General features: G+C 41.3%; 15 protein-coding genes across 26 annotated transcripts; 8 read left to right on the forward strand and 7 right to left on the reverse strand.

Annotated features, from left to right (window-relative positions):
- Positions 1-2,488: 2,488 nt before the first annotated feature.
- RB195_014440 (uncharacterized protein) lies at positions 2,489-2,728 on the forward strand (the record flags this gene model as incomplete). Its single annotated transcript, XM_064204711.1, has 1 exon — positions 2,489-2,728. One exon carries the CDS (start codon positions 2,489-2,491, stop codon positions 2,726-2,728), a length of 240 nt encoding a protein of 79 aa, XP_064060592.1.
- A 1,585-nt stretch (positions 2,729-4,313) lies between these two features.
- Positions 4,314-4,706, forward strand: RB195_014441 (uncharacterized protein; the record flags this gene model as incomplete). Its single annotated transcript, XM_064204712.1, has 1 exon — positions 4,314-4,706. The coding sequence occupies one exon, from the start codon at positions 4,314-4,316 to the stop codon at positions 4,704-4,706; it is 393 nt and encodes a 130-aa protein (XP_064060593.1).
- Positions 4,707-7,046: 2,340 nt separating this feature from the next.
- On the forward strand, positions 7,047-17,513 carry RB195_014442 (uncharacterized protein; the record flags this gene model as incomplete). 2 transcript variants are annotated; one of them, XM_064204713.1, is made up of 5 exons in its annotated part: positions 7,047-7,093; positions 8,053-8,113; positions 8,257-8,372; positions 13,274-13,373; positions 17,469-17,513. In XM_064204713.1, the coding sequence occupies 5 exons, from the start codon at positions 7,047-7,049 to the stop codon at positions 17,511-17,513; spliced, it is 369 nt and encodes a 122-aa protein (XP_064060594.1). The 2 variants fall into 2 exon arrangements, with proteins under 2 accessions (XP_064060594.1, XP_064060595.1); XM_064204714.1 differs by having other exon boundaries at positions 7,050-7,093.
- A 163-nt stretch (positions 17,514-17,676) lies between these two features.
- Positions 17,677-17,988, forward strand: RB195_014443 (uncharacterized protein; the record flags this gene model as incomplete). The annotated part of the gene is made up of 3 exons (XM_064204715.1): positions 17,677-17,698; positions 17,753-17,859; positions 17,914-17,988. 3 exons carry the CDS (start codon positions 17,677-17,679, stop codon positions 17,986-17,988), a joined length of 204 nt encoding a protein of 67 aa, XP_064060596.1.
- An 8,738-nt stretch (positions 17,989-26,726) lies between these two features.
- On the reverse strand, positions 26,727-28,042 carry RB195_014444 (uncharacterized protein; the record flags this gene model as incomplete). 3 transcript variants are annotated; one of them, XM_064204716.1, is made up of 2 exons in its annotated part: positions 26,727-26,952; positions 27,888-28,042. In XM_064204716.1, the coding sequence occupies 2 exons, from the start codon at positions 28,040-28,042 to the stop codon at positions 26,727-26,729; spliced, it is 381 nt and encodes a 126-aa protein (XP_064060597.1). The 3 variants fall into 3 exon arrangements, with proteins under 3 accessions (XP_064060597.1, XP_064060598.1, XP_064060599.1); XM_064204717.1 differs by lacking the exon at positions 27,888-28,042 and adding an exon at positions 27,218-27,552; XM_064204718.1 differs by lacking the exon at positions 26,727-26,952 and adding an exon at positions 27,688-27,847 and having other exon boundaries at positions 27,963-28,042.
- Positions 28,043-30,029: 1,987 nt separating this feature from the next.
- On the forward strand, positions 30,030-36,139 carry RB195_014445 (uncharacterized protein; the record flags this gene model as incomplete). 3 transcript variants are annotated; one of them, XM_064204720.1, is made up of 11 exons in its annotated part: positions 30,030-30,176; positions 30,232-30,369; positions 30,424-30,566; positions 31,137-31,288; positions 31,358-31,503; positions 31,632-31,711; positions 31,814-31,931; positions 32,066-32,368; positions 35,063-35,149; positions 35,248-35,362; positions 35,997-36,139. In XM_064204720.1, 11 exons carry the CDS (start codon positions 30,030-30,032, stop codon positions 36,137-36,139), a joined length of 1,572 nt encoding a protein of 523 aa, XP_064060601.1. The 3 variants fall into 3 exon arrangements, with proteins under 3 accessions (XP_064060601.1, XP_064060600.1, XP_064060602.1); XM_064204719.1 differs by having other exon boundaries at positions 30,232-30,566; XM_064204721.1 differs by lacking the exons at positions 30,030-30,176; positions 30,232-30,369; positions 30,424-30,566; ... (3 more) ...; positions 31,814-31,931; positions 32,066-32,368 and adding an exon at positions 34,733-34,780.
- A 3,058-nt stretch (positions 36,140-39,197) lies between these two features.
- RB195_014446 (uncharacterized protein) lies at positions 39,198-47,195 on the reverse strand (the record flags this gene model as incomplete). Of its 2 annotated transcripts, none has more annotated exons than XM_064204722.1 (4): positions 39,198-39,449; positions 44,692-44,769; positions 44,880-45,042; positions 46,972-47,195. In XM_064204722.1, 4 exons carry the CDS (start codon positions 47,193-47,195, stop codon positions 39,198-39,200), a joined length of 717 nt encoding a protein of 238 aa, XP_064060603.1. The 2 variants fall into 2 exon arrangements, with proteins under 2 accessions (XP_064060603.1, XP_064060604.1); XM_064204723.1 differs by lacking the exon at positions 39,198-39,449 and adding an exon at positions 43,527-43,649.
- A 5,164-nt stretch (positions 47,196-52,359) lies between these two features.
- RB195_014447 (uncharacterized protein) lies at positions 52,360-55,672 on the reverse strand (the record flags this gene model as incomplete). Of its 2 annotated transcripts, XM_064204724.1 has the most annotated exons (4): positions 52,360-52,365; positions 52,466-52,572; positions 53,977-54,169; positions 55,613-55,672. In XM_064204724.1, the coding sequence occupies 4 exons, from the start codon at positions 55,670-55,672 to the stop codon at positions 52,360-52,362; spliced, it is 366 nt and encodes a 121-aa protein (XP_064060605.1). The 2 variants fall into 2 exon arrangements, with proteins under 2 accessions (XP_064060605.1, XP_064060606.1); XM_064204725.1 differs by lacking the exons at positions 52,360-52,365; positions 52,466-52,572 and adding an exon at positions 53,700-53,719.
- A 952-nt stretch (positions 55,673-56,624) lies between these two features.
- Positions 56,625-65,194, forward strand: RB195_014448 (uncharacterized protein; the record flags this gene model as incomplete). Of its 3 annotated transcripts, XM_013444724.2 has the most annotated exons (15): positions 56,625-56,667; positions 56,754-56,861; positions 59,924-60,055; positions 60,128-60,252; positions 60,559-60,669; positions 60,778-60,863; positions 61,604-61,755; positions 61,857-61,918; positions 61,989-62,077; positions 62,174-62,276; positions 62,883-63,024; positions 63,523-63,608; positions 63,697-63,832; positions 64,864-64,935; positions 65,094-65,194. In XM_013444724.2, 15 exons carry the CDS (start codon positions 56,625-56,627, stop codon positions 65,192-65,194), a joined length of 1,548 nt encoding a protein of 515 aa, XP_013300178.2. The 3 variants fall into 3 exon arrangements, with proteins under 3 accessions (XP_013300178.2, XP_064060607.1, XP_064060608.1); XM_064204727.1 differs by lacking the exons at positions 56,625-56,667; positions 56,754-56,861; positions 59,924-60,055; ... (1 more) ...; positions 60,559-60,669; positions 60,778-60,863 and having other exon boundaries at positions 61,617-61,755; XM_064204726.1 differs by lacking the exons at positions 61,604-61,755; positions 61,857-61,918; positions 61,989-62,077; ... (4 more) ...; positions 64,864-64,935; positions 65,094-65,194 and having other exon boundaries at positions 60,778-60,867.
- Positions 65,195-65,386: 192 nt separating this feature from the next.
- RB195_014449 (uncharacterized protein) lies at positions 65,387-78,714 on the reverse strand (the record flags this gene model as incomplete). Its single annotated transcript, XM_064204728.1, has 3 exons — positions 65,387-65,436; positions 66,091-66,240; positions 78,585-78,714. 3 exons carry the CDS (start codon positions 78,712-78,714, stop codon positions 65,387-65,389), a joined length of 330 nt encoding a protein of 109 aa, XP_064060609.1.
- Positions 78,715-84,642: 5,928 nt separating this feature from the next.
- RB195_014450 (uncharacterized protein) lies at positions 84,643-87,213 on the forward strand (the record flags this gene model as incomplete). The annotated part of the gene is made up of 1 exon (XM_064204729.1): positions 84,643-87,213. The coding sequence occupies one exon, from the start codon at positions 84,643-84,645 to the stop codon at positions 87,211-87,213; it is 2,571 nt and encodes an 856-aa protein (XP_064060610.1).
- Positions 87,214-87,230: 17 nt separating this feature from the next.
- On the forward strand, positions 87,231-87,482 carry RB195_014451 (uncharacterized protein; the record flags this gene model as incomplete). Its single annotated transcript, XM_064204730.1, has 1 exon — positions 87,231-87,482. The coding sequence occupies one exon, from the start codon at positions 87,231-87,233 to the stop codon at positions 87,480-87,482; it is 252 nt and encodes an 83-aa protein (XP_064060611.1).
- A 3,440-nt stretch (positions 87,483-90,922) lies between these two features.
- Positions 90,923-95,345, reverse strand: RB195_014452 (uncharacterized protein; the record flags this gene model as incomplete). Of its 2 annotated transcripts, none has more annotated exons than XM_013444726.2 (4): positions 90,923-91,053; positions 93,966-94,047; positions 94,113-94,249; positions 95,207-95,345. In XM_013444726.2, the coding sequence occupies 4 exons, from the start codon at positions 95,343-95,345 to the stop codon at positions 90,923-90,925; spliced, it is 489 nt and encodes a 162-aa protein (XP_013300180.2). The 2 variants fall into 2 exon arrangements, with proteins under 2 accessions (XP_013300180.2, XP_064060612.1); XM_064204731.1 differs by lacking the exon at positions 95,207-95,345 and adding an exon at positions 94,297-94,312.
- RB195_014453 (uncharacterized protein) lies at positions 95,172-95,585 on the reverse strand (the record flags this gene model as incomplete). Its single annotated transcript, XM_064204732.1, has 2 exons — positions 95,172-95,371; positions 95,435-95,585. 2 exons carry the CDS (start codon positions 95,583-95,585, stop codon positions 95,172-95,174), a joined length of 351 nt encoding a protein of 116 aa, XP_064060613.1.
- Positions 95,586-98,243: 2,658 nt separating this feature from the next.
- RB195_014454 (uncharacterized protein) lies at positions 98,244-109,008 on the reverse strand (the record flags this gene model as incomplete). 2 transcript variants are annotated; one of them, XM_064204734.1, is made up of 12 exons in its annotated part: positions 98,244-98,387; positions 98,598-98,749; positions 99,202-99,383; positions 99,441-99,595; positions 100,682-100,793; positions 102,895-103,064; positions 103,159-103,305; positions 103,798-103,931; positions 106,235-106,323; positions 106,383-106,478; positions 107,725-107,814; positions 108,962-109,008. In XM_064204734.1, 12 exons carry the CDS (start codon positions 109,006-109,008, stop codon positions 98,244-98,246), a joined length of 1,518 nt encoding a protein of 505 aa, XP_064060614.1. The 2 variants fall into 2 exon arrangements, with proteins under 2 accessions (XP_064060614.1, XP_064060615.1); XM_064204733.1 differs by lacking the exon at positions 108,962-109,008 and having other exon boundaries at positions 107,725-107,810.
- Between the last annotated feature and the right edge of the window lie 34,143 nt (positions 109,009-143,151).

Here is a 143,151-nt window from a genome sequence, read left to right on the forward strand (position 1 = left end):
TGCACTACGTCAATTTCGTAGTACTCTGCCTTTAATTGAATTGATTTGCCTTGATTTATCTAGTTAAATAAATAAATATATATATATCATGCTATATAGTAACGCGCTTAGTCCGTTTAAGTGTGTGTGTTTGTCTGTATGTCACGAAAATACTCCATAATGATGCAAAACTTTGCACCGGTGAGGTGCCGAACCATCGCCATGCACCTGATACTTGAGCACTTTACCTCTTCATCTTTTTCCAAGGGCTTTTTCCAAGGGCTTTTTCCAAGGGTTGGAATGTCTGTTGTCTTTGATAAGGGAAGTTAGTTTCTCCCATATGTTAATAAGGGTAAATATGTTAATAAGGAGTAAATAAACTTTTATGTGAATGTGTGCTTCCAAATTTGCAAACTATCATCCTATATAATAACGGGCTTATTCAGTCACGTGTGTGCGTCTGGGTATGTGTGTGTCTCAGTCAAGAACTCCCAAAAGGAGGGACACGGATACCATAGTGCGCTGGAGCTTCAACGTGGTACAATTAGGTGAGACGGGTCCTACGGCGTCGATTTCGCGCCCCGGAGCCACACAGCTGTAAAATGAGGTGCGACGGGTCCCACGGGGTCGGAATGGTGCCAGAAAGCTATAGAGTGGAGAGAAATGGGTTCTACTGCGTCGGATTGGTACGCGGGAGTCCCAACACGGTAGAATGCGTTTCTACGGTTCCTTCAGATATCTACTTCCCAGCATGTCTCTTGATGCTGCTAACATCCTTTCTTCAAGAAAGAAAGGAAACGCACGTAAGAACCGTTGCTTAAATGCAATACATAGTAGCTAACAGTCTACGCGATCTGACGTAGAACGTTATTTTGATCACTACAATAATGACATTCACGTCTTCACGTTAGCACATCATTCTTTGCTAATAGTTGAGAACAGAGAAAACTCGAACTACTTCAAATGATGTTTCCAAATTGTGAAGGTTTGAGAGAAACATATTGTCCAAATATAGAACTGAGCATTCAGGGAAAAGCCTTCATCTATGCTCAAATTTTCGGATTAAAAAAAATTGAAGGAAGAGTTGAAGGGAAAAGGGAGTGGAAAAAGCAATTCTAGTTTTACAAAAATGTCGCTACTGTTATTTCTCATTGATCGATGAAGGCGAGCGAAGCGAACGGCAAAAAAAAGCCTTAAGTCCGGCTTTAGCCGGATGTTCAGGCTAGTATATATATATATATATATATATTTATCTATACAAGTTCCTGATGAATAGAAGGGAAATTGTGTCTGACTATATTACCATTAATCTTCAACAGTCGACACATAAACATGCTTTATTTCCAGAATCGTAATTTCATCAACGATTGAAACTCGTTCTTGAAAAGTGCTAATTTCATCCAGTGTTGTGGACAATCAAGAACCTCATTTCATGGAGCTGTATTCAGGAAAATAGTTGACAAAATTAATAATTGAGCCTACCTTCGGCCACTTCGTTAATGTCTATTATTTTTGTCGATTTTAAAATCCTGATATTCAGGATATCCAGACGAGTTAAATTACCAAACATGCTCGAAGTGGAGTCAATACTCAACCCCACCGCTTCATTTAAAATGATGATGATGTTCACCTTCAAAAAAGTAGATGTTTCTTCTAGTAGTTGTTCTCACCAAAACACAGACCTCACCGAAATGTTTTCAAAATTTCACAGTTATAAAAAATCCCCATAGCGTCCAAAGCATAAAGAAGGGTGGACACACACAGCTGTACATGAAGGATATGCGTAATTGAAATGAACCACAGCTGAAGAGCACGAATGTACTCTTTCAAATGTATGAAAATAAAAGATACACTAACCACCTAGCGTAGCTTCTTTTTGCAGGGTCAACACAAAGCAGTTTTCTGCATCATTATGTGCATGATTGAATGAAGTGTTGTCAAGTAGCTCGTACATAAGTCTACAGCAATTGTGTTTATGAACGAGTTGTGACTCCATTTTCTATACAAAACTATTAGACTTGGTTGAAGACTCTTCGAAAATTCTCTTCGCTCGTGTGAATTTCCCAGTAAATGTATGTATGCATGCATGTATATGTATTATGTATATGTGCTCTCTCCCTAGAGGAATCGGTTAGTCGGTTAGTCGCGAGGCCAAGTGGCGTATCTCCAGGTGGCGGATAGGGGCTAATCGCGGTTCAAAACCGACCTTGTGCCTACCCTGTCGGGTGGATTTAGAAGACGGACTCACGCGTACGCACGTACGCGGACGCAACGTACTCCCACAAACCCGTGGGGCAAGAGGCTTGCAGCTTGCTCATAGGTTTTAGAATAAACGCATGTTACAATGATAAGAAAGCGTCTCCTGATTCGGAGAATACCTTGGTACGGTAGCGCCAGGAGGAACGGAGTTGTAGGAGTCATCTAGGCTATCAGAATGGAAAATGACTAGGATGGCGAACTGTACCTATAACGCACATACGCTTGCAAGGGAGCGGCCATCGAAGATCTGATGATGCAAGCCAGGAAGTTTAAGTACAACGTCATCGGATCGGAGACGATACGACGTTACCTTCTCAACGCCGTATATGAGACTGAAGAACTTTTCTTAAAAACATGTGACAGTAGAGGAGTTGGTGGAATTCGCGACGAGAGTATAGAGAGTATAGCAGAGAACATCGACTCTTTTGAGCAATTTACGACGCAAATCGGGAGTCTGCATGTGAAAAGATGTGATCCTGCGCTAGCTTAGACTATCATCGTCACTTACGCTCCAATATCAGGCCACTAAAAAGATGTAGAACCTTTCTACATGGTCTACAGGTAAAACCGCTTCTACAAGGTAATAGTTGGCGATTTCAACACCAAGGTTGGCCCGATAAGAATGCCTGCAGAAGTTCACATTGGGACCCACTGTCTACAATGGAATGAACGGGATAGAGGGTTTCCGAGATCATCATGACGATTAGGACCACCCATGGCATCTCACAATTTCGGAATCCTTCTTCCTTACGCTGGAAGTAGGAGACATAAAATTTTCTGCCTGACAGATGTAGCTGTTGTGTTAAAGTTCTATACACGATTGGACCACCGCCTCTTCCAAGGAGGATTTTCCTCCACATTGAAAGAAGAGAAAGGTGCGAATTTTAGAGAGCGAAGACCCCGAACTATCATTAACTGGGATCCCTTCGCTAAGTTAGCCGGGTTTCGGGAAAGTATCGTCATGGACAAGATGGCCGCCTCCGGTAGCTCTGGAGCTCAGCGACAGCGCGATTCACTCAGCGTTGTGGCAACCATGAGCCACAGGCAACCAAAAACATACTTCCGTGCATTCGTTATACTCGTCGAGACTTCGCTAATCAAAAGACGAAGATGACTGCTCTCCGGGACCTAAATGGAGCAATCACTGCTTCGAGAGAGAAATGGAGAAAATAATCTACGACTTGTTCTGTGATTTCCTCGACGGCCATGTCCACCTGCCTTCTTACCCCGTCTGAGGAAAGATGAGCATGTCCTGTACGTCGTGTAGCAAGTACGTCATGCCATCATATCGGTATCCGGTCCCGACAGAATAAGATCAGAACATCTGAAGAGCCTTCCCCAAGTACTTGTCAACACTCTGGTGAAGTTCTTTACGCGTTGCCTGACGTAATGCAAGTTTTCTAAACAGTGGAAGACCAGCAAGACTGTGACAGAAGGGAGATCCACATGAAATCGGCAACTATCCCCCATTACTGCCCGTCATCTACGAGCTCCTTACAAAAGTGATCCTTAATATGATTGAAAAGGTATTAGATGGAGGAGAGCCATAAGAGTAAGCAGGGTTTCGAAAAGGATTCAGCACGGTAGACCACATTCACACTGTTTCAAAACTCGCGGCACTTGAGGTATCGCGATGCCGCTATGTCTCACCTTTGTCGGCTTAAAGAAAACCGTCGACTCAGTTGAAACAAAAGCTGTCGTGGAAGTCTTTTAAAGTCAAGGCGTCCCTTCTCAGTACATAAAGGTACTTCGAGAGTTGTATAGTAATTTATTAACCAGAATTTCGCCATCGTACAAGAATATCATCATCGCCGTGACGAGAGGACTCCGGCAGGGTCAACGATTTCACTTAAAATATTTATGAACACTCTCGAGAACCCACTGCAAAAGTTGGAATGGGACGACATAGGAGAAGGTTGATGGTCGGCAGCTACACCGTCTACGCATTGTTGATGACATCACTCCGACAACATCTAGCATCAGCTAAGTGGAACGGGTGCTAACCTAATTTGACGACACTTGCGATACATTGATCTTCAACCTAATCTGAAAAAGACGATGTTTGTGCAAAAGGTATGGCTCTCGGATGCCCTTTTACCCTCAACGATACAACCATATTCAAACCATATCCGTTCACCAGCTACGGTTGTCTAGTTCGGGAAATAAACATGAATAGCAAACTGACCCCCGAGCTGGGCAGGAGGAAACGACCGGCTTGGGGAGCTCATAATAACATCGACGGTGTAGTGAAAAAGACCAGGAAAACCCGGCTTCGTACTCACCTCTTAAACATTACAGTACTTCCTGATTTGAGCTATGCTTCAGAAACTTCGGATCTTCGCAAGCAGGAAGAAAATGCTGTGAGCGTTATTGAACGTCATCGAAATAAACTGGGGCGGATACGCGACGTGCTTCAGCGATTACCGTTGGACAAGAGCCTTGAGCCTCTGAGTTCCACTGGCTGTTAGGAGCACCACAGGCCCGATGGTCAGACTTCTTCATGAGGTCCTTCGAAGAAAATTTTATGCTCTTCGTGTCCCACGCGAAAGAAGGAATCATTGGGAGACTCTGGCACGCGATCGGGACAAATGGAAAAATTCGACCACTTCGAAGAACAACAGTAGTCACGGTAATCAAGATAATCAAGGTAGGTGCTGCTTTTTTGTATACCTGCAAGTGTTTATGCATGCACGTATGTGTACCGACCGATATTTGTCTATGCCTCTCTCTGTAAATGTCGCGACGGAGGGAACAATTTGGACCAAAATTTTAGATGCAGAAGTACTTCTTCCGGGCAAATAATACTAGATATCTCTCGCCCGGAAGTATTAACAAATAAATCTGGTTTATCGATTTACTGATTTTGATCCATCCTGTTTGGAGTGCTAGAAAAACGATGACAAAACCATTTTTTCTAGCATACCAGCTGAAGTGATGGCAATGAACCCGTGCGGAAGAATCCATTTATCTGGTTGTGGTTTACAAAATAAGTATTACAGGAATATATTTCTCTGCAAAAACTCTCTAGTTGGTTAAAATCGAGTAAGGTACGCCTTGCGAACTTCATTTTCAAAACTATAAGAATTTATACTAGTGAATCTTAGTCTTCCCACAGTTTTAAGACTTAATATTAATTTTATTGGTGTGCAGTACATTATTAGAGTTTTTATCAATTTTAGATCATCCAATAAAGTCTCCTCATACGTTTGCGAATTCGAGTTTGCTTGTCCCCTGTTTTTTGACATGTTGATACATATATGTATGATGCATGATTGGTTTCCCCTGTTTGCATAGATACAGCTTGTAGGCTGTTTTCTTGTGTTTCGAAAACATAAAAAATTCATGAACGTCCAGATTAGAGATTCTCCTCCTCAGCAATTTGATATAAGAGCATATCAAGTTGCTTAGGAGAGGAGAACTCGCTGTGCTCAATCGCACATACTTTTGTTCTTCTTTAAGGGCTCAAATCCTCTTGAGAACTCGACGCAACCATCACACAAAACTTTGAAGAAACGTTCTTTTTTCAAGTGCCAGCGAAGTGACGTCAACTCGCTGTATAAACAGCAGTTTCGACAATTTCGCTCATCGATAACAATCGGAGATCAACTGCGAAAACCTTGTTTTTGATGACTTATTCCTCATCTTTGATCCTTTTGTGGGTTTCACTCATCTAATAAGCCTTTCTGGATTATCCATGGCTGCCTTGCTATTCAAGGTGTTTCCACCAATTCAGTGTATGTGTAAGATTTGGGCACCATGTTTTGAAAGGTCTTTCTCGAGTTGTTGTAGGAGAAGATCAACGATCAAGGAAGGTTGTTCTCCGAGATTTCCCGCTCAATCGATGATTCGGAGTTCAACCGGAACGCCTTTTTGTATCATCTTCACATCACTATTAATTCCTTGCAATTCCCATTGTAATTATCTCACACCTGTCGAAGATCTCCCTGGACACCTTGTCATATCCGTCTATCTCATTTCGAAGGTAGCGTTGTTAAATGCTACCATTTCGTCTGTCTTGCGGCTCTTGTTTGGCTCGAATTCAATTATTTGTGTGGCTACACGCTCCCGTTGCGACTGGCTTTAGCCGCGGTTGAAGCCATCGAAATTCCAGCTCATAGCATAGGAAATCATCGATATTTCCTATCCGTTTTGTCGACTGCTGTTGCGGAATGCATATGCGCTAGACGTGACTATGGTTTGGAGCTATTCTGCGACTTTCTGTTCTTAAAATTCCATGCAACCGTCTCGTCTTCATGTATGATTAGAATGTTTAGAATTCCGCGTGTCTGGAATCATCATTAATTCCTCTTATCCGGGATTTTTCTTCATGCTTTCCATTCTTAATGTGTCTTAGATGCTAGGCTTTGTTTTGAAATTCTTTTACATGGTCTGAAGCCGAATCTTATTTGTTGTTATTTCCATGGAAAAAGTGTGCGTGGGAATCGACTCGACTGTTATGAAAATTTGCCGATGTGCTTTCTGCTTGTGTGTTATGTTATCTGAGTGCTACTGGCTTAGTTCGTTGTTTCATTTTTGAACGCACGCTTTCGTAATTTTACAAAACACCTGAGTTGGGAGGATTACGATTTCATATCGGAGTATGAGAGGAAATTGACAGTGTGACCGGGACTTCGCATAACAGAATGTCTCGAAAGAAGGCAGATTCTCTCTTATCTTCAGAGATTACATATTTTAAGGGAACAGTAAAGGTTTTAAGCAGGGGAAGGCTCATAGTGCGGTCCTGGAGTGATTCCAGCCAGAACTTTGTCTCCTGTGCTGATCAATACCTGCTTTCCAAAAAAAAGAGGATGATGTATCTCACTCTTGTCACTGGAATCATAACTTCAAACAACAGGTACTCAACAAACACTCTACTGCAGTAAAAAGAGCGTCAACTTTTGCGAGAAAGTGAGGTCCTCAGCTTGATGACGCATTTCTTACTATTTATTTCTGCTTCCAAAGAAAAAGTCCGTTGAATAACCTACGAAAAAATGCGCACATTCCACGCTTCTCAGACCGTTGTTTTGATCTCATTTAAAATCTGAATAAGTTGAGAAGTTGAGTGAAACATTTCTTTATATATATATATATATATATATATATATATATATATATATATATATATATATACTTGCGATCTATTTATACCTGATTTACAGTGACTTTTTGTCTTCGATGTTCCAAAATCGAAAACGTTTTCTTCTGCATTTTCTATTAAGGAAAAGCCTCTTTTTCCCTAATTCAATTTTTTTCATGAGACGGGTGAGGAAATGTGTACATTGTTGCACTTTGTTTCTCAAAATTAATTTTCCTGAGCCTCATAACAATAACAACAGCTATTTTTCATATTGATCTGTTTGAGTTACGCGTTCTTTGCCTTTCTCAAAATATGTTGGTTCTTATCGCGGATGCTGAAATTGGATGAGATCCTCGAGAAATTTCCATGCTAAAGTGCATGCACGTTGAGCAACATCCTGGTGGGCATTACGAAAAGGTCACACGCACCAATGCATCCCGGCACCTCATTTTGGAGACCTCTTCCCAGCAATATCCTCATTCCACTCCAATTCACGAAACTTTTTTTTCGTTCGATATAGTTTCGTTGCAAAATTCGTTGCTAGGATGTGCTACAAACTTTGGCTCCAGTAGGCTCTCAGTAACCGTTCACAAAGCCACAAATCATTTTAAGCTTTACTAAATACTCTTACGATCTTAAGTACGCTATTTCAGAAAAGCTTATCTCAGATGGATGCTGTTATGCAACGTGTTGTTAGTGTTAATATGTTTTGAGAGTTCTAACAGCGCTTTTTTCAGTGCGAAGCTTTTCTCCTTGGCGCTGAACATGCGAACCGATCAAGTGGATCGAGAACCACATGTACTTCTTCTCTTCCGAGACACGTCTTCCCATCCCTCGTTATTTTTATGACCTCTTTCAATGATGTGTCCATTGATAAGTCTTGAGACAAACGCTCTAACTTTATCTACTGTAATGGATTTGTCTGATAATCTTGCTTCCAGAAGTTCTTCATGCGCACTCATCCAGACACCAGCGACCGGTCCAGATGGCTTGAGACTTCGAAGGACACACCACATCGAAAAATTTCCTCTAATTCTATGGCTAACACATTATCGCGGTTAGTTCACGTGGCACATTGCTTCTTTTTTGTTTTTGGAATTTCGGGTAGGATCCTGGTACTCATACAAACAACAATAACTTAAACATTCATTGGTACATCTATAATTTTATTCCTGCTTTTAACAACATTCTATAACATTAAGAGCACCCACCATCGACTCTTGACGAGTTTTTGCGCTTCTCCTTCTTGCATCTATCAACACGTGCACTTTCACGGACGTCTAGTATTCCGCTAACTTGCAATATGTAAACCTTCAATTTCCAACCACCTATTACGGTCTATTTCAATACGAGTTCCTTACTTGTCTTTGAAAACTTCTTTGAGAAAAGAACAAACTTCAATGCGGTGAAAAGTAAATAGTTATTTGTTGAACTCCACTCTATTTAAAGATCACATGTATTGGAAGTGAATGCCGTATTAAAACAGTAGTACGCCACTTTGTAATGATTTAATCACAGTTTTGCTCGGTGTGGTTGCATAAAATACTGGTGTTGGATAAGTGTTCAGAAGCTGTCATCCTTATCCTCTTGCAATAAGAAATGCCGAGTCAATTTGAGTGATAAAACGATATGTGAAGGTTTAGAATAGATATGTACATGTATATATATATATATATATATATATATATATATACATATACATATATATTATATATACAGATATTGTGTGTACCACGATTCAACTGAATTCTCCTGCGAATAGTTTCGAGCTGCCAGCAAGGTTTGCACTCGTGGGAATGGTATCTTCTTCTGGTTCTGCGGTTTGGTGACTACTTGGTTACGCTCTCTGGCGCGGTCGATAGTCACCAAATCGGAAGGGCCTCCAGAACGCCGCCCTCGCGGCTGCAAACTCTACTGACACTCGGTGCGATTGTGCTAAAGAAATCAGCTAGAGATGACGATGTAAAACATCGAAAGATTTGCCCAACCTTTTCGTAGCTGCTTGGCAGTCGAACGAAAAGGAAAAGAGCTGGGAATAGTATGAAGAAAGGCTATCACGAAGCTGATAGGAACTTGAAGCATTCCTAATCATCGTACCATTTGTCGCATCCTGAAGAAACAGACTCTATATGCCGAAGCTTTCGTGGATTTCCACACAACTGGAGGGCTTCTGCAAGGGTGCTGACTCTTCCAAATATTTATTTAAAATCCAGCTGTACTGTTCATTTGTTTCTGTTCATTTCAAAATTATGATCCTTCTATGCAACGGACGAATAAGGTGATAAAGGATAAGGTGGTTAGTGTTGATGAATTTCTCAGAACACGATGACTGGCGGAGACTGCACAATGTCAAGTCTTGTCTCTTAGGCAATATTGGTAGCACTTTGCCGACACGTAGCATGAATGGCATGGCTGGCCAGAAGCCTCTATGAAATATTTCTAAAAATTGAGTTCAGCATATATTGGAAACTTCGTATTACTTTCGGCACGCCTTTGTATAGTTGGCTAATGTTTCTAACCTATTTAAAACTGGGGAGTTCAATGATCAAAAATTTTCAGAAGTTCTTTTGTATTTGGTTGGTGCGTAATTAATTTCGGAAACAGACCGCATACTTCAGATTGCTATAACTCAGCTCAAACACAACTTTATTAATTGGAATAAAAACCATCAGAATCTACCCTTTCTAATAATCTTTTCCAACGAAATGGTGATAAATTTAGGCCTTCAGTATAAAAACTGAGATTACAGGAATCAACAAAATTATGGAAAGCATTTCCAACATGTTATGAATTAGTGAATTGTCTTTGACGCAAATGTGAATAAAAGGCCAAAAAAAGGGAAAAATTTTGGGGGAAAGGGGGGGGGGAAGGGGGTAGGGGGAGAAAACACCCCAAAAAGTAATTTTTTTGGGGGGGTTTTTTGGGGGTTTTTTCCTTTCTTTTTTTTTTTAAAAAAAACCCCCCCCCCCCCCCCCCCCCCCCCCCCCCCAAAAATTTTAAAAATTTTTAATTTAATTTTAAAAAAAAAAAATTAGACCTTTTTTTTTTTTTTTTTGCATTAAATATTTCCAAACAATGTTTTATAATGAATTAGTGAATTGTCTTTGACGCAAATGTGAATCAAGAGAGTCTCCACGGCTCTCTCTAGATCTTCATTATCAAGCGACGACCTGCGACCGCGACCCGGTTTTCCTTCAAGATCCAAATCGTTAGAAGCGAATTTTTCAAACCAGAGCTCCACTGTCCGTTCGCAAGGACAGTCTGATCCAAAAGCCCTGCTAAGGTTACGAGATGATTCTGCTGCGAAATGTCCTAATTTTAAGATCGTAAAGCATGATGAGTCGATAGTTGTGTCGTTCATGATTTTTCAGATCCCTAGAAAAGGCCGGCTGAAAAAATTAGAGCGACAATTATACATGTCTTCGAAAGAGCAAAAAAAACATACAAAAGGGTATGTGTTGTTTGCCTTGAGAGGAGAAAATTTAGGGTAAAAATTGTTTTATTTACACATACCTCGAAACCGAAATTAATTTTGCACCAACCTAGTAGTATCGTATTTTGTTGTGTCAATATGATATCGTTTTGTATCCTTTGAAACTATGATTGATAGATTCTTTATATCACCAGAACATAATTTACAAAAATTGCGCCAGTAGAACCAAATGCAAAGTCCTCTTAGTAAACATTACCGTAGACATTTCATCCGACTCTTGTTATTTTTTGGTCTTAGTCTTCAATGTTGATTTAGCATAGTTCCGAATTTATGTTGCCCGAACTGTCTCTGGATTCAAGTTATGTCTTCACAGCTTTTCCGCGAATAAGTGCTCTTTATCTTCAAAGAATGGAAACGACTGAAGAGGAAAAGCGTCTGTTCGGCGCTTCTTTTCTGTTTTTGCTCAAAAATGTTATTCATGCTTTTTGATTTGTAAAAAAAAATCTTCTGCAAAAGTAAAATCGCTGAGTTCCTAGACTGACAATTGGGAATGGGCTTTTTGTCTGAACGTCGGTTTCCCAGTCACAAACAATGCCATCTTTTCCTGTCATCAAACAGCATCTGATAAAGACGGAAGAATAAGAAGACTACTCCACATAAAAACTGCTCCTGTATATTCATTTGGGTCAAGAAGTTCGAAAATTCTGTAGAAGCACTCCAACTGCTGGCGGAATGCTGATTACAATTTTCTTCTGCGGCATTTCAATTAGCGAGTCAATATCGGAACGATGAATGAAAAATGTTAATTGCCAGTAGGAATGAAAAAGTACAGCGTTTTAGGTGCCTTTTTGTTGGATGCGGTGTTCATTGTCTGCTGCTCTAAGAGGAAATTGGCATTGTACAAATTAATACTTTCGTCCCCCTGCGTCCCTAAAAATTGCAACATCGCTTATTCGTCAGGATTTGCCCAAGTGCTAGAAGCTCACCAGCGTCATGTGTGGTCGGTGGTTCAAGAAGTCGCTCAAGACCACGGGGCACTAGATTTCTCTGGTGTCGATAAATTGGCATCAGGCTTATCCAAGACGATAGGATGAAGATAGGTAAAGATGAAGAAACACTAACTTGATAGATCTGGTTGGCCCAAGGCAGCGTACATATAAGCTGAAACCATTAACCATTCATTGACCTCCACGGTTCTCAATTGACGTTGAACGCGCAAGCGCAACCGAAAGAAATTGATCCACGCCAACCACAATACTTATTACTATTACTTTATCCTTTAATCTAGTTCGTTGTGATTATCAACTTCAATTGAGTCCACAATCTGATTGTGGACTCAACTGAGCTTGGGAACTAGTACAGTGAGCTAATGAGTGTTGTATTTCTTGGAGAAATTTGGCCGGATTATAAGTGTCGTGGGGCTGTTTGTACCCACCGTCTAAGCATAACAATCGATTGGTCACTCAGAATACCAGAAAAGCGCCCAAATTCGGAGGAGGCAGGATCTTTTTCAGTGTTTTGGTGTTATCGAACAAGAAAATATTCTTTTCAAATCTTATACCAAACGGGATAATATCCTTGTTCCTTGTTGAGGCGTCGTGAATTGCAAGTTTACGGAGATTATGAACACTTTTAGCCAAAAAAATAGGTAACACTTCAATTTTGGCCGACTCCGCTCTGACCGAGCCTCCTGTTTCCACCCATCATTGAAGACCAGAAAAGCTGAAGTTCTAAGGTTGTCCGTTAGGAGCCCCTAAGGCAGCAAACTCGTAAGCTACGAATTCCGACGGCTGATTTGGAGAGATATGTGCGTGTGCTTATCTAATCTATGATTTATGTGTTCTTAAAATAAATGATTTCACAATCATTAACTTCTTCGGTAATGTCTGTTAACGTTTCTAAGAAAAAGGTAGACATTTAGTTTTATGTGCTATATGAAAACTTGGAAAGTCCTAATGTTTAAACTGCTGCTTTTCATATCCATGTATTTTCGATACTTTTTGTAAGCATTGTCATGCTTGCCTCACTGGAACATTCTTCATGAATTCCTCAGATTTCCCCTGAGAATTTGCCAATGGTGTTTCCACTTTCCAAAGAAGGCACTTTACCAACCTGAGGCAAACAATGGACATGCGGAGGAGTCACAGAGGTGGAAAGTAACGCGCGCAGTGGCCACGACTATGAAACGGTTGCAACGTCTCATTCACCTGTTGCGACATGCACCCGAAATTATTGCGCACCAATTCGACGCCGTGGGACCCGTCGCACCCCGTTTTTGGAATTTGGTGGCTGTCACATACACACGCGACAGAATAACCTTATTATATGGTATGATTGTCAAGTGCTTTTGCAACCAAAAGTTCCCTTCAGTTTTTTTTTTAGTAGTAGACCGTGGTAAAATGCTACAATGTTTTTCCTGCAATTTAAGCCTTCACTATAATACAGTTTACATGATGCAGTTTCTAGCATCTCATTCAATTTCCACCCTGTACTGTCCTATTATTCTTTGGTGTTCTGATTTTCAGGCTCACTAGTCGGTTAACGATTAATCCGTCCATTCGCTGGACTCCTGCCAGCAAGATTAACCACGACACAGTAGAGGGACGAATTGAGTTTTACAATCAGGTAGTTTTGCTTTTGTCTCTTAGTTTTTTGGGTTAGAAAAAGAAATAGAAGTGTCGCCAGGATTCATGATGAGATTGTAAGTGACCCCATAAGGAACTTTTCATAATATTTCGATTCTGTCGCATTATCTCTGTTGAAAGAACGTTCCAAAAGCACCTTACCTTTTTTCTGGTTCGAAAACGAAAACCGGCGAGATGTTTATAAATGAAGATCAAAATCAAGGACACTTTTAGATGTTTTCCTTGTATGAACCGTCCCTACACCAAATTAAAACGGCACTTCTTGAGCTGATGTTCGCATGTGCTATGGTTTAAAGGCTTCACCCCATGAATCTCGGGTGGTACGGGTTTCAGGTGGGTTATGCCTATATGGGGTCGTAGAATGTGGGGAAGAGGAAGATTCCGTTCATCTTCCCCTGTATCAGTGTAAACAGACAACCCCGGAACGCTGTTTCTTACGACGTCCTCTGTTGCAGCGCCCCACCCTTGCCCCCTTCTCCTTGCGATTCGTCCGAATAGGTCTTCGACGAATCGCAGGCGGGGAGGTGCGCAAACTTTGCGCATTGCAACAGAAGCCGCCATGAGGAAGCATTCCGGCTCGGCCGTTTCCACTGATCACAGGAAGAAATGGACGGAATCACCCTCTTTCCCACAATCCACGACCCTGTATAGGCATAACCAATCTGAAACCCGCACCACTCTGATTCGGTGGGTGAGTCTTTAAAATAGACGCATAAAGAAACTTTTCGTTCTATTGAAAATTAAACAGCTGAAACACCTTGAAATGGGAAACTGACGGAACTGTATCCGCAAACTCAAAAAAGCTGAAGGAAGGTAATCTTTGTTGATTTGAAGAGAGCATGACCAAGCAAGTGTAAGCAGCTGTTTTACGTACTACTGTTCGAGAATAATGACGAATGTGTACTTATATGGAGAATGGCACTAATACAATTAAAGTAGAAACTACAGGGCGGTCGAGGCAAATCCGAAAATGTGCCATATAAGTGAGAAATGCTTTTTGAAACATAAGGAAACGATCAGTTCAGAGTATATTCCTTACTGTTTCAGAGCTTTATGCAATCAGTTAAAATTTGCACTTTCCTATTACCTAACTATGGGATTCTATTCGCAGCGATTTTACCGGTCCGAATGCCGCTGCTGTTAAAGCGTGCTCAGAGGTCTTAGCTAAATGTCGTCTCTTTGAGAATTTGTGGTTTGGTTTTCGATGGATGAACCCGAAAGATCGTGCAAAAAATCCAAGATTGCTGTTTGCCTTCTGCAGACAAATAAACAAATAAAAACTTTGCATTTACCTTGACAACACAATTCCCAGATGCAGATTCCTACTGTACTTTTTATGCAGCTAAACCGGATCTTGATGTGTTCCCTATTAAGCTGACTCGACGTCTTCGCATCCTGCAGAGCCTGAAGCGTCGAAATTGACTAAATCTTATAAAAAAAAGTCATAAAGTCACTGGCGTATCTGTGCACTTGGGATGGGCCAACGCGTCTTACTGCAACTCGTAATCATTGATGTTTTTGAACGCGTGTTGGCCTACACAATGATTTCCAGGGGCCTTTCGATGACCAAGTCAGTGCTTTTATCCTCTTACACAGCGTGGTACAAATTTGTCGACATCGGAGGGATGAAAGGTTTGGTTTGTGCTTGAGCGGTTTCGAAGCATCGATCGTGTGGTTTCAATGGACCTCTAACCGACTGCGTCACACCCGCCCCATCTAAATCTAATACTTGATCTAGTTTTTTGAAATTCTCTGAATTCAAATTGACTAAGATTTATCCGGGTAAACCCCAACAAACGCAAAATACTCTGTGCTTCTATTCTCAAATACTGTGTATGTCAAAATTCAACGAGGGCAATGCGCTTAGCTGATGATCTGCGGTTGGTGCAAGGTGTGGTCAGGAATCACCATCACTGACCATACTGTGATTCTAACTACTATGTGGTGATCAAATGGCGAGACCGAAATTAGAGAACGCAGTTCTCGCACCACACCGAACCGCATTCTTCTTTTCATTTCTGAGCTTACACGGATAAAGAAGCTTCTAGTGCTTCACAAGCAGTAGGGTCTCGTGCTAATATTTTGCTCGCTACGTCAAAATTTGCTCCCTGTGGCTTCCCCGCGATGACCAAACTTGTGGTGTAAAAGCGCGATCTGTTTTTGCAGTATAAGTGTTCTTTGATGCGTGTGCACAAGATTCCCATAGTTTCGTCAACGTAACGTGGCTGCATTCTTTTCATTGTACAAGAAGAAGTATTTTTGAAATCACTCAACCCTTCGGACAAATTTGGCAGGATAATCTGACGCTACGATAAGATCTACTATACACTAAAAGCTTCTTGAAAGATGGAAGCAAAATAATATGCCCGATAATTACGGTTTGTTTCCGTTTTCTTCAAAGGAGTCAAGAGAACAGGCATCGGTTGGAATCACTGTCTTTGCTGCTGTCTTATACGCAAAAGTCTTTCCAATCTTCTTGATTCCTTACTACACTAATTTTCGACACGGTCCTTAGCTCTAAAGCTCGTTCTCTGGTCCAAATTTCCCTTCACTTTGTTGTTTGTATTTTGTTTTAATCTGTAGCAACCACGTATAACTGTTTATGTGGACATTTCACGACCTCTTTTCAGAAAAGCTGTCGAGGAAACCGGTTGTGTTGACCGCATTTGAGTGCTCGATGCTTTTTTCTGCATAAGTAATAAACCGCAGAAGTATGATAGGACGTACTTGAGGATCAATCTCCAGCTTGCGATGGTTGTGGGAGAATGAGCCTAGTTGTACACGAAAAATAGTGTGTGAGTGCCTGGACTTAGACTGTGATGAAATTCTCCTGGGTCAGAATAGCAGTAATAGAGCGCACTTTGTAATACCTTACTTTTCGTTACCATTCCTCAGTTGCGAAAGAACTTAATTAACTCGTTGCTCATACCATCATGCTGACGCTCTTTTTTCTGTGTAGAGATGTCGTAAAGTAGATGTAGAGCAAAGGTAAAATTGATCAACACTTGCGCGGTTAATAGTTCGATAACGAGCACTGGTAATAGCAGTAGGTAAGAACACCACTAAATTCTTATGCCGCCCCTACAACAGGTGTACTAATAGATTCCTTCTCCCTTTTCGTTTTCTCGTGCACCCCTAACTTTTTTTTCGAAATCTTCTTCGTCAACATGAAAACTATGCAAGTATTGAATGTCACTAGTGTCTTTTTAGATTGTGAACATGAGTGTGAACACAACGCCACCATTTTATCCCTCAGGAGTCGGTGGATTTGAAAGAAACTTTCTGCGGGGAGAAAAGTACTGAAATTGTTATCGGTTGCTCCTTGCACTTTCATTAACTTGAGAAGTCTGAAGTCAAAGGCAGCATACCACGCATATGACGTGGTGAGGGCATCCGAGAGAAAAGCTAGAGAAGAGGTTGTAATTTGCAGGATCTGGGGTAGTTCCGCTCATGCCTTCTTAATTGTCGTAGAAAACGGCGTGAAAGACACCTTTTCTACGAGGATTTCAGAAGCACCGAGCCACCACTGTGCACGCGCCGCATCCAACTGCGAGCGGTCGAAGATCAGTGATGTCTACTCGGCAGCCTATTCAAGTGAAACCAATAAACAGGCGGCCGAGGGAACAGGAGCGTGTGCAAAGTGGCATGTTCTAACGTTCCTCATGTTAGCAAACGTAGTTTTCACGCCGTTTTTTTTCCACGAGGATTGGAGGAATACCAGCATACCAGGAATCTGATGCGATGAGGGTCTCTTCGGGAAAAGCTTCTTCTCTTATATAGCTTTTCTCGCACATTCCCTCATCCCATCAGATCCGTGCTATGCTGCTTCTAGGTTGAACGCTTCGGTGCATCTCAATTGGAATGATTCGACAAGCGTCTTTTCTTTTTCTTTTGTACTTGTTGAAGAGCACATTCTATTCTAGTTAATTACAACATGGCTGCCACAAAAGTTCCAAAACCCAAAATGAGTCCGGTTTAGAACTTCCTTCAAGGATTGCAGTGGATTTGTATGATATATTCGTTGCAACGTGTATATTCAAATGTTGATATATTCGTTGCAACGTGTTCGTTTCAGGTATGCCACAAATTGCTCAAAAAATCTAAGCCAGCGTGGCGATGAGGGTTTTCGACACTGGTCTACCTCGACGAAGCACCTCCACCAACTCACCTTCTTGTGATATGCCTTTGTGGATTCTACGAAGTTGCTGTGCCATGCTGCATGTAAATAGTCTGTACAGACTACGATTTTGCTGTAAATATAGTCTCGGAAGTCTATGTTTTATATGGCCACTTTTATTCATTGGAGTATGTGTCGCCTGTAATTTATCTTATCGAGGAATGGAACTGTTTCATTGATAGGTACAAAACATGAAGGTCTGCTTTTTATGGTGGTCAAATTCACACAGGTTTTACGTCGACAAAGAAGGCTTCCAGAAGAAGCTAGAGGTACACATGCAAACCGAAAGGTGGGTGGTTATCTATGCTATACCTACTACAAGGATGGGGTAAAAATTCTTTAGTGTTCTTACCCATTGCTACTACTTCAGCTCATTAGCGTTCGTGCCCACAACTTTCCAAGACACACAAGGGTCTAATGAAGAATAAAATTTATTTGTTTTTTTCCAATTAAAATTTTTCCAATTTGTGAGCCTTCAGGATGAAAAACAAAGTGTAAGTAAAGAGAATCAGCTGCAAACTTAAGTTATATTTCCGGTTTCTCAGGAAACACAAAAAGGTAGTTGGTGTTCTTCACGGCAAACAACTCGGTGCAGCATGATGATCGTGATCTCATTCGAAGGATGTTTAGGTTGATTTTGTTAACTCACGATAACAACACTGCTTATTGCATTCTTCACAAATGCAATTGGAATATGCAGAGACTGTTGTTCTAGGGAGTTGTTCCTAAGTGATGGGAAGAGATGACGCTGAAAGTAGAAAAGGCAAACAACGTCCTAGAATAAGGTTTCTCCGGTTTTTGTGCGGCTATTCAGAAATTTAGAGTGAACAACTGGGGAAATTTGTGGAAACAAACTAAAAAGTCGAAAATGCTCGAGGAGTTCTTTCTCCTATTCATCTTCATAACTCTTCTTAAAAATAAAAGGTAAAGTTTCTGGCATTAATCAATCCCCCCACGTTCACTTCAATTCAGAATCGTTTGAGGTTCACGAACGTGTAACTGGCCTATAAAATGATTTGCAGTGGCTAGCCGATGTGTCAAGTCAGTGTTTTATCCTCCCAGACAAGTCTGGTACCACTTTATCGACTCCGGAGTAATCAAAGGCTTGGTAAGCACTAGTGCGGATTCGAACCTCCGATCGATCGTGCAGGGAGCGGAACCTCTAACCGCTGCACTACACCCGCCTATAACTTTTCTTATGTAGCACAAAAACCTTCGCCGCTCATTCACTGAGATCTACGGATGTCTGCAATTTTTTGCAGCGCGGTTAGCAACAAGCCGACTATTCCGGCAAGTCTAGAATTTTAACGGCCCTTCTGCGTAGGATATAAGACCTTCTATTCGCCATCATTGTAAAACTGGTCAGTTCGAAATGTGCTTGAAGGGGCATATGCAAATATCCACGGGGGTTCGGAACTGGTTCCTGCTTTTTACTATAACACTGCTACTATAGCAGGATTAGATGCAGAGATTAGCTTACATAATCCATCGACAAGCAAGCGAGCTTGACGTTTAATCTTGTCGCAGTATTACACCGTAACGCTTTGTCGTGAATGATGTTGACATTTACTCTTGTTCCTGGTTGCAAGAACTTCTTCAAACTCAAACTTAGAGCTCAAAAAATGAAGAATCTTCAAGAAAAATTGTCGGATTCTAGATAAAAAGTACTTTCAATTGCAGTTTCCTAATTGTTAAAGCTTAAAATAAAATCAGCTTCGAATGGATTCGAAAATGATCACAGTGCGCCCTGGGCTGGTTCAGTACAGAGGAAGGAAGGAATAGGTGTATAGGTGTCATGCAGGCAAAGAATTTGGGTTGCATTCGAACCTCTCGAACATATCCGACTCCGACTATTAGACTCCGACTTCGAGTCTAGTGCACTTTTTGAATATTCGTCGCGTTATAAATGATATTTCCAATCGAATAAGAAAATCGTACTACTCTTCCAAAAAAAAACTATTTATAATTTTTCTGACATTATCCACGACGATGAAGACAACATATCATACATAGTTGTGTGGCATCAGAGGAGAAAAATACATTAATACAAATACAAAAATATTTTTATAAAACGTTTACTGCAGTGCCTATCACTTCAATGCATTTCAAAACAACGAAAGATCTTAAGGGAATATAAGAAGAAGAAGAAAACAGTAGCGATCGTGCGTGCATGCTGGAAGATCCAGGTGGAACAGTATGCTCGTGACACATTTACACACAAAAGTGTTTCGTTTGTTCCGAGATATAGTGCAATATACAACACCAATGAACGACCTTAAAGGAGCAGCTCGTCCAGAAAAGCGGATGAAAATCACACAAACAACGTGATCACATAAAAACATCGAATACGTAATTTGCACTCACAACTCCGTCTTAACCGCAACCCACACTCTCATTTCTCGTCCTACTCCGCTTCTACTAAGTACATTCCTTCTGTTCAGATGCTGTCAACAGCATTTCTGCCCACTATTTCAGAAATTACATCGAAGCTATGATTCAAAAAAGGCCTGAATCCCAGAAAGCTCCAAATTCTTGGAAAAATCTTGGAAACGGTCGAAGAAAATTACTTCTACAGTCTCGCAAGAGTAATTATGTGTTTTCCCTAACTCAAAACACTGCGCTTCGCATACAAAACGTCGGCCCTAAATTTTAAATCCATGATTACCTATTTCTGAAAATCTACGAATATAATAGTGCCACTTGATGAAGTTTTCTTGATGGATCGAAATCACCGAAAAAAAAACGATGCCTCTCATCCTTCCGAGGTCCATAAATTTACGTCAAGCTTGTTTATAAGAATAAAGAACGTGAACATTGTTGACTGGGTTACAAAAGCCACTGCATAGAGCCGTTCATAAACCTCAACGGTTCGACCGTGACGTGCCACTGAGCGCGTTGACGCTTCCTGAAAGAACTGATCAACTTCAACAATTATATCTTTTATTTCGAGTAATAGGAAAAGCAGTGCAACTTTGTCACTGTTATCATTGTCAATTTGTCATTGTTACGATCACGAGCATGAGCATGACCATACTCAATTTTCTCAAGTCGTGTGGAAAAACGGCCTCAGTTCCCACGAGGTTAAAACGCGCCATCCTTGTGCACACAGCGGTTCCCTCAGCAGTCAATTCATTGGTGTTACATAAACTGACTGCTGAGAGACTTCACTGGCTTTCGACCGCTCGCTCGTGGACGCGGCGCGTGCATAGGGGTGCCGGCGTTTTAACACACTTCGTAGGAACTAAGATCGTTTTCGCGCCTTTTTCTAGGAGGATTATGGGAAACTGAGCGTGTCCACGCTCATACACTTCATCTATACTCCGAGCTCTATATTGTCCACTAGAGATTCAAACATCGGGAATTCCATGACACGCTGCCTTTAACTATTGGCAAAAGTTGGTTCACATTTTAAAGATGACCGTAACAAACGATGGGATATTCGGATTAATTCGGAACAATTTTATTCCACTCTCCACACCTTATTATGGAGACAAAAAAATTTGATTCTGGGACCTTGTGGGATTTCGTGTGAGGATCTTTTTCCCTTTTCGTTATTTTTGTCTAAAGTCATATGAACTTCAAAAACAATGAAGATTTCCTGCATACTTCTCAAAACCCTATCATCGGACAACGAATTCGTTCCTTCTCTTATAAGTCTTTTCTCCAGCAAAAAAAATTGTAGGGAAAGTTCACTACTGGATTGGGGACTTGTAAAAAACTGTCATCAACTGAACGATCGTTCCCCATGTCAAGACGATGATGGTTTCGGTCATGTTTTTAATCACTAAAAGTCAAGAATGCTTATTTCTTCATAAAATTCAGTTACTAGTCGATGGTGTAGATGTGATTTCCAACCATAAACGGCTTTTCCATTTCCTGGGACTCCAGAAGGAGCATAGCCAATCGTCAGTTGCTTCAATTCCGAAATAGTGAAGATAGCGAATTTGTTTCGGGCTCTGCTAACCTGACACTGTTTAACGGACAGGTTATCGCTCGGAAATATCTCACTGTTTTTGCGCGAGAGCTAACCATCTGAAGACAAGTCTGATGTCCGACTATTTGAACACGCCTCACTGGTACTTGATCCACTTGCAGCCCGTGTAGACGCGCACGCGTTCATCGCATTCATCGCACGACTACCGTATCCTGTTTCTGCGCTCTAGTCCTGTCTCTAAGGGAAATCCGTCTATCTCATAACTCATATTACCGCTTCACAAGTAGTTAGGATACTTTTAGGATTCTTTAAGCCCTGGCTACGTTATGGGACAAGCCTGATTACTTCTTGAGGTAATCCTGGCTTCGTTGGGGCTTTCGCGCCAGTCCTCATGAAAACTTCGTTTTATTTCTCCTAGCCACGCTTCCGCTTCCACTTGACTGGACTTCCACTTGACCGCTTGGAAACATGTAAATCAAATCCATCTGCGTTCAGTTAGTGATTTGCGATCATTTTCCGCATTTTCAAATAATATACAATTGTTCCCGTGATCCAGGTCGACATTCGATTGATCTCGCACTTGTATAAGTGGATAATCTCCAAAGTCAAAGAGGGTACTACAGATCTAGTCGCGTGAGTGATCATGAAATCGCACTATTGTGCAAAAATATCACTTTAAAGGCACAAATACTTTGACGAAGCTTTGACCGATTTTTGTCAATGATACTGATATTTTATTCAAAATCAATCAACACTTCTTTTAAACTCATGAGTCAATCTTTGCATGGATCTTCTTCTCTGTCGAAGTTTAATGAAAGTTGTTGTCATTTAGTTGCAATACTTTTTCTTTTTTAATTTTGAGACTATTTGCACCTTCTCCAGATCACGTCCCGGAATTTACTAAGCCGGTGAAATGTATGTGGGAGGCTTCCTTCATTATTCATTCTTGAGGATAAAGGGAACGTCTATCGTGCGTAAGAAATACCGTTACAGTGCAGAAAAAAAGAAGTTGATGAAATCCGCACAGCGCAAGCAATTTCTTTGATCAGAATAACCAGTTTGTCACGTTTTTGGAGACCCAGGTAACAGAAGTAAAAGAAAAAGATTTTTACTGCATGAAAGTTTACTTATGAGTGAGAACCTGATTGAGGTTAGCTCACATAACAAAATTCACACGACATCATCCGTCTTTGAAGAAATAGAAGTGGATTGAAATTATGAAATACTTCAGTTAACGCGATTATATGTATACCAGACTGAACGTCCGACTAAAGCCGGACTTTAGACTTTCTGTGGTGTTCGCTTAGCTCTCCTTCACTAATCAATGAAAATTAATAGTAGTTCGAGAAAGAGAATAAATAATTCTCTTTCTCTCTGTAATTCTCTGAAATTAGATTTTTATTGTTCTAACAACGCTTTCTTCTTCTTTTCCTCTTTTTTATTATAAACAAAGGCGGAAGATTTCATCGTTTTCTTTCGAAACGTCTCAGTTCTACACTTGGAGAGTATTCAAACTTCAGCTTCAAACACGCCTTCGTTCCCAACACAGCGTAGACACGATTAGAAAGTACAACTCGAAGTATAGGTTTTCCTCTTGTTTCTCCCTAACAGTTATCGCAGAATAATGTTTTAACATGAAATGACGTGGACAACATCATCGTACTGATAAAGATAGAGTTCCACGTCAGATCATATAAACAGCTTGCTACTATTTAAGCAACCGTTTGCAAGCGTGTATCCACTTTCTGAGGAACGGATTAGTCGTAGAGGTGAAAAGCAACGCGGAAAGTGGATACAACTCTGAAACGTTTGCAACGTCCCATTTACCTTTTTCGACATATACACGGAGTTACTGCGCGATACTTCTACACCATGGCACAGGAATTCGAACCCGTGGAACCCGTCCCACCCTATTTTGTAGCTTTCTGGCGTCAAGGCAACAACTCGACGCCGGTAGACCCGTCGCACCTCCTTTTTCGAATTTCGTGACTGACACACATACATACATACATACATACATACATACACACACACACGTGACAGAATATGCCCGTTATTATATATCATGATGATACTCTTGTATTTGATACATTCAATAGGTTTTGCTCGATATCTCGAGATAGATTTGGAACTACAAAGTATTATACATGTTGTGTGCTTGTACAGTGCTGTACAGTGGTACTTATATGTATTTTTCATTTTATGCAAACCACTAACTCTGTAAATTTAGACGATTTTAGGTCAGAATCTGAGCTTCATGAAGTCCTTCTAAAATGTGCTATCTCGCAAGTTGCATATCTCATCTATGCACCGAATTAGAGCTTTGACATGATGGTGGTGTTGTACTGCACCAAAATAATGGAGTTATTACTTCGAACCTCATATTCATTCGCGCTGTTTCCACTTTTTTGGAATCCTCTTAACTAGCACTGTTAGCATTGCATTGATATCATTTTGTTTGTTGATTGGTTTCGTTCTCACCGAGAATTATTAACGGCCTCAAACTCAAAAGGTGGAATCCCATCTAGATTTCCAACACAGAGGTTTTAAAGGTACGATAGGATATGATGGACTTCGTTTAAACGAGCGCGATGCGATTTCTTTTTCTCGCAAAGTGGAGCCCCTGAGGGGACTTGTTCAAACTCGATCCTTAACTCAGCTCACGTACGTTTTCCAATAACTGAGGTACCCAGTAGTCCTAAATGACCAATACCAAGTTTCTTGGGTTTGCAGACTCTTTCCTTCTTTTTGCCCTCATGTAAGTTAGAGAGTTTTCCGCAACTTCGTAACTTTAGAGTCCGCATTAAATTGGTTTCATTATTGGTTCTTTACAAAGCAGGTTCACACCCGTACCTAATGATAAAAAGCAAGACGGAAGGAGCAATGAAGATAAAAAAGAAGATATACTACCTTTCTTTCTAATTACCTTATTATTGTTAATTATGAATTAATCCTGTGGATGTTGTAGCTGGGACAGTGGGAGAGGGAAGATCATGGAAAAGAAGATCACGAGTGTAAGTCAGGTTTGCTGTTTTCACCGCTCCAAACTCAATACTACGACGATTGTATCTTCTATGATCTCGGAAAATTCTGCCGAACGAAATTTCTTGAGATGTTCAAGACGAATGTGACATCATTTTTCGATCGGAACACCATTTCACGCACTTACCCTAAACTTATTTCGCGCGCACCATAAAATCCCTTTTGGTGTTACTCAATTTCACACTAAAATATGTTTTCCACTAGAATATAAAAATAGAATATGAGTTCAACCTCGTGATTGGACCTGCTCTCTGCGCCTGCGACGAAAATCCCAACCTAGGCCGAAAATTTTATGTGGGCGAGATTGCATATCACCACAGTACGGCAATAGGATGTGGAAGGGATTGAATCATATTGTCGTATATATATATATATATATATATATATATATATATATATATTCGTTATCAGCATTCCAACTGAACAGAGCAGACAGAATACGTCGGAAAGATTTGGTAAGCTGGCACAACTCATTTTCCATGCAATGGAAAAAAGTGTTTAAAAAAAAGGAAAAGGAAAGTGTTTTCCAAAGGATCTTCGAAATAGTTGATTATTGAGCTTTGACAGTCTCCAAAATGGGATGCTGCTGCGCTTTCGACCTCACTCTTTCCTCTTCACATTTCACAATTGAAGATGTTAACTTCGTCAACCGTTGACAGCGGCGTTTCAGCCATTCTTAGTCTGCTGGGCTGCTGCTCAACAGACACCGGACCTCAACAGACAGAGACCTCAACACGCTGTGTTTCGTTCTCGGGTGTCTGTTGAGCAAATCTTTCGCAAAAATCTTCTTTTGCTAGTGTTGCAGTACGCGTACACATTATTTGACAAAAGGTTGGATCATTTTTCTCAGACTGCAGTTATGAATTTTATCCGAGAGAATCCCATTGCAATCTCCTAACACCTTGAGTCCCTGAGTCTCATGGGAATGCGCCTACGTATTCGACTTCATCTCAGACTTCATTTATGGTTATTTAATATATAAGATTTGAGGCTTATGAACGCGCATGCGGTCTTGCAATGACTTGCGGGGACTAGCCGATGTGCCAAATCACTCCTTTTTGCCCACCAGACAAGTGTGGTACAAAATAATTAATAATAACAGTAATAATAATATTACAACAATATATGTTCAATTATTTCAAGTTGAGGCAAATTTTCTGGAAATTCTCGGAGAACGGAAACCTTACTGCTGTATATGATTGTATGAAAGCAAAGAGGAGTAACTAGGAGGTTGTTTCCTGTATCTTATGTCAGCTTTCTGGTTTTTTGAAATGGTTTTTGATCAAAAAGGCATTTTATCTGAATAACAAGAAGTTGTGAACAATAAATGTTTGAATCGTCGGAGCAAAGCAACTCATATTTCTCTGGAGACTGGTTTTTCACTTACGTAGTCGAGTCTGTAAAAACTACCAGTGTTCTATGAATCCTAGGTACCTAATTACCGTTGCGCAACCACTTTTACAAAGATCAGGTTCTTCGGATAATTCTGTGAACTTCTCATTCTCGCGACAAATTACTACATTTCCTGGTTTGAAGTATTCCTGTAAGCCCAAAATATAAAAACCTCATGCTTATTTTTCTTATTCTTCTGCGTTGGTCACACCTTCGAAGAATTTACCTTTGAAAATCTATAATAGAACGCTAACCTCTTAAGACTTGAAAACATCTATTTTCGCTGCCGTTTCTCTTTCTGTTTCAAATATGAAGAATATGCTAGGGCTTCGAACTTTGCCAGAAATGCTATTCATTAAACAACACAATGCAAAAATCTTTCGAACGATAATAATTTTCGTAACTCTTAATACGTTTCCAAATTCGAGAGATGTTCTGTAATTCTAATGTGGAAGAAAGTTTTTATCCGTGCAAAAATCCTGAGCATCGCTTTTGGGGAGTTTTGGAACTAGCCACTTCTCCCTGTTGCCATTCCAGCTATTCATGTTTAACTGTTTATGTGTGTTTACACACATATAACGTATAATGTTCATTATAATTAGTATCACCCGTATCATTTATGCTCCCGTTGTTCATCGATTTGCTCGAGCGGGCACCATTAATACTTCCGTTTGTACCGATCGCACGCAAATGTTGCCCAGTGGCATCTCTTCTCGAAGAGATCTTCTCGAAGAGATGCCACTGGGCAACACAACGTTGAAACATTCGGATAGAGCGTGAAAGGGGCATCAGAAACCCATCCGTTCCTCATAAACATCGTCTTGCCTAGGTTCAATTGAAGACCGATCTTCACACGTTTCATCAAATTCGGCCAGCATCTGTTCCGCCTGATTGATGCTTGATGTTATAAGAACGATATCATCAGCGAAACGAAGATGTTGTAAATGCCGGCCGTCAACTTTCACTCCCACGTCATCCCATTCCAACTCTCGCATCGCGTTCTCGAGAGTGGCACTGAATATTTTGGGTGAAATTGTGTCACCCTGACGAACCCCCTCTCTTCACGTCGATTATGACATCATTGTAGAATGGAGAAATTTTGGTCATGAAGTTGCTATACAACTCGCAAATTACCTTTGTGTATGGAGTAAGGACGTCTTGGTTGTTCAAGGCCTCCATGACCGCTTCGGTTTCGACTGTATCAAAGGCTTTCTTCGTTTCGATGAAAGTGAGACAGCGGCATGTTGTACTCTCGCGATGCTTCTATGAGTTTTGAAACCATGTGTATGTGCTCAGTCGTACTGAACCCTTTTCGAAACCCTGCTTGCTCGCATGTCTGCCCTCATCTAATGTTCTTTCTATTCTGTTCAAGATTACTCTTGTGAAGAGCTTGTAGATGACAGACAGTAAGCAGGTAAGACGATACTTTCCGATGTCTTGTGGGTCTCCCTTCTTATACAACAACACGGTCTTGCAGGTTTTCCGTTGCTTGGGAACCTTGCGTTGACGAGTGAAAAGAATCGCCAATGTGTTAGTGAAGACTGGCGGTAGGTGCTTCAGATGTCCCGGCTTGATTCTGTCGAGACCGGGTGAAGTACAATTCTTCGCCAACATGATAGCATGTCGGACTTCGGAGGGGAGGACCTTTGGAATGGCATGTCTGTCTTCCCTCAGATGGTGAGGAGAGAAGTGGACGCGGCTGTCAAAGAGATCTGAGTAGAAGTCGTGAATGACTTTTTCCGTCCCCCTTCACGATGCAGTGGTTGTCTTCTTCGGGTTAGGGAGAGCAGTCATCCTCGACTTGCTACTGGCGAAGTCTCGACATGCATCGCGGGTGCTCTTTCCAGCCTTTGCAGCTTCAGCCAAAACTTCTGCTCTTCTCTCTTTGAGGCATTCCTTTATCGTCTCTCTGGAAAGATTTGCGAGCACGGACGTGAGTTATTGCTTACCTGCAGCTCGTGCTGCTCCACGCTGACGTATAGAGTTTTCGGAGACAGGTTTCCCTCGGTGGTTTTGAAACGCACTTTCCTTCCCTTTTCGCTATCCTCGTACAGTCGTAGAGATGTTCTATAAGCCGTTCATATTCGTCGTCGATGTTGTTCATGACGGTATCTTTCCAGAAACCGAGAAGCGAAGCGAAGAGCTCCCAGTCGATGGTATTCTGAGAGTCTGCTTAGTGAACTTCGCTGCTTTTTCCCCTCACCGTATGAAAGGAAATCTTTCTGAAAGAAGACTATGTTCCGATCCCGTATAGAACTTTCGTACAGCAGCGAAACCCGTCAGGCAGAAACTTTTACTGACAATGATGTGGTCAATTTCATTATGATAGCCTCCATCGGGTGACTTCTACGTCCAGGACTCCAGGAGGACTTCTGGAATTGCGAGTTCTAATGGATGGTCTTAGTCGTCATGATGATCTAGGAAACCTTTCTCCGTTCATTCCCCTGTAGACAGTGGGTCCGAATGTAAACTTCTCAGGCAGGCAGGCATTCTTATCGGGCTAGCACTGGTGTTGAAGTCGCCAACTATTACCTTGTAGAAACGGTTTTACCTGTAGACCATGTAGATAGGTTCTACATCTTCTTTCTAGTAGCCTGATATTGGAGCGTAAGCGACGATGATAGTCAAAGCTGGCGGTGGATCACATCTTCTCACATGCAGACTCCCAATTTGCGTCGTAAATTGCTCAAAAGAGTCGATGTTCTCTGCTATACTCTCTATACTCTCGTCGCCAATTCCACCAACTTCTCTACTGTCATATGTTTTTAAGAAAAGTTCTCCAGTCTCATATACGGCGTTGAGTAGGTATCGTCTCCGATCCGATGACGTTGTACTTAAATCTTCCTGGCTTGCATCATCAGAACTTCGATGGTCGCTCCCATGCAAACGTACGTGCGTTGTAGGTACAGTTCGCCATCCTAGTCCTTTTCCATTCTGATAGCCTAGATGACTCCTACAACTCCGTTCCTCCTGGCGCTACCGTACCAAGGTATTCTCCGAATCAGGAGACGCTTTCTTATCATTGTAACATGCATATATTCTAAAACCTATGAGCAAGCTGAAAGTCTCTTGTCCCGCGGACTTGTGGAAGTACGTTGCATCCTAGTCCGTCTCCTAAATCCACCCAACAGGGCAGGCACAAAGGTCGTTTTTGAAACGCGATTAGCCCCTATCCGCCACCCCGGGACGTAGTCTTGCGACTTACCGGCTAATGATGTAAGGAAGATCCCTAGTTAGGCAGTATATGGATACATAATAGGATAATACATAATCAGAGTGTAACAAAAGGCACTTGTTTGTCATCCGCCCTTCTGGGTTAGATATGTTATGATATGGTGACAGACTTGTCTAGGAGGATAAAAGCATTGATTTGATAGATTGACTGGCTCTACACATCATTCTGTAGGCCAATACGCTTCCATAAACCACAACGATTCCGAATTTCATTCATCTGACTCAATGTTAATCATCAATCCTATGCTAACTGATATGCCAGAGACTATCTAGAATTAATATAGCAGGAGGTATACGCAGTCAAATGGGAGCAAATAAAATGGTGATGACTGAAGAGATCCACTGCATTACCTAGGCGGTGGTTCCACACCTTGGATGATCGGCGTTAATACCCACAACTCAAATAGCTAGAAGAAGCGTTTTGATTTGATTTTGAAGAACGGAGGTCCGAAAATAAGATATGATTCTAAAAGTCGGCTTCTTCAGTATCTTTGGAATAGTGTATAAGAGTTTGCTAAAATTCTATCAGTTCTAAAAAGTACCCAGTTAAAATAGCAGACGCGAACATCAAGACGAAACATCACATGACGCTCGAATGGTAATAAGCGCATTTGCTATAAAATACTTCAACATTCTTAACTAGGGATTTCCAGTGTAGAAATCAGAGTCATTTAGGGAAATTAGGATAGTGCAGCATGTGCACGTAAAAGATTGTGCACTTTCATTCGAATCACACTCATCTTGGAACAATCAGTTTGAAGTTGCAAACCGCATTTCTTTTTTGTCGTCATTCAATAACTGCCAATTATACAAATAATCTCTGGAGACTTTTTGTTTTCAGCATACGATTATTTTTTATGTCGTTTCTGTTATTACTTATATACCACCATATACATATACCGTTGGCTAGCAGCGAGAGACCAAACCTAAAATTTCCGACGAACTCCAAGAGACTGCATGATGATCCGCTTCCAGATGCACTGCCTTCACCATTCGGTAACAAGGTAACTATCCTAAAGTATTTTTTTAGTTTCTTAGCCTTGCATCCAATAAATTCAGGTGTACTTGAAGAGCAAACTACTCGACAATTTAAACAATTTTTTCCCAAACACTGCCGAATCACTTGAAATCTTGGGGACTCATGACCACCGGCATCCGCCACTATCCGAAACGAACTCAATCATTGACTCAATATCGGTTCCTAGTCTGCCGAAAGAAGGGTTTCTCTCACCAATTCAAAATCTCCTCCAGAACTCACTCGATCACAATTCGTTCCCCACCCTTATTCCTACGGAAATCCCCATTGTACCATCGGATCCTCCTCTTGATCTACCTCCACCACCTCCTCCACCTCCATCACCGCCACCACCTCCTCAGCCAACTTCAAAAAAAAGGTACGAATAGGTACGAATTTCTTGCAATAACTTTAAAGGCAGCATACCACGAATCTGGCGTTGTACGGATTTCAGATGGGTAGTTTTTATACGGGGTCGTAGATTGTGCGGAATAAGGTGATTCCATTCATTTCTTCCTAATTGCCGTAGAAAACGACCCGGAAGATACGAGTTCGAGCGTTCCGGCGCACCATTTTGTACAAGAGGTTCGGTTGGAGCGCGCCAGCTTGTGCATGCGTCGCATCTTCCGGGCCGTTTTTTACGGCAATTAGGAAGATATGGACGGAATCACCCTCCTCTCCATAATCTACGACAACGTATAGGAACTCTCCACCTGAAATCCGCACCACTCCTGATTCGTGGGATGATGCCTTTAAGGCATTCTCATTCATGTTTCCTTCTCTCTCTTGAGCGAAATTTTAGAAGACTATGTACAAACCTCAGGAATCTATAGGAAAATTTCCTATAGATTTATTGTGCATCTCTCAACTTTCCTAAAGATGAAGTCTAATTTCTAATTTCTAATACTCTCGTAGGATGCAATATTGAGGTTCGCGGACTCATTTGCAGATCGGAGGGCCCCGTCGTGTCAGGTAAAATATTGGACAGCATCAGAGATTGGCGAAAACGTCTCTACAGAGCGTTCAAGATGAAAAAACCGAAAGCAGCGTTGTCCCGTTTGGCCGAAAGTTCGGTCTCGACCGACATGAAGGTCTTTCCAGGTGAGTTCTTCTTTTCCTTACCACACGTAGTTTTTCATGTGCTGCTTACTTGCGGGCATTTTATTGCAGCCAGTGAAGTACTAGACTTCAAAGACGTCACCCCGTTGGTTATTGATAAGAATCGACAAGTGCTGCTCAGTAGAAAGGAACCAGATCGGCAGAACGGCGTGGTTGGCGCAACAGTTCAAACTTTTGGCAGAGATCCTGGTGGCAAAGTCAATTTCATTTTCGTTGTTTGTAATTACTTGGCTGGACCCGCGCTTATACAGCCAGAAGAAAAACCGACTCCAATCTCAGTTACTTGGAACAAATTGCTATAATCCTTCTGGCTAAGTCATTTCAGATCGTGCGCATTTTTGGCACGCAAGCCAGCGGTTACACTTCTGTAACACAGATGGATAGTCCTCCTGAGCAAGCCTCAAAGTGATTTTTATACAATTTTTTTTTACAAATAAGTTCTTGCAGTTCTCAGTTCTTCTCAGCTCTTGCAGTTGCATTGCTTTTCCCTGCTTCACTTCTTTATAGTGACTATTCGGCTTCATTCCCGATCACCCCGAAAAGGAAGGCCTATCGAACTCCTGGGGGTCGAAGTGTTGTGTACATTCCTGCACCACCCACAGTTGCAACAATTCTTCCACCGCCGGTAGATCCGCGTCAATCCAACATTTCAATTTATGAAGTAACTGTGAGCATTGTAGACTCACAGAAAGTGCTTTCAAATCCTATCAAATCTGATTGTCGTATTTGTCGTTTTTCATAAAGTTCTCCTTTGTTCAGGTTACTATGCCACCACCAACGTTGCCGCCACTTATCACCTTCCCAATACCACCTACCATCGCCCCTTCATTTTCGGACCAATCGTACACTGGTGCTACGCCGTACAATCCTCCACTCAATAGATACCCGAACAGTCTAGGATCAAACTACGCTACCCCAAATATTAATGTCCCCGCTCAGCAACCAATACAATTTCCCACGATTTCTCCGCCAACCTATATGCCGGCATCAGAAAACAATGATCTGGAGGATGGATATGGTGAAGACGATCTCCCTCAACAGCAAGTCGGTGTTATGAACACGGTAGGTTTCATGCTTTCTTCTCCATTAGCTAGATTTTGTGGAAACCCATTTTTGTATAGTCTCCTCAACTCTAAACGTATATAATAAGGATAAAATTGGATTACTGTCCTTTGCCTTTTTCGATTGTTATGCACTCTTTTCTATGTCTCAGGGATGAAAAAGAGATCTGGAAATAAACTGCCCTAGGATTAAATACGGTTGTGAATCCCAAGAAAAATTTGAAGAAGACTCGCTATCAGGTATAAATATAGTACCGCGATCGAGTGATAAGCACCATAATTTACTGTTAGTACTGTAATTGCATTTCACAAGGACCTCAGTAACGAAGAACCGCGGAAAAGACGAAAAAAGAGACATTCGGATGCACTTACAATGATAAAGTAGTGACTTCTCTATTAATATTTTAAATTCCTTCCATTTATTAGCACTGATGAAATCAACAGTGAACAATGAGGAGAAAATGCAACAGATGCGTGCTGCTTGGGAACCTAAAACTTTTTTCGCGTGTCGTGTCGGAATGTCTTGTAGTCTACAAGAATTGGCTTCGATGAAACTATTTAGTCATGTATGCTGAATGGGGAGACAGCTTCAAAGAAGTGTCTTTTTGTTCGATGTAAAGCACTCCCAATCTGCAGAAATGGTGCCTTCTGTCCCTCGTGATTGCAAGATCAGATCAAGTAGACATAGCGTGAATGCTTTGCTTTGTTTTCCTTCTTTTTTGATGAAGACAAAAGTGGTGAGAAAGATCATCAGGTCATCAAACATACGTTTTGTTAAACTATTGAATGAAAACAAAAGAAAGGTTCTGATTGTTTCCTCAATGAATCCATTCAAGCATCTTGAATATTTTGCTACCACTCATGCAGTCTTCCGTATGACACATACTTTCCCTCTTCTGTCCTGTTCCAATAATCTGTTCGCTTGTGTCAGCTTACGAATGTTGCGGACAAAAGCGTAAGGCGTTACCTTGCAGTCTTTTAGTATCTACCCACGTTGTGCTACGATCTTAGTAGTCCATGTTTAATAAGTTTTACTTCGGACTCTTTGAACGCTTGTTCAGTCTTCATCGATTTTTACAATTGTGCGTGTAGCGGTCACTTATCCAGCACTTTTTAGATGATGTGATGGTTGACGTTTTCGATCGCTAATACAGCTTTATGATTTTATAATACTTTATGGAAGTTCTGAGGACTTATCCTTCAACATCGACATAATCGTCATTGGTTTGCAAATAATTTTCAACCTAACTTGGGAATCAGTACCATGCGCACCTCCATAAAAAGATTTTAAAAAATTCATCTGAAAATAGTTCGACTATATTTTAAGTGCGTACGTTCGACAAAATCTTCTTCTCTTTTAGTAGATTTTTCTGATATATATATATATATAATGCTGAGAATAGCCCAGCAGAGGTACACCCAAGAAATTAGAATGAAACCAGAGAAACGAAGGAAAAACTCGAAAGTTTTGATCGGAAAATTCCATTTTATTATGTTACTACTATTCCTCTACTTTTGCTAGCACTTCTCAAACATTCATTTACAGTCGTCGCATCGATTCTCCAGTTCTTCCCTCAAAAAAGTACTATTTGGTATGATATTGCTACAATTCTTAGAACGAGCGCACAGTCTGTCTACCTCCTAATAAATACTGTTATTTGCTAGATTATCATATTTCATTACCAATTGTAGAACTGTGTAATCCTATGTATGATTACATAGTAACTAATCTAACTAACTGATTACATAATAGTAATCTTTAGCAATCTGAAGTTCCCTACTATATAATCGGATCAACAACGTATCTATTTCTCATGAAGTTGCCCTGCCTGATCGTATTCGAAGGCGACAACAAAGGTTAAGGTCATCTATGCGATTTTGTGCACAAATATTTCCAATCGTGACGACCAACACATTTCTTGAGAACATTTTGGACACATGTGTAAACACCTAAGACCAATCTCGGGGGAAGCGCGCTCCATACATAATCGGATCTACAACGCATTTATTTCTCATGAAGTTGCGCTGCCTAACCGTATTCGAAGGCGAGAACAAAGGTTAAGGTCATATATACCTTGCTATCATCTCATGAGTTCAAGTCCTACTTCTATCAGCTGTTTAAGAAATAAAAATTGGTAGTGAACGAAAAATTACGCAATTGCAACGGAATGTGCTTCATGTCGTTTTGACCCTACTATATAAGAGACATGAGGAAGGAAAATGATTGAGAAAACACCTCATGTTGTCATTACACATAATGTGATCGGCACTGATAATACAAAAACAGGTGAGTGCGACTCATTCTTTGCAGGGCATGTTCTTTCTCTTTTTTGCTTCTTAACCCTGTCATGACATCGTGGCTCAAATGTTAGCCACGGTTTTCTTCTGGTTTTTGGGGCAATGCGGCCCATCGGTGAGCCTCACACTTCTCAACTTTTACTGCTCATGATATTCTAATTTTTATGACGTTTTCTGTACACTAGGGCATTATTATTGCCTATTACTATTTTCTTGTTCATTGGCGGCAGGTACGCAAAAATGCGCGCTGTCGTCGATGGGTTGAGCTTCTTTTCCTAACTCTTCTTAAGCATAGTCTCTTTTTTCGGCATTCCCCCGGTAGGAGGCGCGTTTTGTTCACTTGAATGAAAACCTCAGCGCCGACTCAATAAATTATGCTGATCTTCATTTCTTTCAGTGTGCAGGTGAAGTTATGTGTACGAACAATCAAGCAATAACTGAGGACAAATGCAACAGTTTACGTCTAAGAACAGTTATTCAAGATGTAAGGAGTCATTCCTCAAACGGATTCGTTTCAAATTCGTTCAAATCCCTTTTAACTTAATTAGTTTGCACGCATTTTATTCAAATCGATATGAATAGAATATCGTCCCGAATGATGCGGAAGCCTCAAAACGAGCGGTGCAATCAGCGGCAGAATCAGAAACTGGACAGTATTTTGACGCTATTTGTGGCACCGGTTTCTTCAGTTATATCGGTGGGTTTTGGCAATCCTCACTGAGTTATTTTTTACTAGTCTGGGAACAATCTTTTGAAGAAGTTACGGAGTACTAGAAAATCTTCATCCAACTCTTTCTATTTCTCGCTATCTTAGAAAACATCTGAGGAAACTGATTCTAGGAATAGATTTTCTTTGGAACACCGAAATTCTTTTACTTGCCTACGTTTTTTCACCTGCTTGTAACTGAGAGATGGGCACGAACGTAAACACTCTGCAACCATGCTTGGGAGCGCAGCTTCCCCGACATCGTATTTTAGGACCATTCATTTTCATAATATTCATAGTAAATGTATGTTAATCGTTTAAAATTAGAGTCCAACTGCGTAAAACACACAAAAATTTCAAGGGGTGTCTTTTCATTTAGGTTTTCTGTGTTTTAAGTTTTCCTTTTTCTAGATTGCTTTTTTTCTAATTTGGTTTCTACACGAAATTAGCAGAGTAACGCCAAATTTCTTCTTCTCATCAGGTTCTCACTATGAGCACATAGAGCAAAATTAAAACAGAATAAGATAGAAAATAGAACAAAATAAATAAAAATCAGCACTACTTCCTCTTTACTTTATTTTTATTTACAACGTCCAGATAAGGAAAATCCTCACCTGTCTTTCAGCGCATACGGACGAGTTCTGTTTGTCATCGATGGGAGGTGTGAACTGCTACGTATTCTCGCCAGTTTGCAGTGACACCTCATCGACAATGGCTTTTGCTAAACACCGAAAATCCAAAAGAAGAGCCTTTTTGAATAAGAACTAAATCTTTCTGTGGAGGCGTTCTTTTCATTTGAAGTTGGAGAACTCAACACATTCCGATCATCCAACTAGTCTTTTTGTAAAGTTTGATAGATCTTAGAGCCCTTCATTTGTATTTTTAGCGAACATAGTCGGGTATACTGGAATGCCACCACAAATCAGCATATGTATTCATGTGAAAGCTAATGCATACCATTGTAGTAAACTTATTTATTATCTCTATCGTTAATTACTTAGCAAATAAACAGTAGATAGTTTAACAGCTTTCTGAAACGAATGGAGAAAATCAAACAAAACTTCTTGCATTCGTATAAAGTCACTTCTCTATTTAGGAACCTTCAGACACAAGAAGGGGGAGGATCTCAAGTAGGATTAAAGACCATTGAATTATCAGTACAAATTGTACATGGAAAACTGAATATCATGCTTACTTGTGGATGGAAAATTGAATAGAGTTTTGTGCCACATAAAATGATTATCAAAGGCTTAAAGATCTTGCCGCGTCACTAACACCAGTTCGGTAAGTTACACTTCACAAGTAGTGTGTCCATATTCTTATCTTCCCAATGTGGAACCTTCAACTTCCTCCATTTTCATTCCCTCACTGCTCAAAATAACGAAAGATGTAAAAGTGCGCTCATAAAACTAATTACATTTACTAGCAAACCAGAGATTCCGTGATCTGCGATAAAGACTTGTTCATCTGATTGAAGCTGAAAGAACGCAGCAAACAAGAGTGGCTTTGAACCACCGATCGGTGGTTCAAAGCCGCTCTTGGGATCGTGTCACAGCACTATTTATTCGACATTGTTTAAATATTTATTTGATTTCACACACAAAGAACGAGGAAATCCGATATTCTTGACCACATTTTAAAAGAATCACGGATCTCTTAACTGAAAGAATCACAGCCGGCTAGTCCCGAGGCACATCCTATACCGCGAATTGCCTAGCAGCGACCAAAAATGACATTATATCTGCCTTAAGATGAAGGTAGATTCAGAGGACGGACTTCTTGTTTTTTCCTGCCAGGACTAACACCCTTTTGTGTCTCGCGCGTGCGTAGGCCAAAAACAAGTGTCTGGTAGATGTAAGGGAGAGGGTTTGGGGTCGCCTAAAACAAATAAACTTCATTTGTCTACTCGGAAGGATGCACCTTCCACAAAACCCGTGGGATTATATGCCTGCGACTTACCCGTGGGTAACATTTAGTACACGATACAGTAAAAGGAAAGCAAAAGGAAAGTCTCTTGACTTCGGAGGAAAAACTAGGACGGACAAGTCAGGAAGGAAGGGGTTGCAGGACTCATCTAGGCTCCTAAAACAAAGAAGGACAAGAGTGACGCTTTACAACGCACAAAACACTAGCATAAAAAGCGGCTATTGGAGATGTGATGGTGCAGGCCAGGAAGATTGAGTACGGGAGTCATCAGACTGAACGAGACGACACCCCTTTCCCCACTGGACGCCGGGTATGAGACATATCGACATGCAACAATAGAAGAGTTGTTGGAACCGAATTTCTCGTCAGCACGAATATGGTGATGCACATCAACCGTTTCGGACAACTGACTAGGACAACTGACTGAAAATGTGCATCAAAATCTGCTTAGACTATCAATTTCGCTGTTGGCGATTTCAACGCTGAAGAAGGTCATTCATGACTCTTGCTCACATTTCTTCGACAACCACGTTCACTTGCCTCCTCGTCATTTGAGGGAAGGTAGATTGTCATCTCAGAAGTTTTCCCTTCCGCAGTCCGACATCACGTCAGTGAACAATCGTACTTCATCCGGCCCCTACAGAATCAAATTAGAACACCAAGATCGTGTTCTTGTGTGAGCAGGAAGACCCATATGACATCGGCAGCAATCACCCCATTTGCATACTATTTGTTATTGACAAGAGTATTCCTAAAAAGGAATGAAAAAAAAGTTAGCCAAGCCACATTCGATTTGAAGAAAGCCTTGGTCAGATTGAGTTGAGACAGAAGCAGTCATGGTAGCTTTGGACAACTAAGTCGCCCTAACCTATACACAACAAACACACTTCCTGAGTTACATAGCAACTTCATGATCAAAATTTCCTCATTCCACAATAATGTGATAATCGAAGTGAAGGCATGGATTCGATAGAGTGACTCAATCTCGCCCCAATATTTAGTGCCACCCTCGAGAACGTAATGCTAGGGTTGGAATGAAATAACACAAAAGTGAAAATTAGTGACCGGCATTCGCTTCGCTGATAACACCGTTCTGATAACATCAATCGGGCGCAAGGAAGGCTGATCAAATTTGATGAAACGTGCTAGAAGATCGGTTTCCGAAGCGTTAAAGTTCGACTTTTCTTCAATCTTGGTATAATGACTGAAAGTATTTGATTGATATTGTCAAGCAATAGCCGAGATTGTAAACAGTCTTTTATTACGTCTAACGTTTCGGCGTTGTCCCCTTCGTCAGAGCCTGGAAAGTAAGAACATTTGCAATATATCCTCTCAAATGCCTCATCCAGATCAAGTCATCACCTTCCAAGATATTACACCCAGGAACAAAAACCAAAAGAGTCCAAATCGTGATGTTAACGGACACGCTTGTTGGATTCGCTCCGCTAATACTAATTATAATGTGACCCGCATGTGACCCCAAAGATCAAAACCCGCAAAGGTCTTGATACAGAGCCAACTTGTTGGTCGCGGCTATGCTCTCTTCCTTTCTATTCATTTTTGGACATTTTGCATTTATCCAAAACGTCTCTAGAGTTCTGCAAGCTATAATTTCGGGTTCGTACGATAAGATCGTGGTAGTAATACGGAAAGGAGCATTTTCTTGAGCTCCGGGGAGGGTTGCTGCATTCGATTGTTTTATCCCATCTAGATCTTCTTCAATGGTCAAGGAGTCTCCCTGTTTCACCGATGTATTGGTCACCACATGTTTTGCACGAAATTAGATAAACAACACTAGAGAAAGTTAGATAAACTACACCCATGCAGTCGCCTTCCTTCCCGAATGGGCATACTACACAGTTGTAAGGCGGAAGCGATCGTACCTTCTATTTCGAACAAATTACTTCTCGAGATTTGTTGGAGGTATTTTCACAATTCTCACTTGGTTATCGAGAACGTATTTCACCACACTAGCCCGTGTAGCTTTACTCAAGTCGTCGGTTATGAAAGGCAAGCAGAAATTCATCTTTCTCGAGTTATTCACTGTGGCATATTCTCTCTGCGCACCAAGATCTGGCCTCCGAGGTACATCAGCAATGTAACCATTAGAATTCGCGATACCTTGCGATAGGTTTATCGTATCGATCCGGTCCTGGACATTTGATTTGACATCTGATGCCCCATTTAAGCTCAACAGAAGAAATATATCGGAGTTAGGGCTCCAGCTCGGGAAATTAAAAACTTAAGGCTTCAGAAAAACGACTTGGTGAGGGAGAAGCTAGAGATAGGGTTGTAGATTGTCGGATTCGGGGTGGCTCTGCTCATCTCCCTTTAATCGTCGTAAAAAACGCCGTGAGGACCGCTTTATTTCCCTCAGAGTACCTTAGAACGTTCCTCCATTTACATGTTTCAGTACCCTCAGTAGCCTGTTATTTAGTTTAACTTCAACAAGTTGGTGAGTCAGATCATTGACCTTTGACCGCTCACACGTGTGTGAGGCACATGAACAAGTTTCGCGCGCTGCAACTGAAATCGTCGTAAAAATGGCCTCTTATAGCCAAGCCGGATTCCGCTGTCTGCAATCCCTCCTCTAGGTGTTCCTGCGGGCTCCCTCACCACGTGGTATGCTGCCTTTAACACGATGAACGGCTTGCCCTCCGAGGTGGGAGTAGCAAGCGAGCGACTTAGTGAGCACGCAGTACCACCGAGAATTCAGTTAAAATGACTAAGAATACCCAACTCCGTGTTCGATTATTCAACATTGCCGTTCCTTCTGCTTTGACTTACCCTTCGGAAGCGCGGGGGGTTCGCAAGTGGGAAGGAGATGGGATCAGCCTCAAAGGACATAAAGGAGAGAACTCCATCTAGTCCTAATGTGCCTGCTATGTTATTCCGTAGAAACTAACTACAACTGAAGAAAAGAGAAAGATCTATAGTTTTAATAAACTATTGTATCAAGAACTGTTGCTTCTTTTTGCGGCCTCTTGTTCATGTAGTGCGAATCTATCACATCAACGAGTTACAGACGAACAAAATCTTTTTCGCTTAGATTCATACTAGAAGATTTTGCCTGGCTCATGTATAGGTTATCCGTCAGAGTAACTAAAAAGAACAAAAAATTACTCATATTCTACTGTCGTGGATTGCAGCCAAGTGTATAACAAAAGTGAAGTTCCTGGCGCTGATCAATGCCTCTAAGATGTGCCAGCACCCTCAGTTTATTCCAAAATCGTTAAGGGTTGAGAGCGTATAAGGCCAGTACAGTGATGCGTAGCAACCGATGTATCAAGCTAGTGTCCTTGCAAACAACTCTTGCAGCAATTTGTAGACCCTTAAAGAAGAAAGTATCGCTTTGCGTCAAGAAATTTCGAACCTTCGAGCGCAACGGAATTAATGGAACCCATCTTACCCCTCTCCTAAAGAGTCCTAAGGAATCGGTCTTTGGCCTAGTTATGATCCCTTTCTCTCATTCTATAACATCTTATCTTTGTTCATCTAGCTATGCCTTCATTGTGAGCCATAGCTGAACATAGGCGGTAACAAAAAATATATAAGCTACCCTCTCAGCGCTCGTGAATATGAAACAGAAATAGAGAATCTCACAAAATTATGTTTTTTTTTGTTATGTCTTTTCATTATTAGTCTGACGCTTCGACAATTTCGTCTTTATCAAAGGCCTGGAAATTGTTCGAGGTATTTGATACCTCGCATATCCCACCAACTCCTCCTCTCTCCTTGCCGAGCCTAGATATTGTCTACGTACACCACGTGAGCCCATCGAGAGGAAAACGGACTGACCAGTCTCACCGACCAGCTTGGCTACTGAACCGCCGCCTACTTATAGGCTTTCACCAAGGCGAATGAGATCCACGCACAGTGCAGTATCCTCAAGTACTGGTGTTTGGATAACGTTAAGGGACTGCATGTGGGACAATCTTATAGCTCACAGAGTGTTACGAACGGCATGAAGTCACATGAGTTGATAAGCACTGATTTTTGTTATTCATGGCTGGATTCCTGACGGAAATCCAGAACGCCTCCAATGCCTTCCTAGTAGATATTTCTTTCTCGTGATAATATCGTACATTTTATTTCAAACTCATTTCTATTATGCTTCTCATTTTTTGGCACCCTAACGGTGTTATCGAACTTCCATGCCTTTTACTAGCCAAATGTTCCTTGATACGCTGGTTCAGCATCCTTCCAGTTTCTCCAACATAAATGGTGTTGCACTCTAGGCATTCTATGCAGTAGATAAGTCCTATTTTCGTGCAATCTTCAGCTTTACCGAATGGACAAACAACGCAATACTCCTACACACATTGCCTACCGTAGAATCTATTGCAAAGTAACTGTCCTTTGATGCTGTCTTTTGGGATCTTCACCAATACACAATCTTGCAACTGCGCTCGCAAAAGAGTCCGGTGTATAGCAGCAGTTAAGGAGCAAGAGACGATGGGGATGCACAGAGGAATTCTACTATCACGTGGAATCCTCACTGTCCTGTTTGTACGAGATTGGGTGTTAGATTTCGATCTCGTGTAACCGATTGAACTAGCTATGCGTATGGCTAGTTCTAGTGATTCCTCCCGTTCTCATTCTCTGTGCACACTGTTGTTGCTGTTTTGACCATATTCCGGATAATTGCGTTTTTCGTACCAATAGGATGAGCTGAAGTTGCTTATCAGTATGTTTTTAAAGCTTTCCTTGCGATACCATTTCACACTTGCAATGCCATTCTGCAGTTTTTTTTGAGTATTTTATTAAGGCAGCCAACCATCTTTTGGTTGTTCTCGAGTGATTTGTATATGCTGTGATTGTTAGAAATTTTTATCTCTAATCTCTCATATCTTATACCTGTAAACGTACAAGATGCTAAATAGTGCAACAATATTTTGCGAACATTTATGCTTAATAGATGAGAATCCACTAGCTCCGTAGGGATAACAAAGAAGATTATTAGATTACATCAACACAAACACAAGATGCGCAATACAGCGTACAATGAGCCGAAAAGATGACTCCTGCGATAAGGTGCTTCAGTAGCGTCATGGTTCTTCCTTCTTATTGGTTACTCGTTCCTACAACAGAAATGTAAGAATGTTGTTCGAAGAGGAAGACAAGGTACAAATTCCAGAAAATATAGGACTTGCTGGTGAGAAGTGGAAACAGGAATAAATTGTTATGACCGTCGGTCTCGCATAGCAAGGGGGTAGACGTCTTCGGTGAAAATGAGCACTGGCCCGTCTCTACAGTGCATAAAAGGCTTCTCGCAATTTACTCTCTCAATCTTGATCGTCTTTCGTTTTTGTCGTACAAAAGTGTCTTTTTGAATAACGTGGTCATCGAAAGACGTTTTTTCAAACAAATTGTTTGCCGTTTATTTTACTGCTGGGGCGTTTCAGGATTTGTTTGTAGGCATTGGATTTTTGCACCATTTTTCGCGTGATTGTGCATTACCAGTGTCGGTCAATTGGGTCGGTTGAAGAAATCCGACTTGGAAGAATGTTAATCAGGCACAATAACACGAGAAGTGGGATAGGAATCCAATTTTTTGGAATGAATTCAAGAAAATTGGCAGAAGGGACATTACGACAGTAGAAGAAGATTTTAAATTCCCGAAAAAAATGGCTCCTCAGTTACTGGAACTAGAAAGATACTAACGGAGTATAATTAATAGAGAATGGAGTGGAAATCCAATCGCTGAATACTGAAATTTTACAGGTGCGCTAGTAACTAGAAATGAAATGGTAACACCGTAAACGATAAGACTGGTCAAAGCAGACTGCAAGCCAAAATGAATCAAAACCATTTCAAAAAAGAAGAAAAAAGAGCTGCAAGAAGCTTGTCGTGGAGACGGGTCAGCAACTGTCTTCATTGAGAACATAACGGTTCGCCTCGCTGACTTGAACAGTTGGAATGGTGTGAAAAATAAGCTTCAAATAGAAATGTAGGTTGTTAGGTTGGTGAGAACCAGAACTATGCACAGTCGAGTCAAAACGACCAGAAGCGCGGCTGTGTAAGCTGCCCGTAGAGTTCAGAGCCGTGCGGGCACGCAGTTTGGCGGCTCTGCGGTTTTGGTGGTTGTTGAGCGCACTGTTGTGAATAGTGAATAACCACCAATACCGCAGAGCCGCCAAACCGCGTGCCCGAGCGGCTCTGAACTCTGTGGGCAACCCAAGCGGCTGCGCATGAAGGAGCGTAGCTGTAAGGGTAAAGAGGACTCTCGCTAGCACCACACTTCGTTGTATCCGAATGAAGGTAGCGATGGTCCCGATCCCAACCGCTCGGTCCACCGTGTCTGTTCGTCCGCATACTCAGATGCGCCGAGCTTCAGATTGTCTCGAATCGACTGCAACGACCGAAACTATCAAAGGTGAGGAGTTCAGATGTTATCGAGTGCAATCACAAGCAATTTTGTGCATCATTGCAAATGTGCAGTTCGGTCAAAACATTTTGATTCATATTTTGTTAGCAGTTTCCAACCGCCCATGGTGTCGAGCAGTTGATATGCAGTTTCTAGTTGAAAAAGGTATGAAGCTATGGTCCCGCAGCGCGGACCTACTATAGATTACATCTACTATAGATTCGTGCAAAGCACAATATAACACAGTGCAGGGACGGCGAGATTTTGACCGAACTCTGGGCAATTTGTGCTCTCAAACTCACTGAGTACTCTTCAGAACTGTATGACCGGGAAATCAACCATCATTCTGGGCAGAAAGAAATGATTTCCAAAAGGATCCACACGAAACTGCAAACGAAATAACTTCCGGTTGCTAGCACGAAAGCACTTCCGGTTGCTAGCATTTTTTCCGGACTTCTAACATTTAGCTGTGATATTGTTAGCCACCTTCAGTGTACTAACTCCTCCACCTTTCATCCTATTTATAACAGGAACCCATTTCTTGACCAGACATCATTGTGACATCACAGGATGTGTTCACGTGCAGTAAACGTGAGCCTTTAATCACATCGTGTATCACATCATGTACATCCCTAAAAGCTAGAAAATAGCCAGAAAAGCGATAGCTAGAAAATAATTGATGGTTTTTCGAGGAGAAATCAAGAAGCACAATCGGAACAAAATGGGCACTCGTGCACCTGCGTACACGGTAACAGTCGCGGTGGGGCTCTTTTCCACCTTCAGTGGGGCGGAAATCCATTTTGACCCTACTCTGTCCCTGCTCTCATTCGGAGAACAAATGTAACGCGAGCAGCAAGCATTTACAGGGCACATCACCCAGCGAGGACACATTACTCGGTCAATTCTGAATAATTTTTCAAATATAAATGGATGTAACTTAAGCTACAACTCGCAGGTGTTCCGAAAATATGTTTTCGAGAAGCGAGAAATAAGTTTCTGCCTGCTACATATGAACAAGAGAACTAACCGCCGTAATTCTTGAGAAATGTGGAGAAGACGCCGCACTGCCGTCAGAATGACTGTTCGACTCAGAGGACCATGAGTTCTGGAATTACAAAAGCGGATAAAGATTAGCAGCGTGGATGTGGTCGACCTTCAAATGCTAGGATATATGTGAAGCACAGCATAATGCTGTAAGAAAAAAACAGAACTCACCGAAAACAGTCTCGAAAATCCACTCGAATCGGAAGCAGAGGTAGAGAAACTGTTGCTCTTCGGACTACCCCAGGACTGAGAAGTTGAGTAACTGTTGCTATATTCATGATGTCCAGGACCATGATATTCGTAGACATGCCCTCGTCCTACTCCACCTGGAAGCCTAAAATATATAGAACTTTTTCTGAGAGGTGTCAAAATCTCAAAGTCAGCAGTACTTTCATGAGACACTTGGAAATATATATGAACAACTTATGGAATTACTATTGTCTTTCACGCAAACAAGTGAAATACAGGGTAAGAGAACACAAACCACAGAAACAAAGAGTATTTCCGTTGAGGTTAGGTACTTTACCTTTTTCTGCTCAACGTAAATGAGAGAGCGACTATAGCAAAGAATCAGCGGAAACACCACGGGAATTTAGGATTAGAATAGAACAAATAGAACATAGTACTTTATCGGTTCGAACGCCTCTCCTATGAAACGATTTGGACCGTTTCGCTTCGAAAACTACGTAAAGGCAGCGCTGTGACGATGTTGGGATTTTGAGCGAATGAACAGAAGCTGGAATATATTTCAAGACTGTGAGTGTGATGCTCAGTTCCCTCTATTAATCCAGAAAAACGCTTGTGAAACACCTTGATTGCAGCGGTTTTCCCAATAATGCTTTTCCCAATACTGCAGCTTTTTACACGGAAAGTAGCGATGGCAATCCGCAAATGCGTCGGCGACTGCGTAGATTGGAGAACTACTGTTCCTTGTTTGGGTAGCATCGCTTGGATTGCGGGCGTTGGAAGACAAAGGAAGTGCCCGAAGGAACTCTGTTGGGTTACACGTTGCATCGTATGGATGACAAGTACAGCAAAGGTTGTTTCTGATGTCTTTCCTCTGGATTACTAGCCGCGTGATCACATCAATATTTCTGAACTACATGAATACCCCCATCTGCCCGTGGATAAATCCCAGTACCGTCAATTTCGTGTTGTGTCCGAAATTTTTAAATTTCACTTGAAAATGCTATGGAAAGCTCTTCATTCCTCTTCTGCTCGCTCAGTTTTTAACGTTTTCGCCAAATGGAGTACCGTCTTCTTGTCTATACAAAATCTCTCCACTCCCTCTCGTTTGGTACTCTCACTAACCCTCTCTCATACCCTTTCCGTTGTCCTCTCTTAATCTCCTCAACCTGCAGTTAGGTCCTAAGCCTGATCGTAGAGAACGAATTCTTGCAGCTACTCGTTAAAAGCAGCGAATCACGAGATTGACGTGGCACGGAAAACCATTGAAAACGTGGAATTCATGTTGTAGATTACGGAAACGAGTGTGTTGTAGATTACGGAAACGAGCGTTCTAGTTCCTCCAATTGTCGTAAGAAACGACGTTCTTTCCTGAAGAACTGTTGCGGCGAGCCTCCCTTATGCATGCTCCACGTCCACGAGCAAGCTGTTGAAGCTGAGCTCTCCTCACCAGCCTATTCAAGTGAAACCAATAAAGAGGTGGCTGATAGAGCGTGTATACAAGGGTAACACGTTCTGAAGTATCTTGTAGGAGCAAACGCCGTTCCCACACCGTTTTTCGTACGCTATGGAGAAGCTGACCGGAGCCACGCTCGTTTCCGTAATCTAACACTTGAGCTCCTTGTTTTCGGATTTGTAAGTTTCCTCACCACGTCAATTTCGTGATACGCTCCCTGTGAGTAGATAATTTGTTGTCAGTGTCCCAGGTTTAAATTGACATTGATTAACTAGCGAGGATAGGAATTTTGCTGCCAACTCCGGTAGTGAAGAAAGACAGATGGACGTTCACTTAAAACTGCCGGACATTAATGATGTTACATAACCCTTTGAAGCATATCGGAGCTTTAAGTAAGAATCATATAATATCCAAAATACAATGAAATTGGAAATGTTTGTCTGCCAGAGAAAGTAGAAAATACACCTCTTAAGCTCTGATGTCACTATGTGAGTGGTATTTATATTATGATGAAGTGATAAGCAGTAATTCGTCTCTATTTGGTAGGTATCCACCATCGAAAGCAAGTCAGCTCAAGTCTGACACATATTCTTCGAGCGCTAAAGTATTGCAAAGACTTACTTGTCATTGAGAGATTTGAAATAAGCCTTCCCGTTCCCGTCGCCAGTTGTCTCGAAGGAGGTTGGACTGATTGCAGAAGTACGAGGAGTGATCACTGGCATTTGTACGTATACAGGCACCATCTGCGGAACCGGTACTGGCATATACATCGGAACATCGTAGAAGAACTGACTGGAGGCTAGTCCAAAGAAACATGTGAAAAGGACCAAAATCAGTAGGGTCATGTTTCAAATTCAGCAATTTCAAGTCCACCCTTTTATAGGCGGAGGGAGGAGAAGTGCGCGGCGTTTAACAAACGCCTTCCTGTGTAGATTGTTATGGTTGGGCGTGACTCAAATACAGGTTTTTTGATTACGAAAAACACTACTTGGATGAAAAAAGAAACTTCTCTCTGTAACACGTTTTTGAGGAGATCAACGATGAGTTTTATGGAGATTCGACAATTTTTCGTGAAAATAAAGATAAAGAACGAAAATATAAGCGATCCGGCCTCACATCATCACCATCCAACAATTAAATTAGTGGAATTGAAAAGTTGTAGTAAACCTCAATCCCTACTTTGTGTCTCCTATACGACTAGGTAATATGGTGAAGCGACGTAACTTACAAGGTCGAGGTTTTCAAAAGAGATGGAAATGTGAAAACTTTCGTGGACATCTTGACTTCGATGTGCTTAGTCTTTGCAGACACCTGTTCACGCTAATGCCTTTTCGTCACCATCGCTGTTTTCTTCGACAACAAACCTTTCAAATGGAACCTCAGGTGACAGTTCAAACACTCATCCAGCTCAATTAACCTAGAATGTTAGTGATAGGTACATGAAAAGAAAATCTACAGTAATCCTACGTCTGTTAGGGCTGCATTCATGACACCTCATATAACATTTGCATATGGAGGGAGACTGCATCACTAATATGCATATTTCTCCTGAACGATGTACCATATGAAGATTAGACGTGTCATCTCTGTTTTTGCATACTTAGTCGGCAATGGTTAGAGCGGAAACAGGAGAGAACTCAAGCTTTTGTGTTAAATGATTCTCAATCTTCAATGCTTTTTACACACCCCAGATACCAAAGATATTCATTGAAAACTGCGCGTAGCTCACTCCCTCGCAAGATTTAAAAATCGTTTAAAAAGAAATAAATGAACATGGATTATTGTCACTTCCTATTCAACAATAAACTCACTCGGTCATTATGCTTCACAGAGCTAAAAATAGTGACATATGTAACAGAATCGGCAGATAAGCAGCAAGATGGGACAGTCAATAGTTGGAAACCGCTTCAGGGCAAACTAACAGCTTCATGCCTCCGGACTGACAAATTGGTATCAGACTTCTCCGGAAGACAAGAAGCATCGCCTTGATACATCGGGTAGCTCCACAAGTCATTGTAAATGCTGCACACTAGTTCATAATGTTCAAACGATCGTGAGTGGAACTCGAACATCATTCGAACAATCTTTAGAAGGATTTATCAAAGACGTGCTCGGTTCCATTACCTTATAACTGAAATGCTTGGTCAAGCACAATCTAGAAGACCATTTCTCTACCCTATTAAAAGAAGGTCATAATATCGCAAAAACCCAATTTGAATTTGTGGAGTCCAAATTCTGAGGCGGAGAAGTGACAGCATCTTTCAAATACTCTATGGGAGAAGATTTCTGTATCATCGAACTTCGTTCACCGCGAAAACTTGAAAAATCACTTTTACCTTTCTAACGATGTTGCCTTGACTCTAATTAATCTCTTCAGACTATAAAATTCAACGCTCAAAACAAGTTGCGCAACTGTTTCCTGTGACTGAAGTCCGCTATCCTAGTTGATGACGTTATCACTCGAACTTTGGAATGTGTTTTCTCTCTGTAAGACCACTTGTACTCATGTGTAAAGGATTCGTTGCCTACGGCTGGTCTAGAACAGGTTCGTAAAAAAAACTCGTAAGTCACAGAAAACCATCGACCAACACATTCCATCTTAAAGATCAAGACCCCTTGAATCGTACATGACGAGTACAAAAAGCTGGGTGGCACTATTAATTCTCATTAAAAAAACCCTTGTATCTACTGCAGTCAACAGCTCAACATATGTCACTTTTGACTTCGTTCGAATTACTAGTGTGTAGTTCTGCATATATTAGGTTATCCCTATAATTATGCAGTTTTTCCGGTTGCATAAATCAGAGTCTGCATATATCACCATGACTGTATCAGCCTGCCGTAAGCACAGCTAGTAAATTAATCTTATTGTTAGTGTTATTGCAGCTTTCAAAAAACTAAGTTGATATTAAGAGGCATTTTGGCATAGGTCCTGTAGGAGATGACAATGAAAGGTAAATGAAAAAAGATGAAGCGCAGATAAAGTGCGCGGAATTGATGAGTTCCTACACGTCCGACTTCAAAAGCATCACCCCACGAATCTGGGTTGGGTGCGGGTTTTAGGTGGGTTATGCCTATGCAGAATCGTAGATTATGAAGAGAAGGGTGATTTCACCAATTTCTTGCTAATTGCCGTAAAAAACGGTTCGGAAGGTACGACTTCGAGCGTTCCGGCGCGCTTTTTTTTACAACAAGTTCGACTGGAGCGCGCCAGCCTTGTGCATGCGCCGCATCTTTCCGGCCGTTTCTTACGGCAATTAGGAAGAAATGTACGGGATCACCCTCCTCTCCATAATCTACGACCACATGTAGGAACTCTCCATCTCCAGCTCGTAAAAATCGATTGGTTTGTGACAGCTAGGTGACCGACCTGAAATCTGCACCACCCCAGATTCGTGGGGTAATGCCTTCAAAGATTAAGAATTCGACTTGGTGGTGAAGCCAGATGGAGGACATAAACTCGGGTTGTAGATTGCGAAGAAGAGCGCAGCCCGGTCCAACCTCGTCTAGTCATCCTAAGAACAGCACGAGAAAAGATGTTCGTTCCTACGATGCAAGTTAGAACGCACCACCCTCGTACACGTAACGAGCTCACGAGCGAGCGACCAAAGATGGTAAGATCTTCTCGCCATCCTGTTTAAGTAAATTAATGAATATGTTCCTTATAAAACTGGAGCGCGTGCAATGCGGTGCGTTCTAACCTGCCTCGTAGGAAAAAAACGCCGTTGCCACGTTTTTCAAGACGATTAGAAGTTGGGCGGGGTCGCTTTCATATTCGTAATCTACACCAAAACTCTATGTTTCCCAATAGGTTTCCCAACCACATCAGTTTCGTGATACGCTTTTCCTTTAATTTTTTATTTCTTTTAACTCAAGAATGTTTGAAGATTACCAACTCTCACGCAGCCTTACAATAACTTGCGAGGGCTAGCTATGTACTAAGTTTTTGTCGGTGTTTTTGTCCTACCAGACAAGTCTGGCTACCATTTTCATACATACGTGACGGAGTAAGCCCGTTATTGCATAGCATGATTAGAGGCAAAAAGCCAGCAGAAAATAAGAGCAATATTATTGGGGATCGAACAATGACTGTAAGCCAATGTAAACGGTGGTTAAAAAAGTTAAGAACAGGAAGCCCCTTAGGAACCGTTAAGAGGTAGCCGTATGATGGGCCTCCGCTTATCCAGGAGGGTAGTGAGCATCGCTAATTGCACTACGCGTCTCCTGACAGCGTCCTGATAGCTACAGTAGCCTGATTGCTCCTCTTGTGCTACTTCTCTCTTACCCTCCACCCACACCACTCTCCCCACCCATTTCGCCGCGTCTGTTGCTCTTACGACGAGTTTTTTTTTTCTCCCATGGCTGCAGCTGTTGCGATGTGCTTTTAGAATCGAACGAAAAGAAAAGTGTCTGGTGTTAGATGTTGTTTGAAACCCTAGAAAAATTATACTTGTAAGTTAATATGCATGAGAGAGATTTGTATACGTGATACAGAATTTAGAAATGCGAGTGAAAATCTTTCTTATCATATTTCGACTTGTTAGATGGAAACCACTCATCCATTCCTGGGAATGCAAGAGATGTTTCAAAGAATGTCCCACTGGTCGGTGCAATGCTTTTTTTAATTTTTTTTCTTTTTTTAATTTTAATTAATTTTTAAATCCAGGAATTTCCTTTTGCTTATCTAGTTGAATAAAAGTGCTATCCAACCCCTAACGAGGCGCGAAGAATGCCTCGCAGACATACATTGCACCTGGATTTATATCTCGAAGATAGAAAGGTCTCTGTTAGCCACTAACACACCTAAACTGTAATATTGATTTCATTTAGAGAATAGATAGAAATGAACGAATGAAACGATAGTTGTCGTGTGTTGTTGTGTCGAAAGAAGTTTAAAAAACCATACAAAGTTTTATCAAATAAAGCATACAAGCAAGTGTTAAAATATTTGACATGCGCTCTGTATAAGCATTGTATTTATATAAATTTTGGCAAAACATTCATCTTGTTACATAGCGAGACATTCGGCGACAAAATTTATTTTTAAAATGAGTTCTCATTTAAGCCTCTAACTGTAAGTTAAAGACTGCTGATAAAGTTGCTGTGCGTACAGCTGCTGGTGTTGGAAGATGAACATGAATTCATTGAATGACATCGTGACAAACACGCATTTATGCACTGCGAGTTTATATAGAACAGTCAGGGTGTGAAATGTGTGGAATTATGAGGTATTTGAAAAGATATGCATGTTAGCCTTTTCCCTGCAGCATCTTTTTGAGATAACTTTTATTTGTGCGAAGTTGCTCAAATGAGGTCAGTATAGGTCACGCATATCACTCTCATCAATCATCAAATATTTGACTCTTTGATACTCTATGACATGCCTATGATGATATATCTTTTAATTGGATAGAAGTATCTAGTTTTTTCCTTAATTTCCGATAACATTCATTCAGTTTAGTATATTCGTATTCGTCAGAACTTGCTGCATCTAGGGTCAAAACGACATGCAGCACGTTCCAACTCGTTTCCAATTGCTGCTTCCACCGCGCCGTTTCAAGCGCGTATGCAAATGCACCGCAACTACACTCGTGATTCATGTCATTTTGACCCGATTATATTCGTTTTTTACTACTCTCCCTTCCAAATTCGCAGTATGCATCGGTCCGCGGCGGCGCGAGCGTCGTGCATGGTGTTGATTAGAGAACAACAAGGGAGCGGGGTCCAGGTGGTCTCAGGCGGTTGTGGAAGATGTCTAGCTGCTGGAGCGCAGTTGTAATTACGCGGATTCGCTGAAGTCAGGTCAGCAGCGTCGGCCGATCTTCACGAGTACCTCTTGTCCAGCATCGGAGGCTCCACCTTAGAAGCTACCATGGTACTGAAAGGCTATTCTTCTTTACAAAGAATTGAATTTCGGAAGAGGAGCATCGAAAATCTGCAAGAAATGGGAAAGGAGTGTAGAATATGAAGGCGAGCATATCTTAAGCACAAGAAAAAAAATGGTTCATTTCAATCCTGAAAAAAGTAAAGTAAGTATAAACTATTATCTTAGTGGGATGTAACCCAATAGTTTATAGTGCCGGAAATGAGCTGGAGACAAGAGGAAAATGACAACCTGAAGATGATTTCTCGATATGACATGCACTTGTTCCGTCACAATCGCGAATGCGTCCTTCGCAGCAGATAGGCGGATTGCCTCTCCTTCGTGGAAATGTTGATCTGCTAGAAGGAACAACTCAGAAAGGTTTCGGAACTTCAGCTCTTCCCGAGATCAAGAGGCAAGTCGTATATCTGTTGTGATGGACGCATTTCCATTCCGTTTGAAGTAACGCAGCTGTCCAGAGAACTGAAAAGCTTCAAAGGCAGGATCTTGGTGAGTGGAACTCTCATTGACTTTATTTACAACATTAATATCTCACAAAGATGAATGATAAATGATGGGATAGCCAAGGAGGATCCGGTGCAGCTGCACACTCGCTGGTACAACACTGTGCTCATGCCAAAAAAAAAAAAACACTTCATCCCTACGCCCACAAACCCCAAACGATACGGAAATGAAGTTGAACGGTATTGCATCCTAAGTAGATTGATCAAATCAAAGCTTTATCCCTATGAGTCCCAAGTGGTCGTTTTCTAGGCAACCAGCAGACTTCTACATTTTCGTCTTCTAACACCACAGCGACTTGTGTGCTAGAGAGACGTATCGAAATAAGGATGCTCCAAATCCTAGTAATAAATCCCAGATTTATATGCTTGCTGGTCACAATTAATCTCTTGACTTCGTCATGAAGATCTTGTCCCGAATTCTACACCAAATAAGAGTATCATGAGCATTTCTACCATCTTCAAATGGTTTCAATATTTCTATCACACAATAAAAGCAGAAGCGGAAACAGAACGTAGCATTCGCAGCATTTTTATTCAAATATTTACATATATCATCGTGTAACAACATCATCATTCCCACAACCAATAAAATGATACTGTGCCCTGAGAAGAAAAAAGAAATACTGTTTTAGAGAAACACATTAATGTGTGAGTCGATCGGAGACCTACAAATCGGGCATTTTGGTGGTGACTCATTTATAACAGCGTGAAAGCAGGTTTCACAAAGACAGATGTGATTACATGGTCTTAACAACACTGTTTTCTCCCTATAGATACAAATACAGCACTGAATTCTTTCATTATTGGCTTTTTCGGAAATTGACATAGTGGAAGATGTTGAGGTTCTCCGATGAAGAGATCCTTCACCGCGACGACGTTCACTTCCCGGCGAAAATACTTCGACCACCTCTCTGATTGGCCTGGCTCTGCGATCCACCTGCTCTGCTATCCCTAGTAGCCATCTAATTGGATGCAAAAGTGCCTGTAGAATTCGAGAAACTGTATGCACTTGAGGAAAGATCATCCCAAAAACTGTGTAGACAATTGAGACACAATACGGTATGAAAGTATACAGAAAATAACTGACAACAGACTGTCTAGTGATCCGTCTTATGATTAAAAAGCACAATATGAAAAAACTGAGCACTATCAAAGTGAAAATGGGGTAGTTCCTACCAATAGCATGAACCACTCTCATAGGAAATGTCACTACACTAAACAACATGAACAGAACATTACCGAGGGCAGTTAACAATGCGATAGGGACCGCAAGCGCGTTCGAAGCACTTTCGGTAAGATCCTCCAGAAACGTGGAGAGGTTCCTCAACGAACGTGTCATGACGAAGATGAAGCCGGATACGAACCAGTTACATAAAGAGGCGTAATGATCGACTGCCTCGTATGTGAACGTACCAAGTAGGCGTATGAATGGCTGTAAATAATTGAGTTGTACACGAACAACGTTATAGTTGAGTCAAAACGACATGAAGCACGGACAGTTGTGCAAGCGGCTGCGCTCGAAGCGGAGCGGTGGAGCATAGCGGTTGGGATCGTGCAAGGATCCGCCACCCATCTCTGCATTTTACCATGGTCCCACCTCAATTCCATCCGCTGTCTCCACCGGACTGCTTTGGAGTGCAGCCGCTTACGCAACTGTCCGTGCTTCGTGTCGTTTTGTCCCTAGTATATATAATTTCATGTGTAGACTTGCAGAAATTCAAACATTACCGTACTTCACTTTGGCTGAAACCTTTCTTTCTTATGGTACATGTACTACTCTTATTTTTGCAATGTGGCCGTTGCCTTTGCATCCTCACGATTTACGAAACATTGACACGTTCAGTGTTCTATGAAGACCAAACTTTTTCATTTGCTGAAGATAACAACTTCGTAGAAGAAGAGAGGTATATAGTTCAGATAACGAAAAAAAAAACAACTTGCGAACGATCAAACACTCAAAAACAACCACAAGAACCGATGACCTTCATGTCTCCGCTAGAAGTGAGATGCTGAACCCTAACGTAAATAATAGAACCCACAGGTTAGGGACATCATTGTGTTCAATTTGATAGTTTCCTTGCAGTTACTACAGATCAAGAGATCCCGTGATTAACTTAACTAACATTAACATTAACCTGCGCGATTCCATTTGTTCTTTTTTTTTGTGGTTTTTCACGATTAGCATCCTCGTAATTATACGGAAGTCTTTTTTTTCCAGTTCAATGCTTTAGGAGGGAGTCTCCTACTTTTCCTGCTACTGTAGATAGTTAGCCTTCTTCTAGGACGGATTTTGGGTTGTTATTGGGTTGGTTACCTTTTCACATACGCATACCATTTAAAATTTCCTAATTTCTTAATCATAGATTGATGATCTCCCATCGATGCATTCACAATGAGTACAATCACACAAAAATGACACAGAAATGAAATCAATGCAAACTATGATTTGAGAAGCATCCTAGGAGTTAAAGTAATGATAAAGCTAATGGAAAAAAAAACTACGCCGAAACTAGGTAGGTAATCAGGCACCATTATGCGAAAGATAGAGAAAAACTAGAAAAAACGAAGCGAAAAGAAGTCCGGAGAACCACTTCTTGTCTTCAAACAGCGGATCGCAATCTACACACATTGTAGAAAAGCGCGAACGCGTTTTGTGCTGTTCTCTAATGATGACTCTCTTCGTAATGTACCACTGACATCGTAAAGCTCACTCTTTCAATTCAGAATTAATAATAAACTGCATTCAGTACACCAAATTTGTTTGTAGGGGTAAGGCTTTCATCTTTGACGAAAAGCGTACAAGTGTAACGTACGTAAAATGCAAGTAAGAACGGATCAAATGCGAATTATTGGGAAATAAGAAGCATTTCCTTACTTCATCGATCCTACTGACAATGCTTTCCCTCACCACAGTCCGAGTATCGTCATCTTCCATTCGCGCATAGCTCAGCAGTAGAGTAGGCTTAGCATTTTCTAGAAAATATATTGAAACTTCAAAATTTGCAATAAGGTCAAAATAACAACTTCATACTGTACAATTCTCACTACTTCTGCAATTCGCAAACTTCTCAGATTTTAAACGTGCGCGGATGCTAGCTACTTATATCGTTTCGTTGGAAAGTTCAGACATCAAGTAAGTCAGGAGATAAATACATTATGTCTTTTCGAAGACTGCTAGATACAAATAGTTCTGGTCACACAGAAAAAGTAAACGGCAAAAACCTCATCATACTTACTATTAACATTATTGCATATTAACATAACTTTTCTTGAAAGCTCGTTCTAAACTTCGAGTCACATTAGCACCGTGATGGATGTTATCATGCCACCTACATATTTTGCAGGAAGTTTCACATGAAGAGATTTTCTTCTAAATGTGTGAGATAATAGAGAAAAACAAAGGACGAATAACGGCAGAACATAGGACATCTTTCCTATGTTCATTTGTAGAGCTTCAGCGGCATCGATGTTGTGTGTGTAATTACGTAAACCGCGATACCTTCACGCTCAGCACCGTTAGATTTTGGAAAATTATTAAGCAGATTCTCCCAGATCAAAACCTATGTTTCTTTCTGGTCTTATTACTTTACAGGAAAAAGGGAAACCAGCAGCTGCTATCCAACCAGACGGCACCTCTAATTCCTAACACAGACATGGACGTCAAATTAGGTGTATTGGATGTGAACTATGGGTGTCAATATTATGACGGCTACGTGTACGAATAGGTGTGGGATATGTCCATACTCTCTGTGCATGTGTCAGACAAAGTACGGCGTTAATGACATGCTAACTTTTTAGTCCGGGGGCTTATTCTTTTTTGGCTGTTTGTTGTCGTGGATTTTGTTAGAGACCCGGTATACTTGTTATCTTTTTCATTTGTAGGCATCATGGTAACGCTGGTTAAGGAAATTCCAACGCTTTTCGAGAAGTGTCAGTTAATTTCGACGTTGATTTTATAGCTTTGTTTGCAGTTTTTTTTATCGTTAGGCAGTCGATTTTATCTAGTACTGTTATAGTTGGCGTTGCCCGCAGTGTTTTGGATAAGATTTCCATGTGGCGCGGTGATATCACACGACTCGAAATTGATGCAATCGTCAATGCGGCAAACAACAGACTTGCCGGAGGTTGTTCTGTCTACTGATGATCCAGTTCTGTTTTTTTTTCTATTCTCGCATTAGAATTTTGAGCGAAAATTGAAAAGAATAGAGATAGACACTCTTTGTTGTTTGATGTGTTGCTGTTAGTACGAATATAAGATTTAGGAGCTTTATGACGATACGAGACTGTCGTTAGGAACTAAATTAGATGCACTTCCATTTATATATCTGCAATCAAAGTCCTGCTCTTCGTATACGGGATCTTTCCATTCTTCAGTACCATTATCTCCAACATAACAAATTTTTGTTTTTGTTTCATTTACTTCGTTCTCTGTTCTGAACACTAAATCTACATTTGCGCGGTAGTCGACGTTTTGAATGTTCACGTTGCAAGCTTTTACTACCGCGCAAAAATGCTCATGTTAAAAATGGCCTTTGTTCCGATATTGATGAGAAGTATAACTGGTTTGTAAAGTCTATGTATATTTGTCGAAATATTTGTTGATCTCATTCAAGATTAATATAGTTGGGTCAAAACGACAAGAAACACGAAGCAGTTGCGTTGGAAACGGCGTGGTTGAGATAGCGGTTGGAATCAAAGTGGGATCATCGCGAACTGCAGCAATGAACGGTGTTAGCAGGGTCCTCAGTCGATCCTAACGGCTACGCTCCACCGCTTCCAGCGCAACCGCTTAGGCTGCCCACAGAGTTCAGAGCCGCGCGGTTTGGCGGGTCCGCCATTTTGGTGGTTATTGAGTGCACTGCTGTGAATAATCAATAACCATCAAAACCGCAGAGCCGTCAAACCGCGTGCCCGCTCGGCTTTGAATTCAATTGGGGTGGGATTGTAGGTAACGAGCATGAGCAAGACCAGGGTCAATCCCCTCTGTTTATCTTGAAAAACGGCGATAGTGACGGCTTTACCGCGATGGATCCCCTATGAAGCACCTAGTGAAGGGCCACCTCTGTGCGAGCGAGCAATACGCGGTGCTTCTGTCAGGGATGGAGCTAAATAGACCGCTCACTGGCAGACGCAGCGCGTATTGCCCGCTCTCACAGGCAGGTCCGTCATTAAACTCCTTGTGGGGATCCGATACAGGATCGTTTCCAACTCTGTTTTCTGCATAATTAGGGGTAGCTGAGCGTGGCCGTTCATACCCGTGCACTGCTCCCTTAACATCTTTTCGTGAAGAGGTCCCAACACTCAATTTTCTGGATGTTGCTTTTAACAAAACTCCTTGGCGGGCTCTCTTGATGCCAACCTTAGAAGATAGTTTGCGAATTATAACATGAGTATATAGTGCGATGCAAAATCTTAGGTCCACCCCTGATTTTCCTAATAGCAGCCTAGAAACAGGTTACCAGTATATTTTTCACCTGCGAAAACCTATGTAAAAATACCCTTGGCAGGATACCTGATCAGCACAGGATGCCACGAACTTTCATTGAAAAATAGGCCGGTGCAAAATCTTAGGTCCACTTTATAAGAACCATGATTTATTACAAAAGTAGTGTCTAAAAAACAAGTTCAGTACTTTGTTACATTGCCCCTGTTGTAAACAACATCATACATTCCATTCGGCGTACTACTGATAAGGATATCAGTAAAGGCTTGCTCTACATTAGCCCATGCATCAGCTATGGCGGCCTTCAGAAACCGAGAAGAAGGGGGTTCTCTCCCTACACACGTTATGTACAGGAACCCCCCACCCACAAGGTTCTCTATCGGGTTAAGATTTGGGGAACAACTTGGCCACTCCAGAAATTTGATTCCTTTCACATTAACCCAAGCTGTGGTTGACTTTGACACGTGTGCGAACGCATTATCTTGTTGAAAAACTAGGTTGCACCTACGAAATCTTGTGAAATATGGCAGTAAATGATCTCCAAGCACTTTGTGATATTCTTCGCTGTTCATCTTACACGAGACGAACTCTAACGGAACAGGTCCGTTTGCGGAAAACGAGGCCGAGACCGTGAGACCTCCGCCGCTGAGGTTATGACTTGAGAACACTCGTTTCTCTTTCCTCAGATCGTCGGGTCCATCGAGGTTCCATTTCTTTTCGTCGGAGAACACTACCTGAAAGTCAGACAAGTACTTGCCAAATTAGCTGCAAGAGCACCCCACCTTTTTCCAATTCGTGCTTTTATGCGTGCGCAGACGAACTTAAGCCTGGCAGCTTCATGGCGGTCATTCAAACGAGGCTCACATTTTATAAGTTGATTATCGATGTGAGGACGCGGTGTAAGCTACGTAGTATTGTCCGTTTTGGTAAAAGCAAATCACGAAGACGCCGGAGGCTGTCCGCGGACTCGCTGCTGTTGGAAACCACCCGAACTAAGCGACTTTCAGCCCTTCTAGATAACTTTCTTGAACGTCCGTTAGTGATTTTTCCTTGTAGGTTTCTGTGTTCCTCAGATAATGGTTGATGCAGTTGTGACATCTTCCCAGTTGAGCCGCGATCCTGTTTGAAAGACCGTCCGCGTGAACGGCATCGAGCTGAGCTTGATCGTCAGCAGAAAGCTTGCTGTACTTTGCCATTGAAACAGACGATTTTGCATCGGCCTATTTATACCCAACTTTACGCGGGAAAACTGTGGTCATGTGAAAAGCTGCGTGGGAAAGCCATGGTCATAGGAAATTCTCAGGTGGACCTAAGATTTTCCGGGAAAAATGTATTTAGGGGGGAGGAGGGCACGTGGCGCCCTTATTTTCCGAGGCTCCGCTTTTTTCTTTTAGTAGCTGTAGTTTACTTGTCATAGATCCTCTAAGACCAATGCTTAGGCCTTAGGCCCGTGATTGATTTGATTATTTACTTCGAGAAATAAGGGTGTCCCTGAGTGCGACTACCTCAACTACACTTATCCCGATTTTCCACCGTCCTATTTTCAAAAAAAAAAAAAGCTCGTGGCATCCTGCCTTGATGAGGTACCTGCCAAGAGTATATTTATAGAGGTTTTCGCAGGTGATAAATACGGACCTGGTATTGCCTGGCGCCCAGGTAATCCGTTTCTAGGCTGCAATCAAGAAAATCAAGGGTGGACCTAATATTTTGCACCGCAGCATATTATAAATATGGAGTTTGTAGGAGGTGGTGTAGATGGAGCAATACATCGAGCTGCTGGCACAGCCGATCTCCAGAGAGAATGTCGAGCCATTGGTTTTTGTGATACTGGCAAAGCTGTGATCACAAGTGCCTGTAAAATGAGTCATGTCAAAAGTGAGTTGGTTTAACTCTCCCTTCTTTGAAGCTCTATCACAAATCAACTTTTGCACATCCGTTTTTACTCAGATATTATTCACACGGTCGGTCCGCAGTGTTCCGGTAATGTTGCTTCTGTGAATGACCGTGAGAAACTCGTCTCGTGCTATCATTCGTGCCTGGATCTGGCGGTTAAGAACAACCTCAAGACCATAGTACGTGTTTAACTACAGTACTTCTGTTTTCGGTGTTATATTACGCGAATAAGGTGATTGTTCTAGGTCTTGCAAAACACACTAACTCCTCAGCTTTCACATACATTATGCAGCGATACCAAAATTACCAGCGTCATTTTTTTAAAGCCGTTCTAGGGGAAGGTTCTTGTTTATGTATAGATATTTTTGCATCAGTGATATTCCACATTGCAGCGTTATTGTTGCTGTGGAGTTTCAAGATTATTGATTTGAAAAAGTTAGAGTGGAAAGGAATCCTATTTGCTTTATGATGACTGTTTTCCCCAGGCATTTTGTTGCATCTCGACGGGGGTTTACGGCTATCCTCAAGAAGATGCTGCAAAAACAGTGGTCAATCTTCTAACTAGTTGGTTATCGAAACCTGAAAATGCGGCCCATGTAGGTCATTATTCAGTACTTATTTTTTGTGGTTTATGCTTACGTCACTTTGTAGAAGTTCTTACAAAAAAACGCTTTTACGTACATTTTTATACCAAAATTACGCAGATTGTTCGCATCGTTCTGGTGCTCTTCAATCCCGTCGATGTCGCTGCATATGAGAAGTTTTTTGAAGAGTACGCTAAGTCTCAAAAGTAGATGACTGTGGATAGATCAGTTGGCTCATAAATATCTAAGCTGATTCTTGTACGCTGTATCTTCTCATATTTATTTATTTTTCATTTTGCTACTTATTCTGCATACTTTTGTAGTGCACACTCTTTTCAGTAGTGAATAAAGTTTGTCTACAGTTTAGCCTTCAATGCGCGCACACTGTACGGAATGGTAGTTGTCTAGTCGCCAAACCATATACTAGGGTCAAAACGACATGAAGCACGTACGCAATTGCGTACACGGGTTCTCTCGAGGCCATCCGGTTTAGCGCAGCGGCTAGGACTACAGCATTTACGCACGACTATGGCCCTCTGCTCTCAAAATTATCTATCAAAAGCAATTCTGATTTTTCATTGAATGAATAGCGCAGTGAAGTATCTTAGGAAGGTGACAGTAAATGTAGTGTAGAAATGGTGTTGTAATAATTCATACTATTTCAATAGATAAAACGAACAGTGCTTGGTTTCCGTGTGAAAACATTCTCAAGTGTCCTCTTTGAGCCCGTACCACAGTTTGCGTGTTTTGGCTTTGTTCATAAGACCTACTTTTTTCTCTTGTCCTTTGATGTGTACTCTTGTTGCTATTCATGGTATTTCGACTTGAAAAGTAAAAACTATCGTTCTTTTTATTTTTGGAATTCTACCTCGTGGTTATGGTCACTATATTTATTCCGTTTTTGGTCGTTGAAAAGCTTGATTATAAAGTTTAGAGGACTTTGCAGATATATAACAGCTATGCCAGCTAAAATAGCATTCAATCCATATGACGTACTTGAATTAGACCGACAATGTTCTGAAAAGGACATTCAGAAAGCGTACAAGCAACAGTGCTTGCGGTGGCATCCGGACAAGAATCTCGATAACAAAGAAGAAGGTATACATCCTATCAAATGAAGTTTCGTTTTACATTTATACAAATAAGATGTAATTATCGTTCTTAGAAATTATCTTAGTCTTTACAACTTTTTCATTAAGCTGAGAGAAGGTTCATCGCCGCCAAGGAAGCATTCCAGTTCTTATTTGACAAAAGTAAAAGAGTAAGTATTTGTCATGAATCGAAATTTTTTGATTTTTATTCTCTGTTCGGTTTGTGTTAACATAATTTAGGAAGAATACGATCGAGACTATGAGCGAATTAAACATCGAGAAGCAACATACAAGGCTAGAATGGATAGAGCGGATAGTGTTAGGAAAAAGTATGTGGTGTTATTTTTAAGATTTAGAAATGTCGAAGAATTTTTGAGTTGTCGAAGACTGTTGTTGTGGAATTTATTGAACTAAGTACATTCCAGGCTCATAGATGATCTTCACAAAAGAGAACAAAATTTTGTCGAACGGTCCAAAACTAGCGAACATCTTACGCCTGCACAAGCCTATCAAAAACGAAAAGAAGAGGTCAGGTTGTACTGTGTATATTGCTCTCATATTGTTAGACAATTTCAGTTTTGTTAGCACTGCTCTAGCCATTAAACATATTAGTGACCTCGACACTTTTGTTTGTTGCTGGCAGTGCCTCACTGACTCGTCGTCGGTTTCCACGAAAAAAAAAAAACATGAAAACGGAAGTATGAAGAAAGAAGATGTTTGTCATTTTTATATATGTGTAAGCATGGGGGCGGGTGTAGTGTAGCGGCTAGAAGCTCCGCTTCTTGCACGATCGATCGGAGGTTCGAATCCGCCTTGGCGCTCACCAAGCCCTTCATCCCTCCGGGGTCGATAAATTGGTACCAAATTTGTCTGGGAGGATAGGGACACTGACTGACACATCGACTAGCCCCCGCAAGTCATTGCATAGTCCAGTTACACGTTCGTAAACAAACGACTCTGAATTGAAGTGAACGTGGGGGCGCATCTCAAGCGGATGGATTAACGCCACATACTTTATCTTTTACCGTCATTATAGTGGCGACTAATATATTTTACCATTTGCTGTTGATGATTTCTATATTTGTAACCAAATTCTTCAAGAATAAACTTCTAGTTATTTGTGTTTGTTTTTAGGAAAGACGCATTCGATCAGAGTTTGAAGCTTTACGAAAAAAACTTGAGCAGGAGGCAGCTGACGAAGTTCATGCTCAACAGGAACGCCTTGTTCGACTTGCCCGAGAGCAGGCCGAAGAGAATAAGAAGGAGGAAGCTGAAGGTGAGTGCTTCTATGTTGGTGAACAGTATCCATTCAGCTGCGTTTCTAAAAAGTAAGAGAGTGTGGTAGTGTAGAATTGTAGCTAGAAGAAGTCCATAAAAAGGATAAAGCCACTGGCGTATCAATCCACTTGGTATGTGCCAGCGCGTTTTGCTGGAATTCGTAATCGCTGAGGTTTTAGAACGCGTGTTGGCTTACAATGACTTGCGGGGGCCAGCCGATGATCAAGTCAGTGTTTTTATCCTCCCAGACAAGTCTGGTACCAATTTATCGACCCCGGAGGTATGAAAGGCTTGGTTTGCACTAAGGTGGTTTCGAACCCTCGACCGTGTGTCTACAACGGACCTCTAACGCCACGCCCGCCAAAAGAATTCCATAAAACTCTATAAATGTATTGAAGGCTGTATAAATAACTTGAGCTCGTTTGTTTTGTAATTCTACTTCTGTGTTACCACTGCAAAATGGTTTGTGTTTCTTACAAATATTGTAATTTTCCAGAGAGGCATCCTACTTTGCAAGTTAAATGGAAACCTTTTGAAGGCCAGGACTATGATGAAGAAAGCCTGAGATTTCTGTATGGAGAGGTTAGTTATTCTCCTTTTGCTTTTGTCATTGGATCTCTTTCATCGACAATAAAATACTTTGCTCGTTTAAAAAGTAAGAACGTTTTAGTATGGCAATATTTTGACAATGACACCCATACGAACTACTAAGAAAGGTGAGCGATTGTGTATGGTGGAATTTGGTCCTGAACTCGTTGAGCTGGGTGCAGAACTGGAACATGGAAAAGGAGGTCCCGAGATTTCAGGTATGTTTTTTATGTAGGCTTGTTTCTTTACCACAACTGAACTGAAGCTTTACCACAACTCGAAAACAACACATTTGCAATCGTAGATATATTGCCAATGATATTCCCGAGTGGTTGCTTAAGCGATGACAAATGATATGCATTTGCATTTATACAACTTTGATGTGCTATCGAGTCAACGCGATGTTGTAAACAAGTGGATGATGTCATAAGATAACTGCTGCAATTGTTTGATTCTGGGTGCCTGTGTAGTTTGGAATAAGAGTGAATTGTGTCATTTGTTGACGTGCATGTCTTATTAATATGTTGCAAATACGGCATGTCACCCACTTCTTTATATGTATGATCTCTGGCTTCCTTTTTTTTAAAACTAAATACTGATTTGACACCAGTTTGCTAGCTTTGAGCTATTGCGAAGCCTTAGCACCGATTTTGACCTTTTCTTCTTTTCAAGAAATTTCTTAATGCTTTTCTTTAAGGTGAGTAAACTTCTTCGGAAACTGGTGGAAGAGTTTCCCACATTTATTCATAAACCATTCAAACATTTGTGTAGTTTGTTTCTTTTTTCCACGTCTATTATTATTTTCGTCTTCACATTTTGAGAGTTCTGCGCCTTCTCCTATTCTTTGAAAGTCGTTCCTGGTTTTCCTCGAGCCACTCTTTCTTTCCTATTTTCTTTTCCGCTAGGAAATGGTATATTAAATATTGTAAGCAGAGAAATTTTGCAACATGCGGACTGTTGCTAATTAGGAGATTTTTTCGTATTACGATGATTATGACGTGATTGACTGTACTTTTTAAGCTGCAAGTTACAATGAGAAATTGCGAGAACAGTAATTTCTAAGAATGTTTGTTATACATTCCAAGATCGGTATCATGCACTTATCTTAATAGATGTCGATCACTGGTTTCTATCACTTCTATGCGTTCATTTCGGTGATGTGATCCTTTGATTAGTAATAGTAATAGTCGTAAGCAAAATGAGAATGGTTCAAATAATCGAGCTGTTCTAGATATTATATGTTTTACAGGTAGCTGGATTATTTCTCCTCAAGCTCCCATCGCTGAAGAGAAAAACCCTCCTGCCAGCGAAAAACATTCAGGTTTGTATATTTTGCAGAAGCAGAGGAAATGAGAATAGTTCCATATGTTTACTATATGAAACTATTCTCATTTCCTCTGCTTCTGGACTCCTCGAAGAAAATTCATCCTCACTCTAATTTTATTACGAATGCGGCTGCTTGCACTGTTTCTTCTTCAGATTACTCTTCAATGACTTATGAACAGTTGCAAGAACAACTTTTCGCCGATATGGGACCACCCTCTGAAAAACGAAAAAAATGGCAAGAAGAAGAGCAATGAGAAGCGTCCTCACAACTGAAATCATATCAGGAGCTCCATCTTTTTATATGTTTTGTAATAATGGAAACTGAATGAACAATTTTCATAATTTTTACTTAAAAACACGTTCAACATCGAAGATTTATTGACATACACACATCAGTTCTTTTTTATTTGGAATTACGTGATGCACAAATCGATAAATATATTTGACTAAGGTTTGGCGGCGAGCTTAGTAGAATCTGAACAACGGGCGGTTGGACCTGCAGAGAAAGCAGTTCTTTTTAATGAAGGAAGAAAACAAACTGGTAAAGTTAATATTGTGTTTTTCAAAGCTCAAGTGCCTTTGTTGCCTTGTGCGCAGTTTGTCATCTTTATCGCTCCGTATAAAGATAGCTTTTTTGTGTTCGCTATGTGTCTCGTTGTGCCCCCGAAGGGAGGAAAGTTTTTCAGTGTGAGCGGGATAATCTAGGATCATATGCTGAGTTTGCGATGCGCATTCATTCATAGTAAATTAGCGGTTTCAATACGACTAATGTTTTCTGTTGCGGCGGCGAGGACAAGGTAGTGGCGGATGTGTTCTCAGTTCCCAAAGCTTTGCTGGACAATACAAACGATAACGGGATGTCACCACAACGTTTCCACGCCAATTTGTTCGAAATGACATTTTTATATTTAAAGATGATCGGAACTATACTTTAAAAAAAGCTGCATTAGAAATTCTAGAACTGAAGTCTACGAAGTTATAGCTTAAGCAACAGTTATGATGTCCAGTGAGGGAAGATTCCCTTCAATCGACAGCGAGAAATTCTAACAGTAGTAATGTAGGTTAGGCAAATTGTGCAAGTGCACCACAGATGATAAATTCTCGACTCGACTGCGGTTTCAGAGTTTCAGAGAGAGTTCAGAGAACTCACCTAGAGCATTCTTTTGCCTCGAAGTCCTTTGAGATTCATGTAAGGCATCCGCTTGCCGCGAAGCCCTCGCAGGCCTCTGAACGTTGGACCTGCGTCGACGAAATCCGATCTTTTTACATACTCCGGAACCAGGTCCAAGTACGGATACTGCTGCAAATAATTGCTGTAACTTGTCTTCTTCCAATTTGAAAGAGGCGGGAGTATGCAACAGTTTCGCACCAAGTAAAATGCTGCATTTATATGCACAAGTATGAATATATATATATATATATATATATACATATATATATATATATACATACATATCATGCTCTATAATAACGCGCTTAGTCCGTGTGTGTGTGTGTGTGTGTGTGTGTGTGTGTGTGTGTGTGTGTGTGTGTGTGTGTGTGTGTGTGTGTGTGTGTGTGTGTGTGTGTGTGTGTGTGTGTGTGTGTGTGTGTGTGTGTGTGTGTGTGTGTGTGTGTGTGTGTGTGTGTGTGTGTGTGTGTGAGTGTGTGTGTGTGAGAGTGTGTGTGTGTGTGAGAGTGTGTGTGTGTGTGAGTGTGTGTGTGTGTGAGAGTGTGTGTGTGAGAGTGTGTGTGTGTGAGTGTGTGTGTGTGTGAGTGTGTGAGTGTGTGTGTGTGTGTGTGTGAGTGTGTGAGTGTGTGAGTGTGTGTGTGTGAGTGTGTGTGTGTGTGTGTGTGAGAGTGTGTGTGTGTGTGAGTGTGTGTGTGTGTGAGTGTGTGAGTGTGTGTGTGTGTGTGTGTGAGTGTGTGAGTGTGTGAGTGTGTGTGTGTGAGTGTGTGTGTGTGTGTGTGTGAGAGGTGTGTGTGTGTGAGTGTGTGTGTGTGTAGATGTGTGTGTGTGTGTGTGTGTGTGTGTGTGTGTGTGTGTGTGTGTGTGTGTGTGTGTGTGTGTGTGTGTGTGTGTGTGTGTGTCACGAAAATACTCCATAATGATGTAAAACTCTGCACCGGTGAGGTGCCGACCCATAGCCATGCACCTGATAGGTGAGCACTCTACCTCTTCACCATTGTCCAAATCTGTATGGAAATATCTGTTAGTTGTGATAACGCAAATCAGTTCCTCTCATATGTTAGCGAGGATAAATAAACTTTTATGTGAATGTATACTTCCAAATTTGGAAACTATCATGCTGTATAATAACGGGCGTATTCTGTTCACGCGTGTGTGTCTGTGTATGTTGTGTCTCAATCAAGAAATCCCAAAAAGAGAAGGAGACGGATACCATAGCGCCGGTTTGGTGCGCTGGAGCCTAAACGCGTTGGGTGAGACGGGTCCTACGGCGTCGAAATCGTGCCCCGCAGCCAGATAGCTGCAAAATGGGGTGGGACGGGTCCCGGGGTCGCAATGGTGCGCCGGTGCCAGAAAGCTATACAGAGGGGAGAGACGGGTTCCACTGCATCGGATTGGTGCGCGAGATCCACAACGAGGTAGAATGGGTCTCAGTGGTCCTTCGCATATCTACTTCCCAGCATGTCTCTTGATGCTGCTAACATCCTTTCTTCAAGAAAGAAAGGAAACGCACGTAAGAACCGTTGCTTGAATGCAATACATAGTAGCCAACAGTCTACGCGATCTGACGTAGAACGTTATTTTGATCACTACAATAGTGACATTCACGTCTTCACGTTAGCACATCATTCTTTGCTAATAGTTGAGAACAGAGAAAACTCGAACTACTTCAAATGATGTTTCCAAATTGTGAAGGTTTGAGAAAAATATATTCTCCAAATATAGAACTGAGCGTTTAGGGAAAATCTTTCATCTTTGCTTAAATTTTCGGATAAAAAAATTTAAGGAAGAGCTGATAGAAAAATGAAATTCTAATTTTACAAAAATGTCCCTTTTGTCATTTCTCATTGATCGATGAAGGCGAGAGAAGCGAACAGCAAAAAAAAAACTCTGAAGTCCGGCTTTAGCCGGACGCTCGCTCAGGCTGGTGTATCGTATATGACGAAGAGGACGCGTTGCATATGTGCATCGTATATCGTATATGCGTATTGGAGTCCTATGAAAACTGAGTTCGGCCTTACAAGCGTACTCAGACATTTTTTAGAAGTCAAAATATTCCTAATAGGGATCAATATTTAAACTACGTTTCATTTCCCTTCTATTTGGTTGGTGGGATTAACAATGTACCCTTTGTTATTTACCATTGTTGCGACTTGTAGTGGTAAAATGTTTATGAGGTTACCATTCATCTTTACTCCTATTTGGGCCGTGTAGTCCGGTCAAATCTTTCTGATTCATGGCGCATAAGGGCGTAGGCGAGTGTCTGACGCAGCGTGGAGGTCACCAGTTTTCTGAACGGGTTGGATGGACCTTGAAAATCTCGAATTCAGCTAAGAACCACCATGTGCGGTAGCGTTTGTGGAACAATTAAAGGCATCACCCCACGAATCTGAGGTGGTGCAGATTTCAGGTGGAGTATTCATATACCTGATGGGAGACTATGGATAGGGTGGTGATTCCGTCCATTTCTTCCTAATTGCCGTAAAAACGGCACGGAAGATGCGGCACCGCACAAGGCTGGCGCGCTCCAGTAGCACTCCCTGTAGAAAATAGTGCGCCAAAACGCCTGAAGCCGTGTCTTCCGGGCCGTTTTTTACGGCAATTAGGAAGAAATGGACGGAATCACCCCCCTCTCCATAGTCTCCCATCCCGTATACGAATACTCCATCTGAAATCTGCACCACCTCAGATTCGTGGGGTGATGCCTTTAAAGTGTGAGATCAGTTTCTTGAGAGGGTCGTTCACGAACCTGAGATCGTCCACAAAATGCTGTTTGTTCCCGTGCAACTTTTTTTTTGAGGTTTTTGAGATCTGCCAGAAAAGCTGCATGTATTCCTGAGCTGAGGAAAGCCTAGATGTTAGCTACAAAATTGATCTATAAGTGCGCGTAAATATCGTCGAAAATTTTGTGGAAAATGCTGGAATTATAAGAAATCGTGACTGCAATTTGCAGCAATTAATCGGAATACATTGTACTTATTGTAGTGAAATTTAAGGAGGACTCTTCTCTGATTAATGCTTTTTATTAGAGGATGACATCTGACGATCTCATTGGAATACTCTTTACATGAAAAGTTATTCCCAAGATCGCAGTTCATGTTATGTCCATTAAGTGTCCGCTCGCTCTCTTTTCGAGAAAGTAATCTGGTGAGTTTGTGTAGATCAGTGTTCCCATACACGAAGTGTATTTTCTGAGGGTTTACGAGTGAAGGAAACGAAACAATAGCTCAATCAGCGCATGACGTCACCGTGAATTCGACGATGTCGCCCCTGCGGCTCCGTGTTTGATCCGCAACGAGATAACGCAGAGAAAGGAATAACGAGTTGAAAAGAAAAGTAAGTCCTGTTAGGAGGAAGAATTCAAGCTCCAGAATTAATTCCCTCCTTGTGTGCATTACGCTCTTCAAAACTCTTTAATATTTTATGTTGCGAAGGCTTGAACGCATGGAAATAGCGCTCCTATGTCGCTCACTTGCAGTAGAGAAAAAGGGAATAGAGAAGTGGCTCAAGCGGTACATATCTGTAGAATAGATTGCCTTGTAACCGTAGTCTTCATGATAATAATGAACGATTGCCACATGACCGTGTTGTTTGATACAATATGTAGTAAATTCGTGCTAACCTGGGCTTTCAAAAAGCGCTTCATGGCAGTCAGGCTACTTACAATTTTCTGAGAATCTTCTTGTTCAACAGTAATAGTTTGGGGAGAATGTCGTTTTTTGTCGAACGCCGTCAGTTCTTGGAAAAGTTACCTACGTTGATTTTTACCCCGTGACTAATGATTGCTGAAAAGCTTCCACTCCTTCTTCCATGTTAGCTGAGATGAAGAGTACAGCTTTTTGTCCCACACTTAACACAACAACCCGCACTAGAAACCACTGGCTTAACTGTAGCGGTAGGTACGTGACGTGGTGTTTCGCTCCATTAAAGTGGTACTTGATGCGAAAAATTTTCTCTTTGAAAGCTTCCAACTTATTTTATTTCGGTTCTAGTTTTTCAAATTTAGAGGAATTTTTGTGCACGACTCATTTCCTTGATGGAAGGGTGGTGCTCGAATGTTAGTGAACTACTGGATCGATCTTACAATGTTACCCTTAAGTTGTCTCGTTTTGCTGTCCAGGTTCCTATGCCAAAATCCGCACAAAAGATTGAAATCATTTCGCTGGCTTACATGTGTCCTTTTGAATCTGTATCTTTTGTATCCTCTACCGTTCAATGAGATGTACCTGCTTGAAAGGTTGCTTTGTATGATATTCCAGGAGCTCTTTATGGCAATTTTCTGCAGAGTGTCTCGAATCATTGATGAAATAGTGACCAAAACATCAGGCCGCAGAGATAGAAGTAACGGTTGCAGAGATAGAACTGATAAATTTCAACGAGAAACGACTACTGAATAATGTTCATCTATTCATTTGAAGAAGTACCTATCAATTCATTTAAAAAAGCGGAGGAGCACTTAGCTGCTCCATCAAACTCTCACAGCTGACAATAACCTGGCACTTAACTTTCGAAATAAGCGAAATTTGATCAAAGTTACCCGTCATTTTTCCATATTTTATTACTTATTTTATATTTTATTGTCATGGTAAGCATACCATGACACCCCACCTCCCAGACCAACTCTGGCTCGGCGCTCTACCATTCTTTATATATAGCAGATAATTCTGTACTTGCTCTTAGCTTGTGCGAACGATATAAACTCGGAGTATGGAAAAATTATTTCATTGGTGAAAATGAGAAGTTGCACAAAAGATTTATTCTTGAAATTAGTTATTCACTTCAGAAATTCCATTTAATCGCTTAATTTCGTTTGTATGGGGAATATTCATTGTTATTGTTAAGTTCAACACTAGCACTAGTACACGTTTTAAAAACACTACAGTGATCACGTTTACCTCCACTTTTTACCAGTGAAAGATTTTCATTTTCCAGCCTTAACTGACGGAACTTCGTGTGCACATGTGAATGTCGGTATCTCAAAGCCAATCTCTATGCCTAGACATCCAAGGAGCTCAGAAGTCGCTTAAGGTTCCCTATTTTTCTAGCGTATTCCTTCAGTGGGGCGGGTGTAGTGCAGTCGGTTAGAGGTTTCGCTGCCTGCACGATCGATCGGAGGTTCGAATCCGCCCTAGTACTCACCAAGCCTTTCATCCCCCGGGGTTCGATAAATTGGTACCAAACTCGTCCGGGAGGATACAAACACTGACTTGACACATGGGCTAGCCCTATGTGGTATAGGCCAGTTACACGTTCGTGAACCTCAAACGATTCTGAAGCGAGCGTGGTGGTTCATCCCAAGCGGATTGATTACCGCCAGAAAATTCAACTTTAGCTTGTTTTCTTTCAGTCCCGTGTCATTTTCAATAAACCGAAATGGTCGTCACGGCCCAAATATTTGATCACTCATTATTCATATTATGAATAATAAATCGTACATAGGTTATTTGCAAACGGAAAGTCATCTATAAATTTTTTTTCGTTGCACTTTTAATAAAAGCACTTTTGAGGCAGTCATAGGATCATTTTTTCCCGTTCACATTTGACAGATGGAGGGTTTCACACCCAGAATAAAACAGAACGGCGAAAGCATTCGCTTCATGGGTCTCATAACTAGTATTTCCACAAAAGTACGAGTTATCTCATTTCTCCTTATAAATAAAAAAGAAATTAAGAAGGCATTGGAGTGCAAAAACTGCCCTGGTGGTGTGAATACCCCTTTTTGACACGATGAAATCACGATTTAATCCACTTAGTAATGTACGGTATTGTGTACTTAATTACTTATTGCTTCGTACTTCTAAATGCACACAACCCAAGCAGGAGTAGCATTGCAATGGCTGAAGCACCTAGATGAGTGAAGTGGTTGTCACGTCTCTTGTTATTATCTGTAGCTGAAGAAAAAAGTGCAGGTTTAATGGCATCTATTGATAGTAAAACATCCAACAAGTCTGCGGCCCACTAGGACGCTAAAAAAGACTGAACTTAGAATAGAATAATCCTTAAGAAGAAAATATTTAGCAAAAACATTAAGTTAATGCTAATCATTCACGTGAATTTGAGTTACTACAGGAAGATGGCTTGACATTGCTTCACTGTTCACTTTCCGCATCTCTTCAGAATATGGAAACTGTACCGAGGAGATGTTTTGTTAAGATTTTGTTCGAAATCACATGTAAAAATTTTCTATTCCTACAAAAAACTGTTCAATCGTTAAAATTGGAATGGTCAGAATTTTGCAGATTTCCTGATTGTCCAAAGTAGCAAATGAAGAGGTTAACGGATTGAAGAAGACAAATTTATGTTAGTGCTACTTCATCTGAAACGTAAACTCCAACTTTTTCGCTGCACGCCTGAGCGGACGTCATCCACCACTTCTTTATTTATTACGCACTGATCCTTCACAGTAGCTACTATCGAACGTTCGTTAGCATCAGAAAACTCTTGTACATCATCGCGTTGTCGTTAGCCAAGCACCATCGAGACTTAGACTGGAGTTAACAACTCTGAGTTCTGCACTACCCAAGTTAACTAGTTTCGAGCACGAATACTTTTTTTGGAGTTTTGTACTCATATCACATTCTCAGCGAATTTCTTTGTTCTAACGACTTCAGCTGTTTTGCTGAAGCTTCCCAGATGCTGTTTATCGTTGCACATTCTACGAAAGCACATTAACTAACACTGCAATAGCAAAAGCTACAGGGAGCCAAAGAAATTTTGATAGCTTATGTAGGATTCTTTAGCTGGATAGAATGCTCTCGTTTTCAGTTGAAAGAAAATTCAAATATGAAAAACCGTCCGCGTAAACCTCACTAGGTCCAAAAGAAGTTCGCGGAATCGATATCACTGCTGGACATTTGGAGGAACTGGTCATATTTTCCACACATTACGGAACAGCTAATAGTCGGTGACACATGTTTTTTCGTCGTCAGATGTTGGGATGCTAGTTACCAAGCTGCATCATGCTAAAAAACCCTTTTTTCGCCCTGTAAGCTGAACCACCTTCTAAGATGTTTCGGATATTGAGTGATGCATATGGAAACGAAACACTAGAAATTTCGAGTATCCCGGTCGCTGAAGCGTCTTCATAGAAGTTGCAAGCGATAAGACAATTGAAGGGACTGGCATCTTTAAACGAAGAGTCGCCAGTATGCTAAATAATTGTTGGCAGAAATGGGACATTGCTTTAATTAAAGGCATCACCCCACAAATCTGAGGTGGTGCAGATTTCAGGTGGAGTATTCATATACCTGATGGGAGACTATGGATAGGGTGGTGATTCCGTCCATTTTTTCCTAATTGCCGTAAGAAACGGCCCGGAAGATACGACGCCACACAAGGCCGGCGCGCTCCAGTCGAATTCCCTGTAGAAAATAGTGCGCCAAAACGCCTGAAGCCGTGTCTTCCGGGCCGTTTTTTACGGCAATTAGGAAGAAATGGACGGAATCACCCCCTCTCCATAATCTCCCATCCCGTATACGAATACTCCACCTGAAATCCGTACCACCTCAGATTCGTGGAGTGATGCCTTTAAGTATGCTAAAGACAACTTAAATGGAGATAACTATGAGTTCATTACGTGTGCGCGCTCGATAGCTCACTAGCACCAGTTAGATCTTCAGCGCTCTGGGTTAGATAAATTGAGATCAAGTTCACCTAAGGATGAGGCCACTGGCTTGATGCTGCCGATCGAGTCTTGCCGACAATTATAAAGACTGCATAAATGTACGATTGAGGTCAAACTCACTGAAACATCCAATAATTTCTATTTATTAATCCTGAAAATTCCAAACTCGCATTCAGCTTGTGCGTATTGTCACGAGCGCTAAGTAAAATTTGTGAGGGACCTTTAGAAAATCCTGTAGCTCGAAGCTATGTCGCTGTAGGGAAACCAACTAGATTATATAATCAGTGGATGTGGGGTTACTTCGTACACCATGGCACCATGCACGCTTTCGTTTCGGAGTTCGTGTAGATGTAAAGCGTCGTCTCGGTGGGTAACCCGAGGTCTCAGACGCTCGTAATATCTGGATCGACACGGGATGTTTCGCGTTTCGGTGGGATTCTTGAAAATTACTTCCTGATTGGCGGAAAGATCCGAACATCTGAAAAATACGAACTAGCAGGCAAGCTGTTCTAAAAGAACATCTTGCTTCGCTTGGCAGCCTTGCATGTGATTTTTCCTTTGAGTCAGAGTGTAAACCTCCTTCATGTGACTCTTCTCATACGTACGTCTGCTCTAGTTCGTCAAGCTTCGAAGATTTTGACATTTTCACATCGTTTCATAGAAAACTTAAGGAATTTATAGGCTAATAAAGTGCGCAAAAAAATCGATTTATTCTTGTTACATCTCTTATTATTGTATAAAAGCCCTTTCAAAGCTTTTCTACCTTCTTCGTCCTTATATTAATTTATGTACAACGGAAGTTAAGGAGTTTTTGTAAAGTGTCATTTAGTGAGTCGGATTAGCTTACGTTGTTTTGTTTGTTATAGTCGGTCATGAGAATGTCAGGGAAATCCGCGTAAATGATGCCTTAGAACAGGTAGGGCTGCAGATATGTTGGTGGCTCATATAAACAAAGTGTTTTTGTTACATGAGGCTTCACACAGCAATCCCAGTAGCCACTTAGCGATTAATGGAAGATTCGGTTTCGAGAAGAAGAAGAAGTGATTCGCAATGACGTGCCAGAGGATTGTACGAGATTTCTTGGCGTGTCCTCGCGAAAGTGGGACCAGTGAGGGAACGAGAAGATAATGCTTGTTGGACCGAAGGAAGGATGTGCAGCTAGTGTAACGATGATCCCATCTTTGGTCCCAATTAATGGATTTTAGCATAACAAGAAACAAAATAAGTGGTGCTTCAACGTACATTGTTTTGTATTTGAACGATGTCACGACATTTGCATTCGAAGGCTCTCCTAGGTGTGACTTCAAGCTCTGGTTAGACTAACAACTCAGTTTTTAACTTATTTCATGATCCATTTCATTAGAATCTAAGCGTGGAAGATGTGAATTGTTCCTGCCTCGGAAAATTTTACGCTTAACAAAGTGGTCGATTGAGAGATGATTCCGAGAAGAACTTTTCACATTTCACGTTTCCGGAAGCGCCATCCAACACCCTTACTGGAGTGGTGAAAGAAAAAAATGTTAAGGGTTTCAACAGGATTCGCTTAAATCCTTTTCGCCTTCTTGACTGAAGACGGATGCAAAATCGAATGTTACGAATTTGTTGTTGAAATGTTGAATGCTTTCGTAGTCAAGAAATTCAAACGCGTCATCTTGGAAGACTGGAGAGAAACATCCAGTAAAAACCCAAAGGGCTCTGGGATTGGAAAGTACTGTATGTTACGAAGCAAATGTTAATCCTTTCTACATCTGAAACGACCAACATCTGCTGCAGACTACGACCAAATACAACTTGCGTGATGCATACTGTGCTGCATAAAACCATATTCTTAGTACAAAACACTCCCCTTCTTAAACGGGGTCTGGAGACAGGAAAAGCAAAATACAGACCTCGAACTCAAATTTCTTGTGAAGACTTCATAATAAATTTTCACGAGTCTTTAGCATTAGCGACTTCATTGAAGTTTAACCTCTTCCATTTCACTTTCTAGGAGTTCTTTCGCTGCTTCTTAGTTTAGCGAAATGATTGTAATTTTTCATACAAAGTTTCCGTCGTTTTCACCGGAAGACGCATGTACCCCTTTACGAATCAAGAATCGATCGATCACCAGTCTTTGTAAACGTTATAATTGGTAGCCTTTAAAGCAAATGAAAAGTGGACCCTACAGCTCTGGCCTCAATTTCCGTACTATCACAGCTTTCTCAGAGGTTGTAAATTAAATAACAGGAGATATCATAACTCGTTATGAACAATAAGTAATCTGCTAGCATATTGTGAGCAAGGTAGCTCAGCTCATAAGTCATTACTCTTCCGCGGCAATTTTCTTCTCATGATCCGGAAAAAGCAGGAGTAAAGAATGGATAGGCCTGTTTTGTTACTTCTCACCATTTTTCTCCAAAAACCAAAAATGATTTCATTAGAATACCTATGATAATAGCTAATCGATTCTTATTTGTGAATTAAACTGGATTGGGCTGTTTATTACCCAACGAAAGTGATCTTTACATCCAAACTCCTGACGGAATAAAAGTGTCTAACAAACACTTCTTTACTCGTACAGGTGTGGACAGCTGCCTTGTCGGGTAAACCGAGTAAACTGACAGTCGGATGTTCGTTGTTCATAAGAATTCTAGATTTTAAGTGAGTGTCTTGAAATTTCGCCTTGACAACTGCAAACATTGGGATTTCAGAGTGAAGAGAACCCAACTTTGAAAAATCTCCCCCTTCAAATTGTACGGTTTTTTTTTGCATGTGGTTCATCATATTTTGTATATATCTGGTTTTCGGATCATCTAAAACTGCACGCGACAGTGCTGATGGTTGCTTAACGCACTACGTTGCTTTCGACAGTCAAATTCCGCTGAGACAAAAACGTCAGGCAAGATGTCACGAGCCATTAGATATTCTTTTGCTTTTGTTCACATTGGAGATATGCAGAAAAACGATTTTTGGGGAAGAAGTTCAGCAGTAACTCATCACCTTAGAGTATTTTAATAGAACCATGCATGTTATATAAACGATTCGTCGCTTTCTTCGGGTTTATTGGATTATTGGATTCGTATTATTGGACATAAGTATTTTTGATGAGATCTTAAATTTACATAAACTGTTCCAGCCTATAACGGTGGGACACAGACGAAAAAATTTTTGAACTTAAAAGTATGAGAGTAACTTCGGAGATTTTAGATTTAAATCATGATATGTTACCACGTTAGATTAATATGAATACTTTCCTTCTTATATTCACTAGGATATAAAAGTTTAAAGGAAGGAAGATGATGAGAGTCGAGGACCTGCACCCTGAAGCTGTTTCATTTTTATTCATTGTGGTTTCACAGAGTATCTCAACAACACCTTTCGTTTCATTGGAACGTATTATTGGACATAAGTATTTTTGATGAGATCTTAAATTTACATAAACTGTCTCAGTGTGCAAATTATGGAGGAATTCTCAGAAAACGCACTGATTTAATCATAGCCCTTGTTAGCTAAAGTGTTGTGTGTCGGGATAAGCACGAGACAAGTCGGAAGTTCTTCGCTGATGTTTGAGTTCTGGGGAGTAAGCAAACTAGGGATCATAAACGCGGCAAGTCCCAACCCAGCGATGAATATCTCACATGGTATAGTCTCCAAAAATAGGGAATTCAAAAATCTATCGCAATGCTCTTTAACGTTTATTTTTAAATCGCGTAACTGTGCTCGTGTAGCAGGTACTACACAGCTTATAGGTACCACTAGTGTGTGAAATTGACATTAAAAATACTGGAGGGTAAATTGGACAGATTTTCAGAATGACAGTTTACTCAGTTTACCCGACTGGAAGGACACAGATTCTGGGTGAAGGATGATCACAAAGGATAACGACATTTGGTGGTTCAGAAGTATCTGGCATCTTGTCTCATTCGCTGCAGGGAAACCATCCGTCTAGACTCAACAACATGACATTTACGGAAGGGTAAATAATTCGTAGAACTCCTTTATGCTTGCCATTTAGTAAATAGTGCTCAATTTAATAATCTCTTCTAGTGAGAGCCTAACGATAGATGATCTGCTACACTATTCCGAACTTCAAATCTTCATTTATCCCCTCTGCGACTGAGATACAGAAGAAGTTTTATTTAAATCATTCTGATTGGGACATTAGCTATAGAATTACCCACCGAAAAAGTCCCGAAACAACTCTGCATGGAATATGATGAGAATCTTCATAAATACTGACTTCAGATGCGGATTTCATGTTATTCGGAAATATCTACGACAACCATTAATTTTATTTGCATTTTGGGACTCCTTGAATTTCGTTCCTGTGAGATTTATTCCCCATCATGGCATACTTAACGTAAGAAAGAGTCTTCTTAGCGTGCGTGCAATAAAATCACAATTCGTCATAGCTAATGTCTTTCATAGTTTTCCTAGTCCCATGAGAATTCCACTAGCCAAAAGACCTGCTTTCGAAAAAGAGGCAACGTTTTTGAAAGGGAAAAACGAGCAATTTAGAGAAACGACGACTTTTTTCTTTGCAGACATCGTTATCTGTAGCAGAAGTCGTTAGAATTGCAAAAAGTGAACATAGATTGCTCCAGCAATTTGACGTTTTTGGATCTACTCGTTTTTGACCAGGTCAGCCACAGAGACCGTAGAAGTTGCTATGCAATGTGACTTTGTTGCACCTTCCGGCAATTTAGTAATTGCTGGAAAGTGCTTGCAATTAAACACCTTTTTCCATCATATATGAGTTCCAGAACGTTTCCTGGTAACTTAGAAGCGAACTCTCAAGTCCGGAAAAGTTTTGTTCCGGACAGTATTGAAATCTAGCGAGAGAAAAAGATGGGATTGAAAGAGGTCGACTCACCTCGTCGTGCTGCTGCTGCTGCTGCGCAAGGACGCCTAGGACTGCCACCAACAGAATGGTCAGGATCCGCGCGAGGTTGTGCATAGTTATTAATGTGGTGGATGCTGTCGACGAATAGTGCCCGCGCCATCGTCGCCGCATCCCAATTCGCCACGCCCACTTCGTTTGAATGGATTCACTGCTTTTGACTCGTTGTTACAATTCCGGTCAGGACTTACGAGGCCACGTAGAGGAGGTTGCTCACTTCGAAACATAGTTTGGGAAGGAGATTGCAGTTCCTAAGGTTTTGGCAAACAGCACGTTCCACTCGATTTTTCTTGAGGTAAATTAGAGGAGTGGTGGTTTCATGTAACTTCACTGAGTTTTGTAAGTTATCCTGAGACTTGCAATTATCAATCGATGCAGTTGAGGCAAACTCCAAACATCAGGACCTGCAATGGGAAAGTAATTCTGCTCGGCGAAGTTTACTACCGAAAAAGGAACATCTGAAAATAGGAACGAATACAAGAAATTGGAGGAAAACACCAAATAAAAGTAAGGCAAAAAAAATGGTATAAACAATAAGTAGTAGATAAAAGAATGAGTAAAAACATAGAGTAAAATACATTTTGGAGTATCCAATCATGCGTTTTCGCTTGCTCCCCACAATTTTAATGGAAGAATGGCATGGAATGAGTGCAGGTTTTGTGCTATAAATCCCATACACTCACGTCCGAGAAAATAGTACACACTTGAATAGGTAAAAGACGCTTGTGAGTTCTCCAAGTGAAAGCACCTGAGAAGAATAGCGTGAGCCCTTCCACACATTAACATTTCCTTCACACCTGTATTAGGTAGAGGCGTTTCAGAAAAAAAGAAGGATTAAACTCATCACAAAGGTGCATTTTCCTCGTTCTTCTTTCCTATGCTATTTTCGGAGTTGAGCAGAAACCATGGATCTGTTTATGAAGAGCCAGAGGCAACATTAACATTGAGAGAGGCATTGAGGAAACAGTGGGTTTTCAAGTGTCTGTCTTAGCTGCTCAATGTACATTAAAGTACGCAGGATCCATTTCAGTCGTAGTTGCGCATGCAAGTCCACACACCTGCTCATTCAAGGATCTGTGCAACGTCGAGAACGAGTAGATCCCTTTCCTGCAATAATGGGGTCCGTGTCCATGATGTGTAACCCCACTGCCTTTAGAAGGCACTGATGAGGATAAAGAGCAGACATCTTAAGCATTTTAAAATATGAAGGGCGCTTTTTCAACAACTGTGAGTAGGGGCTAGACTTTTAACGGTACAAGGGAGTTTCGAACCATCGACCGTGCAGTTGAGGCTGGATCTACTACCAACTACGCGGCTCCCGCCCAACGCTTTAGCACACAAATACTATAAGTATACACCGTTTAAATCAGTTGTAAAGCATAATGAACCAAGATTTGAAGCTTCAGGTTCCCGCTGGTATGTACGATGACAAAAAGCAGCAAATCATTTGGGAAGCATAGAACTCATAACCGTTTGTTGCCATCTACATATGCAAACCTAAGTTAGGAGGAATGCAAATTTCTTTTACTCCAAGAGTTTGAAAATATTGGTGGTATTGACTAGACCCGGAGGGAGAGAGAAAACAATTGTTTTGAGGAAAAGCGAGAAATTCGCGCAGACCGGTATTTTTGTTTGGTAGGTTGCTGGATCATGTGGTCAGATCATGTAATGTAATCATGTAATGTAAGTCCGTTTATAAACCAACTCTCAGTTAAAATCAAAAGTTTTGGCACGTGCCTGGCAATCGATCGACGTCAGGATACAGGGAGAAAAAAGGATAAAAAGGTTGACGGGTCTAGCACGAAGCGTTCCACATCCTCTTGAATATGCTTCACCGCTAGGTAATTCTAAGAACAGCATTCTCATCCCCGCATACAACGCCTACGATCGCACTGTTTCTATGAGATTCACGCGCAGATGAGATTAGTGACAAGGATGCTCGAAACATAACCCGATTTGAACAAGTTTCGAAACCCCAGCTAATCTGCCCTGAAAAGACTCTAGACTGAACTAGAACAAAAATCGGAATGCAACTCCAGGAGATGTCAAATATGTATTTTTCATCGCTTAAAGGGATAGTGCTCATTCGTTGGCTGTGTTGTAAATGCCAAGTAATAAGGTAGGGCAGAAGTTAAAAATACATAAGTGCCACAGTTTCCTGTATTCGCATGCTGCCTTCGGGTAAACGCAGCATTGCGTTTACTCGCAGTCACACAACAACCTGTACTGTGGAGAAAGTGTGACTTTTCACTGTTTGAAGAAAGATAGCACAAACAACTGTTCTTGCAAACATCATCTGCTGATTGGGATAAAGATGAGAGGAGTACTATGAGTGAGAGCAAGAAAAGAAATGGAGAATAGGGTTTAGAGTGGTTGTTCGAAAGTGCATGTCGAAATGAAACGTGATCGAATTACTGTGCAAATATATTTTCTGACAGTCTCACCTGAGTTATAAAGAACTTTGAAAATTTGGATTACTCGCACATATTTTGATGTAAAACCAATCCTTGTAGAGAACTAGGGTTATTATTAGTATTTTTATTATTGCAAGGAAGAAAATGTGGAGCCACAGTTATTAAGCAAATGAGGGATGAAATAAATGTCATTTGTGTTTAAAATAGTTATAGAATTCCTGTTCTCGTTTCGTTGGGTTAATCTCCTCGGAACGTTTTGTCACCAATCGGTGCGTTCCTCCAGATCTGTTCCGCTGTCGGAAACGTGGGCCTTCGTAGTGCAAAGGAACAATGTCTTAGCTAATCAACTGAATTCCCGCGTACTATTGGAGTTCTAAGTTCACAACAATGAAGATCGCTAACTATCCCGACAGAATGTCTCTTGCTAAGATTTCGGACAGCAGTTCTCTGCTTCTCTTCTTTTAGCGAAGCTGTTCACATGACTGAGCCACTTCTGAGAAGGACACTTTTGTTCACCAAAGGAGCAGAGGAGAGATGAACACACAGGACCAGACAAAGGGAGTGGGTGAACATGTGACGTGAATTTGCAAGGGGTCAGTAGCGCCCACGTATATGAGTGTTATCGCTACCTGGACCCGTAGTAAACCCTCGCCAAGTAGTTTTATCTCCCTGCACGGATGGCTTCGTCACCTCTAAGTTCCATTTAAAAGGAACATGCGCCGTGTAGTGAAGAACGCTGAGTTGTGCAGCAGTCGAAAGCGAAGCAGGAAGTTACTGTCGAGTCAGTTCATTGAGTCAGCTCGCCTCCACGTCTACAGTCAACTGGTGAGATTTTTCGGCGAAATAATAGGAGTTGCGGGGAGATAAAATAAGTTGCCTTATAGTAGGTTATTATTTTTTAGAAGTTCTCCGAGGTAGTGTAATGTTGGGTTAGCGTAAATGAAGTGTAGTAAATATGAGGAGAGTTGTATGCGTACAAGATTAAGTGCATCTCCACAGAACACGACAAGCCTCTCGAAGTACGTTCGTTTCGTTTTCGACAAGCAACATTTTTCTAAAAGCTGGTGCTGTGCAGACTTTTGAGTTATGGCTGTCATTTGAGTTCCGACTGTATCTTCAAACCTCTCGCCTCCCGACATTGGTTGTTAATCCTCAAACGTTGTAATATTAGCTATTAATAAATGTAGACTTAAATCAATCTTGGGTATAACTCAAGCAAATGAAAAGAAAAACTTGCGTTAATCTTCAGGTCATCCTCCGGAATATTTTTCGTTTAAGAATGCCATGGACTCGTGTTCACTGTTGGTGAATACAAAATGATAATACGTGAAGGTTTATGAGTGATGCAAACATAAACTTAATCTGAACTTGATCCTTACCTTGCTGTTCGAAGTCTCGAAAATCGAATTTTTTTTTGGCAGATGGTATCCCCGTTTAAATCTTTTTGAATGTTGACAATTGTTACTTTGATAAATAAAGAACCTTCGTTTAGGACCATTATTGGTGCGCTTTTATTCTTTTGCTGGCTGCAATCACAATCGGTTTCCTGGCTCTTCTTCTGGTCTCTTCGAATGCAGGTGAACCAACCGCGGAGGTTGTTCTGGGGTGACAACTGCTCCGCTTGGTTGTGATGCAGAAGCGAGTCCTACATCCTGCTGTTATTGCGAGCAACAACATGTTTCCCCCTAAGGGAAGGAGCGGCTCCCGCGGCCGGGTTCATAAGAGTCCAATGACAGAGCTCTCGGGGAGAATCATGCTCGGCAACGATGTCCTCTCGAGAACGCACCACAATAAAATGTAATGTCCGATGTGGCCACGACCAAGCACGAGCCTGCCCTGGAGACTCCCGAAGGGAACGCAACCCCGACGATTACTGGTAGCGGCAAGCAGGGTTAGACGTGTGATGGGATTTTCCCATCGGGTGGAGGTGACGGGGGTCGTAAAAGCAGGCGGTTGCAAGGGAAAGGGGTGATAAGAGAGTGTGCTGTGGGGAGCAGTGAATGGATGATAGCCTGATAACCAAGAGAAAATACTACGTAGTATGAGATAATTACACACATTATAAAATAAGGAATACAATAAACAATAAATAACAACAATACAAAACAATAACTATCATTGAATGGTTGCATAAAACAAAATTTTATATTTATTTTCAGGCGTAGGACAGCATGGAAGCCCCAACATTTTGTTTCGAAAATGTACAACCAGTTGACAATGTAAGAATGATACCATCCAGGTTCGATACCCCACTGAGCTAGTTTTTGCAAAAGAATTAGAAACTTGCGCGCATAACTTCGTGATAAGAGAACTAAAAGAAAACATCTGGGTAGTTTTTAAATCAAGTTTGAATACCCTTGAAAAGCAGTACTGAAGCCTTTGAGAAGAGGACTATGAAATCACCACTTCAATTCATGATCATTCCTTGAATGCTTAATTTTCAAAAACGAAAGAACAAAAGAGGCATTATTAAAAAAATACAAATTTGATTTTTTGGGAAACGCCACTACATTTAATTCCTATTGATCAGTGAAGGGGACGAAGCGTGCAGCAGAAGTCTGATGTCCGGCGCTAGCCAGTCGTTCAGACTTCTATTATATACAACCATCATCTCCTAAAAACAGTCAATAGCATTTTTGCAGAAATTGTATATAAACAAAAACAAGATGTACTTCAAGACTTTTTACCTGATACATATACGAACGACTAACGTAACATTCGCAACTGCAGTGAAGAAACTGTAGACCAGAACTGTAGTGAATATCTGTTTGCAACAATGTTCTAGAAATTTAAAAAAAAAGTAATTTCAATCAACAGTATTGTGATTTCGAGGCGGATGTGGCGCAGTCGGCTAGAGGTCCGTTGTAGCCAGCAGTCGATGGTTCGAAACCGTGACCTGTAGTGAACTAACTACCAAGCCTTTCATCCCTCAGAGTCGATAAATTGGAACCAGACCTGTCTGGGAGGACAAAAACACTGACTTGATCATCGGAAGTCATTGTACAGGCCAACACGCGTTCCAAAACCTCAACGATTACGAATTGCAGTACAACTCGTTGGCGCATCCCAAGTGGATTGAGACGCATCCCAAGTGGATTGACTTTTATTGCGATTTCTTGGATATACCGATACCACGGATCTCCCTCACTAGAGGGATCACAGCCGGTTAGTCGCGAGGCTACGTGGCGCGTCCCCGGGTGGCGGATAGGGGGCTAATCGCGGACCAAAAGCGACCTTGCGCTTGCCCAGAGACGCAGGTGGATTCAGGGGATAGACTCCCTGTTTTCTGCTGAGCCAGGACTGACTCATGACATCCTTGTATCCCGCACGTCGGTCCGGCCAAAAGCCTGCAATCAAGTGACTGGGAGGTGCAAGGGAGGCGGTTTGGAGTCGCCTCCAACAAATAAGCTCCACATGTCCACACCGGGAGAACGGAAGTTCTCCCAAAAACTCATGGGACTAGAGGCTTGCAACCTGCCCATGGGTTTAAAAATTTTTATGCAAAACACAGTAATAGAAAAGAGTCTCCTGATTCCGGAGGAAAGCCTGGTACGGTAGCGCCAGGTAGGACGGGGTTGCAGGAGTCGTGTAGGTTACTGAGACGGAAAAGGACTAGGATGACGATCTGTACTTATAACGCACGTACGCTTGCATCGGAAGAGGTCATCGAAGATCTGATGATGCAAGCCAAGAAGATCAAGTACGACGTCATCGGACTGACCGAGACGAGACAACGTCACCCTCTCAGCGCCGTATATGAAACTGGAGAAGATCTGTTCTTAGGAACATGCGACAGTAGAGGTGTTGGTGGAGTTGGCATCCTCGTCAACACGAGTATGGCAAAGAACATCGACTTTTTTGAACAACTTACGACCCGAATCGGACGTCTGCGGATGAGAAGATGTGGCCCAATACCAGCTTTGACTATCTTCGTCGTTTACGCTCCAACATCAAGCTACGAAGAAGAAGAAGTCGAAGCTTTCTATATGGACCTGGAGAAGTTCTACCAAGAAGATCATGCCTTCTACAAGGTCATAGTTGGCGATTTCAACGCTAAGGTTGGCCCAAGAAGAACGCCGGAGGAACTTCACATCGGGACCCACGGCCTACAATGGAATGACCAGGGAGAGAGGCTCGCCGAGTTCATCATGACGACTAAGACCATCCATGGGAACTCGCAATTTCAGAAGCCCTCTTCTTTACGCTGGACGTGGGAGTCACCCGGTGGAGGGTACCGTAATGAAATAGACCACATCATCGTCAATAAAAGGTTCTGCCTGACGGACGTCGGTGTTGTACCAAAGTTCTATACGGGATCGGACCATCGCCTCCTCCGAGGAAGATTTTCCTTCACAAGGAGAGCAGAGAAAGCCGCCAAGTTCAGAGAGAGAAATCCCAGGACTACCATCAACTGGGATCTCTTCGCTACGCTTGCCGGCTTTTGGGAAGATTCTGCAATGGACAACATCGACGAGGAATATGACCGGCTTGTCGAACACCTTCACGACTGCGCGAAGAAGGCTGAGAGTTTTAAAACCACCAGGAGGCGCCTGTCTCTTGAAACTCTTGAGCTGATACGCCAGCGTGGAGCAGCACGAGCCGCAGGGAACCGAGAACTCACGTCCGAGCTCGCAAGGCTTTGCCGAGAGGCGATAAAGGAAGACCTTAAAGAGAGAAGAGCAGAAGTGCTGGCTGAAGCTGCAGAGGCGGGGAAAAGCATCCGCTATGCCCGTCGAGACTTCGCCAGTCGCAAGACGAGGATGACTGCTCTCCGGAACCCAAAGGGAACAGAAATTGCATCGAGAAGGGGGATGGAGAAAATCATCTACGACTTCTACTCTGATCTCTTCGACAGCCATGTCCACTTGCCTCCTCACCATCTGAGGGAAGATGGACAAGTCATTCCAGAGGTTCTCCCGTCCGAAATACGACATGCTATCGTGTCGGTAAGAAATCATACGGCACCCGGTCCCGACAGAATAAGACCAGAACACCTGAAGAGCCTTCCGCCAGTACTCATCAACACCCTGGCGAGGCTCTTTACACGTTATCTGTCGGAATGCAAGGTTCCTAAACAGTGGAAGACCAGCAAGACCGTGTTGTTGTATAAAAAGGGAGATCCACATGACATCGGCAACTATCGCCCAATCTGCCTACTGTCCGTCATCTACAAGCTCTTTACAAGAGTAATCCTTAATAGGATTGAAAAAGTCTTGGATGAAGGACAGCCATGCGAGCAAGCAGGGTTTCGAAAAGGATTCAGCACGATTGACCACATTCACACTGTTTCGAAACTCATCGAGGTATCACGAGAGTACAAGATGCCGCTCTGTCTCACCTTCATCGACTTAAAGAAGGCTTTCGACTCGGTTGAGACGGAAGCGGTCGTGGAAGCCTTGGACAACCAAGGCGTCCCTACTCAGTATATTAAGGTACTTCGAGAGTTGTACAGTAACTTCACGATCGAAATTTCGCCATTCTACAAGAACATCATCATTGACGTGAAGAGGGGGGTCCGACAGGGTGATACAATTTCACCCAAAATATTCACAGCCACCCTCGAGAACGCAATGCGAAAGTTGGAATGGGACGACATGGGAGTGAAGGTTGATGGTCGACAGCTACACCATTTGCGCTTTGCTGATGACATCGTACTGGTAACACCTAGCATCAGCCAAGCGGAACGAATGCTGACCGAATTCGACGAAACATGTGGATGTATCGGTCTTCAGCTGAATCTACAAAAGACGATGTTCATGCGGAACGGATGGGTCTCGGATGCCCCATTCACGCTCAACGGAACGAACATATCCGAATGCACCAGCTACGTTTATTTGGGTCGGGAACTGAACATGATGAACGACCTGACCCCCGAGCTGGGCAGGAGGAGACGAGCGGCTTGGGGAGCGTACAAGAGCATCGAGGATGTAGTGAAGAAGACCAGGAACACCCGGCTCCGTGCTCACCTCTTCAACACCACCGTACTTCCTGCTTTGACCTATGCTTCGGAAACCTGGGCATTTCGCAAGCAGGAAGAAAACGCGGTGAGCGTCATTGAACGCGCAATTGAGAGAGTGATGCTAGGAGTATCCCGTTTCACGCAAGTGAGGGACGGGATTCGAAGTTCCCTCCTACGTCAGCGATCGAAGATTAGAGAAACGCCGCGTTTGCCAAGGAAAGTAAAATAAGGTGGGCCGGACACGTGATGCGCTTTGATGACAACCGTTGGACCCGAGCCGTGAGCGACTGGGTTCCCCGCGATATTAAGCGCACTACAGGAAGGCCGCCGACCCGATGGTCAGATTTCTTCACGAAGTCCTTGAAAGAAAAATATGATGCTCTTCGTGTCCCACGCGAAAGGAGGAACCACTGGGCTACTCTGGCACGCGATCGGGACAAATGGAATAATTACTGGCGCCCGCTCGACCAGTTCGAAGATCAACGGGAGTCAAGGTGATCAAGGTGATCAAGTATCACTTTCTAATTGCTTCTCTTTCACTAAATCCAGTATTTTAGAGCAGATTAAGGTAGCTACCATCTACAAGGTAATTTTAATGATCTCTAATGTTTGCTCTAAACTTTCCATTTTTTTTTATTCCCAGAACGTCATTTACGCTAGTATTCTCAAAGGTTTATCATGCTATATGACTTACTTGACTTGAAGGCATCACCCCACGAATCTGAGGTGGTGCAGATTTCAGGTGGAGTATTCGTATACGGAATGGGAGACTACGGAGAGGGAGGTGATTCCGTCCATTTCTTGGTAATTGCCGTAAAAAACGGCCCGGAAGATGCGGCTCCGCACAAGGCTGGCGCGCTCCAATCGAACCTTTTGTACAAAATGGTGCGCCAAAACGAATGAAGCCGTATCCTCCGGACCGTTTTTTACGGTAATTAGCAAGAAATGGACGGAATCACCTCCCTCTCCGTAGTCTCCCATCCCGTATACGAATACTCCACCTGAAATCTGCACCACCTCAGATTCGTGGGGTGATGCCTTTAACCGGCGGGCAGTCATCGCCCGCAATTACCCGCATCTTCGCCGAGGTGTGCCGTCCTTGAACATAGCTCTGTTCAACCTTCTCTATTTTCTGCGAGAGCTTGCACAGAATCAATCCATTCGTCGCTATTCCACAACCGGTGAAACTTTACTTCTCGCCTGAACTGCCTCTCCACACCTAGTGTCTTTAGGTCCTATTTCACCACCTCAATCCAAAAACTTTCGCTCTCTTTCAGCTTCAACCCCACAAACCCCTCAGCAGTCGTTGAACAGCACTGGTCTCCTTGATATATGACCAAAGAAACGAAGACGATTTCCTTCAGCCACTTTCGATAGCAATGCGGTAAGTCAAATTCCTCCACCAGGGTGTTGTAATCGCTTCTCACAGGTATCGCAGCCACCTACTTTTCTTCTCAGGATCAGGATAGCTGCAGTATATGGTGTAATTTCCATGGTGATAACGGGGCGATCTCTTATGCGTGTTTACTGCAATGCAGCAAACGGCACAGAACGATATCGCAGAATCCTGGACAGGGCGGTTTGTTGGAGTTCACTCGATAGTTTATGGCAGTTCAGCATGACGACGCGAATACTTGCTGCCAAAGATTCCATACTCCCTTCAGGCAGTTAACCTTTCAGGTTATGGACTTTGGCGACGTGCTGGACGAAAGCACCCTTTTGTAATGTATGGGAATCTTTCGCTATATAACAGTGCGAATCTAGGAGGAGAACCATGGAATTATCACTTCAATTTATGATCATTTCGTGAATGCTTAGATTTTTAAAACAGAAGAACGAAGAAGCGTCGTTAGAAAAAAAAATTAATTTTTTCATGGGATTGCCGCTACCTTTAATTTCTATTAATCAGTGAAGGGAGACGAGGAGAGCAATCAGAGAAGTCTGATGCCCGGCTTTAGATGAACGTTTAGGCTGGTAAAAAAATGAAGCTAGTGCCTGTGAATATGGGCTAGTGGATAACATTGAACTTAAAGGCATCACCCCACGAATCAGAGGTAGTACGGATTTCAGGTGAAGTATTCGTATACGGGATAGCAGATCATGGCGAGGGGGGGTGGTTCCGTCCATTTCCTCCTAATTGCCGTAATAATATGAGCCCGGGAGGAGCGTGCACAAGGCGCAGTTTACTATCCCGTGTAAGGATACTGCACCTGAAAACCACCTCAGATTCGTGGAGTGACGCCTTTAAAAGGTAAAGGATAAGATGTCTGGAACCACGTTCACTTCAATTCAGGATCGTTTGAGGTTTACGATCGTGTATCTGGTCTATACAATGACTTGCGGGGACTAGCCGATGTGTGAAATCAGTATCATTGTCCTCCCAGACAAGTGTGCTACCAATTTGTCGACCTCAAAGGGATGAAGCGCTTGTTGAGCACCAAGGCGGACTCGAACCTATCGAACCCCATACAGCGGAACCTCTTACCCATTAGGCTACACCCACCCCCTAACACCGTATTGATATATTTGTCGGGGACATAATCAATGGTTGGGTGTAGCGCAGTCGATAAGATGTTTCGCTGTGGCTGCGCGATCGATTAGAGACCATCCTAGTGCCAACTTAGCCTTTCATACACCTTAGATTTTAACTAAGAATTCGAAAAACTTATCTGTCCCTCCCACCCGACATTTGTTCGAGCCAAGCTGGCACTTGCTCAGAAAAAGTTGCTGGATTAGAGAGCAGAATAGATTATATGAATAATGAGCGATGTTTCAGACGGTATTTCCAGATTCCTTTCTACTGATCCACGAGCCAATCACATCGAGCACATTCGAAAGGTGTCGAAATACGTATATCAAGAAACACGGGTTTTTCGAACGGCTTTCTACACAGTAACCGTGAGGAGCGCTCCGTCAACGTGACCAAAATCGTCGACTGAAATCGCACGTGGCACGCTTGTTGATGATGATGCAAGCAGCACATTCACTAGTCGTTTGCACGGAGAAAACAAAAGGTAAATCCACCTAAGAGGCCAAACATGAAAGTGCTGTGGCGAAATAAAATTATGATAGAGCTAACGCAAACGCTCATTTATTTCTTCCTGATTGTCAGTATTGCCACGACGGCCAATTCCTCCTGAATATATCGTGAGCAGAAAAGAAGAGAAGAGCTTCAGAAAAAGTACGTTGAGTATGGAGTGTTGCAGAGGACTACTTCGTTGTGAGACTGATCGTCTTGAAAGTTAAGGTTGAAAGATAATGACCACACATCATCTCTCATTGTATATGCTTAGCACTGGCCTTTCACTGTTCCTTCATTCTTCTCCTGTTTGGTAAGACGAGAAAACCACATTTGTTTCGTATGTTTTTTTTTTGTGAAACAGGCTCTTAATTGCCATTTTCTGCCTTTCTTAAAACCAGTCTTGCTTATGCGGCAATTTATTGATTCTTCCATATTCACTATATTCTTAAACTTTTAATTAACACGTACGAAGTGCGTGGAAAAACGTAGACATTTGTTATGGATGTGTGATAGAACGCAACCAACTAACTGTCCATGGATGTTTAGCTATTGCGGTGTGTTCCTTGATAGCTTTGCAACAGTATAGTAGGGTCAAAACGGCATGAAACACGTACGCAATTGCGTATGCGGCTTCTCTCGGGGCGCTTTGGTGGAGCGGAGCAGCTAGGAGCGTGGTGAAACCTTTGCTGGCACCATCCATCGCTGCAGTTTGCGACGGTCCCACTTCGGTTCCAACTGCTGCCTCCACCGCGCCGTTTTTGAGAGCGTACGCAAATGCACCGCAACTACACTCATGATTCACGTCGTTTTGACCCGAGTATACAACAAAAAGTGTTTGTTGAAAAATCAGAGTTTATTAACGAGTTATACGCTTATGTGAAGAGCGAAGAGAACACTTAAGGTACTTTGATAACGATTACTGGTCTTCTTCGCTGCTTCTGCTCTTATCGACGTCCATGTAGTCTGCGTTGATACCACCTCTCCGTCTCCGTGAAACGATCATCTCGCGTTCCTCCTTGGCAAAAATTGTTTCCAAGTTAAGGACGCCTGAAGAAGAGTAGTTTTTCCAACATTTGTCTACGAAGCAAGACTGTAACTGCGATTCACAGAACAGAGAGCACCAAAAGTCTTTATTTACAAACTGTTATGCATTTGGTACCACCTGTTCATATGCATCTTATTTGGTTTCAGCGATGCAATAATCGCAAATTTGTTTTCGCCCCAGAATATAGGTACTGACGTCTTTGCTTTTTTTGCTCTCTTTCATCTTTCTTCTTTCCATGAAGCAATGTCACGGCTTCTATATGTGCATGTCTAACATCTCAAATGATTTGTTATTACGTTTTCGGAAAATTCCATCATTCATGAGTATGAGGACCAATAAAACGCAGAGGTAAAAACCTGTTCTAGATCAGCAAGAATTATCATAAGAACAACTATGTGTACATCACTAGTAAGTCAGTCATGGTCAATAGGAGCATTGAAAGAGGCCACGATGTACATTTCGACTGCATTTGTCCGATATGTTTTTATGTAGATTGGGCACAAAATTTCGGTGTACATTGGTACGGATGGATTACTAAGAACCGTCTCCACGCATAGAAATTCTGTACTAGGAAAACTTGTGATCTGATAGCTTTGGCAGCTCAAACACTCCTTTTTCTTCTTAGGGGTTACATTTTGTTTCTCTTTTTTTTACCCTTCTCTTTTTTACTAGAAATAGAGCAATATAAAAACGCAACGCGTCTTAATGAAACCCGTCTAATGAAGATGCCTAGTAAAAGGTTGGGAACACTGATAACTACAGTAAGGCTGTGTGTTTTCTTCTTTTGATATTTTTCGTATTAGTACAAAACTTCTTATCACAATGTTTTTACTTGAAATGAGCGCAAGTTTTATAAGCGCTGGAACTACGTCGAACATTAGAAATAGGAGTGCTGAGAAAGCTCCAAGTAGTGCCGCGTCTGGCGAGCATTTACAACCCGGCAGACTTTGAAAAAAGAGGGTGCGTGTAAAGAGGGTCCCGGCAGAATTTCGAGCATGCCCCGATCATGCCTCGTCAGAAAAATTAGCGATGGTGCGTGTCCTAAAGAGATTCATTTTCGTTAGCACCTAAATAGCTGACTCTGCTTACCTACCGCTAATCATACGCTGCATCACCGGCTAGGATATAATTCACTATCTACTAAATTGTTTTGGAGAATCAGACACACTCGCTGCAATTTTGTGACGTGAGGTGATCTCAATTTTGTAATCGTACCAGAGAAATCCTGACGTGAAATATGAGATAAGAATGTATCTAATAGGTTCAAAATACGTGCATAAAAATTTTCGTTAGAAGGAACATTCCAGGTTTCAAAAGTAACGGCAATGAGAATTATCGTTATCCTGTAACTCCCAAGCATTTTTGTAGCCTAATTTATTTCTGGACAGAGGGACCTTCTGTATCTCTGACTTCCTCGGAACTTACAGGAAGAAAAAGAGCTCAAATTTCGTAAAATTTCTAGACTTTCTGAGGGTGATATAAAGACAAACTCACTCCCTTTCTTTATTAGAACACCATTCAAAACCCCATGTGCTTCTATCTAGCACTATTATTTTCTGACTTATTCGGTAATTTCGACAGCCCATACCACTCTTCTTTGCATATTTTCTTGTAACTCCGCAGTTTTCTGCGTCTCTGCGGCTAGAAGAACATCTAAGAAGGTTGTCTGCGTCTTTATGAACGACTGGAGCGTGGCCTCTTCGAGGTATGCTCGCGTATCCGCCGGCATATCCACTGGGCACGTTATGTCTCGGAGGCATTCGCGGAGAATTCGCCGGGACCCCCTTTACCGTTCCCCGAAAAAAGATGTGGGTGTGTGTATCTAAGAAAACACGCGGTGTTCGTTGATCAACTCTTGTATTTATTGAAAAGCAGGAATATTCATCAAGTTCGAAGAAGGGGACATAAATGATCACTAGAGTCAAAAGCAGCACAAAGGAAAAAAATAACGAAATTTAACGACTATAGTTGTGATCAATTCTGGCTAATAATCTTGGAAAAAGGTGCAAAAAACAACCTTCGTTTCTCGGTTGCGAACGCGTTGCGGTTTGCCATCGTTCTACTCTCCACAACAAGGTGCATCGTACTGATCACCGGTGCAACTGAGGCTGTTTCGCACATCTTTCCATGGATTACGGGAGGAATTTGAGCGTTATCGCGCTAATGTTCACGAATTAACTTCAAATCTATTTGTATTGAGTTCCCCACATCGTCCATTTCCTGATCTAATATGCTCCCTTCAGGAAATCTTTGCTACAGCTTATTGTCTTCATGCATCCGCTAAGCTGGTTGAAGGACTACGCCGACAAACGACAAACGCCAAACGGATGTATTGCTTTTTACGTAAAACTTAGTAATATGCTATAGCAACCATTTCTTTAGCAATATAGTTAAATCAAAACGACATAAAACACGGACAGTTGCGTAGGCGGCTGTGGCGCGGTGGAGCGCAGCGATTGGGATCTTGCAAGGATCCTCACTACTGCCACCCATCTCTACAGTTCGCCATGGTCCCACCTCGATTCCAACCGCTGTCTCCACCGCACCGCTTCGTGCGCGGCCACATACGCAACTGTCCGTGCTTCATGTCTTTTTGACCCGACTGTATGTTTGCTGGCAGTTTTAGTGAACCGCTTTCTAGAGTTAAGGTTTTCGGGAGCATAACTCAATTAGATGGCGTGTTGTGCGGCGTATCAAGTTTTCCCAATCTCTATTTTTGCTTTGCGTGTACCAATGAAGTATGGAGGATGGAGACGTTAGTCAATCTCTTCAGGTTACTTCGATGCAAATTCAATTCAGTATCGTGAAGGTTTTTGAACTTGTATGGAGGTTGACTGGATTGGCCGTATTCGTCACATTTTCCCTAAGTCAGTAGTGTGCGGAACGTAAAGCCTGTATTTTAACTCTCACTCACCAATGTCAAATGTTTTTTTGGGCGTCTTTCCACTGGTAATGTAGGACTTGGGAAGAGCAAATTTGACTTTTCTTGATCCAGGCTGAAAGTGTGCAAACAGTGCTTATCTTTCCAAAATAACCGCTCAGCAACAGCTACAATGCGAACCTTAATACCGTCGTCGCAATCGTGATAAACCTTGAAAATAGGGTCAATGGGAGTGAGTTCTGCGGTGCCACCAGACAACTGGAACTCGCCATTGGCGTCAGTGTAGCCCTGGTCGAGGAGATCGTCCGGGTCCGGACCTGCAAATATGCTAAACGACATTCAGAAATAGTGTTTGGAGACGTACTGTTAAATGAATCCATGGTCTACGGCTGAATGAACATTGTGGCAGACCAGACAATCTTGAAGGTGATGTCTTATTGATCTATAAAACCGTATTTCTAATATTACGAAGTGGTGCAAGGCAATCGGGAAGCAGCGAGGGTGATTACAGTAGTAGAGCAGGAGTTGTTGTCGGTAGAAAAATCAGAGAAGCATAGAATATTGCTCATCTTGTTTGTGAAACTAATACGGTAATTCCCCGAAAGGTATCACACTGTCACACCTTAGGAGAAGATTTTCAAGTTCCAAATTTAGCTCATCTCGATAGTGTAATTACACATACATAGATATGGAAATGTTGAGTAAATTCCTCGCGCGAAATAATTTACTAGTGATATCTCTTCAAAATCAAGGTAAATAAGTAATGTAAAATCGTTCCAGGGAAGGATGTGGATACATCTGATTTTTTGCAAAGAAAAAACAGAATATTTCGAATTTTGATGTCCATTGCATAGTCTAACATATAACTATCACAAAATTTCCTCTTTTTCTCTTCGAGAAATTTTGGCAAACCGACTGTTTTGAAATGTGCCGCGGAACAGTTGTAAACAGTTTCCATTTCTTGGAATTGAAGAGTTTCACGTACAGTTGTGGTTTTTCTAAAGTTTTTCTAAAGTGGGCAGTTGAAGCTCTAACACTTTCATGTTTAGATGAGAAAAAATTAATTCCATGGAAATCTAAAGAAAAATCGCCCGTTGTTCGCACAAACTTAATATCAGAACTAAATCCTTACAACTTAGTCTCTGCACTGCTCATCAATAAAATCGAGGAAAACTGTCGAACGTGCAAAGAATTGAAATGTAAGACTTATAACACAGTTGATCAATCCTCTGAAAAGTCCTACGATGCAACGGAATGTTCTGGATGCACAGTACCGCTGTCCTCCTCCCACAGCTTGACTCGAACGTTTGACGCCGGCTTCGGACCGCACATCAGTTTTCCACGTACAGCGATAGACTGGTCACGCATAGCAAGAGCGACGCCAATGAGTGCGAGAGCCACGAGGAATTTCATTTGAGGTGTCGTGCTTGAAATGTTCTCTTTGGGTACTTTTCGTTCAAAGCGTCACAACGGAATCTAGGGCGAAACGACTGATGGCAGACTGTGATTCAGAGGAGGCACGATGTAGAGAAGAGACAGCGAAGTTGTGTAGTCGACAGCAAAGTCGTCTACTCCTGGTTGGGGCAGATAACACTGTTTTGCATTTGATAACGACACCAGCTCACGTCTGTAAACAGAACTGTATCTCGACATTGAGGAAACGCAGTCACAATCTGTGAATCAGTGGTACGTGCGGCCATACCGACGTTATTTGTTTGGTCGCTGGGGAAGCCCCAACTCATCTTCAGTTCTCAAAAGTGATCCAAAGAAGAAAAGAAGGAATTGCAATTGATCTCAGATATACTGCTATACGGTTCCCTTCAAAAACCTTTGGCCGTTTTTTTAGTAAGCTCCGCATTTCCTCGTTAAGAAAAGGACGCACTCTCATTGGAAAAACACTGAGCAATTCTCTAATATGCACTCTCATCTGGATTATGTGGTCCGCGAGGAATTTGAAACGGAAGCAAGTGAATGTCCTGAGATCGGTCGGGTGTGCTTGGTGAGGTAATATATCCATGCCACACGTTAAATTTCTCGCCTGACTATACCTGTGCACGACCACACATTCTCGCAGCTGAAAGCAGGTGAAGTAGGGTCAAAACGACATGAAGCACAGCGTAGTTGCGTAAGCGGCAGCGGTCAAAGCGGCGAAGAATGGTGAAGGGTAGTGCATCACGTCGTTTTGAACCCACTATGCATTACCAATTATTGGAAAAGTGCATCATGACTTTTCGACAACCCGAAATTTACGATGGAAGTATTTTGAACGTATTTGGTTTGAGTGAACTTCAAAGTTAGTTCTGTTGTTGTTGATCGTTTCGTTATCACGTTGTTTACTGCTGAAGAATGTTAGAAAGGGGTGGGACTATAGTGCAACCAACTGCACAGCGTGAGGATGCTGCAAACAATAACAACAACTGCAAACAACAACAGTGACGCATATGAGAGGACAGAAGAAGAACCCACATTTTATGGTAACTAAAAATCAATTCCACTTTCACTATTCGATTTTTTTGTCCAGTAATTTCTGAAGGTTGACTTCCGGTGGCCCTTAACTTTACGAACAACACCATACGACAAGATCATCTATCTATGTTATTAAATACAGCATACCACGAATCTAACGTGATGGGGACTCCGCAGGAGAACCTAGCCATAGAGTTCTAGATTGCGGAATCCGTGGAATCGAGGACGAGAAAAGCGGCGCCTTTCACAGCGTTTTTTTACGACGATTAAGGAGAGATGAGCAGAGCCATCCGTGATCCCGCAGTCTAAATTCCCATCTCGGGTTCTCCCCCCCTCCGAATTCTCTCACCCCAAATTCGATGTATGAGCCTTTAAATTCTCGAGGGAATGGAAACGATCTTTGAAAACATTAGATATCCCCAAGAAAAAAGTGACATGGGCTCAAACCGGCCACTCTACGTCTGCTCTTAGAGAGAAAAGAAACCTGAGAACAATCCTCTTAGCGAAGGTTCAGACGAGTGAGCTGCTTCAACGAGTTGTTGAAAACATACATGCTCGTGATCCAAATCGGCTAGTTTGGGGCGCAAAAAAGTCTCCAACATTTCAAAGCATCGGCCACTAGTTGCACTTACCGTTGCACTATCTTCCCCAAAAAAAGCGTGGGCTGATCACACCAATCTTTCAAAATTATGGATGCCATAAAGGAGAAAGTTCGTTCAGGCTCACCGTGTATGAATAGGATAAGATTTAGTTCAGAAGATACTGCTTTAACTTTCCACAAGCGTCCGAACGATGCACCACTGAATCGACAGTGTGACGAGGATAATCCCGGTCATTTCTCCATCTTCTCCTTCATTTTTCATTTCAAATCGTTTCCTTCTATTTTGCCAATCGCCACCATTTGCGCAATAACTAAAAAATGGGCACACAATTTCGCAAACGCCTAGGAAGAAAGCAGACAATATATAAAGGGGATGCGCCCATGCAAACACTACAGGAAAATGAAGGATAAAAGATAAAGTTCCTAACGTTAATCAATCCGCTTGGGATGCGCCGCTACGTTCACTTCAATTCGGAATCTTTGAGGTACCGAACACTTAACTAGCCTGCACAATGGGTTGCGGGGGTGGTCGATGTATCAGGTCAATGTTTTTCCTTCCCAGACAACTTTGGTAGCAATTTATCGTCCCCGGAGGAATGAAGGGCTTGGTGAGCGCCAGGGCGGATTCGAACCTACGATCGATCATGTAGGAAGCGGAACCTTTAACCGCTACACTACACCCGCCGACCACGGGCCAGCAGGACTGCCTAAAATTCATTCCATTCGTCCGACTTTAATTGTGGAATATTGATGTTAAACAATATTTTAAACAACGTGTTCGTGGCTTTTCAGTCACCCTGTAACCCTTAATAGTTTTCTTCTTCCTAACCATCCAATCTCCCCAACCATTCTCGGAGTAATGGATCTGTTGTGCCTTAGTGCTACTGGTTTTTTTTTTATCGTGTGAGCTTCTTATTTATTATCAAGAGACTTCTTATTTATTGTGCGATCATAATGTTCATTAGGCATGAAAGTACATAGTTAATCAAATAAAAATACAACAATTTAGACTGCTCTTCTTGCTGATTCAAATAAAAATGAAGGTGACAAGGAAAACATTATGGTACATCTAAACCTGTATCGGCGGAGGACAAAGCTCTACGTTACTATGGCACTTGAATTCAAGTAAGACTAGAACTTATTTAAAAGCAGACTCCCTGAGATATGAAAGGTAGTAGGCATTTGTAAGGAGCGGGCTGAGAAGCGGATCCGGTGAGAAAGTCGTACTGCCGGCACTGAAGCTGTCAAAGTGCTGTGATCGAAATCCCATCTCTATCAAGCAGATTCCCTATAGGCTTCACGACAATATGCGGCCTTTGTCCATCGATTTGTACATCCACGATGTTGACCTCGGCCAACCACCTCGTCGTGTACTGACGTTGAGACACCTAAAGTCTAGCTCAAGGATTTCTTTGAAGGAAAACAAGTGCCAGAGGAAGGAAGTCTGCTCAAAAGTTTTGAGTTCAATTTTGAGCTTATCGATGAAAAAAGCCAAAATATCGAGAATTCCTCCAACCTCTACATTTATAGTGTCCGGAGAGCAAATCTCATCGCATCTTTCAACCTGAATCCAGTTTCTGTAGTTCGAAAATGCTTACCTGACTGCCATCGTCCCATCCACTGTCACCGTCCTCATCCATCAGTGATAGATGAGTCGTCGTGGGATCAAAACAACCAGTAGGCCACTCCATGTTCGGAAGATGGCGATGTGTAAGAGGCTGCCAGACAGGTGAAGAAGGGACCCTTGTAGCTGAAAAATTGTAGAGGTTTGTGAGATGAACCAAATTTTTTTGCATAACGAAGAAACCTGTCTTATCATACCACTCCCTCAGAGACTATTTACGCTCTAGAGAGTAGTCTCGATAAATAATTGATGTCATAAAAGGATACATATGCATGCGGAGGGGTGGTGATTTGGATTTGGAAAGAATTTGAATCCTCGGACTCCGAGAAAGCCAATTCTTTCCTCTTCAACTCTGGAAGAGCTAGATCAACGATTATTTCTCGATTACAAGCGGTTCTTCTGGCGAAATGATATCAACAAACCGGTGGAGAAGTGGCAGCAGGTCGTAAACAATGAAAAAGGATAGAAATTAAGAAATTTTCTGTAGCTGTTGTACGAAAGTTGACGTAATGAGTGATCTTAGTTGGGGAACACATAGTCATAATAGGAGTATGGTCGAAGTCGAATGGTTCACTCACTCGTAACGTTATCTGCGTTCGCTTCTGCTACCACATAACGTAATGACTGCCTTTGATCTCTATTTTTCTGAAGTGGAACAGGGTTGTACATGAGGTTCTGGTGATGTTGACGAGTTATGCAACATCGTAAACAGCAACAAAGCCATCCCGGCATCGAGTCCAGTTTCTTGTAAAATTTGGCCCTAAACAAGGATTTGTGCTGCGCAGAAAATATATCAGAAACACGGTAGACTACTCACAGGAAAATTTCACGGTATTCGTTGTTGAAGACAAAGTAGATCACACAATTGACGGAAGAATTGAAAACCACAAGAAAATTACTAGCGTCTGATAGGAGATTGAGCAGGATCGGATCTGGTTCGAAGAACGTTTCGATCACATTTACGATGAGAGCCTGGAAATTTCTACATAGTCACCGCTGGGGACGAATGTGGGAAAAATAGTTGTAACTGTTCGATAAAACTAGCAGAAATGAAATAAGTTGCAAAGCACTGGTTCTATTTTAAGTGGTCTTCACACTTTAAAAGGCAAATTCTTAAGCAGGTTTATAGTCGGGTCAAAACGACACAAGGATTCACCACTCATTGCCATTAGTTCTATAGACAGAAAGCCACTGAGACTATGTTCCCCAAAACCACTAAGACATACCCAAAACCTACGACAACAATGCATGTTCTTATCTACTCCATTTCAAAACTGTGCAAACTTCCTGTTCTGGGAAAAATGTAATTTCTGGAAAAGCAGGATGAACACTGTTTTCAGAATAGCAATTAAGTGATGAGTAATTTTAGCTAGCTAGCTAGTTTTAGCTAGTTTTAACTTCGTTTATTATGTTTATTGATGTGGTTTAATCATTTCCAAACCTGACATGCTCACGAGGAACTAAACTGCTCTTGGGTCATCTAGCGCTCTCAGTTTACAGCAGATCGGGATGTAAAACAGTCCCATAGCGTGGTTCTTTGGCTTCGGGTAGCGGATTCGATTGATCTTTTTTTTTGTCGACGGTAGGAGTTTCGCGTGTCCAGCACATGAGACCATCGCGAGTCCCACCATGACGAAGGTGTGACCTACCCATTTTTCTTTCTTTTTTGGAAAACACGGAAAGATGTTTCCCCGCATGTCGGAATTCCTCAACTAAGTGTTTTTTGTCTAAACCTAAGTAATAATTGATTCGGATTTAAAATTTTCCATAGTTAAGGAGAAGCAAAAAGATGTAAGACAGGATAACTATAGTTGAAATAATAAAAAGATCTGGTTAGGTGAAGTTACATCTTAGGTGCCTTTCACTTCCTGGTTTAAGGATTTTCGCACCATGCCGATCTAAACATGATCCCACTAATATCTCAAGCATTGTTAGCGACAAATTCGAGAATTTCGATATGAGGGAATTTTGCCGCTTCCGTCGGAAAATTTTGAATATAAAGCCTTCCGGCATTTGATTGTGAAGACTCCTTGATTGAGCGACAATGCAAAAACCTACCAGTGTGTTACAAGCCAAAAACAAAATGACGACCATAATCATTGTAATTGTATCATCTCCTCCGCCAGACGGGTTACTTCTCGGCTTTAGAAGGTTGTCAGACGAATCTACCCTAAAATCAGCTGATAATTTATCTATGAAATGTTTCTGATTGAGGGCTCTCATCTGAAGTACTAATAAAATTCATTGTAACTTAGTAAAGTTAGAGTAAGTAGAGATTCCCTGTAAATTGTAAAAAATGGTGAGTTTGACTTTTTTTCTGCTCTAGCTAGGGAGAGGCTCTGAAAAACTCCCAGAAACTCGACTATTAAGAATGTGTTCTTGCTACTGAAGCTTACAGGCTCGCTTTCTCTAGTTTTTTTTTCGAATACTCAACAATAATGCGCATCAAGGTGTTGATGCACCAACACTGATACTTTACTAACTATCAGTAACATAATAACGTCTGCAGCCGGTTTTGTATTCTGGAGCAGGCAGTTTTAGCACGTTGACGACAATGTCGTCGTACATTCTTTTTTGATGGTGAAACAAACCGGTGGTGTTTGGGAGGAGCATCATAAGGAATATTTATTTAATAGCATGATAATATAGTTTTTGTGAAGTCGGACAATTAAGCAAAAGCAAAACGAGTGCTTCCACACCACGGATATTAAGGAAAACCATTTGGTCGTCAATGTGTTTAATGTGTCTTGTGAATCAACTTAAATTTGAGTGCTCTTATGGCCAAAAGCTAGATTTGGCCTTTGTCTCTCTTGGCTGGAGGCTGGCACACCTTCTTCCGAGAATTAAGAGTTCTGATTGCTGCTCCTCTTCGTAAGGTTATGGTAAGTGGTCAAACTTTCAACTGGGTTTTAAGAGAAATTTAAGAAGAGATCGTCGAAAGAGCAACCTGAGTTTTTGAAGTCTTTGAAAACTGTCGATAATAATCCGTATTCTAGATAATAATGATATCTGCATAAAGAATTTTCGGAAGGGAAGAATTTTTGCGACAATACATCACGACAAGTGAGCTTTTTGAATTAAACCAATTTTCGAAATCCACGATAGTGGTAAAGTCGCGTGAAGTGCAGTTTTTCACAAGGTAGTACTAAGCCTACAAGTTATACAGCTGACTTGCTGTAAAACATTAAGGGATTACCCCACGAATCTATCCTGGTATGGATTTTTGTTGAAGTATACCTATATCGGGTCCTACATTATGGATATAGGGTAGTTCCGCTCATCTCTTCCTGGATCAGTGTAAACAGACGGCTCCGGAATGCGGTTCCTTATGACGTCCTCCACTGCCACGTGACAGCCTTGCGCCCTGCCCCCGCCTGGGATTCGTCCAATGAAATGATTTGCTTACAGGGCCGTCCGAATGGATTTTCCACGAATCGCAGTCGGGGGCAGGGCGCAAGGGCTGCGCGTTGCAATAGAAGACGTCGTATGGAACCGCATTCCGATGAACCCTGTTTACAGTGAGAAGATTTGGGTACCAGACCTATCAGTAAGCTAAGCTAGTAAGTAAGAACATTCATCGGTTCATCAGTTCACGCGAAAAACTCTCTAGAAAATGACGAAAAATGCCTTTGAGGAAGTTACTAACAGGAAGCAAACGATTCTGCTGCTATACTACGATACATGGAGTGTGAGTCACTTTTTACACCTTTTCACAGACATCGTGAGGATTGATGCATCTGAATGTCATTATGTTTCGAATTCTCGATCTGAGGTAAGAGAGCAACAAGAGTGCCTTATGCTTCTGAACTTCTCTGCTCCTTTCCACCGATGAAGGGATTCCACACCTCGTTCCCCAAATTAAATCTATTGGGATGCTGCATTACCCATTAATGAATGATATATATATATATATATATATATATATATACATAATCCTTAATAAGTTCCTTTGATGAATACTGTAACCGTGAAAAAACCCAACAAGAATAACTTATGAAGATGACATAATTAGAGCTCCGTGATAATAGCTTAGTGATATTAGCTAGCTTATCAGGAAATGGTTAACATTACATTTAGCAACTGCTACAATACAGAACTATGGATTAGCTTAACTGCTGCCTTAGAGTTGAGTTAGAGCTGGTTAGTATTAAATTGGGGAGATCGAAATGTTAGGAAAAGTGGAAATGAGGGCATAATTTTCGATCGTTTATAGTACAAAAGAGTTCCGTTTTCGGAAGATCGACGCACTGATACAAACGAAAACAACTCACACTTCCTTCTGCTTGCCGGATTCAAGGCTTTGACGGAAGACAATGATTGCGTTAAGGCAAAGAAGAAATAGGAAAGGCAACAAAGTCATGAGCACCATGTACATGTATACATTGTAGACCATATTTATTGTAAAAAACAGCGATGTCGGGCAAATCTCGATTATTTGATCCTGAAAAAAGTGCATTAATTCCGGTGGGGACCCGATACCCTATTTTTAACAAGACATCCGAGAATCGGATGCATCAGACATCTCCAAAACTCACCCCGCTCGCTTCATGAAAACACTTTCGCAGATTGAACTGCGGAAATCTCAGCGAATTGTACATGATCGACACCACGACGATAGACGAACATATTTGTTTCGCCCGACGTATAGTACAGTAATTTTTAGAATGTGATTTCCAGCACACCTATGAGATAATCATTAGATCGGCAGCTAATCAACCTCACAAGTTTAATGCTTTTGAGGAAATTTTTGAAGTTACGTTCTCATATATAGTTGATGAATTCTAAAAAGTAGTTTTCAAGAGGCACGTTGAAAATGAAAGGATCTGTTGAACACAGAGATCATTTCATGCAACTAAGGGACTCTTCACATGAACATGTGATGAAATAACAATAGAAAAGTTAAAAGTTAAAGTGAGTCTTTCAAAATGGCCAGCACGCTATGAAATTCTCGCGTTATCGACCATTTTAAGATGTTTCTCTATCATCACCTCATGGACGTAAGAGGTTGCTCCGCCGGGAAAACTGACATCCCTGACCCCTTTCTGATCTAGATTCCGGAGTTTGAACAGAACTTTCTCTGCTTTCACCTTGTCTCTTGTAAAGTGCATCCCGAATTCTACCTATCGGGAGATAAACCTTGAAAATTTCTCAGAGCGATGTCTTAAACGGCTTACATTGATGTAGCAGTCGAATGCGGCCGCCACGGTAAAGTAAATGCTGCATGTTTGAGCCATGTATCCGAAGGGCAGCGTGTACACCGTTGTGTACGGTGCTCGCGCCAATTCGGGAATATATGACCGAGCAGAATCTGAATAAGAAGACATGTGGAATGGAAGAAACAAAACAGCATAGAACCGGAAAGTATTTATTTGTACTTCACCTTGCAGCTGTAAAATTTGCCTAAAAGGAAGAATGAGAGATCGTTTACTTAGTGGAGAACATTAAATCTTCCGGTCTATGTATTCATACACCTAAGCCATTTTCAGGTACATAGCTATTTTAATCTCCTCTCTTACGTACTTCTCTTAGGAATAGAAATCCTATTCAGACGCGCGTACCACGTGAAAAAAAAGAAAATTTCGTGGCCTTCGTGCTCTCATCTACTACAGCACCTTTGTTGTAAATTCTTGTTGCTCGAAATAAAATCAGAATATGTTGCGTTTTTACTGTGAAGAGATTCTAAAAAGCAGACTTGCGCGAAAAAAAAAACATATTTGCCTAAGTTGTCTAGGTTTTAACGATAAATAAACAACATGGTTTTTTGATTGCAGAAATCTAGTTGTTCTACAGTTTGGACAAAATTCGGTCGTCTTCGTGCATGCTACGCTTCCGGACGAGCTGCAAATAGAATTCCACACGGTGGAATCCTTGCTAAATACGGTCTACTTGTTTTTCGCTTACCGGGTTACAGTGGACATTTTCTCAGTAGCATAGAAATAGCTAAAAATCGTGTGCTTATGACATTCATTGCACAAAAGTCAAGTAATCTCGACAGAATCGTGCTGATAAATCCTGACTGCTAACTGAGCAAGACCTTCGAATTTAGTTACATCACTGAAAACGTTAAAAATAGAAATTTCCATTGTTATTTAACAGATTTTATGAGATTTAACTTCATAAAATATGTCGTGTTTGTTGCTTAACTACGCGCGGAAAACTTTCAGATTTTTCTTCACGTCTATCGTTCAGCAACAGAATTCTTTCGCTCGGTTAATCAAAGCCTACCTTTTGCAGCTGTTTCAGTTACATGTCTATCATCTGTTTATTCAGTATAGCATTCAGCTTATTCGAAATTCCTAGTGAGTGCATTTTTTTAAAACGTATGTACATATTTCCAAAAGCTCTGCTACTGTCTGTGCTCTCGTTTTTACACTTCCGGTGTCGGTATTTGAGCGGTATACAGTTGTGAAGTCCATAATCATGCACATCGTCTTCATTGATCAGTGAGCTAGAAGCCAGGTTTGTTTATAGTAGAAAAAGGTACGAATAACAAACAAAAAATTGCTTTTTCGCGCATTGCAATATAGCAAGCAAACATAGCAATATCTCAGAAAAGGGCAAGTGTAGCTTAGTTTACAAGAGGTCCGGCTGTGATGTTTCAAAGCCGACCTGGCGCCAACCAAGCCATTCAACCCTCCGATGTCGATATATTCGTATCAGTTTATCTGGGAGGATAAAAACACTAAGGTTATACATCGATTGGCCCTCCCAAGCAATTGTAAGGCTGCACAAGCGTTCATAAACCCTACGTGATTCTGAATTAGAGTCTATCGTGGTGTTACGTTGATCCACGCCATGCGCTTTATCCTCTATGCGTGTTTCTGGTTGCTCTCTCAGGGTTCTCATGTTCGTTGAGCATCGATGCGCACGGATGAACGAAAGCAGAATCAATGCTATTCATAGCTCGAAAACGTTGAGGGGAATGTTTTTTGGTCCTCACGTTTGGTAAAATTTGACCAATCTGTTTAGAGCCGCTCAAAACCCTGTAAATTTTCCCAAGTGAAGTATCAGTTGTGTTTGGTCGCTTCGGTTATGAACGGAGAGATGGAATCAACTTGTTTTACAGGAAGCGCGAGCGCTCTGAGAGCATTTTCGATTACTTTAGGGTCCGGATATGGTATTATACGATGAAAATTTGTTTAATAAATACCCCATGCTAACTGTTTATGCATACGCACAACTGCATCAACGTGGGACATATTTGAAGACAGCATACCACAAATCTGACGTGGTGAGGGAATCCGCGAGAAAAGCTAGAGATGTGATTGCAGGAACGGGTGGTTCCGCTCACCTCTCCCTAATCGTCGTAAAAAGCGGCGTGAAAGAGGCCTGTTTTTACGAAAATTTCAGTTGTGACGCGCAACCCTTGTGCACGTGAACGCGGCACGTGTCTTGCACAGAGCATTGCCCTGAAAGAGCGCCAGGAAATTAAGGAATTATTTCTTGACGCAAGTTCGGAACGGCAAGTTCAGATAAGGGAAGCAGGCGAGGATGGTTTCATATCCGTTACATCACTCTCCTGACAACAAATGTTTTGAATGTGTCCACTTAAGCACCACTACAATTTGAGCTGAGAATGCGACGACTGTGGAGAAGAAGCAGATCTCTTACCGATCCAAAATATGAAGAGACCCGTGAGAATGACCAGAAAATCACTGCAGGCAAGGAAGAGAAGGTAGGTGTTGGCCGAGTTTTGCATCCTAAACAAAAAATTTTTGTTCTCTTGGCATTGAACACAAAAGAATCTTACAAAGCTAACCTCTTCCGCGAGTACACGTATACGTTGGCGACGTTAGTGCAAACTCCGAAAAACGAGAGCGGAGGCAAGGCGAAGATGATCAAGGCTAGATTGCACCTGTGACAAAAAAGATAGGTTCAGTCTTGCTGCTTCCAACTAAAAACACCACGCTAAGCGGAGCATCAAAGCTATGCAAACACTTCTTCTAACAGGAGATAGTGGCCGTGTACTGGACAGAACTACTCTTTCCTAAACAAAGGTAAGGAGTTGAAGTCCGATGAAATTACCTATGTTGGATTCCTCCATGTAGTAAATAAGGTTGATACACCTTAGACTAAAAGCACACTATGAACACAAAGAGAAGCACTGCACAAATCCAGGGATCGATGGATATGCGGAAAGAATTCGGTGTGATTACTTTGCCCGACAAAACAACTCCATGCATTAGAGAATGAAATCAAGGCTTTTTAATAGAAATTTTACGTTGGATTCTCTCCTCCTGTGGGCACTCGCGCGCTTCTTTGCGAGAACGCGCAACACTTCCTGTGAATGTAGAAAACAGATTTGTTTGCCTGACACTGCAATTTTGTGCACCCAAACGATCGACTGATGAAAAGTTAAGCGAAAAGCTCTTCCAACGGAATAAAGCAATTCGTTGTATGGTTTCACTATCATGAGGAATTCACCGCATGTAATTTTTTTGATTTTTGCCTTTAAAGTTTTGCGAAATTCTATAGTGCTTTAGAGGAAGTTGCTGTCGTTTTGATTTTGTTAGCTTATTATTTCATTTCAATGCACCAATGCTTCGTCGATGAAATGGGGCCCGTGAGTTTTCCTTCCTCACCGATCACTGTTTCTGTGCAGGATTTCTTCTACTTCTCACTGCGTTCTTGGCAATTCAGTTTTCAATGTCTGCTAACCGCTAATTAGAGTGCAACTCATTTTTTAAAATCTTAACGTGCGCGATTAACATCCTTCGTAGTCGACGTACTAGGAAATTCTTTCTTTCAGTAGATATTCATCATCCTCGAAGACTTTGGTTTCTACGGATTGGATTTTCACCTCTTTTTGTGCAACTGCGCATAGTCAGTCATCCGGAATGAATTTTGGGACTTTACCACGTTGGTGACAATAACAAATGCTGGTGATGCGCAACTGCTGAAAAAATGGTGTAGAAATCCCTGAGCCTACTTAGTCCTATTGTATACAAATTTAAAAAAAAAACTATAAAGAACAAGAAAAGAGATCTATGGAACAAAGCTCACTGCGATACGCTTCACCCACGACGCCATCTCCCAGATACAACACGTTTCACGCCAGCGACACTTGCTCAGAACATGAAGCTCGAGGAAAAAAAACTCACTTAGCATACAGTGGAGAATAGTCTTCCGTCTGAAGGTCCGAACACATGCACTCTGTTGTATTCGTGTCTACCTCATAGTCAACCATGATGCTGAAAAAATAAACCTGATCATCTGTTTTCAGAGAAAAAATAATCCTAATTTTTTTCTGGTCTGGCTAGGGAGAGGCTCTCAAAAACTCGACTACTAAAAGAATGAGTTTCCTTACTGAAGGTTAGTGTTCAGAGTTTTCTTTTTAGTTTTCACTTCCAGAAAAAAATCTAGTTTCCTCCTTTTCAGCTCAGCTCTTCTCCCTTTGGGAGACGACAGCGATTTATGGACCGTTCATTGAGCATTAGTAGTGGGCAATATCCGTGGATCCGGCTACAAATCTGTTCACGTTAATCCTAGTGACAAAACCTTCCATTGTTTATGGACCTCAACGAGATCGGAATGTTTTTTTGTAAAAATGCATACCGTAGTTAAGAAGCAGCAACATGGCTTTTCTTTTACAAATGATCCTATGATACCATTAATTTTCCGCAGCTATAAAAAATTTCGAGATGATTGATTGTAGAAATGAATACGGAATAGTGTAAACTTGATGAATTGTGGATTGAAAACGAAAATTTTTGCGATTCATAAAAAACGAATTGTCACTGCTCGTCAAATAAATCGTTCAGTCATTTTAAAGGAATTTAATGCATTTGTGAATTTCTTTGTTGTTCACCAACCAAAAAAAAGATGAAATCAAGGTTCAACAGAACAATCCTGGAATTTGGATTTTGTTGAGATTTTCTCGATTACTCTGATCCTAGGACGCATCTCTACGTAAAAAAACAAACACGGGTTTGGCAATTTAGGAATCACGTTTGCTTTTCAATCATACTACATTTTTGTGCTGAAAGAAACTGAATGAATTCACTCACATATCACCAAGTGAAAACGGTGTCTTTTCTAACTTTTTTCATTTCTTATGCCCAAATGTGGTAATTTTTGTAAACTGCTCTCTTCGTAATAGTTCATTCCATAGTTGGAAAATCTGCTAGCAATTTATGCTGTCACAAAAAACAAATGATATTATTTTTGTGCTGCAAGTACTGAAATTAATAACTGTTTATTATTTGCTAGTAATCATAATTTCTCATTACAGAGAATCAAAGTAAGAATGAAAATTTCCAAAATGTTGCCATTCTCTTGGGAGGAATTTGTCTCACCGTGATTACAGTTAATAAGGTAAACTTCCGGAGCCAAACTTACTCAGGAAATACAGGTATCATGCCGCGAAGGCGTACTTCGACCGCCATTGTGAACGACCAGGAATATGTGCTCAGTGGATGATGAAGATAAGAAAACACTGCCAAAAAATAATTAACACGGCTTCGTCACAACACAACGGCACAAACGAGTTCGTCCCAAAATAACAAAGACTGCGAATAAAGGGATGCAAATTTTGCTTCTGATGACTACAGCTGGCATTTAGCCATGTAACTTTTCAAGCTCGCAAGGAAAGAATGTATTCGACATTGGGTTGGTATATAATCTCCTGCCGCTTAATTCCGACTATGTTCCTAGTTGAACAAAAATTGCCCTGTCATCTTGCACAATCTCACTTCGCATCTCTGAATTTTCTCACTTAAATATTTTCGAGAGTTTCTTTATGCAATCGTAACTTTTCTAGTAACTGAAAATTATGGACCACCAAGTGGGAAAAATTTCCGAGTGCTTTTTTGCTCGAGTTCAGTATTAGTGAATAAATCTAAATGAATTTTTCAAATATGGGTGCCGTTTTGAATAATACACGAGAGTATGTTATTGGTTTATGGGTTACTTTTTGATTGTTGACAGAGCCTAACAGAACTTTGAAAGGCAACTTCCTAACAATTCATATGTCCAAATAGTCTTTTAATTTTTCAAAAGAAAAATGGTAGAAAATTAGATGCAACCATAATAGATTAGGATGGTGAGAAAGAGCAACCCCTAACTACGTTTTTGGGCGTTGTAGACTTTTTTCTACAGCTGAAAAGCAGTATAAGGAGCACGAACAAAACATCTGGGGAACTGAGAGGAATCGAAGATGAGCGACCCGGAAAGAAGCAGTGAATGAAACGTTAACTGGAATGGCAATGCCAGACGAGTCTAGATAAGAACTTGTCAATCTTGAAACTGAAAGAAAGAGAAGCATTGCTTTCACAGCTGGAACCCTACTGCTTGAAATGCTCGATGGATGTCGGCAAGGAGAAGAAAATGAGGTATAGAAAAAGGTATTTCAGGATTATTACCTATTCTTCGGAGCCAAATGGTTTTAAACTAAAAATTTTGCACTTTCCAGCGTTGTCGACTTGGATAAACTCATGGGATGATACGAATAGAAACCAAATTATGAAACGCGTAATCATCTATAGCTCTAATACACTTCCGTAATTCTATGAGGATTTCAAGGAATCTGAAAAAACTATTTTTAAAGGTGGACAAATTAGAGGGAAAAATAGATCAAACCGGCTAATTTCGTTTGCACCAGAATAGGAAACCCGTAAAACTTGTGCATTTCTGCCAGTTGCATAGTTGAATGTTAATCTAATTAAGTTTAAATTATTATTCTCACATAGGACACTACGAGCTACACAACTTGGACAGCTGCATGACGGAAGTTGCGCAAACATTGCAACAAGGTGTTGTCGTCCGGCACACGACCGCCGAGCCCAAACGGGTCAGATGCCCAGAGCGAGCGCGGAAACTACGGTAATCCGTTTCGTTGTGCTGAACTGCCAGACTGAAGGTACTCCGGCCGGTCGGTATCGGATAGGTAGTTCACGCGAGACACCAAATGTTGCATGCTGTGGATCAATGGCAAATGATGGATTTTGTGCGAGCTCTTGATGTAGATCAAAAAAGAGACACAATGAAGAAGACACCCCATGACGAAGGTAACCGTGCCGGCGGTAACACCAACCCGCCGGTCGAGCAACTATTCCAAGCACCACCTCGGCATCGTTTTTGCAGGTGATTTGTGCAGATGGTGTCTCGAACGCCCTTTAATATGGGCGGCTCCTTTGATATATCATTCTGTCCCATAACGTAATGCAGGAATGGAAAGAAGAAAGTTTGATAAATTAGGTTACTGAGAAATCGGGGAAGTGCGAACAAGCATTGATGAAATTTTCAACTGGACAAGTACCCGACGAACAGGACTAAATGAAAACAAAAATTAAAAATAGATAGTGAAGATCAGTTTACGCCTGTTTCTATATAAATCTTCATAGAACGTTTTTCGCTCATTCTTCGCAGACCTGTAGGAGAAGGACAAAGTTCGGTTGCTTTGAACCTTAAAGCCGCGAAAACCACCTCATTTCAAAATCGCTGTTATAAAATTTCCCATCGCTCTATTTCTGCGTTCACAAAGGTCTAAAGAAATGCATAGTTTCCTGAATGTTCAGGCCTACATGGTGTAGGTGAGAAGAAAAAATTCCCCTGTTTGTAAACATGAAATCAACTGGAATGATCTAATGGTACCCTAACATTTCAGACAGACATAATGAATTAAAGATCTGATTCGTCTTGGATGAAAATCTGTGAAACGTTTGTTGGTTGCGCTCATCGAAGAGGATTTATCACCTTGTTTTTTCTGTTGGAAGGTATCATATGGAGTGGTTAGAACAGTACTGAAAGTAGTAAGGAAGGAGTTTGATGTGATAGGCACACCGATCCATTTTCACGCCTATATCAACGACGAAATTGTTGAAACGTCAGGCCAGAAATGAGGTTTCATCGAAACGTTGCCTGCAGAACTGCCTGGAATTTTGGCAGGATTCTACTTGAGAATCTGTCTCCTAGAAGAGCTGCGCAAGTTATCTCCGCTAAGCAAGAGTGAAATCTCAGGGGTATCCGAACAATCCAACGGCCGATTAACCGAAATCGTGGAGTATGCCATAGCTGAGTTAGAGTAGATTGCTCTGGAAAGTGAAGCTCCCGATTCGTTCTCTCCGTTTTTCAAGAATAATTATCCATTGGGTGGTCTCAGGAGGGGAATAGCTAAGAGCAGTATATCAGAAAAAAAACTTCTATTTCTTCATTCGATCAGTCGACAAGCCCATGAATGTAAAAAAAAAATAATTCGAGAATCGTTGGCAGTACACTCACAAGACCTGCCATCCAGAAGCAGCAACGTCAAACCCCAAGGAGGGGTAAAATACTCTGAATAGCTAGCTAATGTTATTAACAGAGTATTGATACAAGTTCCCTGCACAATCTGAGAGGATCATAGGTATGAATCATAAAATGAAGAAACAGCCGGATCAGATGTGTTCGCCGGTTGGGAACGCTCAGGATTCTCTTCAAAGTCCAAGAAGTAGTGCACCATGACTATTTTTGGAATGTGATATCCGTTCAGTTTGCAGTAAGAAAGGCCGGCTAATCCGTTGGTGAACAGATAATTTGGAGCAAAATACAGGAAAAAATCGCTGAAAATTCGCATAAGTAAAGAAGTAGAAGCAGCACCAATATGAATGTACACATATATGTATACATGAGTTGTTTGTTTATTTATATCAAGTTCAGTTTAGAGCTCGCAAATGGTGTACTAAGGCTCAGCCATAAAGTCAACGTAACGTTGTTAATCATTTCTTGTTATTTACATGATGTGATTCATAAAAGGGAGAGAACAATCGGCATCACCTTTAAAATTGCAACTGCAACAGTTTGTAGGATTGCTTTCCTAACAAATTATGCACTACATTAACGTGGTACTACGGATGTTTCTTGTTCTTCGTAACCACAATTTCCACCAGAAGAAATTACATGCAAGTGCATTACCGGGTCCGGGTTTGAGGAAGTTGACAGAACATCTACCTTACCCCTAAATTTCATGAGAAATACGTTGAGGTACAGCAGAAGTTCCCTTTGACTGTTAGATATCCTAATACGTAATACTTGTGGCTATCCTTTACTTTGAGAGCAGTCGATCTCGTGCCTCATTGGCGCAACAAGGAATCAGCGCCTGAGTTCCAACATTGCTATAAATCTGACATCCACCAAAAATGTTACTATGATTCATCCTGATGGCCGTTCCTAAAACTGTCTCGAGATATTTCGATTATTTCAAGAAATAAAAACCTGAGCATGCGTGGGTTTCCATTATCTATTCTATAATTACATATATGTCAAAGTTGCATAGTTTGGGGGCACGTACGAAATCGTGCGCGTTTGCACGAGAGAAAACACAGGCGAGGACAGAAATGCGATAATGCGGGGAATGAAAGAAGGCGTTGTCCACAGAAGCGATAGGATGCAAAAAACTGAGAATCGATTAGGTGAAAATATTGTGATATAAGGCGTTTTGAAATTTGTAACCTACTAGAATCAAGGAAATTCTCACGTGAAATAGGAAGAAAATATGCATCTAATAGCATCAAATAATGTATGGAAATTGTCATAGAAACGAAGGAATATTCCAGTCTTCAAAAGCAACGAGGATGAGAATTAGCCAAAGAAAAAGTTCGCTTCAATAGATTTCTAATCTTCTTGGGGATAATATCTGTACCAAATTCGCTCCTTCTCTCTTAATTGACTACCGCACTATTTAATTTGTCAGGTAGTAGTACATTACATATTAAGTACATTGTCTCTTAAAGGCATCACCACACGAATCTGGAGTGGTACGGATTTCCGGTGGGGTATTCGTATACGGGATCGCAGATTATTGAGAGAAGGGTGATTCCGTCCATTTCTTCCTAATTGCCGTAGAAAACGGCCCGGAAGATACGGCTTCGAGCGTTTCAGCGCGCTATTTTCCACAAGGAGTTCGACTGGAGCGCGCCAGGCCTTGTGCACGCGCACATCTTCCGGGCCTCTTTTTAGGGCAATTAGGAAGAAATGGACGGAATCACACCCCTCTCCATAATCTACTATCCCGTGTACAAATACTCCACCTGAAATCCGCACCACCTCAGACTCGTGGGGTGATGCCTTTAAATATCGTGTACAACTTCACTTTCTACCCACATTGCGAGCATACTGTACACAGGCTCGTAATTTATATTGATTTATTTGATTCAGTAATTCCCAACAGCTCTTCCTATGCATTCTTATTTTCATATTTCCTTATATTTGAGTAGCTTACTGAGTCCCTATGTCAAGGAGAGCATGTAGGATGATTATCTGTGTCTCCATAAACGACTTGAGCCCAGCTTCGTGGAGACATGTTGGTGTCGCATTGAGCGTATTCGCTAGATAAGTAATGTCTCAAAAGCATGGTTGGAAAAGTCTGTGGCAACCTTTTTGCCGCTCTCCGGATCAGGTAAAAGGAAATTTAAAAGGTTTCTACAAAACTTGCTCATGCGATTCTTGAATTGTGTAAAACTTGGTAGAACAATTGCAAAACATTAACAGGAAGAACAGTAATTTTTATCACTTTTCTAAAAAGAACATGCATTGGTAGGGAAACTTCGTCATCTGAGTAAGGTCAAACCCTTTTAGAAAGCACTTTATAAAAGGACTTCAATGGAAAGAAGATACTTTTGCAAAACGCTAACGCTGAATAAATAGTTGCTTGTTCCTCTTTTGGTTAATAAAAAAAAAACAAAGATGTACAAAGAATGGAGAAATACATATTTGTATAGAATCATGGTATGTTTGTCGTTTACAACTATAATGGCTAATATTATTATGGTAAAACTAACTTAAAATAAACTTCGGAGTCAAACTGTTTGTAACTGTACAAATGTTTCAACAGAAAATGAAATATTGCCACTTCCCAGATGGGTTAGACGATGGTTGTAAAAAGAAGGAGATTAAAGACGAAAGAGGAGATTAAAGAAGAGAAAGAATTTGGGAAAAGAGAAAGAGAAATTTGGAAATGAATTGAAGAATTAAGTATTTCCGTGAAGGGCATCCACGAAATTGTTCGACTATTCCACTAGATTGTTGCATTCATAAGTTTGTCTGTAATTTTGCACACCAAGGAACGGGAAGACTTAAAGGTGGTGGAATGGTCTGCCAGTCCGGTTAGTGAAAAGAACTGCGATCGTATTCTGACGGAGTGCTTCTTCAGTTCATCGTTCTAGTTTGTGAAAGTGTGGCAAGTTAAATTGAGGAAAAACATTTCAATCAAATTCTATAGGAGAGAGACGTTCGCACTAATTTTGCAGCCCTAGTTTCGCAGTAATTCACTGATACGGAGACAACGATGGTCGCCGAGTTAAGCGAAAAATGTAGAGAAAGAAAATGAAAAATAAACTCGGAAGCGTTTAGAAAAACAGGTACTTTTTGCGAAATGATTCAACGATTCGTTGGCAGGTTACCTGTGGCGTGATAGCTTTTATGAGCTGGAAAGTTCATCCAAAATGTAAGTACTCACTCCGTTTTGTGCTTCACACAATGACCATTGCTGTCTATTTATCAAAAAAAAAATATTCGGCTTCTTCACTAACATCAAGAGCACTGCTGAACAAAGAAACAAAAATAACTAGTAGGCAATGAAGACTGAACACTGGATATGATTTTCTCTCCTGCATACCCAGTTATTTCACAACTTATCCATATCCTCATTCTACGTATGAATAGGCAAGCTCACAACCTCAACTTTATTTTTTTCCATGAGAAGGCGAAAATGTAAGCGTGAACTGGTTTTGGCAACTTTTCGGCGTTGAAAGTGCAAAGTGCAGGACTCGCACAAACTAAATCAAACACAGAGCAGAAACATTTTTACTTGGCATCCCATTGACCACATTTCGTTTAACAAACGAAGAAAAGTACCCAATTTTAACGGCTGAGGAAGTGCCGGTAGTGCGAGCAATATTTTGGCGAGGATGTTTAGATAGTGTTGGAATCATCAAATATTGTGTGTGAATATAAAGAAATGTAGACAGGGTTCCTCTTGGGTGGCGAGCTTGAAGTGTGGAAGTGGAGAGTTCCAAATAAGGAAACTTTGCTGTCCTTGCCACCTTCCCACCCATATAATCACTCACATTCGGTAATTATGGCCTCCAGTTGTTTGCCAACACAAGAGTTTCTACGTTTCCCGTTAACAAACAGCTAGAGGCAGACCTCTGCAGGCAAAGTCAATAACGAGAAACAGCTGAGAATTGGCCCCACTGTTTGTTAACCGAAGGGCCCAAAGGATTCAGGTCAGGCCCCTATTTCTTACGAAAACCTCAACATTACATGCAATGTAATGGTTAATATCGTTGAAATGGACATGAAAAGCAACATAAGCTTTGGGCTTCGAGCGTTTCGGGGCGTTGTTGTCTGCGAAGAGTTATATTAGAGCGCGCCAGCGTTGTGCACACGCCGCATCTTCCGGGCAGTTTTTTAGGGCGATTAGGAAGAGAATCACCCTCTTTCCCACAATATACGACCCCGTGTAGACATCACTCATCTGAAACCCGCACCGCCGCGGATTCGTGGGATGATGCCTTTAAGACAAGTGAACAGTTACTTGAGAATTAATGGCAGGAAAAACGAGACTGGGAACAGTTGAGACTTGAGTACATGAAAAAACCGCTTACATACACGATTTATTGTTTCGCGAACTCCTTCGTAAGCCTTCGTCAGCAAAACTTGCAAAATCTTCTGCGATGAGTGAAAGCTGCATTCCTCTAAAGAAACTAACATCTGAGAAGTACTATCAAGCTTGTCAATCGGTCAAGGAAAGCAAATTCTGAACGTCGGTTGCTGACCCCGGAAAGAGACAAGATTGTAGACTGATAGATGGCATATTTTCGCCATAATCTCCTGCCTGAATGATTCCCAGAGGAGAAAAAGCTGACATCGCTCCAATCATCGCAAAGACAAGACTGAAGAAAGAGAAGGCGCTCCGCAAATGCTGAACGCCAAAAGATCCAGAGATCTACTGGCTTGGCTGTATTCTCATGAGTGATCTTTCTAGAAAAAACACAATGACGTTGCTTCCGATAATTTCGTTGAATAAAGGAAATCATGGTTTATGAAGAGTTGCTGTGAGAGAGAAGGAGGGAGAGACACAGAAAGAGAAAGAGAAGGAGACGGAACGCGCACGCGAACTCGAGCAAAATAAAGCCTGACAACAAGCTGTTAGAAAGGAAAACGAGTGGAAAGTAAGGTGAGGAAGGAAAAGGGAACAAGTGAAAATAGGAGCAGATACAAGCAGAATCGAAATGTAATTCGGAGAAACTTTGAAAAGGTGGTGGCTATGGGATTGCGAAGAAAATGGAAATTACAGCAGAATATTGGAACAAAAGCAAAGCATCACAAGTGCCTTAATGGCTTGTTTATTTATTTGCGCATACATAGGCAACTTTTTGCTTAAATGGTCTCATGATTGTTTAGTAGGTCGAAAATCCCCTTGCTCTTGTCAGACTGAGTATTCATTTTTCATTTGAAAGGCAACAAATCAGAGTTGTGCTTGCTGTCGAAGTCGTAGTACATAATAAGGCACAGGATGCAGCAACACTGAATAAGAAGTGCTACTGAATACGACTTCCCTTAAAATCAAGTGGGAAATCTTGGCTGAGTACAGACATTGCTTGAGGCGATGTAGGCCAATAAATGTTTAAGAAGAAGCAAAACAGCATGGTTACGCAGAAAGCATGAAGAGAATTGAGACAGGCGACTTTCACGAATGGCTAAAAAGCCCCCCCCCCCTTTTCTATCCCACTGAAACCTTTATGTGCAATTAGCTGAATTAATTGTTTAATACTACAAATGCAAGTCAGTGACTAAGAAGTGGATTTGTCTGGGAAGGCGAGAAGGGGGGAGCATGCGCACATACCTGGTGGATAATTGAAGATGTCTCTCCAGAAGGCCCCGTAGTGTAGCCAAACGCAGAAGACGAATCGACGCGAACGGATGAATGACGTCAATGGCCACAGATGCAGATTCTACCCAGTTAACTGACTGACTCAGATCATCAACTTGCACTTCCGACTGACCCGTTCTTTCCGCAGAGGGAAGAAAACACAATGTCACAAAGGGTGAGGGCTGCATCCTGCATACATCATGTCTGGAAAGCGAACTAGTGGGCACATATGTGGTGTCGCATGAATCTCCTTCCTTTCGGTAGAGCTCCGCACGTAAATGCCATTGAAATTAACTCGATTTATTCTACAGCAGAATCCTTAGCGATGCGCCCACGGAACATGCCCATGCTTCTATGTAATGTCGGGTAAAATTAGTGAAGAACATTTGTTTATCTAGGGTGCTGAATCGAAGACGATAATGTCGAAGAAATTCAGAAATTCACAAACCGTTCCGTGACCAAAATAGACTTGTCTCACCTCTTCTCGAGGTCTCTGCCCATTGTTTCTCACTAATCCATTTCAGGTTTAACGACAAGATGCGGAGCACACAGGTGGAGAACACTAACTAATGTTTGTTTATCCCACAAATGTACGTTGCTGTGTATGGATTGACAGTCACCTGAAAGTGGTAGGAATGCCAGGAATGCGGCTTTAGTGACAAAACAAGTACTAAATAAATAAATAAGTAAATAATAATAACAATAGTAATAAATCTGACTATCGACAAAATAAGCTCTCTTCACGATTAGTCGGGCGCTTAGCTACGTACAGCTGTAGGTTAAACATCTGCAGTCGCTAGTGCCTGTAAACAATAGTACATAGTGAAGGATAAGCAGACCCACATCTGCTTCTGCTCCGATTTCGGCGCTATGTCAGAGATATACTGAAAAAGTAATTAGCTTAGGTCCAGCTAGGGTCAGATATTCACAATACATAGTCACAAACTTTTGCGAGTTACTGTAATAGTTCATATTTTCCTCTCATCTTCTCACAGAGCTCGTAGTTAACAGTCACGTTTTGGGTAAACAGATATAGCTGCGAGATATACAAAAGAACCACAGCGTTTGGTGCGGGGTGTAGAAAATCCTATTAACTGCTCCTCTTCTTTGAGTCTTTTTGTGATAATGAATTGCATACCATAGACTGATCTATGACATTTAAGGAACAGAAGTAAATTGCAACCCATTGATCGGTCCTTCTGGGGTGTGCCAACATGTCCACTTCAACCTCGAAATCGTTTTAGCTTTATGAAATGGAATGCGGTAACTCGCGCACAAGGCCCTGTTGGGGGCAGTTGGTACATCAATTCGGCATCGGGGACGGATGGACTTCTTGATGGCTCAAGGTGGTCTCGTTCTACAAATTATGCGATTAACATGAACCAGAGCTGATGAATGGATTCTGTGGGGGCTACTAAACCCTTTGCTATCCTGCTGATGAGCTACGAGATCGAAGAAAGGAATGAATGCTGTCGCTAAGCAAAGTTAGAGCCACTGTCAGAATCACTGCGATACAATTTGTAGAACCGCGGTGTAAGCCTTTGAGAAAAACAAGCATGCTTACGGTACTAAGATTTCACTATTTTCGCGCCATGATAACGACGGACGTCGTGACTTGTCAGAGTGGAAGGCGCTGCTCAAATTTTGCAGTTCGAAGGAAGCCATCATGCAACTTTCGCGAAAAAATTCATGAGCCATCTCACGTCGAAAACAAGAAGAATGGGTCGCGCCTGCAAATTGCAAACATTTGCTGAAATGCGACGTCAATGACGTCCTAGCGATGACGAGAAGGTACTGGTGTTCAGCGTTGTTTAAGGCACGCACAGCAAACATCAAAAACTGAGGGATGGGGGGAGTGTAGGGTGATTAGGCGTGTTCTTGCCAAGCGCTTTAACGCTGGATGCAAACATCTCACTTCTGTGGCGCCCGGCAGTTTCGATAACACAGGGACGACACCGGGCTGCGCCATCCGCCCACATTTGCATCACGGGGCATCTCACCGATGTGCGTATTAGATTATTACTACTACGTATTACTACAACTAAATTTTGCACCTCTTAACTTAAGCGAATTTAACAGCGACTACAGTTTCTTACTTTCCTCCTTGTTCTCTTCACTTCTTTCCTCCTCTTACCATTCCCTTACGATCCCCTTTTCAGAAAATCCCAACGCTTAACCCTGGCAACGATGAAAGCGATGGTTTAGATGGAGGTAAAAAAAAACCGCCATTTAGTCGTATTCATCTAGCGATTGCATCGAATCGGCTCGATTTGTGGTATGAAAATGCTAGAAGTGAGTGACTTGTTTTGCTGTGTACTGCAATTTTCTATTACTTGGTACATAGAGATTAACTTTTTTTAGCCAACCCTATCAAAGCAAAGATGCAGCCAAACAATTATGGAATACTAAAACGGCAGTAAAAAAAACACAGCGTTAAGGACATGAAATTCTCTGAAAACGGTGAAATCTCCTTGCTTTATCTATGTTCCATCAGATTTCCAAGATCACCGTATATGAGGAGATAAGTTGACTACAGATAGCGTTAGGAAGGTAGCTTTAACGCCTTATGACGTATGTATATATCCGCATCCTGAGGAAAGTAGAATCATAATTACCCTGTTCTTTTAAACTGAAACCTACAGAATTTATTGCCTGTTACTTCAAAGGTAGACAGTCGCGTTATCGGTAACAATGAAAATTGCTCTTTGAAAAGATCCAAAGAAGAGCAAGCAAGGAGCAAGTAGAAAATTACATAATCGATCGAGTTGATCAAAGGCAGCATAGCACGAATCTGACGTGGTGAGAGAATCAGCGAAGAAAAGCTAAAGACGGAGTTCTTTATTGCGAATCCGGGTGGTCCCGCTCATATCTCCCTAGTTGTCATAAAAATGGCCCGCCTTTCCGGAACGTGTGCATAGAGGAGAGGATCCTCGTAGTAACCAAAGTGGTTCCCACGTCGTTTTTTTACGACGATCAACTAGAGATGAGCGGAACTACGCAAATCCCGCAGTCTACAACTCCATCTCCAGCTTTTCCCCACATCCCCTCAACACATCAGATTCGTAGTATGCTCCCTTTAACGAGCAAAGTTTTAGTAAATTGTGCAGTTTACTACATTTTTTTTCGTGAAGGATGGCAGCAGACGAACAAACAAAGCGAATTTTACAGTACGGCAAGAAGTTGTGCTCAAAAAAAATGTTTTCAGAGTGAGGAAGTGTCTCCAACTGGAACGATTTAATAAAATTAAGAAAAAAAAAAGTTTTGAAAAATGGGAGAGTGTTTCAAATTCAGTTCTCCTATTCATAACGCGACAAGTCATTGCATCATTCCTAAATGAGGAGGTACAGAGGATATATTGTCTTGTCCTTGGGATGTTAGAAAGTGTAGGTAACATGCATGTAGATAGAACTTACGAAGCTTTGTCTCCAATACATACTACTACATTCCCCTTTAAGTCAAGTCTTATTTCCAAACCTTTTTGAGAATTGCAACGGTTCACGGGAAAGGGTTCATTCCCTATTTGAATGAATAGTTGATCTTTTTGAATAATTTTTAATTCCTAGGAGTTTTCCCTAGAAACCACAACAAATTAGAGTTGCAACAATAATCAAGGGAAGGAACACGGGTTAGAACTTCACATTCCTCGATGGCACTCTTGCATTTTCTTCCATGTTTGTTCAAAACAAAGAAAGAAGAGAAGAAAAACAAGAAGAAGAAGTGGATTTCAAAATTCCTGAAGACCTTATGTGCATATGAATCGAACACAAATGAAATCAGCTATCATTCGAGCCCCTTGTTCGCAGACTGAAATGCTGAGCAGTTCTACACCACCGAGGTGAGTTGATTCTTTTGTTGATTTAAAGAAATAATTAAGAAATAAGTGGCACTATGTTTGATGCATTATCCTTTTCGTTTGGTTATTTCACCGCCTTGACTAATCCCGTCTCGAATGCACCATTGAGTTCAATCTCTCTCAAAATAGAATTCGTTTGAGACTTCCATCTGTGGGATTTTCACCACGACTTGCAAGAGTCAGCCTCTGTCCAGTCGGTGTTTTTATGCCCACAGATGAGTTTGATTACTAATTGTTTGATCCAGGAGGAATGAATGGTTTGGCGTTCAGTGATTTCGGTGCCTCGATGGTGTAAGCGAAGAGAACCTCCTCCTGTTGCGCTACACCCACTGCATTTAAAACTTTGTTCAGGAATATTTTAAATTATCAAACCGCATCTTGGCAGTAAGACATTGATTAGAAGCTCGACATCAGCAGTTCAGCGAGGCGTTCGGGAAAACTCTCGATATTGAGTTCTCCCGTAGTACAACAGAAAGTGGAGTTTTGGCTGACTCTTACTTTCAACTGAAGATTTCTTGACATTTCCCACTTCTTTAAAAACCCCTTATGCGGAGATCCTCCGATTAGGAATGCCTTCATCTTTCTTAGCTGTCCACAAAAACAGGTTTGAAGAACGGAGAACAAGAAGAGGCAAAAGAAGGATCAAAAGGAGGGATTTTCTTTGCTGATAGACTAAAGCTGAGTGGTAAGAGGATGTTATTTTGTCTGAAGTGGAATGGGTAGATAAGTCCTACAGCGAAATTGAAAAAAAAACGAAACATTGCTTTTTCTTTCATCCTAAAGAAATGTTGATAAAATGGCAAAAAAAAAAAAAGAGACAAAGAAGACCATTTGTTAAATTCTCGTGGTGTAAATGAACTTTCTTGAGCAAATTTCTTCCACCATTAAAACCGCACCTCTTTATACTGTTATGACCTAAAAAAATGAGAGACATCATTGAATAGACAGTTCATTGGGAAATAGTTAATCACGTAAAATCTCTTCACTAGATGTACACTAAAAAGAATTCTTAGTTCCAATTCAAAATTCATTCAAATAATATTGGAAACAAAGGGGTTTCCTGCTTGATTGTTTTTTCACCTTCCTTTGCCAATCTAGATAAACTTATTGTTGATTTCGCCTCTCAAAGATGAAAGGAACGAAAGAGCAGTGGGAAAATTTTCTGATATTGCTGATCCAGATCACGAGTTAGCACGACAGAAATCCCAAAGAAAATAGTGATTCCTACTTCGTTTGTATTTAGTACAATTCTACAAGGTTAGAGCTTCGTTGTATGGATGAGGAATCCACTTAATGAAAAACATAATCGGCCAAATGTAGAGTATATATCGAGTATGCATGAGGGTGTATAACGTTGAAAGATATTTCTTTGCCTTAAAATTTACAGTGAAACGCTTTTGACACCTTTGCGTCATCATATTTCTGAGAATTTGACACTTTAGCTTTTTCTGCTCTTCTGTGCTTCACATTTCACCGCAGATATGATTAGATGGCAGTATTTCCTGACAATTCAGGACCGAAGTACTGCACACAGTTGAAAGCAACGAATGTTAATGTTTTTGGTGCATGATTCTTTCATCAGTACAAGATTTAGGATATGACTTCTACAAATGTCGGCAAAATTCCATCCATAAACTGAACTTGGGACGAAACTCTACTCCTACGGTAGACGCATCAGTTTACCTATCGAGGCTACTCTTTACATGTATTTGATTGAATGAAACTGAACAGAGCTGAATTGGGACTCCTGCGGATGCGGAGAGGTGCTGGTGACACTCAATTTTACGAGGTTCCATTTCGTCACCGCTATCAGTGTAAAAAGTTTCGTTGCTGAACGAAATAAAACTTCTGATTCCAGAATTTGTAGCTGGTGAATTCTGCAGTAATGCTCGCGAACATCATTTACATACGGCAAGAGGGAATGCAACATATTGTAGTACGGGAAAATTCTCCCGAACTCTGTTTTTAACTGATTGCGACTTTTTGAGCAACTTTTCGGAGAGAATTCACATCTTAAAAAGATGCGTACACAGTTTAGCTGTGATAACCTACGGTTATGAGGAATAAACTTCAATGTAGCCTTTCATCAAAACTTTACTCTTAAGTTAAAAGTGCAATTCTCTTGATTTCCATAAAAAGGGAACAGTGACCTCGACGCTAGGGATTCTTCTGGCAAAGCTGTCGAAGTGGAGACGAGTGGCCTGTGCCAAAGTACCAGAAAGTGATTTATTAGACAGAGCGTTTTCTCGGACATAAATAAATTGGTTTTAGGGAGCTTGCCTATTCACGAAGGCGATTCATTCACCCTAAAATTCATCGGCAACAGGCGTTTGCAGCTTAGCGAAGCACTTAATTGAGGCCGGCTGAAGCATTACGAAACGGTGACGATTTAAACATTATAAAATGTCTTTGAAGAACAGCGTTTATTGACGCTAACATTTGAATTTTATGCGAGATTTATGTCCAGAGCAGATAGGAAGGACGAATTATGCAAGTCTGAATCTTAATGACAAAGATGTGACAAGACACCACTGCAGCTTTTTGTGGATCGTTTTTGCAGAGGATGAAATAGCAGAACATCTGATAACTTCCTTTTAGCAAGCGTAAATCTTTCGTTCAAATGAGTACGCATTAGACCTTTTCTTGAAGAAGCGCTGTGAAATATTATTAAGAAAAGAAGATTATGGGAAATAGGTAGCAAAGAAAACCATATACATTTTTGCCTTTTATTATTAGATTTCCCTCACGTAAAATTTTAACGGAACCTCGTTGAAGAGCTTCCACATTCTCGGGTTCACAGAGAATCACTCTATTTTCGGACAAAGTACAAATTTATGAAAAAATCACACCGCTGGTTTTAATCTCGTTACGTGATCCTAATGGCACTTAAATCGCAAAAGCGTGATTTGCATATATCCACAATTCAACGTAGTTATAAAAATTCAAAGGAAAACTCGTCTGTGGAAGGTGTGTCGGCATAGGCAATACTCAGGTGAACAGATTTTTTGGTGTATTAACCGCTTTAAAAAAACTATGTTTAAGGAGTTTAAGACACCGAAGGATATCCTTTAGTTTTCACTCGGATGAGAATGACCTGAATTGTGCTGCAACTGCATACGCGGCTGCGTTCGAATAAGCGCGGTGGAGCCTCTTGCAGGCAGACGGACTTAACGAGGATTCCAGCACAACTGCAATCACCTTCACACAAGTGGAGTCGTTCTGACCCCACCGTAGTTTCTTCCACATACTTAGAAAGGAAAGCAAGTTGAGAGTCAGCAAATACTGGCACCTCAACAGCGTCGTTTGTTTCAAGGCTTACATACCAGAATTCACAAAAAGAGTACTGCTCCTATATTTGATGGCGTATAGAGCTAAGACAAAACTCTCTTATAATTCTTATTCAGCAAGGATCAGTAGATTGCCCCAAATTGCACATGGCATATCAAGCGATTCACTAGCGAAATGATATGACAGTCATACTTCTGCAAAAATGAAAGTGGAGAAGTTCCGGGAAAGTCATCATAACGAATCGTATACATGCGTCACTGAAAAAAGGAATGCCTGAAACAGAAGGAAGGTTGTCCTTAACTTGAATTACGGATATTCCTTCTTATTTTCCCACTTCCCCGTTGTGTCAGTTTTCAAAAAAATGAGAATTGTCAAGTTGTCGAACGTATACAACGCTCTAATATGTTATTTTTTGAAAACGTCTAAGTATCTGTACTGTGAACGCGACACTGAACTATAACTCTCTTCTCGCTGTTCGAAGTCACCGGATCCTTAATTGTCGGTAAATTATGCGAGGCAGAACCGAAGATTTTTAACATTTTTTATTAGGGTTAACGTTCAGTGGTAAGAAGTCGTCAATCCCTAGTGGGCCTCAGGGTGTTTAATCTTATTTATAGAAGAAACAGATGCAAGGTGTCCACACGTCTTCACCTTGGAAAATAATCAACTGTGCTTACAGAATGCAGAAAAAAGTTCTATAGCGACTATGTCGTCCGATTCTGAGATTCGCGCTGATCATCCCGCGAATAAGGCAATGTTCTGTAGTTAACTCAAGTTTGACACCTTGAACAGACAGAATCTTTTTGCATCGAACATATACTCCTCTAAAGTTTATATAACCCTCTACAACCTTTTTAAAAAAGATGCGATGCTCTGTTCCTAAAATTGCCCTTCTGTGACGAAAAATACGAAACCGTTGCCTTCAAAAACTACAATTTTTTGGGAGTGACTGAGTACGTATGTAGCAAGGTGCTCAAGTGAGATCCTTAGATTATTCCAGACTTTGGAGAAACAGATGCAAAGTTTTAACGAAAAAACCTAAGTAGAACGAGGGAAGTGCACGGTGCTAAATAAGGACACCAACATGAACACAGTAGCTTTTTTTTCAGATGAAGGCTGAATAAACGTCAAAGATGTACTTTGGTCCCTAAGGATCTGAGTTTTTCTGCGACCTTATGGATGCAGGTGTAGGAGAAGAACGTGGGGAGACATCATGGGTAGCCGCCACTCTCCGAAGGGTATAAATAGAAATATCTACAATTACGGTGGACTAATGATAGAAAATTGATTTCGTAATCAAATATGCACAAATGTGAGCTGAGATTTGTTACAGGAGAATTTATAAGATTTATAAGTTATCATCGATCACAAGCTTCAACCAGGAATTCCCAGTGGCTCCCGTATACTTCAGGGAAATCCATTAACAGTGACGATTCGGAGTGCTTCGGCATTCAAGGAAAGCAATTGCACGACAATAGAGATGAAATGCCACATAACTCATACTGGAGATTCCAATACAAAAACTCAGGAAATGTCATGGGAGAAAGAAAACTCTTTACGGATCTCCAGAAATTCGTTCAAGCATGAAAACGCCATTTACCTCACACGTTTATGTACCGCTACCGTTGAAACTAATCTAACGCAGAACGATGCCACCGAAAAACTTTTACGTAGGGTTTTTCCTTTTTTCCCCCTATGTGGGGCGAATTTGCTGATATATTCACATTTCAAATTCGACAACTTGGAATTCTCGTGGCAGGGAGCGTTGCAGATTTAACAGGGCTAACAAGAGTCAATGTCTTTTCAAGTTTAATATTACTTCCCTCCAAATGCTTTGGCAAAGGTAATTTCAACATTCTTAGCAGATAGTTCAAGTTTAGTTTTCTATGACAAATAAATGGAAAAAGAATTACAAGGTGTACATAGTCAAGTTATCTGTGCATCTTTATATTTTTTCTTGTCTCTATTTTCTTTTACGCATTTACAAATGTCTTTTGCAAACTGTCAGTGAGTGTCTCATAGAAAAAAAGAAAAAAATGACGACAGGTTTCGTCGAAAGACTGATGACTAATGAAGTCACGAAACTGCTGTGTTGTTTGTTTGATCCTCGCCTAAGAGGGAATTTTTCAAAGATAGTATCGGTTAGTAAGAGCACTTTTATTCGTATAATTCCTATAGTGGAAAGCAAATAAAACTCAGAAGAACAGCTTGAGGAGACATGTAAAACAGAAGGATATACATACTTTTGTACTACTCATATTTACTAAGATATCGTTACACCCACCGTTAGAAATCACGCAGCACATCCTGATATTTTTGGAATTTCTTTTGAAAAGTCACAATTGTAAGTTCGAGAAATACTGCATATTCCCAATTCAAACAATATGAAAGCAGATGTGTCACATCAATGCTTTTATTCTCTCTTACAGCTTTCCCACCAGTCTATGGACATCTGACTGCACGGTCGGTCGATGGAGCGAAACTCTCCCGGAGCGGGATTGAAAGCTCGGCCTGCTCTGGGAGAGTTTCGCTCCATCGACCGACCGTGTAGTCGCAGCCGCACCTCTAACCGACTGCGCTACGACCACCTCTGTTGTTTATTTCACACAATCGGTATAGTATCATTTTATAAAAAAGTATTTTTCATGATAACTCTCCGCGGCGTAGTAAGTTCGACATACATACGTGCAGGCGTTAGCATGAAGTAAGGATCGATAAACATCTCTGGTCATAGTTGAAAACAATGCATGAGTTCAATTTAAAAAAAGAAGAGAAAAGAATGTAATTTTGTTGTGTGCAGCTGAAAGAAACAAAAAAAAGCAGAAGAAGAAAAATCTCAGGCGTTGTTAATGAAAACTAGTTGCATCCATCTTCTGGGATGAAAATACAATACTAATACTAAAAGTGAATCAAGAAATACTAGTAGTTTGTTGCAAAGAGACTGAGAAAGAAGGAAAAGCAAACAAATTATGTTCCGCTAGTCCTCGTTTCCCGTAAAGTTAGTTTTTCCGAGGAAGTTGCGGGCATTATTATATTTACATGACATATACTTGCACTTACCGTAGCCAAGCTTCGAGCTTCTTGCAAGGTTCGGGATAAGATTTCTAGAAAAGCTGAAGGAAAAGAATTTGAAGCATGGCAACATGAGACAATGGAAGTCAGGTACAAATGCGAAACAGATGGATGTTTGCCGAAGTTAGGTATTTCGGCTGCCACGGATTGCTGCTAGCGATGAACGGCCGATTTCATTGTCGAGATAACAGAGAAGCCACCAGAGCGCATCACAACGGGAAATAAGGTAGAAAGACAAGGATTGATTCAAGAGAACGTCAGAAAGCAGAGCAATTATACCTAGAAAGATGAGTAAAAGGGCCGTGCAGCGAAGTGGTAGGAAGTTCCGCAGAGACTGCAGTGGGCGTCGATTGTTCGAAAGTGTCCGAACAATTTCCTCCACGGAACCAAAAACTTTTACCAGGCTGCATGGGAGAAGAGAACACCGTACAGATGCACTGGCTAATCCCACAATTCATTTTGTAGGTCAGACACGCATTCGTAAACCTCAAACTTAGTTCTGATTCCGGATTGAGTTGAACGTGTTGGTACCTCTCGCGGAGGCTCATAAACGTCAGGCACTTTACCCTTTATCCTTCAGAATAAAAACAACTAAGGACAACCAGTATACGTGGAAGGAACGTCCTTTTTTACATTTTACTGACTGAGGGTTTGGGCAAACATGGAACTTCATGAAGTGCAGGAGAAGGCATGAACGGCAGCAGTGACCGATTGAAGCATAGCAGAGGGGTGTGTCTCAAGCGGAGAAACCGTGTTCGAAACGGGGAAGCTCCGAACCAACACCTCTAGCAATGGGTCGTGCCACAAATAATTTTAATTTCGTTTTTCAACTGCATAAATTAAACTCCAAAGAGAGGGGGGGAGGGGTATTTAGGACAACGGGAGGAGCATGACAATTAAGCAAAAACACGGAGGATCAAAGAAAACGGAGGCAAATGTATTTCAAATTTTAAAAAGTGTCGTTCATGCCAATTTTCGAAAATATTAGAAATATGGAATACCTCATTATCTGAGGGGATCACTAAATGCAACTTTCGGCGAATACAGCCCAGTTGTAGTTACAACTCAGTTATTTGTGAAGCATATTACGCATCTTGAAATTTGCTGAAAGTAAATTTCCACACACCACCTTTGTACGCTTCAATCGGTCGAAAGTTCTGGCATTAAAGTACTGTTCATTGAAATCTTCTTACGAAAGGTACGGATGAGAATACAGTACGCCAGCATGAGCGTGGTCACTCAGCTCCCTCAACCCAGAGAGTGGCATGTGAGACAGCTTCGTTCGATCTTTGTTTTTTGTTTTCCCAACGATGCATCTTTCACCCGGTTAGGCCAGGGCAGCTCCGTCGTAGCTCAACGTTCGCAATCCAACTCACATGAGGCAGGGGAACTGCGCAGTCCGCCCGCCTGCACTGCACACTGTCCCGGCTTTGTTGTCAGTAACAAGTTCCTTTGTTACTGACACCGGGGCAACCAGGGCCGTTTCACACGTCTTTCTCTGGATCACTAGGGAAGTGAGCATTACCACGCTCATATTCGTGAACTACGTCCCTACCTCCGTCTACATACGGAAAGATCCCAACATTTTCAACACGTTTGCCAAATATAAGCGTATATGTCCGAATCCTCTCGACTCATAATAAGACGTAATGTTTGTTTCGTTCCAGAACTTGTGTAATCTTTCACCTTCGGTAATGCTGCACAACAGTAAAGATGTCAAATTTCCGTTGCAACTCGAATTATTCAATTAAGCAGATATATTTGTTTCGAATTAACGACGACTAGCAACATTTCTGTTAGAAAATTGCAACAAAAAAGCGGTGCGAATACCATGCATATCTGTGGATTCTTATCTTAAAATGTGAAGAAGGCGATTTACAAAGCGAAAGTATGTACTCTTGAAAAAAAATGGCTGCTGATTGATCACATCCGTGAAGCCGAATTAAGTTAGCGAGTGAGACTGGCGAATTCAATCCTCAATCACCTATGGACAATGAATGTTTAAAGCTGGGTCCGAAATATTTTCCGGGTTTAGGACTTCTCCACTCCCAGAAAATCTTTCCATGCAAATTCAGAGATCAAAGTAAGATCAAGATCAAGTTCAGATTGAAGGTAGCGTATCACGAAAGTACGGAAATCCCAGGGTAACTGCAGAGTTCGGGCAGCAGACTGCGGAATCCAGCTGAATCCGCCCGTTTTTCCGTAAGAAATGCAGTTGAAGGCGGCGTTTGTTCGTACGAGGTTGGAAAACGACGCTCTTGTGCACGCGTCGCGTTCTTCAGCCAGCAGCTGATGATTAATGTGGTATTCTCACCTTTTCAAGTAAAGCCAATAAATTTGCAGCTGAGAAGAACGGATCGTGTACAATGGGATGTGTTCTAGCGTACCTCGTAGGACCAAACGCCGTCTTCCTTGATCTTCTACGACGATTAAAGGCATCACCCCACGAATCTGAGGTGGTACGGATTTCAGGTGAAGTATTCGTATTATATATATTATATTTATTCGTATTATTATATTATATTCGTATATAGTAGATTAAGGGGAGGGGGTAATTTCGTCAATTCCTTCCTAACTGCCGTAAAAAACGGGCCGGAAGATACGGCTTCGAGCGTTCCGGCGCGCTATTTTCTTCTATGAGTTCGCTTGGAGCTGGCCAACCGTGTGCACACGCCGCATCTTCGTTTTTTGTTACGACAATTAGGAAGAAATGGACGGAATCAGCCACCTCTCCATAGTCCACGATCCCGTATACGAATACTCCACCTGAAATCCTACCAGCTCAGATTCGTGTGGTGATTTAATGGAAAGGTACGGTGTCACGCTCGTTTCCGAAATCTACAATCTGAACTCTGCGTTCTTCATGGCAGCGCAGCACTTCAATTTCGTGATGCGCTGCTGTTAACCGACCATATAAATCTTAACACTCATAGGAGTGGTGAAACGCGTGAAATGCATTAGCGTTGAAATTCCCCGACGAATCTACTCTTTGAAAAGAACCAGTGATATAATTCACTTCACGTCATTTCATCTAAGTAGTTATGCGGGTATAAGGAGCTGCTTCTTGCTTTTTCGGTTGAACTGATCAGAATAATGTTGCTGATCCGCCTAATTTCAGTGGGGGGCGTTTTTTTTAAATTTCCGCTGAAATATTTCCACGCCCACGTTCCAAACCTCTTCTCTACAGCAGAGAACTCAACATGAAAAATTACCACGAACATTGTCTTTAAACATATGAAGAAGATAAAATTAGAATGTTGGCTGCACCCTGAATTGGTTGTGATGAGTCTAGGTGTGGGAATGGATAAATGATTCCGTTATTTAAGTACAAAGTGGACATGATTTCACAATTCCACATGGTGTCCTGTTTCCGTTCTATTAGCGCTCGTTGTTTCAGGAAGCATGAAATTCAATCCGCCACAGGTGTCGTAAAAAGAAGTATCTGAAGACGCCAATAGTGTCATGCAATGCAAAAGCAAAGAAATCTTTGTGGGAACCAATTGCCAACAGAATGATTTGTATCTTCCTGAGTTTGGCGACGTGAGTGTAATTCAGAATGTGCACGCTTTTCGCTAAGGAGTTGACCCACTAGTTTCCATTCTTCAAAGTTTTATCCACACTTTTTTTCGCAATTTTACAGAATTTTCCCTGGTAGTTCATTCAAGGCTAAGTGTTCCATGTCGTCCATGTTCAGAATATGCATTAAACATCGAAGACATGGAATAGTCAGCGTTGGGTGATGATCGTAAAAAGGTCTATTTTTTAAAGTAAATTTCTTTCACCTTTCACAGAGTCCCTACAATTTCTACCGAAAAGTAAGTCAAAATTAAGTCAGTTTCCTTAACCTAAATCAGTCCATCTGACATTGCAGATAAGTGTGTACACCGATATCATGCTCATAGGCGAATGTTATTCCATTGCATGTTTAAGTGGAATCCTCGAATTTGCCACTATTTCACATGTTTCAAGCAGCAAATGCTACTGAACGTCCTCAAAATTTCAAAGTACAATATCAAATACACGGGTCTCCAGTCAAAACCAGTCAAAAGTCAGGGATTCGTGAATTTTTCTTGCTTTCTCTCTTGAATGTGTCCCAATCGTTTCCGCGCTTTGAAAAGAGGCACACAGCTTTGCAAACGCAGCATTTCGATTCTAACTCTGTGTAAATTCTTCAAGTAGCAAACATTGCTACTATCACTATGCACATTATTTTTTAGAAGCAATCAAATCGGCGTTGAAGGCTACTACGGTAGATAACATCATGACAGACTCGAAGTATAAACCCCAAGATTCAATAATAGAATACTTGTGCAGATGACATCTGCACAAGTATTTCGAGTTGAATCTTGCGGTTTATACTTACCACAGCCCAAATCTAATGCGCTGCTTCTTAGAAAAATAAATGTATCGATACCTTCATTTTCTAACCGAGCAATCCGGTATCATTTGGTTGGTTATGTGACCTTTCATAGAAATTCGATGCAGAGGGCGTTTGGAGCTGTTCCTTGGATGAATATTTCCAATGTTTGAGCTGGTGGATAATTCCGTCGCGTGATGTATTTGTGCGCGATCAAATTCCCAGTGAATTGCAGCATATGAGGCCCAATTCCATTTTTTTCAGCAGAGCCCGTTCATCCAAGTGCATGAATATGTATTGTGTTGGTTTGATGATAAATCCATAAATGTCACAAGGAAGCGACATATTTCTTCCCCAACCTCCCCAAACGTTACATCGAGCAGATAAGTCGATAAGTAAGGAGATAATCGGGGTTCATATCAGTGAGGTTGCATGCTCCTGCGTTGCCTACAAGTGTCAGAATGCGTGTATACACTCCATGCACAGAGCTGAACAGGAAGCCATCAGCAAGGTTGGTGATAAAAAGTCTCCATAGAAAGTTATGGAACCTCATAGGATTAGGCGATAGTCGGTCACAGCACTTTAGGATTAAAGAGGTTCGTTTCTGAACGCTACAACTGCGCATAGAGTGCTACGACCACCATGGCCCCATCTGGTTCAAGGGGCCAAGTGCCGACGACCATGTTGACGACGCGACTTAGTGTAGTAATAAAATGCAACATTTGTTCACGAGAATATTTCCTCGCTGATTGGAATCTATCCTCCAACCCAAGCAAACCAAAAATACAGAATAGATTTTTTTTAGAATATTCACATCGTATATTGATGTAAATGTTGATATCTTAAAGGTGCTTAAAGAAATCAGAATGTTAAGAAGATGTCTTCATTAGCTGGGCATCTTTCTATGTTATTTGTTGAGACCAAAGAGATAACCGAGGAGAAAAGAATATGTGCTTGACTTCGGTTTCTAAAGTTTAAGCTGGAGATTGTTCCCCGAAGCAACTGTGGATAGAAAATTTACGTTAAACGGACAGCTATGACGAACATCTGATCGTCTCAGGCATTGTGGCAAAGGCAATATGCTAACTGCAAACTCCCGGCTGCTGGCAACGAATTGGCCACGAATGGACGTTTTGAGGAAGTGGAAACACAACTATGATCTGCTCTCTACAACTCTTGAAGCATCCATGAAGTTTGTACAAGTTGCAAGCTGAGCCAGAGAAAAAAGGACCGAGATGTGCAGGTGGCGAATTTATAGCATAGAACGTATTGGTATAATAGAATTAGAAAAATGATGTGCTGTTTCTTCTTTCGCAAATAATCCCAGAAAAGGCGATTGTGATGATGATAATGATGATGGTAATGTCTGTTGGCGTGAAAAAGGCAAAACAGCTCACAATATTGTAGGTAGAAAACAAGGCTCATCAAAAAAACAAACAAAAAACAAAAAGCGCCGTTTGAGAACGAAAAACAACAGTGAGGAGCCCACGTAAAGGTGGAATTCCTCTGTACATCCCTTTCATATCTAACTCCTTAATTCCTGCGATACACCAGGCCCTTTTGCGAGTACAGCTACAAGGTGATTTTGTACTGGTGAGCATTCCGGATAGCAGTATCAAGCGACGGCTGATTCATAATAGATATGATAGATAGTTTATTCTCAGGCATTGAATGTCGGAATGCTGCGTTGATTGTCCGTGCGGTGAGACTGGAGACTGCGCATAGATCGGAGTAATCTACCAAATGGAGTGCCTGGCGTGCAACGAGCTGGGGAAACTGGAAGGAGACTGAGCTTGCGTTTCAACGAACATTCGGTTGGCAAAAGGTGTGGAGGTTTGACTGCACCATTAGGGCGGCACAGAAGTGAGAAGCGTGATGGGTATGAGTTTGAAATAAAGCGTACAACATTAACTCACGAGGAAGAAATGTCTGCCAGCAGGGCATTAGAAGCATTCTGGATCTCCGTAAGGAATCGAGCCATGAATAACAGAAATGTGTTCATCAATTAGCAATGACTTTATGCCGTTCGTATCACTCTGTGAGCTATAAGATTGCCTCACATGCAGTTTCTTAATACCATCCAGACCCCAGCACTTAAGGATACTACACAGTGCGTAGATCTCATTCGCCTTTGGTGACAATCTGTAGGAACGCGGTGATTCTCCAGCTCCGCTAGCCGGTGAGACTGGTAAATTCGTTTTTTTTTTCCTTGATTTCTTGCGTACTGTGCTTAGAGCGATATCGGAGGTTGGCAAAGAGAGAAGAGTTTGATGGAATACGCATAACATCAAAAAAGCCTCCAAACAATTTCAGGCAATTGAAAAAGACGAAGTTGTCGAAACGTCTGGTCGTAAATAAAGTTTCATCAAAACTCTACTGGCAAAGCAAGAAAACATAAATCTCGGAAAATGTTACTTTGAAGGCACAAATGGCGGAGGAAAAAACGGTACAGAGTCAGTTCAAATAAAGTCCTACCACGGCAATGAAGTGAGAAAATCAGAAAATGTGTTCGCTAGTTGGGCATTAATGCATTTGTTGAGGCCAAAGACCAGTGAGGTTTTGTAAACTTTGAATCAAGAAAAAAGATTTGTGACAAGTCGCTAACAAGAAACCACCGATTGCTGGTGAATAGGTGTTTATTATTGCAAGAGAGAATCTGTTGGACACGCCTACATGCTTATGAAGTTACATTTATGCATGGACATTTCAGGGAGATAGTGTTTATTATTTCACATCACGAAAGATAGGGAAATAATCCGCGAACCGTTTTTCTTCTTTTGATCCAATTCTCGCACACAATAAAATATGCAGCCCAAATAAAACCAAGCTTCTCTTTTTACCAACCCAAAATCAAAGAAGGCGTTTTCGTAGATACAATGTGTACAGCACTTGCGTAAAGTGAAAAGAAACAAGGCGAACGGCAATTAGCTTGGTTAAGCGGTTGTAAAAGAGGAAAGCATGCGGGAATGTTCACAAATCACCCGCTGCGTTCTCAGTATAGCGCTAATTTTGTCAGAAATGGACGTGACCTTCAATATATTCGCAGTACAAGGACTTCTGTAATCATCGCAAAAAATCCTGCTTCGCTACCGTGAAGTGCTCTCGGAAGTAGAAAAAAATATCCGAAAGAGTGAAAAGAGCGGTTTTTGTTTGAAGGATTAATTAGAAGGTATACATAAGACGTATAAATAAGAGAAGTGAAGAAATACGTATATGGGCTAATGTTACGCACCGAACAAATCAGAATTTTGCGTAAAAGAATTAACAATTGGAATATTTTCTCTGGCATTCGCCTTTCTGAAACCAACGTCCATGTTAGTGAAACGATTGCAGATGTTCTTCATGAAATAGGAAGTATATATTTTCTGTTGTTTTCCAAATCCTTTCTGAGCATGGATGTAAGGATTTATTTTAGTGTAAATACTTTATATGTACCAACATCAAAATTCTAAATTTCTAAATTTCCAGGAATCATCGAATATTTCAGTAAATTTACCATAATCAACACCATTTCCCTCGCTAATGTTTAGAAAATTTCCGCGTTTCCATCTGTAATCACATATCCGCGGTTCGTTTCTCCGTACAAAGATTCATGTTCTGAAAATTAGAGGCGATATTTAGGCGCCTGTGAAACTCGTTATTGTCGCAATTTGGTCGGGAATTTGAGGAAACCTGGGCATCCTTTCAATGGATTCCTACAGAATTCGAACATAAAGAAGTACGTGCACAACGATGTCCTTAAAGTTTTCATAACCGAAACACAAGTCATGAGATTTCTACACTATTAGTTAGTTCTTTGCTTTAGCTGAGGGAATACAAGAGAAAAACTCCTTGCTTCGTCAGCTGTCGTTAACTCTTTGAAAATTGTGAAGAGTATTCTGCACTTTTTGAATCCTTCGTCATCGTTTTAAAGTAGGAGGTTAAACAGGAATTTTTGTTACTGTTCTTTTCATTTTCAGAAACATAAAAACTATTACCTCTTGTAGTTGAAATTTAAATGATGAATCCTCCGTTAAGAAATTTGTTAAACTCCTATCTTTTACAAATCACGAGCTTTGCTGGCTGTTTTCAGCCAAGAGCCAAAAAATCCCAACCAAAAATGGTGAGAATCACTAAAAGATAGCGAAGAGCATCTGAGAGCAGAGCCTTAGCTGCTAAATAACAGAAGGAAAACACTTGAAATGGTACCGACCTGAGTCCACGTCACCGAGCTAACTAGACATTCACCTCAAACAGGGTACGAAATCTGCTGGCTGTGGTCGTTCCTGAAACAGGGGATAATTGAATCAATTTCTTAGAAAAAAGGGCTAAAACGAAGCGTCTACAGAATAAAAACAAAAACGATGTCAGGAAATGCTAAGATATGGCTCAAGGCGAGTGCGGAACATGGAGAGACCTGCACAGTGCAATTCCTGACCCGACGGTTGTCAGTTTGACGTCAGGGAATCGGAATCAGTGTGCGGGGAATGGAAGAGTTCACTTCCAAAACCCTACTGGAGCTTGAGCAGACGGAAGGAAATCAAGGACAACAAAGCTCAAGGATTAGGTGATTACGACGCATTCGTTTTCTTTTCAAGAAAATTCCTAGAGGAACTTATTGTGAACAGCAAATGGTATCCACGATCTTTAGGATGATATTGACAGATATTACGAGAAGAAAAGTCTTGTTATGCGTTAAATAAGGCCAGAAACGCAGCTGAGCTGAAGAGTCGATGAAACCAGGGGGTTACTAAACTACTCGGTTAACGATAAAGTTTTTTTTAAGATTTTCCACAGAAAATCAGAGAGCGTGTTGCAAGACATTATAGAATGATCCTTTCTAGGGGGCACACAGGGAAAGCATAGTGCCGTTCTCATTCAACTTGAAGATTTTTCTCCCCCAAGACGGATGAACTGCTTGAAACAACAATAGTGCGTCTCAATTCTCTTGGCGCTTACGTCAAGGATATGTCCAGAGCCGCGCTGAACACTTGATATAATTCAGAAGAAGGGATCCAAAAAAAGTTATTTACTGTCATCTTGCATGTGCAAAACAATCAAGCACTTTAGATTCATTCAAAGAGAAATAGCTATCTAGAAGCAACACATAAAGTTAAAGTATAAGTATAAAGTGCATAAAGTTTGCAAAAAGTTATGGCTCAGGTGCTCAAAATATTTCAAAAGGAAATATTTGAGATATTTCTGAGTACTCGATCCAAAAATATGAGGGGATGTGTACAGAACGACCTGCTTCCTGTTGCAAAACAATGCGCTTAAACGATTTTCTTGAGTGTGCCATAACGTTTGAAATCTGTCGCTGTGAAAGATGCAAGGCTCGTTTAAAAACTATCATTTCCCGGAATTGTCCCTCGTGTGTGCATATTTTGTTGAGAGGGCAAAAACAGTGGAAGAACTAAAGATTGTAAAGGTATGAAGAATGTTCCGCTTTTATAGAGCTGAACCTATGATGCTGTGGAAGGAGTGGAACATCGACGCACTCACACTTTCTACCCTCGAATATGTTGTAATCAAATTTGAGCAAAAATTATTGTCTGAAGTAATGCAGAACCAAAGCAAAAATCCAAGCAGATTTCCAATAATAGAACGAATAGGAATTGAGAAAGTCAGGAGAGAGATAGTTCAGGAAGGCTGCGTGGAGGTTCACGAAAAGAGTGATTTAACGGGAAATTTATATCCTTGTATATATGAAGAGGACAATTATCTTCACAAACGGGACACAGTAGCGTGTATTTTCTTTAAACCGTAGGAAAAGAGAGTCGGAAACAAGGACGTACTAAATTATTATTAATTTTGAATTTAACATTAACGAACCTTTATCTGTTCCTAAGAGAAAAGAAGAGATGTAGCACATTAACTTTTACTTACTATCCCATCGATTCGACTACGCTATTGCAATACGCTAATAATGCATTAACTCCAAGAGATTAGGAATTTGCTAGTGAGGAACACGGATTGCTCTCCAAAACATCGACACCGAACGAACAACACCACGGAATGACAAAACAGATTGGTCTGTGATGATCTACAAGAAGAATTCGAATGACAGAGTAACTAAAATAAATTTCGGTTTATGTCAAGGCACCATTTTCAACCTAAGCGCCATTCATTTCGTTCATTGTGGTGTCTGAGTGTGACAGAGTAGTGATGTGAGAGGAAATTGAGGCACTCCGAACGCTAAATTACAGCATAGATGTGGGACAAATGTGCGGCCGTAAACGCCAGATTTCGAGTAAGTGTTACGGTAGCCGTGACTCAAGATTTCGAACAGAAGGCTAACGAGGGCACGTGAACGGCAATGAACGACAGTCAGATTAGAGCATCTCTAGAATCCGTGAGCTCGGTGGTTCACAAACGCGAATTTCCATATGAATTCTGCTTTAAAACTTAGGATAAGCGACTGCTTTTAGTATAGTAGCAAAAGTTTGTTCTCGTTGGAACTTATGCTTCTGGTTTCTCTAGACTCGAAAAAAACAAAGTTCCCCATTCGTATGAGTTTTTCGTATATCCATTTATACTCCCTTAGTGGTGTTTTATCTAGATTCTATTCTAGAATCGTTTTGAAAGGAAGAAAGAAAGCTCCTCCAGAATGGAAGAAAGAAAAGGGATCTTGCTCGGCCGCGAACAGGACGGAAATCGCCAGAAACTTGATGAGGAGTCTTCTGTTTTGCTTCATCGTTCAGCCGATCTCGGATTATGCGAAGTTAGGTGGATAAGCCAATGTATTCCACAAGCATCACATAATGTTTAATCACGAAAACAGTTGGATACTACGTAACCTTGTGCACATTCGTGTTAGGTCGTCTCTGAGACTATGAACCAAAGGGGAATGAAGAAGTGAGTCAAGTTTGGTAGTGACCTGGTGCGAGGTTTAAGTAGGACTTCATCTTATTTAAATCCCATCTAAGCACTTACCTACATGGTCGATGCCTTATGAGAGCAAATGGTGCTAAGCATTGATTCGAACTTGGAAACAGCTCGTTTTAGAGTGCATCGACGTTTGACAAACTCTTCCCCTTCCCTCGGCCCTCGTCTCAATAGAGAGGGCATTGCGTTCATTCGACAGAACACATTTGGCGACAACTAAAGAATGGTGGAGCGACTCTATTGCTCTGCATAGCTACCATCAGGAGCAATGCACTCTAAAACGAGCTGTTTCCAAGTTCGAATCAAATGATTACGACCACATATAGCAGTGAAACTAATAACCAGTTCAGTTTTCTGTCTCCGCTGCAGTTTTTTTCTCAGAATCATGTACTTGATCATTACTCTATGCTTACGTACATTCACGTTAAGCGGGTAAATCACGTCATGCTTCTGACCACGAGGTAAGAAGGTTACTTCCTCTGAAAATTGCGACTGAATGAACACTTCTGGAACACACAAAGAGAAAGGGATTGAAATGGTATATTTTCGTCGGCCTGTTGAGAAGAAAACCTCGCACTAAAATATTGGCCACATCCAGTGGACTAAATTGGATATAAACTGGCAATAAAAGTTGCGTTCACGTAACTATCGATTCTACAAGTAAAGAAAGTGGTTCTTGGGGGCACAGTGGGAATTTTTGACTGACCTTAGTTGAGACCTTTGTCATGTTTGTTCTCTCCAAACGTCTTTCGGGATTAGGGAACGAGAATGTTTAGTAAACACATTGTAGTGAAGACATTCTCTTAAAGCACTAGTATATATAACAAAATAACAAAGCAGAAAATTTCCAACGCAATCAACATTATTTTCTTTGTGCATGCGATCTATGTGTTTGCAGAAATGCAGTACCTTGACAAGGATGACCGCCAATGTTTTCTCGGAGAAGTCTCACTGTCCCTCCAAAATCTACCGTTCCGAAGTAATCGCATCAAAAAAAAAAAAAAAAAACAGAACGCCCTTATTTCACCTAAGAATTTCAGCTTTCGGAGTGAACGGATGTTCAGTAACAACACTTTCTTCTCTAAAAATACACGTTATTGCAGAGTACCCTTTTCGCGTCTCCTATATTCGATCGTTTACCGAGAAGTAAAGTAGGAAAAAGGTATAGGCAATAAGAGAAGTCATAATGCATAACGTTATGACGTTATCCGCAGAATGCCTTTCGCTGCAATTTCTAAACTATAAAAACGTGGCGTGTAGATTTGTTGTACAAACGTTTCCGAGTCGAAACAGACTTCATTGGAAAATAAATGCTAAATTTCCCAAGTGTATGAGTTAACAACAACGCTTCATAACGTATTCATATGATAAACACACGAAGTCGTACATATGTTTACAAGCATGAGCAATAGCAAACAAAATGGAGCAGTAAACTCACTCGCTCACTTCCGTCTTAAAATTAGTGCACATAATTAGTACATCTGACTCAAATTTATCATTTTTGTTATTTTCGGGTCTATCATTATCCTTGAGGTAAATAGTCTCAATGTTATGAAATCATCCACTTATCAGAATCCGCTGAAAATTACGGCAGTTCAAGAAGGTGCTAGCGCAGCTGTTTCGATTAAAAAAATTCAATGTAGTTTATTCAGGAGCGTGCCGAAGGTGATTGATAGGGATGGATCGAAGATGTGCCAAGTTAAGAGCAGCTTTCAGTATTGTGTTCCTTCAAAAAGAATGTAGTGTTCCGAATGTGGAGATAGGCTATGCTAGGCCGTTTTCTGCATTGAATACATTACTGATACAATAGTCAAACAAAAAAAAAGACAAAATAAAGTTTCAGTTATTTTTTCAAATTTTTTAAAATTTCTTTTTGCTTAGTTTTTCTTCATTCGTTCAGATATGAAAAGTTGTATCTTCAGTTAAATTGACCAGTCTGACGTCAATGAATCTCCTGATTTCTGGATTTGTAGGAGGCCTTTCGCGTTCGACCGTGATCCCTGGAAACTACATCCTGTTCTCTGTCCACCACTAGAGAGAATCCAATATCGAAAACGTTGCCGAACGCTGCCTTTAAAGCGTGTATTGCCAGCCTCTCAGCCTTTCTTTAATGAAATCCACTCAGATAAAACAAGCAAATTTCAGCACTGTATTGAGACACGAAGCGATGGAAAATACCGAAACACTTACCGTCAAATGATTTTGAAATTACGAAAACATATGTGAGCAACTGAAACAAACTGGTGTATTCTATCCTATTTGTTTATCTAATTATTTACTCTACTAAGTGCTCATTCCACAAGGTCACTGCCAACCAACCGCGGATATTTGTGCGATGGAAAATACCGAAACACTTAAAAACCTTGCGACATTTTGTCCAATTTCGTGAATTCTCAGAGGAACATTTGAGGTGGGGTTGCAGAGAAAAACTCAGAATCGATGCCTACTATGCAAAAGATTAATATTCATACGGTACCCCATTCAAAAACACAAAACAACGAAAATAAAAAAAAATGCCGAACCTAAGCCCACATCTCTGCTCACGCTGCTGCTCATGTTACAGCCAGAACAGGCACAGTCGGGCCAAAACGATATGAAGCGGTGCAGTTGCGTACGCGGCTGCGCCCAAAGCCTTGCGGTGGAGCAGCAGCAGCTTAGCGGTTAGGATCAGAGAGAGAGAGAGAGGGAGAGAGAGAGAGAGCATTGGTTTCATACATGAACAGGTATCACTCATCCCTGCAGTTCGCAATGGTCCCACATCGATCCCAACTGCTGCCTCCACCGCGCCGCTGCAACTGCACCAACTTTCACGTCGTTTTCACCCAACTACACGTAGTCCATCAGCAAGGAGATGGCTGGTGCTCTGTCAAAGTGCGAACACTGCAAATCTGTTTCCTACTGTATTTTTTTTAAAAAAGGACTGAAAAACTCGAATGAAATGAGAAAAAGAGATAGAAAATAGTCTCCCAAGAAATTTCATTAACCTAGTAGCTTCCAAAATGATGATCTTCTGTTCGAAAGTAATTTCAAAGATGAGAGCAAGATTCACGTAATCCCCAACACATGCCAGCAACACCACAGCCTTTTTCGATTCCATTCCCCCACGCTCGTCCGTAACCGTAGCAGACAGATGCCATTCAACTAGAAATTTGGGGAAAAAATGAAAGAAAAGATGTTCTGCGTTTTTAAAGCAGCGATAGTTACGTATCCGAGAATGGGTATCATTTATCAGCAAGCTTTCCGACACTTCAGTCGGATGGAACAATAAAGCTTGAGTCGTGGGGTGGTGGATGGTTGATGGTGGTAGTGAGTTGGCTGGATGAAGAGCGATTGAATTGTGCAGTAAATGCCGCCGAAAAGTTCCTACGTTCCGGTAGACCCGGCGCCTAACAATGACGAGCAGTTTGCATTGGAAAGAAGATGTAATCACAAAACACAAGCGGAAATGACTCAATAACGAGTTAGTTCGTTCATTCCCTGCAACCAAAATGTGTTGCCAAGCAAAAACAAGAAGATGAAATGAATGAATGAATCCCACATTTGTGCCGCATTTTTCGTGAGTTTTATCCTTCTAAGGGACGAATTTCGACACTCCTCTTTTCTATTCTTTTCTCAGTGTTAGTGGAACCAGCGAATAATGTGAATTTGTACGATTATCAAATATGACCAAATTATAATTCTATTCTATTTTTCAATTTCCTCAGGACAAGGAAAAAACCCATCCAAGTGAGGAATTTTAAGCTCCAGCTTTTTGAGGAGTTGAAAATGCTGATGTGTGGGGATCGAAATTAAGATAAGGTCTATTTTTATACAAAATCTTTCCAATGAATTCAACGGTAAAGAGTGAAGAACTAAGCGTTATGATGCTTTCACAGAAAGAAAGTGATAGTTCACATACGAAAATAAAAAAAGAAAAAATATAGTAGTAACAGGAGAGAATGCTGCTCGAATGGGCGGAGTTAGTAGATGATTTTGATTTGGGAAAACATTCGGCCTGTGGTCTGCTTTTTTTCTAATATTTGACAGAACAGAGCAAGCAGCGCTACTGTACTACTGTGATGTTGTTCTAGTGGTCCCAACAACGTCAGAAAAGGAGAATAGATTTGCAATAACCTAGAACATACAAACTGCATCACCCCATGTATATACATCCGCATCCCAAATTGTATCGAATACTTCTTGTGTAAATATTTGCTTAAAATAAACAGCGGAGTTATTCCAAAATTGGTGCCTACTTTTTTGCT

Source organism: Necator americanus, chromosome V (genome assembly GCF_031761385.1).
Source record: "Necator americanus strain Aroian chromosome V, whole genome shotgun sequence".
In the NCBI taxonomy this organism is placed as follows: Eukaryota; Metazoa; Nematoda; class Chromadorea; order Rhabditida; family Ancylostomatidae; genus Necator; species Necator americanus.